The sequence below is a fragment of the Mustela lutreola genome, chromosome 5, assembly GCF_030435805.1.
Source record: "Mustela lutreola isolate mMusLut2 chromosome 5, mMusLut2.pri, whole genome shotgun sequence".
NCBI lineage: Eukaryota > Metazoa > Chordata > Mammalia > Carnivora > Mustelidae > Mustela > Mustela lutreola.
In genome coordinates, this window is record NC_081294.1 from 43131783 (window position 1) to 43252368 (window position 120586).

General features: G+C 47.2%; 1 protein-coding gene across 1 annotated transcript; it reads right to left on the reverse strand.

Annotated features, from left to right (window-relative positions):
- Positions 1-7580: 7580 nt before the first annotated feature.
- Positions 7581-85131, reverse strand: FAT2 (FAT atypical cadherin 2). The gene is made up of 24 exons (XM_059174084.1): positions 84947-85131; positions 61698-64977; positions 59789-60103; positions 55143-55201; positions 53426-53737; positions 52246-52456; positions 50595-50734; positions 49711-49992; positions 48429-48639; positions 42725-46783; positions 40788-40984; positions 38317-38470; positions 36261-36494; positions 33590-33973; positions 31163-31377; positions 30069-30206; positions 29321-29464; positions 26626-26823; positions 22492-23302; positions 19146-19291; positions 14952-15393; positions 12687-12840; positions 10632-11089; positions 7581-9567 (listed from the first exon to the last, which is right to left on the reverse strand). Exons 2-24 carry the CDS (start codon positions 64954-64956, stop codon positions 9035-9037), a joined length of 13056 nt encoding a protein of 4351 aa, XP_059030067.1. The 5' UTR covers positions 64957-64977; positions 84947-85131; the 3' UTR covers positions 7581-9034.
- Between the last annotated feature and the right edge of the window lie 35455 nt (positions 85132-120586).

Genomic DNA, 120586 nt, shown 5'->3' on the forward strand with positions numbered 1-120586 from the left:
CCTTAAGAGGAAAATACGTTTCAGTGAGGAAGAAGAAATTCTGCCTCAAAACTGCAGTATCAGCTCCTGTACAAGAATTGCCAGGCTGTTAGCCTGCCCTATAAATCTTGGACTTGCCAGCCCTGACCATCACATCAGCCAGTTCTTGAGATCCCACCCCCTCCATGCATGTGTATATATTTGAAGTACAGAGATTGATTTCAGGACAGTGGAAGAGATGACTTCTGTCACTCCTGTCCTGTTGTCACATTAAGAGGGAAAACAAGACCACCTGAGCCACCCCTTAGGTGATCTGAAAGCCAATCATGGGTGGCTACTGAATTAGACTCATAGAAAAGCAGAGGCCTTGAGGCACACTACTGAAGTACAGCACTCTACAGAGAGAGGAAGGCAGGGAATGTATTATGACTACTTCTGACTATCACTCTTATTTCCGCAACTGGGGGAGGGGGTGTCACAGGGATTCAGTAACTGCTCCAAGTTATCAACCGGCAAGTGGCAGAACTAGGATTCACACTGTAGCAAGCCCTGTGATTCCCGAACCCAAGTGCTTCCTGAAAGCACGGACTGACTCCGCCTCTTTGATATAGTCTCAGGAGGGAAGTCTGCCTTTAGGGATTATTGTGAGGGTTTTAGAGAATGTTCTAAATTTCCTGGCATGAAAGCTTATGAAGTATTTTCTGAAATATTAGACAAATTGAAGAAAACCAAGACCCAGAAGCAGTTTTACTTGTTTTGTGGTTTTACATCCATTCATTATAGTCCTATCTCGCTCGCTTCCTTTGTGGAGAGCATTCACAATTTTTCAGATTGTTTACCTCTTCACATGTTTGTTCCTGCTTATGTTTACACTTAAAGACTATAGCCCTTCCTTTCAGGTAACAAGGGCCCTCAAGGTAAGCCCACTGCACTGCTAGAGGCCTAAGTTGAGTGACAGTGGACTGAGTTTGGGCTCTAAACTTAGGGCTCTTTGCTAAAGAGGCTTGCTTCCTCAGACTCTGCCCGTTGCAGACATATGCAAGAAACTGTGTATCTTTAACTGGTGCACTTTACTAGACCCTTGGCCATCGGTCTCCCCCACCATTTTGGGAGAAAAAGTTGGAGTATAATCTACTTGTAATAAAATGTACCTGTTTCTTAAGGGTACAGTTTGATGAGTTTTGACAAATGCATGTGACTACCATTTCCATCAAGATATGGAATGTTTGGGGCACCTGGGTTGCTCAGTGGTTAAAGCCTCTGCCTTTGGCTCAGGTCATGATTTCAGGATCCTGGGATCGAGTCCCACATCGGGCTCTCTGCTCAGCAGGGAGCCTGCCTCCTCCTCCTCCTCTCTCTCTCTCTGCCTGCCTCTCTGCCTCTTGTGATCTGTCAAAAAAAAAAAAAAAAGAAAAAGAAAAAGAAAAAGATATGGAATGTTTGTTTTACCCAGAAAGTTCCCTTGTGCTCCTTTGTAGTCAAGTCCATCCCCATACCCACTTGGCCCTTGGCAACAATGGATCTGATTTTTCTGTCTCTTGTTTTGCCTTTTCTAGAATGTCATATAAATGTGATCGCTAAGTATGGAGTCCTTTCTGTCTGGCTTTTTTGACTTAGCATAATGCTTTCTATATTCACTTGTATTGTGCCTTGTATCATTAGGTTTATTTCTTTTTATTGCCAAATAATACTCCATTGTATGTTTGAACCATAATTTGTTTATTCATTCACCAATTGTTGGACGTTTGGGTTGCTTCCAGTTTTCGGCTATGATGAATAAAACTGCTATAAATATTCATGTACAGACCTTTGTGGAAACATAATGTTTTCATTTCTCTAGGGTAAAATACCTAGGAAAGGAATCGTGGGTTTGTATGGTAAGTGTTTACTAACTTTATAAGAAATTGGGAAATTGTTTTTCCAGAGTAACTCTGCTATTTTGGATTCCTGCCAACAATTTTAAAAAGCTCTGGTTGTTCCATATGCTCACCAATACTTCATATTATGGTCTTTTACATTTTAGCCATCTTAGTGGGTATATCATAATATGTCTTTGTGGTTTTAATTTGCATTTGCCTAATGACTAGTGATGTCCTGCACCTTTTCCTGACATATTTGCCATTGGCCTGTCTTCTTTAGTGATGTTTTTTAAAATTTAGCCTTCTTAAAAATTTAAAGCTTTTTGTCTTGAAGTAAGTATAGATTCACAAGAGCAAAGAAATGTCTGGAGAAGTTTAGCTCTCCCTTCCTACGGTCTCCCTCAATGTGAAAATTTTATATAGCTATAGTACATGACCCAAATCGGGAAACTGACATTGGCACAATATATAGAGCTCATTCAGTTTCTCCAGTCACATGTGCGCGCGCGTGTGTGTGTGTGTGTGTGTGTGTGTTTGCATGTGTGGATATAAGCAATTTTATATGTGTAGCTTCCACCCCAGTCAAGATGCTTATCTGTGCCATCACCACAAGGCTCCTTCATGCTGCCCCTATAGAGACATGCTCCCCTCCTGTGCTCCCCCGACATCCCCAACCCTTGGCAACCACTAATCCGTTCTTCCTCTCCACCATTATACTACTTCACAAATGTCATATAAATTGAATTACACAGTATGTATCCTTCTGAGATTGGCTTCTTTCACTTAGTATAATTTCCTTGACGATCACTGAAGTTGTTACCTATATTAATAGTTTGTCTCTTTTTACTGCAAAGTCATATTCCATGGTATGGATGTACCGCGGTTGGTTTAACCATTCACCCACGGTAAGAAATCTGCATCATTTCCGGGTCTGGCTATGAATAAAGCTGCTATGAATATTCATTCGTGTACAAGTTCCTGCATGAAAATAAGGTGGTTTTTTTTTTTTTTATTATTTCTGTGGGATATAGATCCAAGAATGCAATTGCTGAGTTGTATGTAAGCCCATTTTTAGTTTTAAGAGGAATTTCCAAACCAGTTTCCAGAGTGGCCATGCCATTTCACATTTCTACCAGCAATGTGTGAATGACCTAGTTTCTCCTTATCCTTGTCAGCATTTGGTATTGTCATTATTTTTTATTTTAGCCATTTGTCAGATCTTGTAAATGTTTTGTTGGATGTATACCTAAGTATTTAGTTTTCTTTGGAGCAATTGTAAATGGTAATGTGTTTTTAATTTCAATTTCCATGTGTTCATTGGTAAGCTGTAAAAATGCAACTGATTTTTGCATGTTAATCTTGTATCTTACAGGCTGCCTCTACTTAGTAGTTCTATGAGTTTTTGTCTAGATTTCTTGGGATGTTCTGTGTAGACAGTCATGTTGTTCTCAGATAGAGATCGTTGTATTTCCTTTTTTTTTTCCATTTTGTATACTTTTTTTTCTTACTTCAGTGGCTAGAACTTCTACCACTATGTTATAAAAGAGAGTTGGTGACAGTAAACATTCTAGTCTTATCTCTGATCTTACAGAGAGAACATTCAGTCTTTCACCCTTAAGTATGATGCAAGCTTTAAGATTTTTATGGAAGTTCCCCTCTATTTCTGTACTGAGAGGTTTTTTTTTTTAAGATTTTATTTATTTATTTGTCAGAGATACAGAGAGAGTACAGGCAGGCAAAGTGGCAGGCAGAGGCAGAGGGAGAAGCAGGCTCCTTGTGGAGCAAGGAGCCCCATGTGGGACTCGATCCCAGGATGTTGGGATCCTGACCTGAGCTGAAGACAGCCGCTTAACTGAGCCACCAAGGCGTCCCCTGAGAGATTTTTTTTAAATCATAACTAGGTGAATTTTGTCCAGTTTTCTCCTTTATCAATTGACATGATCTTACAATTTTTCTTTTTTTACTCATTGATATGGTGGATTAAAATGATTGATTTATCAATGTTGGACCAGTCTTGCTTACCTGGATTAAATCCTACTTAATCATGGTGTGTTACTCTTTTTACATATTGTTGGATTATCTACTGTTTTGTTCTCACCTTGATATTTACTCTGACAAATGTTGACTCCAGAATGGTGCCTTTTTGTAAATGAGCAAAACCATATGCCATAACTGCTATTCTTGGCCTAAGTGTGCTTTTGCCTCAGGCCAGGTTCCCAGCTGCTATAGTGCTGCATAAAGCCTATGTGTGTTTCCTCAGGACAGTTTCTCAACTTTAGTATTATGTACATTTTGGGTGAATAATTCTTTGTTGTGGAGAATGTCCCGTGCATTGTAGGATGTTTAGCAACATTCCTGGTCTCTAGCCACTAAGTGCTAATTGTGGTAATCCAAAGTGTCTGTAGACATTATCAAAGGTAGCCTTGTGTGGGGTTTGGGGAGTGGAACTCATCCCCCTCCCCTGTTGAGAACTACTGCCTTGATACATTCAAGCTCCTTCTTACCCCTAGCTGGAGGGATGTATTTTTTATCTTGGCCATGGAACAAAGGTAAGTGTGTGGTTATGGATACTACAAAAAGATCTGCCTTTTTAATAGTAGCAATAAAATATATAACATCTTTTGAGCCTTTACTATGCCAATTATGCTAAGCACTTTACCTATGTTATCTAGTACTCCTGTCCAATGATGGAAGGCACAGAAAATATTCCCACTACACAGACTGAGGCTTAACCGAGGACACACATTTTATTTTCTTTTTTTAAAATAAAGAGTTTATTTATTTATCTGAGGGAGAGAGAGAGCATGAGAAGAGGGAGGCTCAGAACGAGAAGCAGACTCCCTGCCAGGCAGGGAGCCTGATATGGGACTCGATCCCGAGACTCCAGGATCATGACCTGAGCCAAAGGAAGTCGCTTAACTGACTGAGCCACCCACATGCCCTGAGAGCACACATTTTCTAAGTGGTGGGGCCAGGTCTGTCTGACTCCAAACCTCGTATTGCCCCTAAGATCTGTCTCCCTGCCACTAACTCTGTCACTCACATCCCTTAGTGGACAGGGAACATTTCCAGGCCCCAGTCTGGATGCCTGAGTCCTCCCACACTCCAACCCCACATAAAAGGACTACCCACCATTGCCCAATATGTAAAACCTCTCGGCCTTTGCTTTGGGCTTTTCCCTTAACCTGGCTGGCCCTTCTCTCTGCACTAAATCTGAAGCTCTATTTTAAGATCCAGCTCAGATGGCTGTTTCTCTTTAGAACCTTCCCTGGCTATGTCAGTCATAATTTATGGCTCCCCCTTCTCTGGTTAGCCTCATCTCTACTGATGCTAAAGAGCTGTGACTACTTGGCTACTCCCTATTTGGGCTGCTTGAGGCACTGATCGGATCAGGCTTGATCTCCTAGTGCTTGTCTGTGGGGTCTAACGGTGTATCTGGTATCAGCTGGTTACTAAACTCAGTGGGGTTTCCTTTAGTAGGGAATGGAGCATGGCCTCTAAGAAGTTGGCATCGCTATATATACTTTTAATTTCGTATCAATGTAATCAAGTATTTTCCTTGGTTGGACCCTGTAGATTTGTTGAGGAATCTTAAGAAAATTCTAAAGGCTTGTCTTTTCCCAGCTGGGTCCTTGAGAAAGTTCCTTCTCTTTACTCAGTGAGACTTCCTGTGCTTATTGTCAAGACAGAGCTAGCAGAGGCTGCTCGAGGTCTTCCAAAGTCTGGCCTTCAACACTGAATTGTGGGTTGTCGTGCAGCAGCTGGGCCCAGATGCCCTCGTAGGCTGGCATTCACCAGTTCACCATGGGATATCAGGATGGGCCAGCTATTCTATACCAAATTAGCCATGGGCATCAGGCAAATCACTCCATATCTCCAAGTGTTATATACTGTCATATTTTTCTCCTTTTATCTTTTAGAACCTCCATAATCTTCAGCCCAAAAGAGAATGGTTTTCTTCCCCCAAGGCCTTGAGCTCTTCCCTTCTTCACCCAGATACCCATTTTGAGGTCCTGGCCATGGCCTAAGTTATGTGTCCCCTCCACAGCACTGCTCCAGTTTCTGGAAGATACATTGGCTTTCTCTGTTACCCATGGTAAACTGCACGTGATGGTGTGGTTGTGCAGGCCTCCTCCACAGCCCTCTGAATGAGCAGGCTCACAACTCCTTTGCTGTTGTCCAGTGAATTCCAGCTGCCCTCCCACCCTGGACGTGGTTGTGAGTCCTCACTTACCTCATGGGGTTTTTATGAGTAGTAAATGAGACAAGACCTGTCAAGTGCTTGCACAGCACTTGCCATATAGCAAGTGCCAGTGAAATGGAGGTGATTATGGTGAACTGTAAAAATGCCCAGCCCAGAAGTCAGGAAACCTGCATCTCTGCCTTTCTTTTCCACTGTTACATTGTGTAAGACTCGGGACTTTTGGAATTAGAGCCCCAAAGTCTTGAGATGGGAGAATTTCCCTGAAAACCTTTAGGTCTGTAGCAGCTCAGTAGGCTGACTCTTGATCCCAGAGTGCCCTCTGATGGTTGACGTGTGAAAGTGCAGGCTCCAGAAGACAAAGGGAAGGAAGGGCCTATTGTGGAAAGCCTGGATGGGTGGAAAGAGGCTCCCCCTTCCTGAAGGAGAACAAGCTGTGTTGTAGGGGGATAACCAGGCTGGGTACAGACCTGAATGTGGGTCTTATCTCTGTGAAGTTCTACCTGCAGGACCTCAGACAAACCCTTCTCTGTGGGACTTGGGACGAGGAACATCAGATAGACAGTCATTTTAAAAGTCTGAATGTTTGTGTGTTTTCATGTGTTCTAGAAAAATACAGTAACTTTCGAGTTCTTTAGTGAATGGATATGTCATTTTAGGGTGAACAAAGATATTTTTTAAAAATTGGAATGTGCTAAAAGAAAATTAAGTGAATAATGATACAGGTGTATTAGGACAAAAATCGCAACAGTGATAAGCAAAACAACAGAAGTCTGGGCAACACTGGACTAGTTTATATGTGATTTCCTGCACAGTTCTGATAAGTTAATCTTATCTACATACTATTTGGTATTACTTCCTAGTATAATGGTCACTGTTTATTGTTTATGCTTCTAAACAACAGGAAGCCAATTCATTCCTGCCCGAGGCCACAGTGGTATGTGTGCTGTGGTGCTTCTCATGGATGTGCCTTCCCTCCCCACCTGCACCAGGAACTCAACGGCAGGACTGGCTTTCTGGTCTCAGTATCACCTGCAAGGCCTGTGTCACAGTTGCCCGGTGATATTCACATCCACTTGGGAGTGAGCTGTGGAGCAGCAGCCACAGGCTGGCTCTGGGCACAGGGAGGGCTGGCTTCCCAAGGCTTGTGCTGTAAAGTTCACTCCTCCTGTCCAGTGCAATGTGGTGGGGAGGGTGCTGCCCAGGGTCAGCAGTCCTGAAGCCTTGTCCCAGGCCATTCCTACACGTGCTGATCAGTGGGCTTGTCCACTAACTGTGGGCAGTTGTTTTGGAATTAGAGGTGTTTTCCCAAAGAGTGGTCTGGGCCCTGCCCCCAAGAGGTTCTGATTTTCTCTCTGGCTTTGGGGCTCACAGAGCTATATTTTAGCCATTTTGCTGGATTTGGGAATCACAGTGCTTGATGACCTCGAGAGTGGGTCCCTTCTGGCCCCCAAATTCCATGAACCTCAGCTTAGCAGGGCCCATAGACCCTAGTGCCCTTCCCCTGACCTAACCCCAAACAGGATAAGTGACATACAAAATAACCATAAAAAAGACTTTATTATTTTTTAAAAAACAACAACAACAAATGGCCAGTGAAACCGTGCCTCCTGTCAGTCACACATACAGTTACACACACAGCTACCAGCCACTCCAACCAATACGCCCTCACCCACACAGCTCCCTCTCTGTAAGCAGCAACACTGTGGGTGAGAGTGTCTATTGCTCTTCCTTTTCACTTCTTTCTCCAGAAACAACACAATTGAAAAGTCAATGGACCGGAGAAAGGGATTGATGGGGCAGGAATGGCAAGGCCACCAGAATTCTCCATCCCTGCCACTCCTGGCTACATACTCTCTACACATGTACACACATACTCTACATGAGGTGCCCACATGTGCAGGCACGTGCCCACATTGACCCTCCATGCATAGGGTTGAGTCACTGCAGGTAACACTTAGATTGGCAGGCATCTGAGATGGGGGGGCAGGAAAAGGCAGTGTCCACCCTGAACACCAATGTCCAGCTCCACGCCTTCACCCTGTCCTGATGCCCTGAATGGGGAGCTTTTAGTTCCTTGTGTCTAGGAAAGAAAAATCCCTTGGGGGCAACTCATCCAGACAGCAAGGTTGAAAAGTGCCTAAGAATTTTAAAAATGAATAATTATGTCCTTCCTGCCTGTGGCTCAAAGTGCTTGAGAAACTTGGGGTGAAGAACCCAGAGTTCCGTGAGGTCTGAAGTCCTTGGCAAAGAAGGTTCAGGGCTGCAGGAATCCTGGCAGGCCCTGGCTGGTGGAAAGTCCTGTGACTTAAAGAGGTGGAACAAGTTCCTTGGACCCTGCGTTAGAGGAGTGGGACCCCAAGAAGACCGAGGCCAAGTGATGCTCCTCAGGAGCCCTTGTCATCCCAGGCTTAGCACAGTGCCTCACACAGAGCAGAGGCTGCAGTTAGGTGGGAATGATGCAGGGTGCACAGGTGACTTTTGGTGACCTGCTCACCTGCTGCTCACCTCTCAGCCCTTAGAGGATACCTTGTGGCCCTGCAGGGTCAGAGGACCCTGGACCTTGTCTCTGGGGCTGATGTAGTAGCTGCCTGTTGGGTGGACCTGCCTCTGCATCCAGAATGGAGTCTTGAGCAGGTATAAGAACACTCCGTGGCAGAGCTGCCTCTCTGGGGACTGAGAGATGGCGGTCAGTGAGGCAGACTCCCTCTTGCCCCTCCTAGGAATCAGTTTGTCCTGGTTTTCCAGGCTTAACTGTTCTGTACATCCCCTTCCTGCTGGGGGCCCTAGTGAGATTTTTGGAGCTCCACTCTCAGCTTCCCTCCATCCTCAGGAACTCGCTGGGGGATCCACAAGAGCACACTTCAAAGTATCACAGCCTGGACTGGGGATGGGGGCTTCCCTCCCACTTCTTCAGCCATGCTCAATTCACTCCTACAAGACAGGAGGAAGGTGCCAAGTCCTTGGCCTCCTACCTACCTTCCTCTGAGGATAGCTAGAACATGACCTCCTCACAGCTCCCGTAATCACTCTCCACCATGTCAGAGCCCTCATAGTTGGGGGGAGCCTGGGTCTGGCCCCGCCCTGTGGGATGCCCACCCCCAACCTCACAATCAGCATAGGAGGGCCCAGCCCGGCTAAGGCGCATACTCACCCCTTTGTAGCCCCCCTCTGCCAGGCAGGGCCCTCCCCCTCCCTGCCGGAACTGTGAGTGGTAGTAGCTGATGGCCGTGTACTCGTTGAGACAGGGGGCCAGCAGGTGTTCCCGGGGATTGGGGGACTGTGGGGGCATCAGATCTTCCAGGTTCTGATTGCTGTAACGGGGCGGGAGGGGTGCCCGCTTGTTTTCCAGCTCCAGTGGGAAGGGGAAGCCCCCATAGAGGCCAGTGGGGTCTGGCATCATGGGTGGGACCTGGTGGCGGTGAGGCGATGGTGGCAGAGGGCCAGAGGTCATTTCCGAGTGGGGGTATTCCCAGCGTTCCTTCCTGGAGTAAGTAGGAGGCCAGACCGCAGCTCCACCTGGGCACACTGAAAATGACAAGATAGGGTGAGCATCGAGTTTCCCTGGTGAAGGTTTCAGCAGGTCTTACAGCTACTAAACATAGTTCAGCATGTGGTAGAAACAGGCAAAAGACTGGGTGGTTATGTGACCATTCATGTGTGTTGTTTCTGGCAGTTTAGATTGGTATCTAGAATTCAACAGGGCTGCACGTCAAGGCCAGAGGGTTAAGCTAAAGCCAGCTCATATTGCAACTCTGTACTGATGATCTAAGATTCAGTGAATAAGGGAAAAATGGGGATGACTCCAAGCAGCCCGCTCACCTCTGCTGGAAACAGCAACTCCATCACAAGTCCTAATGGTGACTTACGTCTCCTTAACTGAAGGAAACGGACACACAGTTTGGACTGGGGGAGTGTGAGGGCATCTGTCACAGAGGGTGATTAAATGAGACGCAGCTTGAAAGAATGGAGAGCAGGCATCCCTGGTCCTTGCTCTGTCCCTTCTACTGAATAGTTGGGTGAATTAGAACATGTTACTGTGTCTTTATGGACTCTGATTATATCAGCAAAAAGTTTATGAAAGCACCTTTTTAAACTATTGGTGAATAAGCCAGAAAATATAAAGTGCTTTACAAATTCACCTCCTTCTGAGCCAAAGATGAGAGTGAGGTGAAGAACCCTCCTCTAGTTCAGTCAGTTCTGAACCAAGGTTGCCATACCTCCAGAATGGGTGACCAGAAGCTTGGACTATTGCTCTTTCCTTTCCCAGAAAAGCACAAAGGAACAGAAGCCCCCCGCTTTCACCCCAGGGATCCCATTTATCCCTATCAGGTTTCTGCCAGAGATATCAATCCTATGGAATGAGTTGGAATTTAGAGGAGGAGGTCATGGTACATTGGAATGAGCCACAGATTCTGAGTCCAGAGAGCTGGCATTTGGTTCAGGCCACCAGTGCACAGTGACCTTGAGCACATTCCTTCATATCCGATCCCAAGGGATTGGACTGGATGGTGGCCTTACCTAATGGAGTGTTTAGGTCTACCACCCTATTCCGTCAATTTCAGAGACTAAGGGCCTCTGGCTATACTGACCCATCTCTTCGCCTGACCATGTCCTCTTAATGATGGACTCATTGTCGGTGTGGGAAGGGACCACAGCTGGCGGGAGTCTGGGAGGCACACTGCAGACCACTGGCCGCTGTTTAGAGCTGGGCCCAAAAGTGACCAGTTCATTTGGAACTGAGGTCTTGCTGGGTTCCAGTTGGTTCAGATTGTTGCAGGAGCTGGTGCTCAGTGGGTTGAGCTCGATGGAAGGCATAGTTTGGGTGTCAACACCAACACTCCTGGCCAGGAGGTCTGGGTCCTCCATGGCCACGGGCTTGTGGGACTTGCAACGGCGGCAGTAGAAGAGGAGCCCGATGGTGCTTAAAATGATAAACAGCAGAGCCACTATGATGATCAGAATCTCCTGTTGCCCCCAGTCACCCCTTGTGATCTCAGGGGTGACTAGGCAGTGTCCTTCTGAGCAGCCCCTTGCTTCCATTTCACACCTGCAGAGAGAGAGAAATAGTCAGGGGATTGGGTCATTATACTTCCCTTTCCATGTCCCCTCTCACAAAGATTTATGGACCCCTGGGCTCAAGCCTACCTTCCCCAATTTTCAACCAAAAGAAAAGAAAAGAAAATGGATGGTAACGATCAACATCAGAGCTGTCCATCTTCCACCAGGAAGGTGTGGGAGTCAGCTACAACTTCATTCATGACCATTTGGAATCTAGGCTCTGGGCCACACCCATGATTTCCCATTCATGTGATCTAGGCATTGGATATACCCTCCACCACTGAGGTGAGATTTACAACCACGTACTGTGGTGGAAGCAGCCAACATACCCAGCTGTCCTCAGCAATATTGTCAGAGTCCCAGACAGAAGTCAGCAGCACGCAGCTGTGGCAACTGGGCACCACTGTTGCCACTATTCTTCAGGAGGTCACAGGAACCCAGTTGGTCTTGCACAAACCTTGCCTTGGATAACTGTTCAGATCAAGCACTTGGAATTGTACGACCTCCCAGGTCACTGCCAGCTTGGCGTGCCATGGTGTAAGGCTCCTAGGAGGCTTCTGTGGCCAGTTTCATCCACTTTCGAGGGATATTAAGAAAGGCTCCCTTCATTCTACTTGAGTCCCAGTGTCTTCAGTTTCACCACCAACACTTTATTCTCTTGGGTTAGACATCGTCCTCCCCAAGTTCCTCTTTTAAAATGCAAACACCACCACTTTCAGCCAGGAAGTATCCCGCCAACACATCTCCTGCCGAGCGAGGTGTGCAGTGGGGCCAGAGATGCCAGGTGCTGAGAGAAAGGACTTGGGTCACAAACACATGGTGGGGGGCGATTTGGACAAGCCCTTTCTTTCTCTGGGCCTCAGTTTCCCCATGTGTAAAGTGAGTGGGTGGACTACATCATTGGCTCTCTTATGCACATGCTGACAACAAGGGGATCTCTTGGGAGCTTGTTATAGATAGGATCCCAGGCCTCATTCCTTGGAGATTCTGATACAATCAGTCCAGAAATCTGTATTTTCCACAAGGGTCCCCGATAATTTTTTTAAAAGGCTCCCAAACTGGGGAGCCCTAAAACCAGATAATTAGCAAAACTCTTTACTTCTAGGATTCTAGGGATCTAAGGATTCTTGCAGTCCCCCAGACCAGCATAATACAAGGCACAGGTAGCTAGCGGTGGGGTTCAGCACAGCAGTGTTTGTACCTAGCGGAGTCATTGTCCTCAGGCCACTTTCCAGGAAGTCACCACCCAGTGCCAGAGAATAACTTCAGCCATTTTCTGACTTCAGCAAAGATGAGAAATCCGCCTGAGGAGCGGATTAGAAGTGTAGATTCCCAGAGCTCAGCCTAATGAGTCTGATTCAGTACGTCCAGAATAAGATTAGAGAAATCACTGAGAAGCCTCTTTCCCTGCATGTTCTGTTGCAGGCGGCTGGAGGGAGAAGCCTTGGCACATAGAAAAGACCAAGAAGCCAGGTCACTGGAGCATTCAGCTCCTGGTCTCCCATGGCCAGGAATGCGGAGGTCATTTCCTAATGGTCCCAAACCCAGGATGAGGAGCCAAAGGCAGGTCGCTCCCCTGTGCTTACCTGTCTCCCATATAAGGGTGAGGGCAGTTACAGGAGATGCCTTCAGGGGATGAGATGCAAGTGCCACCTTCCAGGCAGGGTATTGAAGTACAGTTCTCCCTTCTTTGTTCACAGTGCCTGCCCGAGAACTGGGGGGGACACTTGCAGACATAGCCTGGGAAGGAGGGCAGGGGGAAAAGAGTCAGGCAGCTGCAGGCTGAGAGGCCCTCCAGGACAGGGGGTGGGGGGTGGGGGGCTCGGCGTGTCTGCAGATCTGCATGTCCATGTTCAGTTAGTGAGTACCTCCTGTGACAAGCACCGTCCAGGGCACTGATGCCCGGGACGTGATCCCGACCTCAAACAACCTATAGGCTACAGAGAAGAGGCCCATAAAGAATAGTAGGCATCCTAGACAGAGCTCAGTCTTAAGTGCGAGTCACTGTGCTAACCACCTGCACATATCAGCCCATTGGAGCCTCATGCCAGCGCTGAAATTGGTTACTGTTACCCTCATCAGGGAACAGGTACAAGTTGATGGCAGGTGAGGAGATGAGGCACAAAGAATACATGACATTTGCTCAAGGTCATCCAGCAAGTTAGTGGGAAATTTGGGATTCAAACCTATAGAACCAACTGTGTATAATATCAGTATATGAGTAATTATCATAACATGACAGAGCCTGGAGAGCCAAGGGAGAGTCGGGAATACTGGGCCAGGGAGGTGAGATGGGCCGGAGCATCCCTATGAGCCAGATGCAGGAATTAGGAATTAGGACTCTTAAAAGCAAGGGGAAACCACTGCAAGTTTCCAAGCAGGAAAGTGATACACTCAGACCTGCTCTGTATAAAGGTGACTCTGGTGCCCTGCTGGAAGGCACAGGTGGAGGGGGAGAAGGTAGAGAACAGGGAGGCAGCTGACTCAAGGGGGAGAGATGACAGCTGCCTGGTGGTGTGGATAGATAGAAGTGATCAGATACTCTGCAGATGGAAACGACAGTACTATTATCCTGGCAAAAATGAGAAAATGGGATAATGCCGAGTGTTGACAGAGACACCAGATCCTCCTGCATTGCTGGGAGAAGGGCAGCTGCTGTGGCCAGGCTGAAGAGCAATTTGGCCCTAGTTAGTCAAAATAATGATTTACATCCTCCGGGTGTGTGAATTCCATCCCTGGGTGTGGTGTGTGTGTGTGTGTGTGTGTGTGTGTGTGTAGGGAGTTCTCATACAGGTTCATAAGAAGATATGTATGAGGATATTCACGCAGCAGTGTTGATGGAGGTGGGGTGTTGAAGCCACCAGGGTGTTCGTTGCTAGCTGAGTAGAGAGGGGAGATGTGAATGCAGGTACACACACGGGGGCATGGAGCCACAAGAAAAGCAATGAATATGAATTGTGACAGTGTGGATGGAAAACTAAAAAATATATGTATCACATATAGTTAGAAATCCAAGCATGTGTAAAACCAGTGATATATATTTTGCAAGAACTCATTTAAAAACTTTAGATGTGGGGCACCTGGGTGGCTCAGTAGGTCAAAGCCTCTGCCTTCAGCTCAGGTCATGATCTCAGGGTCCTGGGATCGAGCCCCACAATGGTTCTCTGCTCAGCGGGGAGCCTGCTTCCTGCCCCCCCTCTCTGCCTGCCTCTCTGCCTACTTGTGATCTCTGTCTGTCAAATAAATAAATAAATATCTTTAAAAAAAAAACTTTACATGTTTGCCTGTGGGTTTGGGGTGGGGGAGAGGCAGCCAAATACACAGTAAAGAGGAATATAAAAGAGAAACCTAGGATGGACCGAATATAACACTAAGGTGTGTAATGAAATTGACCGGTGGCACCAGAGGTCCCTGTTCATGCTGGTCCCCCATCCAAACAAGTAGAAAGAAAGTCAGTCCTTGTTGAGGGAGAAGAAAGACTCTTGGCTTCCCTTAGTGTAAACCTAGTGGAATACTCACAAGATAGTAAGGGGAAGAGAGAGACATCTGGCATCAGGGGAGGAGTGCTCCACTGAAATCTGTCCCCCAAATGCAGCTCTCTCACTTAACAGCCTTGTGACCTTGGGTAGTTCCTTCATCCATCTGGGCAGCCCTTACATAGCCCAGCAGTTTCCTGTGCCATGAAATGAAGTCATTGACAGCTTTCTTTCAACCTTTCTCTCCCTCATGAGGCTGTGCTGAAGGAATATACTTTGCGAACTCTCCAGTGATATATGATTGCTAGTTCAATGTGCTGGGGTCTTCTGAAGAGCCCTCCTGGGATAAACCTTGGAGTTGTTTCCAGCCCTTACCTGCCCCATGGGTCTGTGAGCACTTGCCGCCATTGAGACATGGGTTTTGGCTGCAGTCATCCCTGTGTGAGCAGCACTGGGTGAGGGCCTGCCTCTCTTGCAACCCTGATGACTTCTTGCCATGGACCAGCAGCTCCAGCGCCTCTCCGTTGATCACAACTGCATCCAGGCAGCCTTCAAAACCCTGGGACACAACTGGGGAAGAATGCAAGAGAACAAGGCCACCCAGAAAGAGATCTCCTTCAGGCCTGAGACCCTGGCAGTTCTCTGGGAGCACAAGGGAGGCATTGCCTGAGCTGTCAACCAACAGGCGAATGGAAGTGTCTATCTCCTCCACCACAATGGAGTGCCACTCTTGGTCATTCACGTGGAGCCAGGAGGAAAGATTTCCATAGAAACCACCCGGGCAGTGGTATTCCAGCTGGAGCACTCCATCAGCCAGCTGCAAAGAAAACCCAGATGGCCATCAGCAAAACTAAGAAGTCCTTATTAAAAAGTACTGTTAACAGAATACCAGTGCAAAGAATGTTGGTTGATTTTCATGGGTGGGAGAAGTAGTATTGGGGGATTTTCAAGGCTGTTTCAAACATTGTCTTTGTAGAGCATAAAAGCTGTTCTATGGTCTCATTTGGCCCTTACCATATTCCATGGTGTGATCTGGGCAGGGATGGCATCTCCATTTCACAGATGAGGAAACTGATGCCCAGAGAAGCCTTGCTGCCTGAGACTGTCTCTTTTGGATTCTTCTCTGTAGGCCTCTCCCATGTTCTGTGCTCCTCAAGTTGGCCCTCAAGGACACCAAAAACCCCTCTCACTCCAACTCTCTTATTCAACAGTTCTTCAGTTCTCAAAGTGGGTCTCTAAGACCTTTCCAGGGAACCCTCAAGGGGAAACCATTTTTATAATAATCCTAAAACATTATTTGCCTTTTCTACTCTCATTCTCTCACAAATATGCAGTGATTTCCAGACATGGCTATCACAACAGATGAACACAGAAGTAGATATGAAACTCTAGCCATCTACTATAAAGCCATATGTAAGAGAGATATGCAAAAAATGTAAAACAGTGCCACTCTTCTTTTTTCTTAATTTTGGAAAATGTAATTATTGTTCACAATAATATGGTATTTATGTCAACATGTAATAGGTTTCTTGCTATTTTTTAATGAATTAATAAAGATTTTAACACTTCTCAGTTTTAATTTCTAGTACTGAAAATATTGCTAGCTCTAACCCACATGAACAGAACCTCCCTAGGATCTTTAATTATTTTTAAGAATGTGAAAAAGTCCTGAAATCAAGAAGTCTGAGAACAACTGGGTTATATCATTTTGGTTTACCTAAACCTAAGAGGTAGGGCTGCTGTGGTCAGTCTGGGTTGTGTAGAGCCTTCTCTGGGTGAAATTTGAAAATCCAATCCAGTGTTTTACAGAAGTTAGCCATTTGTACATCACTTCCCCAATTCTTGCCCTGGTTGTATACTACCTATACAGATATTTACTTTAAAGGAAATTCACTATTATTATAGTTTGTAAACTCAAAGCATTGTCTTTAAATCTCTCCTTTCACTTAGCCAGGACCACAAATCCATTGGTCCAACCAACTTTTCATTGTCTCTCAACCTCTGGAAGGTTCTCACCTCTCTCCTTATCCAGCTTAAATTACATAGCCAAACTCCTGTCCTCTCCTACATAGTAGAACTCACTTGGCAAACCACACAAATCTGGCAAAATCCAATTCTCCCTACTGTATGTGAGCATCACTGAGCTGAACATAGCTGAAGAAAAGCACACAACCTTATTTATTGATCTCCCTTTAATTTCATGACTGCAAGTTTCAATTGAGACCTTCATGGTGCCTAATTATGCTATCTTCCTCGGTTTACTCTCCCAGATTCACAACCTCTCTCTCCTCGAACCCCTGAAGCTCCCCTCCCCATCCTCGCTCTCACCAGTCGGGTGGGGACTTGCAGGCACTTTTACCATCACCTCTATTCACCTTGGTGGAAGCCAGTCTCTCCATTCATGCACTTGGTCCCACCCCCCTTCGCTCCTCAAGGACTAGTTTCCATTGACTCTCCTTTCTTTTCCCTACATCTTTGTTCATTCTCTATTGTACCATTCCAGTCATCACACAAACATGCTGTTATTACTCTAATCTTTTAAAAAAGTTTTCTTGAACCCACTTCTCTCACCAGAGATCACCTTCTTTCTTTGCTTCCTCTTTGCAGCAAAATTCCAACCCACCCACCATGATACTGAAACCACTGGTGTCAGGGTATTTAGTGACTGCGGTGTTCCCAAGTCCAGTGATTAATATCACCCATCTCACTCATCTCTCAGCAGCATGTTATCAGCTGGTCACTCCTTCCTTCATGATACATGTTCTTCATTCAGCTTCCTGGATACAGTACTCTTGGTTTTCCTCCAACATCACTGGTTGCACATTTTTAGTCTCCTTTTTTGGATCCTTCTCTTCCCCCAGACATCTCAATTTGGAGTATCACAAGGATGAATCCTTGGTCTACTCTTTTTTCAATCTATACTTCCTGGTGATCTCATCCAGTTTGATGGCTTTCAATACTAAGTATATGCTGAAGGTGCCCAGATCTTCATCTCTATCTGAGACTTTTCTCACAGACACTAGACTTGTTTATCCAGCTCCACTTGGAAGTCTAGTAGGCATCTCAAACTTACATCTCAAAACTGAACTTTTGATCTTCCCCAAACCTGCTCTACCCATATTCTTCCCTAAGTCTGTTGGCAGCTACTCCATTCCTTCTAATAACTCAGGCCCAAATCTTACTCCTTGCTTTCTCTCCCAGCCCTCATTCGATTCATCAGGAAGTCCTCTTGGTTTTACCTTCAAAAATCTATCTAGACTGTCAACTCTTCTTCCCAGTTCACTGTCATTACCCTGATGTAGACCACCACCATCTCTCACCTGAACTGTCACAGTACTGTCTTGGGTGGGTCTCTGCTTTTATCTTTGTTTCTCTAAACTTGTTTTTCAACACAGGAGCCATCAGGGCCCTTTTAAAAATGTCACATCATGTCAGTTCTCTGCTCAAACCTTCTCATGCCCTCCATTTTGCTCAGAATAAAAGCTGAAGTCCTTCAATGGCCTATGAGAACTTCATGGATACTCCCTCAGCCCACTGTATCGCTGACCCCAAATCCTACTACTACTGTCTCCCTTACTTACTTTACTCAGGCCATATACACATCTGGGATGTTCTTAAACCTGTGAAACATTCCCCTACCAAAACGTTTTTGCATTGCTATTCCCTCTACCTAGAATGCTACCTAGCTAATTCCCTTACCCCCTTTATATTATGGTTTAGTTACCAACTCAGTGAAGACTTCCCTGATCAACTTACTTAAAATTGAAACTTCCCATAGTCCTAATCCCTTTAACCCTTTTTTTGGTTGTTAAAGCCAAAGCACTTATCACATTTGGACAAACTAAGATTTTCTGAGCTATTATGTTTATGTTTATTGTCAGTCTTCCCCTATAGGGTGAAAGCTCTCAGAGGGATTTTTGTCTTATTCACTGATGAGAACACTGTCTAGAACAGTGCCTGTTACTTAGCAGATGCTTGATAAATATTTATCGAATAATTAATTTCCAACTAGCTGCCAAAGTCCATTTGTTCTTTGTCAAAGTGGGAGATTGGCTTTTGTGTTGGAGGCGTTAAAGTCAGGCAGGCAAACTAAGATATTCTACAAGATTAATCAGAAGGACTGAAAGACCATGAGAAAGGAAATTCCTTTTTCTTCCATGTGATTCCATGTAACTTAATGCTGGGTTTGTAGTCTTGAGCACCCTAGTGGTAGCCAGCTTCCTACCCATCTTGGAAACACTGGTTTGTTACTCAGCAAAAGTGATAAAACAAAACAAAACAAACCCACCATGACTAGGTGGCCTCCATTTCACCCTCTATCTTCAGAAGTGCTCTCTCTCCTCCCACAGAGCAGCCCAACTTGTCTTTGGCTATATATCTCCAGGTGGGGGGCTTGGGCATCACAACTGCAAAGTCTTGTTCCTTAAACTAATAGTCATACCAGCATCCCTGAAAACCACGCAGGGTTTTCTCTGCCAACAATTGGGCTTTGTAGCTGTTCCTCAAGCTGTCCCCACCTCCCTCTCCTGGCACGCCCACATGAAATCTCTCAGGCTGGCAGTACCTTACCTTCAGGGAGACATACACTGTCTCATTGCTGAACAGGAGAACAGCCTGCGATTGGAATGTTTTCAGGCGGAAACGGATGTGCCAGTTCTGTGCCTCTGGAAGACTGTACCGCCCAAAGCTTTGTCCGCTGAATCTTGTGGCAGTACCTGTAGAAGCAAGCAGAGATTTTAGCTCCACATGACGAGGTCCCCCACAGAGTTCTTGAACTGACTCTGTCTCATTCAACCCTTGGGTGACATTGTTCACATCCTATAGAAGTGCTTCTTGGTGAGTCAGGGTGGGGGGAGTTACCTGTCCAGGATCCTGCAGCCGACAGACACCATCCCCCTGCATACTTTCTTTTGTCCCCAGAGACCCTTGCGTTGGGTCTCAGGAACTATGAGCTCAAACCACCGAGAAAGCAAGAATCAAGCCAGAAATGCTACCAATGAAATGTGTGGAAATCAAAATTTCTATCCTACATAGTTTCTTTGTTATTTCTGACATCACTGGGTGGGGAGAAAGAGGCAGAATTGGAGAGGATTTTGCATATATGTGTGATTTCAGGAATACCATGAAGGTGCTTTGCCTCAAGATCTCCCCTTCGTCATTAGGAGTGTAACCATTTGAGAAGCTCATAACCAGATGCATCGCTGCTGAGAGGTCCAGAGTCACTGCGACCAAGGAAGGGGATGCAGAATTATGTGAAGTCCTGTGTGCACATCCCCCCATAGCAACTGCTAGCACATAGTTGCAGAGTCAGGAGGCTCCACTTCAACTTGACTTTCTCCAGCTGATTTGACCATGGGATCCTCTTATGGGGACCACCTCTTCCAAGCCCTAGGAAATAGCATTCTGCCGGCCACCTTGGAGAATTCTGTGTTATACGTATATTAAGCACTATCCTCCCCAGAAGGGAGTCCAGCTGTTAAATCCCTAAAACCTCAGTGTGAACAAGCTTATCAGTCATCAGGCAAGGGGAGGAGCTGTATAGGGCCCCAGATACCCTAGACTGTAGAAGAGAGGGGACAAAAGCCAAGAGGAGAAAGAACCAGGAAGCCTTAGGCACATGGGATTTCGAGATCCGGAGGCTGTCCATCATCTAAAACTCTCTGCTGCAGGCAATTCTGTTGTCATAAGTCATTACCGGATGGTAATTCCTAGATCATCTAGGAATTCCCAGACCTTAATGAAGATCAGCTGGAGAGAACTTTAAAATACAGAATGCCAGGCTCTATCCTCAGAGAGTAAGACTCACTAGTTCCTGAGGTACATGAGAAGCTGCATTTTAAAAATCTGCCCATTATGGGTGTATTGACTAGAAGAGAGACCAAGAGGGGCTCCTGGGAAGCTGGACACGTGGTGATCCTGGCTGTAAGTGCCAGTTACACGGGTGTATTTGGTTAGTGAAAACCGTGGCACGTAGACTTTTCTGTGTGCCGCATTTCATTTCACCAAAATATTTTTAAAAACAACAAATCACCCCTCTGAGTGATTCTGACGATCGTCAAGCCAACCTCTGGTATTTCTCAAAGAGCAGCCCTTGGACCACCTGCTTCCGAATTGCCTGAGGTGCTAATGCCAATTCCAAGGAGAGAGAGATGGAGAGAGAAACCAAGAAACAGACTTAACTATAGAGAGCAAACTAATGGTGTACCAGAGGGGAGTGTATGGGGGATGGGTGAAATGGGTGAAGGGGATTGAGCACATTTATTGTGATGAGCTCTGAACAATGTACAGAATTGCTGAATTGCTGTATTGTACACCTGAAACTTATACAACACTCTACGCTAACTATATTGGAATTAAAATAAAAACTTCATTAAAAATGTCAATTCTAGGCCTCACCCAAAACCTTCTAAATAATACACCTGGAGGTGACCCTTAGGAGTGGGTCTCTTTTAAAATCACACTCCCCAGGGGCACCTGGGTGGCTCAGTGGGTTAAGCCTCTGCCTTGGGCTCGATGTGGGATCGAGCCCCGCATCGGTCTCTCTCCTCAGTGGGGAACCTGCTTCTGCCTCTCTATGCCTGCCTCTCTGCCTACTTGTGATCTCTATCTGTAAAATCTTTTTAAAAAATAAAAAAGTAAAACCACACTCCCCAGGTGATGTTGCACGAGCATGAATTTTTAGAGCCTCTGCTGTCTGGTGCCAGGTGACCAAGAGAGAACCTTCGACTGTCACGGCTTTCCTTGCAGGCAACTCTGGAGCAAGAGACACAGAAAGGAAGCACTCCCCTACCCTCACCCTGCCCCATAAACACACACACAGCCAAGAGTAGCTCACCCAGCCTAAATACAGTGGGACCTGGAGAAAGTCCACCAATCTTTAGAGAAAGAATTTCCCTAATGCAAAAGGGAACCCATAAAGGGTAGACCAGGCCAGGGAGGGGGCGATGGTGAGCTGGAGACTTTTGCCGATGCTCCCGAGCTGGTCAAGGGCATGGATTCTTGATGCCAGGGGTGCTGGGGTGAGTCCACAGGAAGAAACTGACTTCCTGTAGATCTCGGTGAGGAGCTCAGCCTTTAGAGTGGGACACACAAGTATTTAGACCAGCCCCTCACAGGAGGCCATGAAGTTTCAGGTGAACTAATGTTGGTGACAATCAGTTTCAGTAACATATACAGCATCCGGCACATTGCAGAGTCTGTCTAGCCACAACTGCTACCATGTGAATGACAGCCATCATGGACATTGTGCTTACGGACCAGATAAAAGTTAGGTGCTTTTATATCCATTGAGTAATTTACTCCCCAAACCAACTCCAGAAGGCAGATGATAATATTTTCATTATTTTATAGATGAGAATCTACAGCTCTGAGGACTTAGTAACCCACTCCAAGTTACACAGCTAGTAAGAGAGGGAGCTGGAGTTAAAATCTGAGGTTATAACCACCAGGCAGTAGTACTAATAGTAATACTATTAGTAACTCATGTTAGTGACTGCTTTCTATATCAGGCACTTTTCTAAGCAAGCTCTTGATATTTAAGACTCATTTAACCCCCATAAACAGCCCAAAGACACGGAAAGGCTAGATAATTTTCCTAAGGTCACTTGGCTCACAAGCGGCAGAGCTGGGATTTAAACCCAGGCGTCTGATGCCAGTGTCTGTGCTTTCAGTCATCCTACTAACTGCTTCTTGTATCCTTACTGCTAGTTTCAAAACTCCAGAAAGTGACCAGGAATAGGGTGCTATTCCATGACTAGATTCTGTGAGGCCACTACCCATCCCTGGTGGCCTATGGCCTAGCCCTACTGAAACACCCCTCTAACTACCCCATGGGGCCGCCCTGGGATCTCCATCCCTACAGTGAGTCTGGCTAAGCCCTGCAGTGCTGATTGTCTTGGGGAAGCCTGTTCCTTACCGTTGCAGGAGCAGCTCCTCTCCAGGCGATGCCGTGGGGTCAGGATGCTGAGCCTGGCTGTGCTGTACGTGGGGCCCACCCTGGGGTCCAGGTGCACCGTCTCTTGGCACATTTGACCCTGGCAGCTTGGGCCCTGGCAGGGCACCACAGGCATGGCTGACCTCATCTGAATTCCCACCGAGTGCTCCATCTCCTTGGCTGAGCGAGTGATGATGGATGCCAGCTCCTGGAGCTTGTAGAAGGTTCCAGAATGCCCCTCAAAGACCAGGAGCACGTCCACCCCAGCTGTGGTCTCTGCAGGCTGAAGGCTCGCCAGGTGGATGTTAGCTCGTTTGATGTCCAGTTTGTTGCTGAGGAACCTCTGCAGGTTCCTCCAGTGGTCGCTCACCAGTTCCTCCGGGGTGAGCTGGTGGAAGCCCAACCACATGGCCTGCTGCAGAGCCTCCCGCCCCACATGCCACACATGGACATGGACCCCAGCAGTGGCAGCGAAGGTCCCATCACTGACTGTGACGTTGAATGCATAGTGGCCACGAGGCAGGTCCTGGGCGGCAATAATCTTGCCATCGAATGCGCCCACTGAGAAGTGCCTGGCCACATTGTCCTCTCCTGCCAGGCTGTAGGTCAGCGTGTCCTGCGGGTCTCGGTCTGTGGCATGGATTTTGCCCACCATGCCACCCTGGAATTCCTCCTCTCCAATGGTGATGAAGATCTCCAGTGGGAGGGCAGAGGGTGGGTAGTGGCTCTGCTCCGTGACATGGACACTGACAGATGTCGAAGACGAGAGGGGAGGGATGCCACTGTCTGACACCTGTGGACAGAACAAGCATGGCCATTACCACAGGACTGCATTACCACAGCTGTCTGTGGCCTCCTGGGGCAGCCAGTCTCTCTACCTGAGGGCAGGCTCACCACACCGTCACAGTTGAGAAAGAGAACAATAACTCCAAAGCACTGAAGGTATTGTGGAGGGAGTTATATGCCATACCACACAGTCAAACTCAACGCCATTTCCTCATCTGACAGCTCTCTGAGCCTCTTCCTAAACTTCTCCAGTCACTTACACTCACGTTTTCTCCCTCTCCAACATCTCTCATTCTGTCTCTATCCTTAAGCGAGTCATCAAAGTCTCTTCTTGACTCCAGTATGCACCCTTTGTGGCCCCCGTCAGCCTAAGGAGTTTCTGTTTGAGATCCCCCTTGATCTTGTCTGATCTCGGAAGCTAAGCAGGGTCGGGCCTGGTTAGTACTTGGAAGGGAGATCCCCCTTTACTAGTGTCTAGAGTGGGTGTTTCTTCCTCAGGTCAGCCAACAAATATGTACTGATTGCTTTCTACAGGCCAGGCCCTCTACGGTGATCAGGAGAAAAAATACCATCAATACGTTACTAAAAATAAACAAGACAATGTCAGACATGGATAAAGTGCTGTAAAGGAGGAAAATGGAGCATGAGACAGAGATCTGAAGAGTGAGAGCTTCCGTACTCAGATTGGTTAGGAGGGAAGTCATAACACTTGAGGAGAATGTGACACTTGAACTGAGTCCTAAGGAATGAGAAGAGTTGAGGAGAGGAGGTGACAAAGGGAACAGCAAGTGTCAAGCCCTAGAGTAGAAAGAACACAGTGAGCTCGATAGGGCAGAAGGGCCCTGGCTGCTGGAGCAAGTGGGCAGGGCTGAGGACCAGGCAGGGGCACAAGGGAGGCCACCCCATCACTGATGGGCTGAGGAGCACTTGGTTGGGTTTTATGTCAGAGCCATGGAAAGCCACTGAAAGTTCTAACAAGGCCATGCTATGACCACAGTTGCACAAGGAAAAGAATGTAAATTGAAAATGCCTTTTCCTTTCATATTTTGCCAAACATCCTTGCAACTTTCTGTCCTGATTAGCAAGGACAAAGTTTCATTCAGTGACTTTATCTCTTTCACAGCTGTCACGAGGAGTCTCCACAACTTTCTCTATACCTAATATCTTGCTCACTTGTATTCTAATGCTTTGAGTGGGTGAACAAGTTGTGAAATTACACCCAGTGCTGGGATTTGTGTGTAACACCAGTGGGATATGAATAGCAACAACAGTAATTAATACTGCTGCTAAGCATAACATACAGCTGGCATCAACTGAGCGCAGACTGTATGCTGGTCACTTCTAATGCTTCTGATGCGTGATCTGAGATAGCTTATCAACCTTAACCCTAACCCTAACCTTTCTTATGAGATAGATACCAGGAAGTCTTCCATTTACAAAAACTATGACTGAGGCTTAGAGGTCAAGTAACTCGCCCAAGGTCATAGAGCAGGTAAGGCCAGAGTAGAATCTGAACCTATGTCCATAATCTGTTTCTTTGCTGGCCTCTAGTGCCTCCTAATGAATGAAAGCATAAGTACAAGAAAAGTGCAAGAGGATGTGAGGCAGATAATTACTGTGATTGTCTGGGTCAGGAGACAGAGGTCATTGCTTGGAAGGCAATTATGTCCATGCCCTTAGCTTTGAAAACTCTCTACATTAGCCCACACCTGTCCTCTGAGCTGCAGACTCCCATTCCCAACTACCTACCGGACACCTCCACGTCAGTGTCTCATGGGCACCTAAAAGGTGACATGTGCAAAACAGAGTCCTCATTTTACTCATAAACCTGTCCTTCCCCCACCGCACCATATTTCTGGCCTCAGCAATGGCCCCACGGCCCAGTCTTCACTCCCAGGAAACCTGGGAGTCACCCCTGATTCTTCTCTCTCTCCCCGTATCCAGTCTATCACTGACTCCTGTTTATTTCCGTGCAGAGCTTGTCCCTAGTCTGTCCACTTCTTGCATCTTTGTTATCAGCTCAAGGTTTCCGCACCACTCTTTCCAGCTGGAATTGGAAGTAATGCTAAAAGTATTATGAAGGCTTATAATTAGGATGGCTGTACATCCTGGTTTGCCCAGATCAGTCTTGATTTTCACTGATTGACCCTGTTGTGGCTCAGTGATCGCCAATTAACTACTTTTAGGGCTTCTTTCCCTCTCAAGTGCATCACAGTTTGGACCTCAAGTAGTATGGTCACCCAAGCCAAGAGGACTCCATGATCTACCCAACCCATCTCTTCAGCTTTATTCCCAGTAAGATCACTATGCTGACCAAATTGGCCCCATCTCAGGTCACTTCAAGCTCCTTCCCAACTCAAGAGCTGGCTTATCTTGTTCCAGCTTGCAACATTCTCCTGCCCATTTTCAACATGACTGGCTCCTCTCTGGTCCCAGCTCAAATGTCCCTTCCTCATGAGGGCAGTCGCCCTCTGAATATGTCTCCTCTGTGCTTTTCAAGGCACTTTCTTTCTTCATTCATTTACTGTTTATCTCCATGACTAGAATCAAAAGCCCCCAGGGACAGGGATCAACCCCTCCTTTCCCCTTGCTGTAACACTAGCAGCGGGCATAGGGCCTGGCACAGGATGGGTGCTCAATATTTGTTGAAAGGTTTAGCAAATCACTGACTGGCCAGCTGGGTGAATGGATGGATATATCATCCTGAAAAGGATGCTATATCACAGAAAAGTTCACAGAATAACAGGGTCCACAAGGACTTGAGATTTAGGAAGGGATTTTGAGGGAATGAAAAGAAGAAGAAATGATTAACTACCATCTTAACACTTCCCTTTTCGCTATTCTCACTCTACCCTTGGCAGCACCACCATAACACCTTAAACACGTATATATCTTCTCCAATTTGGACCCCACAGAAGTTCTTGTGAGATTCAGAGAGCTTTCCTGGCCAATCTCCAGGAGTTAGAGCCAGAGTGAGAGTGTTGTTCTGCCTGGAAGCTGTGCGGGAATTCGGAGCTTAGGCTCTAGGATCAGAATATTTGGTCTGAAGCAACCCACCTCTGCCACTTATTGGTAGTATTACTTTAAGCCAGTCACTCAACCTCCCTGTGCCTCAGTTGCCACATCTTTAAAGCAGGGGTGGTAACTCTACCCACCCTAAAACCTGTTGTGAGGATTTAATGCAATAATGCATGTGAAGCACTTAGCCTAGTGCCCAGCACCTAGTAAGAACTCTATACATTTCCCCCTAATAGTAGAAGCACTGGCGGTGCTTTCGCCAGCACACTACTGTCCCCATAGTCACCACCAGTGGCCCAACACAGCTCTCACCTTGATCTGAAGCTGATACCATTCTTGGACTCTCCTGCTCAGGCCCATAGTGGTCACCAGCCATCCATCAGGGGTCACTCTAAAGGCAGAGCCATCATTCCCCTTGGTGATTTGGAATGAGTAGGGGGGACCATTCTCTGGGGAGTCTGGGTCACTCAGGATCAGCTGTAGGACTTTGCTTCCATGGGGTGAGTTCTCCTAAGATACAGAGTGCCAGAAAATCAAAGAGCAAAATGAGTTCCAGTCCTTCCTTTTGTATCTTTCTGGATGCCTTCATCTGGGACGAGTTGTCAGCACTCCGGCTATTCTCAGGATATGTCTGGACCTCAAGCTATCACTCATTCATTCTGCCAACCTGTGAATTAGTTGTTGGCTTCACCAATCTGGACGGGAGCTTCCTGAGGGCAGTGCTGGATCTTAGAAACAAAACCCATTAAGGCAGGAAGGGTCCTTAGAGTCCCTTTCTCCTATAAAAGGGACTTGCTCAAGGTCACATAGCTGAGGATTCATGTATATAAACTAGTGCATGGGGATCCACGCACAAGTTTTGTGATTCATAGGGTCAACAAAACACCTATAAATGATTTCCTGCTTAGAGGACCAATGGAACACCCAATTGAATGAGAAAATTTAAAAATGAGTAAGCGTTCAAGTAAGAAAAGTCTCTGTTCTATAACATGGGAATTTAGTATCTATAACACAATGGTTGTTAACTGCCTTTTTTGCAACAAAATCCTATCGACAAACAGAACCTTATAGACAGAAACTAATGGATGTCTACCCAACAAACATTCCTTCCTCCCTTTCTTACAAACCCGACTTTTATTCAGGTGTAGGATGGCAATATACTCAGAAAAGATATGCCCTTGTTTTTTTTTTTTTCTCTCTTTCCTTAAAAATTTTATTTAATTTTATTTTTCTTCAGTGTTCCAAAATTCATTGTTTATGTACCACACCCAGTGCTCCATGCCCTTATTAAAAAGAGATGGACTGGGGCACCTGAGAGGCTGAAGCTGGTTAAGTGTCTGACTCTTGATTTCAGTTCAGGTCATGATCTCAGGGTTGTGAGATTGAGTCCTGCCTGAGGCTCAGTTCACTGGGCATGGAGCCTGCTTAAGATTCTCTCTCTATCTCTACCCAACCCTACTCATGCTCTCTCCCACTCCCTACCCCCTCCCCAAAATGGAGAGAGATGAACTATGATTGGTCTAAGTCAGTTATAAAATCTGATTCCCTGTGCCAGTTTTTTGGTTTGATTGTGATCATGTAATCTGATTCTGGTCACTGGAGAAGTCAACCAGCTGAGGGTTCTGAGAAGCTTTCTTCTTTGATACAAACAGATCCGGAGGAGAGGGGAGTCCTTTTCTGATTGCCTTCGAAGATGCTAGTCAAGGATGTAATGCTGGAGCTGCGCAGCCACTTTGTAACCAGGAGAAAGAAGGTGAGGGAATTTCAAAGAAGCTAGCCCAAAGCTATGATTCCATTTTTCCGCTGAGATAACCAGTTCTGGAATAGAACCTCCCACCATCACATCTTTTGTTATGTGAAATAATAAGCCCTTATTATTAGTGACATTTTAGTCAGATATTCTGTTATTGGCAGTCAATGCACCCTAACTAATACCTCTAATATACAAAAAGTATAAGTGGAGTGACTGTAGCTAATACCTAGCAGGACTCGGGATTCTTCCTTCCTATCCTCTTCCTTACCTCCCTTACCTCTTATGGTCACAATTCCCATTGAAGCCCTAGGCCTTCTCCAGATCCCATTTGTAAACCGTTTTATGGTGAAAATAGGGATTTGGAAAATCGCCTGGGTTTAAGTCCTAAGTTTGCCACATTCTAGCTATGGTACGTTTCTGTATCTCCATTTAAAGAAAACTATGATGTGGGCAGAGTAGGCCCCCTTATCCACAAGGATATATTCTAAGACCCCCAGTGGATGCCTGAAACCATGGGTAGTATCATATCATTTATACTGCTTTTTCTATACATACATCTCAATGATAAAGTTTAATTTATCTCACGGATTGCATGGAGCACTGGGTGTGTAGTGAAAAAATAATGAATACTGTTTTTCTGAAAATAAATAAATTTTAAAAACTTTATCAATTAGGCACAGTAAGAGATCAACAGTAATAACTAATGATAAAATAGTAAATTATAACAATATAATATAATACAAGTGACGTGAATGTGGTCTCCCTCTCTCAAAGTAACTGTACTCCCCTATTCTTCCTGTGATAATGTGAGGATGGTAAGATGCCTATGTGATGAGATAAAATGAGATACATGACAGAGGCAAAAAGAATATGTGATGTACATTAGGCTACTATTGACCTTCTGAGAATACCTCAGAGGGGGATCAAACTTCTGGACTGTGGTTGACTGGGGATTAGCCTGACTGAAACCACAGAAAGCAAAACCACAGATAAGAAGGGGACTATTCTACTACCTGCTTCATGTAGCTGTGTGGGTCACAAATGAGGTAATGGATGGAAGTGCCTAGCACAGTGTCTGATTATTTTTAATTCTGTAATGCACAGTCCCCTTTAGCAGGCTGTGTTGCCATTAGGGATATTAGTGGCAAGGTCACAGCAACTGTTTGGGTAGACTGATACCAGCAGTGAGCACCCTCCACTAGGAAAGAAATGAAGGAGGAAGTCTTCAGGATGTCTTTGGAACCTCAAGCATACCTGGACAGAGGTGCTGTAGTTGAGCTGGAAGAATCTTGGTGGGTTATCATTGACATCAACCACTTGGATAGCAATGTCTATGTCTTCATGCAGTGGGGGCCGCCCGCTGTCTGTGGCTCGGAGCCTCAGGGAATAGCTAGAAATCTAAAGCAAGGTGCCAGTGAAGAGTTAGCAATAAGACCTCTCAGTTCTGCCCCATGACTCATCACTAATGTTTTCAGAAAAATAAGATGGAGACACTCCCCTATGCCCACCTCCATTAGCCACCCATGCTATTTTAGGGTCCAGGTTTTGGAGTCAAGAAGAAATAAGTCTGATTTCCAGTTCCACCACTTACCAGCTGTGAGAACCTGGGAAGGTGACTAAACATCTGTGAGGCTATCAGGACCCACCTCCTAGGATTATTTTAAGAACCAAATGGCATAATGTAATTAAGCACTTAGCAAAGTTCCTGGCACAGAGCAGGCGCTCAACAAATGATAATTTATTATAATGATCTAATGATTCCTGGTTAACACTAAGAAGCTAGCCTGGGCTCCTCCAGTGAAGGTTAAGGGTCACTTAGTCTCTCTCCTGCTTCTGGCCTCACAGGCCATAGAGACCACACAGAGAAAACAAGTTTGAGGCACTGAAGATAAGTCTGGAGAAATCAGCAAGGTGTGTTGACCACAGTTCATCATCTGAACCTGCACTGGGGCCATCTCTCTCCTCACAGAAGCTCAGATTGGGCCCCTCCCACATGACTCACCTGTTCCCAATCCAGGGCCTTGGCCACCTGTAGCTCCCCCTTCTTGGGGTGGACTGCAAAGTGTCCCAGCTGGTTCCCTCCTACCAGGCTGTAGGTGATGGCACTATTTGCAGGTCCATCTTCATCAGTTGCTGACACCTGCAGCAGTGGGAGTGTAGTTGTGAATGTAGGGCAAGAGGGACCAGAAAGGAAAATCGCCCCTGGGAGTGTAAGGGGGCAGATATGTCCCTACGCCAATGACTGCCACTGGGCTGGAAGTCCCTGGACCACAGTCATCCCTACCAAAGGAATCTCTTAATTTTATATTCTAGTATAGATTTCAGCATGCCATGGTTCATTAATTTACTCCTTCACTCATACTGATGGGGTGCTAGGTCCTGAGCTAAGAAGTGAGGGATGTGCCAAAGTGAATATACCCACAGGAAGTTTAATGTCTAATTTTATGGGTAATTCTAATTTGGGGCAAAGTATCATCAGCTTTATGACAGTACAGAGAACACAGGGATAAATTCTACCTGGGGAGATTAGAAAAGCATTCATAAGTCTCAGAAGGATAAAGAGAGCTTCTGGGAATGGAGCCATTTCAGGCATGAGTACAGAGGCTGTTTAGGGAAAGATACATCTTGTGTGGTTGGAGCATAGGATGCATGTCAGAGAGTGAAAGGAGATAAGACCAGAAAGCAGAATAAAGAGGGGTCATAGAGAATCTTGAATATGGGCATACAGAGTTTGGTTTCACTCTATGTAGTAGGGGAGCATTTACACGTTTACATGCAAAGAGGTGTTAGTTGGTGCTCCTGCCCCTATACACACACTAATACTCCAGGCCCTTCCCAGACCTTGAAGCCTCTGGTAATTCTCTGGGGTCTCTCCTATGTCCCGATCTATCAGTTACCTGATCTAGACCTTATCAAACATAGCCCTGAGACCCTCTGTCATGAGAAACAGCTTGGCCAAGTGGCTGCAAGTAATGCAAGTCAGAGTTAAATCTATAGTGTATAAATTAATCAATTAACCCATACTCATAGACATCAGGGTGGGGAGAATCCACCCAAGTCCATGCCCCCCCAAAGGGGAAAGTTCCATGTCCTTACTGTGAGCACAACGTCACCCACGATGGCATTCTCTAAGACCCTCGTGCTGTACAGATCCTGGGGGAATCTGGGTCGGTGTTCATTGACATCAGTGATGTTGACCACGATTGTGGTCATGTCACTGAGGGAGGAAGAGCCTTTCCGGCTGCATTCTATGGATAGGAAGAACTTGGAGCTTGTCTCAAAATCCAGGCTCTTGTTGACATACAGGATCCCTGAGGAAACAAGAGATGATGGGAGCAATGAAAAGACAGAGATCTGAGGTGTCTTGGGTCAAACCCAAGGAGAGGGACACGGTTGGGAGACAGATCTCTTCTATCTCCTTCACAATCTCTTCCATTTTCTCCTCCACCATTTCCATCATCTCCACCAAGTCCTCCATCATCTCCTTCCTCTCTTCCATCATCTACTCTTATCATTTCCTCCGTCATCTCCTCTTTCTCCTCCGTCATATCCATCATCTCGTCCTTCATCTCCTCCATCATCTCATCTTTCATCTCTTACCTCACCGTCTTTGTTTTGTTTCCTCATTACCTTCCTCACCCCTCCCCCTCCATCTCCTCTCATGTTCGTTATTGTCATTCTCGACAGCAGTGTTTCCCTCATTTATCTCTATTTCATTGAAATCTCATTTTAATCTGTAATGCTAAATCTTTCTCATGTAGATCAATATTAATTCTGTAGAGTAGGAACAACGATGGTTCCCATTTTCTAGGTGAGTCAACTGATGCTCTCAAGTTCACCTGCCTAGTAAATGACAGAACTTATATTATAAAGTTTTGTAATACCCAAAATTGTTCAATGAACTGCTAGAGCATAGATTTATTTCTCTGAAATTTGGAAAAGAAGAAGGATTTATCATACTGTTTCTGGATAACCAAATATTTAATGGTAAAAAATGCTTCCTTATGAGAAAATTCTAGTTAGTAAATGAATGAGGAATGATAAAATCAGAAGATCGCCATTTTGCTGGTCCTAATGAAATAATTTACCTAGGAAATGATCACGTAAGGTTGCTAAAACCATTGGAAGGACAGCTGACGAAGAACTCTGTAATGAATGGGTCAGGCTCATTGTCAATCTTAACCTCAGGAAAACCAAAATTAATTACATAATTAATTATTATATGCCTCCTAACAGTGCCAAGTACAGCCCAGCATCATCTATCATCTACTATTGCCACAAAATTAAGCTTGAACCTGATCAAGGTCTTAAAATCAGATGTCATGGGACGCCTGGGTGGCTCAGTTGGTTAAGCAGCTGCCTTCGGCTCAGGTCATGATCCCAGCGTCCTGGGATCAAGTCCCATATCAGGCTCCTTGCTCCGCAGGGAGCCTGCTTCTCCGTCTGACTCTGCCTTCCACTCTGTCTGCCTGTGCTCGCTCTCGCTCGCTCTCTCTGACAAATAAATAAAATCTTTTAAAAAAAAAAAAGACACAATTAAAAAAATCAGATGTCATTTATGAGAAATATAGGGGCTAGAGAGATATATGACATCAAAAAGATACAGCTACTAGTCAATCCAAAAATAGAAAAAATTCTGCCCAACACATGACCCAAGTTTCATTAGTTAGATGGTGGGGGAAATAGAGAGGGAAAGGAAAATGTTAGAGATTAAAAGAGACTTAAAATACTGCCTATCAACCAAATGCAATATGTATGCATGGGCGTGGTGGCAAAGGGCAAATGTGAAATCAAATGGGCACATGTTACCCAATTACCAAAGCTGGGTGATGGGAATGTGGGGTTCATTACACTGTTCTCTCTATTTTTTATATGTTTAAAATCTCCATAGTACAACCATTCAAAAATACTGCTCAATGATAAGACAGCTGCTCTAGGAGGTAGAGTACCATTGCAAGGGTGCTGTGAGGGGGAATCTGACCTGGGAAGACTCTGAGGCCCTTCCATGAGGTTCTGTGAGTCTGTCTTAGACTCTTCTGTGGTTAGGAAGAAAGAAGAGACCGTTTTCTAGTTCTCTTCATGAGAATAAGGGGAGAGTCGGTGGGGGGGGGGGTGATATTTGGGGAGGGCTGTAGGAGGGAAGCAGGTAGCCCTGCCCTGGGAAGCTTACGCCCCAGATTCCAGCAAGTGCTTGGTCATCCAAGGACAGAAAGTGGGCTCAGCCTCCGGGGGCTGATCCTGAGCTGGGACCATGAAGCTACAAAGTGTAGGAAGAGAGTGGGTTGTCAAGCATCCTGTGTGGGGACATGGAGGAATAAGGGGTGTCCCCGCATAAGCTGGTCCCAGAGTGGAAGAGGGACTTGGGACCTGGAGAGATGCATAATGAAGAAAGAACCAAAGAAGTTTTGTCTGGGAGGGTCTGTATGGAGCACACATACCCCACGTGTGAAGAAGACAGTGTTCCCCAAGACCCTGTGTGTGCAGGTACATGTAGGGGGTGGGGCTGCCTTGGCACTGGCTCACCTGTGAGGGCATCCAGGCGGAACCTCCCCTGCTCGTTCCCACTGACCACACGGTAGCTGGTCTTCTCGGCACTGGGGCGAGTGAGGGTGGCCAGCTGCAGCACCTCTGTGCCAAGCTGGGCGTCCTCAGGCACCTGCACACTATGCTCAGTGTTCAGGAACACCGGCAGATAGTCATCAAGGCCTACCACTGAGACAGTGACTGTGCCCAAAGTGGATAGTGGTATCGGGGTTCCCAGGTCAGAGGCACGGACAGTGAGCTCCAGTGCTTCCTGTGGCCTGACCCGTAGTGGCTTCTCCAGCCGAATCACACCCGTGGTGGCTTCAATGGAAAAATGGCCTTCAGCAGAGTCCGTCAGAGAGTAAACCACCTGGGCATTGGCACCTGTTGGGGAGACCAAGGGTACAGTTCATACTGAGAGACCCTCCTCTGGCCCCATCTGCAGTGAACTTTCTACCCACAGGAAGGCCTGGTGCAGAGGGTCCCCATAGAGGCTAACATGCTCAGGCTGTGTTAAGAGTGAGAATCTCTCCCCTGGGGCAAATAATACATTACATATTAATAAAAATAATTACTAAAAAAAAAAAAAAAAGAGTGAGAATCTCTCAGTGGAAGATTCTTTACTGGGGGGAGGGGGGCTCAAGCTTCATAGAAAGGTTCTTGGGGGTGGGGTATCTGCAAACCTATAAAATTATCTGAAAATGTTTATGTGGATTTTAGAGTCCAAGGCCAGCTTATAAAGTGAAAATTGTGCAAGGTCAAAGCCATCTAGAGCAAGTTCCTTGGCTGTGATAGAACAATTCTATGTCTTGATGGAGATGGTGGTTACACGACATTCTATGTGGGATAAGACTGAATAGAACTATACACACAAAGACATGTGCTCACATGCACACGTTCAAATGAGTGCATATAAAAACAGGTGAAATCTGAGTAAGGCTTATAATCCAGTTACCAGGAATGCCCCAGTACCAATTTGCTACAACAGCTAAAATGCCACCACTGGGGGAAGCTGGAGAGGCAGGTACAGGGGCCTCTCAGTACTCTTTTCGCAACTTCCTATGAGTCTATAATTATGTCAAAATAAAAGTTAAGGAAACACACATACCCATGAAAAGTTCTTAGCAAATCAAAACACGCAGTGTTTCTTCACCTCTGGCTCAGAGTCTATTATGTTCTCTGATTGTGTACTAGATGAAGCAGTAGGGGCCATTGTGTAGGAAGAACACCAGTACTGACTACTCAGCCGTGAGATCCTCACCCAGTGGGAGGAGTGCGTGCCCTGAGCCTGAGGGTCTCACATCTCACACACACGTAGGGGCACACACCCTTTTAATGGAATGGTGGCAGGAACTGGCTATTACAATAGTGGAATTTACATAAATTAAAAGCGCATACCATGCATTTTCCCCATATGTACATTTTTCTGGAGAGACCATAATTTTTCTAGAGAGGGGGAGCTTCTGGTCAGTCCGCATTTGGAATATCTGGGTGGAATCTCTGGATTAGAATGATAACAGTTTTGAAGGGTTAATAGTAAACTGATACAAGGCCACAGGATGTGCCCTGGAAAGAGGGCGTGAGAAGCAGCATGTAATTGAAAAAACTAGGTCTCCTTCAACCAGAAAGGAAAGCTTGGGGCTGGAGCAGATAATCACCACCTCCCGGCCTTGGAAGGGCTCTCGTGGGCAGAAGTCTAGGAGATGGGTGTGACTACAGAGGGCCAGACCAGGACTGATGGGTGCCAACTCAAAATAGGTAGCACTTGATAATTCTCTGATGTACCACAAAGGTTGGTAGGGAGCTGCTAGGAAGGGTGGGGGCAGGGGGGGTACCATAGAAAGTGAGTAGAGTAGAGTAGTTGCCTAGGAACTAAGGAGATTCCTGTCCCTGAAAGTGTACAAGTACCAGCTAGTGAGCACTCTAGGGCCTTGTAGCCATTCGATGCCTCTACTCTATTTTCCCCCTCTTGAGCCCCTACCTCCCTCCCAAAATCTCCCATCTCCTTCAATGCCAAGCTAAAACTCAAGAAAATTGGACATATGCACTGTATATAGACATAAATATATATACACATATATATGCACACACACAAAATGCTTCATGGTGGCAGAAATTATAATTGGTATGTATAGAATAAATAGTTGTGCATGAATCTAATTTGCCTTGTAAATTCTAAAGAAAAGGAATTAACTCAAGTGCAAATAACGTCATTACAATGCAAATGTAAAATACTGAGAATGATTCCACTTTATTGTATAGAAAATGGATCAAGGAATTTAATAGGCTTACTAGACTTTGTGCCCAAAATTCCTTTCTTGTGGCAAATTAATTAGAGTTGAATAGTTCCAACTGGTGTATTTCAGACTGGATGTTTGCATTTAAAATGTTCTGAGTGTAAATGGCAGAATTGAAAGGGCTCCAGGCCTGAGAGCCAGTGAGAAACAATGAGGCTGAAAGGCCCTGCACAGGCCTCAAAACATTGCCCAAATCTTTTGTCACCAAGCACTTAGGTATGTGGCTTAGGAAAATGTGGCAAACATTTTCCTCTTGTGAGTGTTCATGGACTCAGTAAGGAGGCAGAGTCCTTGCTACATCCCAGAGCAACACACAGTCAAACCCTCACCCCACGTGACCCTGTGAGTGAACAGCCTCCAATCCTCCTCCTCACCTTGGTCAGGATCCCGGGCCAACACCACAGCTACGGGAGTCTTAACCGTGGTGTTGTCGAAGACAGCCACAGCACAGTGGCTGGGGAAGAAATGGGGGGCGTTGTCATTCACATCCTCCACATGGAGGATCACATCCGCCTGGCATGATTGGCCACCTCCATCTGTCGCCCTGGCAACAAGGCTATACATATCCTTCTTCTCTCGGTCCAGGGCTGTAAGGGTGGTCAGCTCCCCTGGCCAGAGAAACGACAGCAGGTGAGCTTTCCCTGGGGCACATTACTCCAGCACTTGCCTTCTAGGTATCTATGCAAGACAACCAGAGGCACACAGGGTTTTGTTACTCCGTGACATAAAGGGGTCAGTCCTGCCTACAGTAGTTAGGAAAGAAGTTCAGTCCCACATCTGTCTACCTCCCTAATTCCTCACCAACAAGCTACAAAGAGGCACGACATTTTTAAAGGGCAAGGAAGCAATTTCTGACAACACATAAAATGTGTTTATCCTTTGGTTCACAATTACATATCCAGTGGAATAGTCAACCCAAGGATAAAAATGTATATATAAAGATATTCTCTCCAGCATTGTTTATGATAGCAGCATACTGAAAATACTATGTATGTCTTTCAAAAAGGAACTGGCTGAATAGATCATGATTTAGCCATACAGTAAAATACTGTGCAGCCTAGAAGGAATTATGATAGAGTTTTATGTAATGCCTTGTTATTACCTCCAAGTTGTTGCTATATGAAAAAAAAAAAAAAAAAAGCAAGCCACAAAATGGTATTCTAAAGTGTTTATCTTTGGGGGGGGGGGCTGTTATCATATAGACTTTCCAATTTCTACATAATATATGCCTACAGCATTTGAATTTTTATACAATGAGCGTGTATTATTTCCACATTGAGAAAAACCACCCAGCATTTTTTTTTCAAGACTCCACCAATCATCCTGCAGCTGAACAAACAGCAGCAGAGAGAGATTAGGTAACCTTCCTGGGGTGACTCAGCATGCCCATGCTGGAATGAAAAAGCACAATATTGTCTTCTATCTATCCAGACAGCTTCCTGGGACACTCCTCACCTACCACCTCCCTGCTCAGGAATCTCTAAGCCATCCTTTGAACTACTGGTTCTAAGCCAAGTTCAGCAGCTAGTCCTCTGTGACCTGGGCCTTCTGTCCTGCCTGTCCCCACACGCTCCCCCATAGCATCTGGACAGGGATTCCACTGTGGGGTTGCTCTTCCAAAGGAAGCAGACCTCACCCTGTCTTCTCCACCAGACTCTCACAGCCCAACCTCTCCCAGGATTGGTGGTCTACCCTGCAGGGCTCTCTGCTTCCAAAGCTCTGTGCTTTGCCCTCTAACAATAATGACAATGGCAACCATATCTACTGAGCTATTATAATGTGCCAGACCTGCTCAGGACTTCTGTATACTTCATCTCTTGGGATTTTTACAATAATACATTGAGGTCTGCAACATATGCCTCTTGAGATCATGTCCTTGACCATGAAGCTCATTTGCCCAAATCCTTTAGTGGCTCTAAAGGAGGGATTTTCACTCCCACCATCCCCACCTTTGGCCTCTCTCTGCCCCTCTGTGTACAAGTTTCTTGTCTTCCATCATGACCTCAGATGTATGCACTCTTTCCTAAAATAAAGTTCTTGTATAAATTATCCTTCTGCCTTGAGCATCCATCCCTACCACTCCCTTAAATCTGCTCCCAAGCACTCCTCCTCACTCCTGTCAAACGCTCCCTTAGCATCCTGCATTTTTTTCTTAACTCGGCACATTTCAAACCACTGATTCAATAACTGCCTTTCCCACAAGACCCAGATCTTATCTGTCTGTTGATTATGTCCCCACCATCTAGTGCAATGCTTGGCACATGCTGCCAATATGTTTGCTGAGTGAATGGATGGAAGGATGGGTGGGTGGATGGATGGATGGATGGACAGGTGAATTTCTATTTCTTCTCTAAGGAACCTAGCATGGTATTGGGCACTGATATTAATTAAATAAGTTCTTAGTTTGATCCTACAGCTCAGGAAACCCACCTGTATGAGGATCCAGCTTAAATTCATCTGCCCCAGGACCATGCAGAGAATATGTAATCTGCGCATTGGTATCAGAATCCAAGTCTGTTGCAGAAACTTTCAAAATGAAGTGTCCTGGAGATATATCTTCACTGATTTTGCCAGTATAGAGAAGCTGGAAATGGAAGAAAAAGAAGATGGAGATTATGGAAGATACACCTAGATCAAGAGAGAGGCAGAGTGACAGGGGAGACAGAAGCTGAGAGAGATCAGAAAGCAAGATGGGGAAGCGGGAAAGAGAGAATCAGGGCAGGGGTGAAACAGAATAAGTTGAAAAATGCAAGGAAATGGAGATTAAAAGCAAGAAGCAGGATGACAAGAGGACTAGTCAGAAAAGACAGAATGAGTGAGAATTCCACCAATGAAAACCCACAGTTGGAGCTAGAAGGACCTGCTACCACCTACTCCACAGGGGCCCTTCGAGACTTCTGGATGAGGTTGAGATGGTCCTGATTTGAAGTATTCTGGAAGGTGTCGGATCAAGCTACTCACTCCAGGCCAAGCATTCTCGTCTCTGTGGTAAGGCCATGCTGTTATGCTCACCCCCTGTCCATATCGCAAGACAGACTCTTGGCCATTTGAATCAGGTGTGGACCCCCATGGCCCTCAGGGCCTGTCCCACCCTCCCTCCACTGTAGGTGCCTTCATAGCAGGTGGTGTCGCACAGGGGAGAGGCTGGAGCTCCCTGGAAGCCCAGTGTTTCTATAGCTGCTGTCTCTGGGGACAGGCTCCAAGCAAACTGGTTTCCCCCACTACAGGGGATAGGTGAACATGAACCTCTGTAAGTGCTCTGGATGGAGGCTTTGGGCCTGAGTGGGCTGTAGAGATGGGCCTGAGTGGGCTGTAGAGATGGACTCCACAAGCTGCTGTTGACCACCTGTGGGAAGGCCAGGGTGGGCTTGATCCTGGCCTCCTCCAGCATGGGGAGGATGCAGGCTGGTTGTAAGGCTGTCTAAGGGAAAGAGGAAGAAAGTGTGGCTACCATCCTCCCCAAAAGGGCTGCCCTTCTGAGACCACCCAGAAGGTGGTCATCTTGGATCCTGCAAAGGCATTTTCCATGCATCCTGATAACATAGGTTCTCTTTTCCTACTATGATTTTATGTGGTTAGAGTGTAAAAGACAGAGGAAGAAAATGTGATGGAACATGTGTATGTTTTTTGTTACAAGGTCTGTATTACTTACATGTGTGCAAATAAGTGAAGTATATATATGCAAATACATGTGTAAGTATGTTTGTGGGAGTTACATACATATATTTCCATGTATGGCTGGGTATACAGATGGATGAATGTTGTGGGTCTATAGGTATATTATGTATCTGGCTGTATATATGTATAGGTATTTACATGTATATATAGAGTTGTAGATGATCCTTTGTGTATGGGTGAGTATCTGTAAGTTTGCATTTATGTATATATACTAAATGGCTAGATTTTTTTAATGTAAATTTCAATTATTGTAACTTAAAATGTTATAAAAGTAAAATGTTAATAGTTTAACTTTATCTGAAAACTTTGAGGTAATGCAAATCCCCCAAAGTTAAAAACTATCTACTGTATTTTTTAAAAAATATGTTTAAACACAAAGCTATAGGACAATGATTGCTTATTTATGTCCTCTAAGAACACAGTTCCTTCCCTAACACACACAGACACACACTACCACCACCATTCAACATTTGTTTTCACAGGAAATTTAAGGTTGAATTAAATGAAGTCCTCAGCAAAAATGTAACTGTCCTGTCTGCATGTTTGTGTATACATATAACCTCAAGTAGGGCATCTGTGGTGGTCTCTATCACCCATGTAGATGTGGGGATATGCATAATATGGGCATGGGGGCAGTGTGAGGTGTCTCTGAGGGCAGTTATCTTTGGATGTATTTGATAATGAGCCCAAGCTGAGTGGTGGAGGGATTTTCCCACTGGGCACAGCAAACTGTTTGGAGAATGAAGAAGTTACTTTTCTGGGGGCGTCTGGGTGGCTCAGTAGGTTAAAGCCTCTGCCTTCAGCTCAGGTCATGATCCCAGGGCCCTGGGATCGAGCCCTGTGTCGGGCTCTCTGCTCAGTGGGGAGCCTGCTTCCTCCTCTCTATCTCTGCCTGTCAAATAAATAAATAAAATCTTTTTTTTAAAAAAGTTACTTTTCTGGATATATTTTGCGGAGAGTGACTTTTGACGGGAGTGTAGGGGTAGAAGTATGAACCAAAAGTTCTAAAGAGCTTGGTGACATCCCTTTGCCAGGGAGGAAGGGATGGAATTACCCAGAATGCACCCTGCCTAGGACACTAGTCTGAGGCTAGCTGAGGAGAAGCAAGGACTGATCAGTGATGCCCAGCCTCAGAGATAGTCCCCTGAGTCTTCCTCCTTCCTTTTGGCCTTCACTCCAGCTTCTTTGCCTCTAATGTCACCTCACCTTCACAAGGCTCTCACCTGTGAGCATTGTGGGCTGTTATCATTGATGTCCAGGACGAAGATCTCTACAAGGACTGAAGCCTGGAACTTGCCATCGGAAGCTGTGATTCTGAGCAAGTACTTGGCAGTGTGTTCACGGTCCAGGGTCTTCCTTGAGAAAATCCTCCATTCATCTCCAGCTTGGCTGATGCCAAACTGGCCCAACGGATCTCCCTCTAAAAAGATGGACAGAGCTTTCAGAAGTCAAGGAATAGGAATGTACCAGGCCTTGTGCCTTAGGTGGCTGCCCACATGACAATTTTTTTTTTTAGGATTTCTAGGAAAGACAAAAATTTCCTCCCTTAACTAGAGACCCACAGTTCTATATTGAGTCAGTTATTTGGTGTTAGAGAGGTTCTTCTGACTTCAAAGGCCTATTAAGTGGGATTATCACTGTGAGAAGCACCACTCTAAAATATGTAGCTGAGGTACAGGTTTCTTATTTTTTTTGTGCTTTGGGAAGACTGGGGGAAGTTAAAAAAGAAGCATATTTCAATTTTATACAAAAGCCTTCTTATATCTAGTATCTGTTCAACAATAGAGGAATGGGAAGTGATCAACAAAACTAAGCTCTCTGAGGTTTTATTTTACCAATGAGGACACTGACTAAGTGGAGGTTCCCATGGATCACTAGGTTTGCTTCTGAGTCATCTTTCCTTGACCCCAATCACTGATAGAGGAGATGGATTTATGAGATTCCAAGATTCCAGAGTTCTAAGACTCAACTATTCCAGGAATTGGTGATCTACTGACATTTATTCTATTACTCAGAGATGTTAAGACTTCGTGTTTTTCATAGTCTGATGTTATAAGATTCTATTTCCCTAAATTTCCATATTTCTAATGACACTGTTCCAGGATCTGTTTCTATAAGAGCCTATGATTCTTGGTTGGAACTTTACGTTCTTAATTTCCAGTCAGAGAGATGTGATAGCAGATGGAGCCACGTCTATAGGGATGGGATGACATGGCACCCGGGATAGGAGGAAAGGGACACTGAGAAGTAAAGAAACTCCTAGGATGCATGGGTGCCTGCCCTCGGCTCAGGTCATGATACCACCTGGGATTGAGTCTGGCATTGGGCTCCCTGTGCAGTGGGATTCTTCTTCTCCCTCTGCCCCAGCTTATGCTCTCTCTCTCTCTCTCTCTCTCTCTCTCTCTCTCTGACAAATAAATAAATAAAATCTTTTTAAAGAGAGAGAGAGAGAGAGAGAAGTAAAGAAAGTCTTTTTTGGCCACTGGCTAGCTGGTTCAGCCACTGGACAGGGGCTGAGGTAATTTAGGTTTGCAGTAAGTATCCACTGGGAAAAATAGTTCACAGGGTGTGGTTTTAATCACAGACCTGACTCAAGCCTGGAGTGTGACCTTGGTTGAGTTTCTGCCCCTATCTGTGTGTGAAATGAAGGATTTAGCTGGAATCATATCTATGGAAGGGTTTTTACTCTAACACTTAAGTCTTGTGATTGACTTAAGGAGTGTTTCTAGTATCCACAACTTGCTCTAGGTGGAATACACTCCACAAAAACGTCAACTGACAGAGTTTTCATGGATCACACCATTACTGATGTCTTCTCCATCCCCTAGAAGCTGAGACCGTTTACAGTATCTCCCTTCTATTCTGTCTACTCTGTCTAAAGAAATAAGAAATTCTCTCTACAAAACACTTTCCAATTTATAGGAGGCTCTCAAGAGCTTTTTCAAGTTAGATCTTACAAGCATCCTCGTAAGGTGAATGAGAACAGGGATGCAAAGTCTATAGATGAAGCAACTGAGGTCCTGGAAGGTTAATTGATCTATGCAAGGTCACATCGCTAATAGGTGACAGAGCCAGGACTTGAATCCATGTCTTAGGGCACCTCCTACTATACTTTTTTCAAAGTACTCCAGTGCTTCCATTCCAAGACAGTTATCCTTACCTGTGATATAGCAGGTGACCTGTCTGTTCTGCTCAGAGATATCAGCATCCAAGGTTTTAAGAGTGACCACAAGTTCACCAGGTTCATTGTTCTCAACCACAGATCCTCTGTAGTCTTCAGAAGCAAATTGGGGAGCGTTGTCATTCTCATCTGTAATGGAGACTTCAACAAGAACCTGAGAAGATAGCTGGATGGTCCTTCCATGGTCATAGGCCACCACATAAAAACGGTAGTTCTGGTGGGTCTCACAGTCAAGTTCCTGGAGTGTGGTGATCCAGCCAGTCTCACTGTCAATGGCAAAGAGCTCATGGATATTGCTACCAGGGTCCACTGGAAGCCTGTAGCTCACCTGGCCATCACTGCCAGTGTCCTCGTCATTGGCAGTCACTTGAATGACTGAGGTCCCCACTGGCATATTCTCAGTGAGAACAGCCTTATAGGGATCAGCCTCAAATATAGGCCTATTATCATTGACATCTTTCACTTGGATATTGACAGAGACCAAGGAAACCAAGTAAGTATCATTATGGGGACAATGTGCCATTAAATCAATCTGGTACCATTTGGTGGACTCATAGTCCATGGCCTTTCTCACCTTTAGAACTCCTGTGTTTCGGTCCAAGGAGAAGACACCATCCTTGTTGCTTTCTGGTGTAGTACCCTGCACTAGACTATAGATGACTGGATCTTGAGCAGCCATTGCTTTAACAGAACCAATTTCAGACCCTTCTGGAAGATCTTCAGATGCAGAGAAAGTATACAGAGGTTCAGAAAATTTGGGCAAGGATACTTCATTAGGAACCACCTGAAGTCGTAGCAGGACCAGAGAGTTCCAGTGAGGAGGGCCCCCATCTTGGGCTTTGATTTTTAAGTCAAAGGCACGATTTTCCAATCCCACCAAGCTCTCCTTCACCTTGACAATACCAGTAGTTGGGTTGACTTCAATGACTTCTTCATCCAAATCCTCCACTGAGTCCACTGAGTAGGTGACATCTGCATTCTGACCCTCATCTGCATCGTAGGCCAACACCTGAATAACTGGGGAATCTTTACTGACATTGGACTGAATGGACACTGTGTACTCAGATGCTTTAAATTGTGGAGGGTTGTCATTTTCATCTGTCAGGATGATCTTTACAGTGCAGAAGGCCACTCTTCCTCCTCCATCCTGAGCCATGACTTTAATAGCAATAACTCTCTCTGTTGAATTTTCCCGATCCAGTTTCTGCAGAGTGGTGATCTGGCCATTGGGGTTTATAGAAAACTTCTCACCTGCTAGTTTATTGATGATGGTATAATCTACAGTACCATAGGGACCACTGTCTTTATCTATGGCTAGCAACTCAATCACCTTTGTTCCCACCTTTGCATTCTCTGCTAATTCTGCCTCATAAACATGCTGCTGGAACTCTGGGCTGTACTTGTTGGCATTTGTAGTGTTGATATACACTGGCACAGTTGCCTGAAAGACCCCATCAGAAGCACCTACCCTCAAATTGTAAGAAGAGTCCAGGTTCTTTTTGCAAAGGTTAAACATAGAAATTATTCCTGATGAGCTGTTAATGGAGAAATGCCTGTCCTGATTGCCAGAAAGAATCAGGTACTCCAGATGGGAGGTGTCCCTGCTGTCAGGGTCAAGAGCTTGAACTTTAAGAACCAGGTGTCCACAGGTTGCCAGCTCACTGACATTGGCTTCATACTGAGGTTGCCTGAATTCTGGGGGGTTATCATTGATGTCAGATACATTAACAACCACAAGAGTTTCACCAGTGAGTGGGGGGTCTCCTCTATCCATGGCCCTGACCTTCACATGAAAGTGTTGTTGAGTTTCATAATCCAGCTCTTGAACTGTGGACATCTCCCCTGTGCTCCCATTGATCTGGAAGAATTTGGAAATATCTGAACCATCCTCTACGATCTGATAGGAGACATCACGGTTCTTCCCTGAATCCTGGTCAGAAGCCAACAGTTGGATCACAGGAGTCTGAGCAGGCAAGCCTTCTGAGATTGAAGTAGTGTAGACCAATTGAGAAAAAGTGGGAGGATTATCATTGATGTCCTCCACCAGAACCTCCACCGTGGCCTCAGAAAATGACCCCAAAGCTGTGTCTGTGGCTCTGACTGTGAACACATGTTTGGTCTTAGACTCATAGTCCAAAGGGCCTGTTACTGTTAGAACTCCAGTCTTAAAGTCAGTGGTAAAGAGCATCAGGGGCTCTTCCTCCACAATGTTGTAAATAAGTCGGAGTCCCTCTGGACTTCGGGCCTGGGTGTGGAGAATTGGCGTATAGAGTGTGATATTTTCAGGCACTCTCACTTTGTAGTAAGGGCTCTGAAACAGTGGGTTGGATTTATTTCTCACGGTGACAAGTACCTCTTCCTCAGTCTGGAGGGATGGGGTTCCTCCATCCCGAGCAATGACTTTGAGGTGATACTTATTTAAAGCTTGATAGTCAAAAGGTTTCTTCAGTGATATGTCCCCAAGGTAGGGGTCTATTCGAAAATATGTGTAATCTTCTGCAAATGCATATGTTACAGCACCATTTACCCCCAAGTCCTGGTCAGTGGCAGACACCTGAAAGAGGACATCCCCTGGCTCTGTGCCATCTTGGATAATTGTGTAGTAGGGCAGGTGCTTAAATTGAGGGGGATTGTCATTGACATCCTCAACAGAGACTCTGACCAGAGCCTGAGCCACCCGCTGAGGGGTCCGATTGTCCCTCAATTCCACTGCCACTTCATAAGTGTCCTGCTCTTCTCTGTCAAACACCATACCTCTTGTCTGCAACACACCTGCTGATTTGACCATATGAAACATATCTGTGCCATTCAACAGGAAGTAGGAAAGAGTGTCATTCAAGTGATTGCCCTGGGCACCAAGAATCGCCACTGCCTTTCTATCTTGTAAATTCTCCTTCACTGTTGCCCTATAAACAATCTGATCAAACTGTAAACTTGTGTTAGGGGCTTGTGTCAAAAAAATTTTTACAAGAGCAGTATCTTGATACAGACCATCAGAAGCCCTGATAGTGAGCTCTCTAGAGACCCCCAGGAAAGCAGGATTCAGTACAGATATACGACCTGTGATGGAATGGATGGCAACAGCTTCATCAGCATTGCCAGTTTTAATACTATAATTGACTTCTGAGTCATCATCGCTGGCCCGCACGATGAGGAGCTCCATACCCCGATGGATGGGCTTCACTACTGCTACTTCATATACATGGTCTGAAAACCTGGGAGGAGAGTCATTTACATCTCTGACATTGATGATGACCTGGACAGGCCTGGATGCAAATAAGATAGGGTTTCCTTGGTCATGGACGTAGACGCTGAATTGGAAAGAAGGCATGCTCTCATAATCCATCTCTGATATGATGATTAGGGTTCCCATGCTGGGATCAATTTTGAAAAACTTCAAAGCCTCTGGATCCAAAATTTCATAGACCAACAAGGAATTAGCTTCTTCATCACTGTCAGAAGCACGAATCACAAGGGGGTTGTTGTTTTCATCCATGACCATGCTGTACAGAGGAGCTGCTTCACTAACTTGGCCCACAAAAATGGACTTGAAGAACATGGGAGCATTGTCATTTTCATCAATGATGTAAACAAGAGCCATGACATCAGTAAATGCACCTGCCATATTGCTGCCTCGGATTTTCAGCTGATAAGATGAAATTTTCTCATGGTCCAGTTTCTTGTGGGTGGAAATGAGGCCAGAATACGAGTTCATGGAGAACACACCATCCTTGTTTCCCTCTCTTAATTCATAGGTAACTTCTGAGGAGCTTGTGGCTGACACAAGGAGGATTGGGGAGCCAACAGGGATTGATTCGGGGATCTCTACGAAGTACTCAGCTTTGGAGAAGATGGGGGCACTGCTCTCTGAGGGGTAGACATTAATGATCACTGTAGCCAGGTCATGCCACTGTGGGGAGCCTTGATCTTCTGCCTTGACTGTCAGACTATACCGGGCATGACTTGCCTGATCAAGTTTCCGGGCCAGAGTGATGGTGCCTAGCAGGGCATCAATGTTGAAGAAACCCTCGCTGTTCCCTGAAACAAAAGACAAGACAAACTGAAATTTGCCACATGTTCAAGATATACTTTCTAGATCAGTAAAAAGGCTATCACACAAAACTTGGACAGGAAAAACATCTACATCCCGTGTTACCGTGGATCTAGTTATGATGTAGTTTATAGGGAAGATACTTACTTTCTAAAATACCTTACATGGGGTACATAGTAAGTACTCTGTAAGTGGCAACTTAATGATCACTCAGTTTTGGGGTCACAACTTAAGCTGTGAACCAGAGCTGCAGAAGGTCTTGAAAGCAAAAAAAGGAAATGTATGCTTTGGAAGAAAAGCACACCTCACTCTATTTCAGTTGTGGCTTTTATAGGAGAGAATTAAAACACTACTCCGTCTGTTCCCCATATAGTCTATAGTGGGAAGATCCTTCCATGTCAGGTTTTGGGGTTGAGTGGCACAGAGTACCTCCATCAATGGGGTTGTCCATGAGATAAAATGAGGTAAAAGATGTGAGTGTGCTTTATAAATGGCAAAAAGAAAGCAACTAATGGGTTAGTATTACTGTTTTTCAGTGATGCATAGATTTCTGCCACATGGCAAGATATAACAATTCTGTTTCTTAAAAAAATGCAAAAGTTCTGATTTCTAGGAAGTATATAAGCAATAAATGAACATTATGCTCTGTGAGAGCATAAAGCAAGTCACATTCACTATGTCCCTCCACATATCTAGCTCTATGGAGTATAAACTTTGTTAAAGATAATAATTATTACAGGGGCGCCTGGGTGGCTCAGTGGGTTAAGCCGCTGCCTTCGGCTCAGGTCATGATCTCAGGGTCCTGGGATCGAGTCCCGCATTGGACTCTCTGCTCAGCAGGGAGCCTGCTTCCTCCTCTCTCTCTGCCTGCCTCTCTGCCTACTTGTGATCTCTCTGTCAAATAAATAAATAAAATATTTTTTAAAAATTTTTTTAAATAAAAAAAGATAATAATTATTACATATCATTAATTATGAATTATCAAACATTATAATTATCATTAATAATTAGTTGGATTCTCGATATTGTCATTTTTTGTTTCTTTGATTATGTATAATTAACACTTATCAATGATAGCAATAAACCCTTGGCATTCATATAATATTTTACAGTTTACAACATGTATTAACATATATCTTCTCTTTTAATCTTTAAAATCTTTCTGGGACAGGGAATATTGTTCCCATTTTTGAGAGGGGAAAACCGTATAACAGATACAAAAATGATACAGCCTTAACAGAAAATGTTACTCCTAAATGTAATTCCTAAAACTGTGCCATACATCTTATAAGGTATTTATAGGTCCTTTCTGTCATAAAGGCACAGGTACTACATTTTAAAATGTTGCATGGACTTCATAAGCATCCTTTATGAATGTGGTTATTGGTGAATTTATATAATATGTATATGAATTCTTCCATAACTTAAGTAGGCCCTTAGCTCTTATCCTTACCATCTTCAGAAATACATTAAGTTAGGTTATTATAATCCCAGAGAATGCTCTAGAAATGGTATTTGCCACAGTTTAGAGAACCTGGCATTTGATCTACTTGCAAATTCATGGCCCTGGGCCTTTTTCTTATTGCCAGAGACTCTTCCCTCACGCTCTGGACTCATGGCCAAGCCTCTCACCTTTGAGGAGGGAGTAGTGGACCTCAGCATTGGCTCCCCGGTCACCATCCATGGCTCGGACCTGGAGCAGCTCTGTGCCAGGGGCCGTGGTGTCAGGAACGCTTGCCTCATAGTGGAGCTGGGTGAAGTGGGGTGGGTGGAGGTTTCCATCCTCCACATAAATGGACACCCACACAAAGTTCCTCTTGATGGGCATCTCCTGGTCTCGGACCTATGGGCCCAAGGGGATAATGCCATGAGCAGCAAATGGAACGGGAGGAGGAAGGGTTAAATCACGGTCAATGTAATAGAATGCTGGTGGAAAATATATCTAATTGTAACTCTCTGTGTTCTTTTAAACTTTGCTCTCATTTATGCTCTTTTTTAAAAAATAAATTTGTAAATTAGTGATTATTGGGCTTAGCCATTTTCATGGATACTCCCACTCTAGGAGAAAGGCAGAAATAAGCACAGAAACAGTAATGTCCAAATTAGGTCTCAGAAACGATTAGTTCCTCGAGATGTTAACATGTTATGCAGGGGGGAGAAAATTCTAAGGGTGACTAAATTTAGGGGGCACTGAATTAAATGAAGTTAAAGTTTTCTTTGCTGTAGGATTTTTCAGAGCTTTTATTGTATATTTATGTGCTATTTATAAACTAGCACATAAAACCCTGCAACTTGAGCCAGGGAGGCTGGCTTTGATTCTGGTTCCATCATAAAGAACTGTATGATGGTGAGCAAGTTTTTGTACCTCTGTGGGCCTCAGGTGTAAGATGAGAGAAGTGCGCCGGGTCAGGGCTGAGACCCAGTGAGACACATGAGGCACACAGGGCGTAGGTTGAGGGAGGCTCCCTCTCAGGGTCACAAAATCGTAGGCACAGAACCCTGAAAGTGAGTCTTTCTTCCATGTTGTGCCCTGCACACCTCACTTCCTCACCCCAGTGCTTGCTGTGGGGGCTGGGGGACAGTCTCTGGTCTTTCCCACCTCCGACACGATGTCAGCCCCCATGTGGTCATGCAGTCATGGAGCAGGGAGAGAACTATTGGGGAGTATTTGGAGTGAGCCCAGAGAAAGCTGGGGTTGCATGTGCCTCCTTGGCAGCTCTCCCCTCTTCTTTACTCTAGGACATCCCTTATGGTAGGCGCCTCTGGTTGGCTATGAAATATCACATCTCATGTCACAGATCATCCCGGGCATCCGTACACATCAGGGGAAAGGGAACCTTCAGCATGCCTCTGTGTGTGCACCCCCACACATCCACATGCAAGTGCATCTTCCCGGATTTCTCAGGTTACTCACCATAACTGTCAGCGTGTGATGGGAGGGGCCCGAGCCCAAGTCCAACTTCCCCACCGTTACCAGGACACCACTGCTTGGGTCCAGCTGGAAGAGACTGGCACTTCCCGGGTCTTGGCTGCCATGTATGGTGTAGATGAGGCCCTTGCCCTTGTCTGGATCTGTGGCCTGGACTCGGAGGAGCTCCACCCCAGGAAGTGTGTCCTGGGGAACTCTGACTTCATAATGAGCCTCCAGAAACTGCGGCCGATGGTAGTTAATATTGGCGATCATGAAGATGTAGACCTAGGGAGGAGAATGAGAGAGAAGGTAGACCGTAAGCTCTAGGAACTTGTCTTTCTGTCTGGTTCTTCACCATATCATCTGGGCCTAGTGTAGTGCCTGGCACACAGCTGTCACTCTATAAATATTTGTTGAATGAATGATAGGGTTTCAAAATCACAAAGCTTTGAAATAACATGCAGTCTAGTGGTTTTCAGAAAACAAAATTCTGGTTCAAAGGGCTTTTTTCTTCAAGTGAAATTTTTTATGAAATTCCAACACCTGAAATAAGTAAAATTCAGGCTGAAGCCATAGTAGAAATCCAGGAACCCACTGACCATCATCTCTCATACCCATGGTAGCCCCTATAGAACTCTATCTTAAATTGAAAACTGCTCATTTAGACAAAGCCCTTCATTACACAGAGATCCACAGTGGAAATGAGAATTGTCCCAAGAGCACAAAGTAGAAAGTGTATCAGGTAAGACTGGAGGGCAAAAACTTGATTCCAAATTCAGTGCCCTCTGAGATACACCACATCCACTGCAAGCCCTCCGTAGCTTCATCCCAACCAAGGAGGCCTCCCATCCGCTCTCAGCTTAGGGATCCCTGGGGAGGCTTCTCACCTGAGTGGCAATGGTGTGGGACCCATCGGTCACCTCCACAGTCAAGTTATAGTTCGACCTCCTCCTTGTGTCCAGAGGCTTGGCAATGACAATGCTGCCTGTGGTCTTCTCAATATCAAAGTCCATGTCCTTGTCACCACCTGGAGTGGGAGCAGGGGGGAAAGCATGCACCCTCAGTGATGGTGGCAGTGGTAGTGCCCAGGGACTTGGCCGGCAGATTGACAGGAGGTGGTAGTAGGTCCTGTCAAGTTATTGTCCAATTTTTTAAGATCTAAGTGATGATACAGAAAAATGTAAGTATATAAGGACAAACTAGTGCCAGAGGACATCCAGTGTTTTCCATAGAATGTGTTCTGCTGCCGGGACTGAAGCGGGCAGGAGTACTGGAGCTCTACCTCATGGCTTATAGGACAGTCTGCATAGTCTAAATGAAAGAATGAAAGAATGAAACTAACTCTGTTCAACAAGAGGGAATTGATTTCATAAACTATATGAATCTAAAATATAGAATTAACATACAACTATTTAAATGTCTACTAAATAGAAATCTGTTTAGTGGCATGGAAATATATTCACCTTATATTTTAAAAGGTTATAAAAGAATACTTTAATATAATCCTAAATGCGTGTATGTGTGTGTGTGTATAAAGAAAAATGACTAAACAGAAAGACATCAACATTTTGGCTGTGGATTATCTTCTGACTGGTGGGAGTTTGAGTGATTTTAATTCTCTTCTCACCCTCATTGGTGTTTCCTTAATGATTTACAGAGTACATGTGTTAATTTTGTACAAAGGGGGAAAAAAGCCAAACAAGAATAGTGAGTCAGAATTGAAATTAGATCCAGGAGGTCAAAAGTTTTGGGACTGGTGTACATTTAATCTCTGAACCAGGCCGGGAATCTCTGTAAGAGGACTCCACAGTTCATGTGGTCCTGAAACCCTCAGGACCCTGGCTGGGTTTCAGAGAATCTATAAACCCTTATATTTGTGTGCAAACGTGTGTGTGTGCGTGCACATGCACATATTTCTGGGAAGAGGGCCTGAGCATTCATAAGATGCCCAAACAATTCATCAGAGTCCCAAAGGGGTCTGTGATTCTCCTCTCCCCAGATATTTTAATAAGTCTTCAAAGGAATTGCAGAGAAGACCATGAGAGCTTGGACCCAAGTGTCTCCTATAAAGAAAATGGACACTTCCCCATGACTGTGAGGATGGAACCTGGGATTAGAATACCGAGCATGGCCCCAGGGTACAGCAGTCCTCAGGCTCCTGGTGAATGATGTCAGCTCTACATGGATCTCACATTGAGGCAGGAGAGAAAACACAAGACTTGTGCTTTCTCCCAAGTCTCCCAGGCCCTTGGAGTAACTGAGGCTCTGACCAACTGTGGCCGGTGGGGGAGGGGGTCCCAGGAAGGCCATGGAGGCTCTCACTGAGATCATAGCTGGTGTGGAAGGCAAGTTTGGCAGAAGTGCTATTTCTGCTCACCCGCTGGCCCGGAGAATAAGGGAAGAGACAGTCACTACTCATAGCCAGAGAAGAGGCTGCCAGGGAGCATGACCTGAATGAGTGTGCTCAGAAGGACTAGGCTGTGCACACCAGGGCTGCGCTATAAGGATGGGAGAGGCTGGCCCTCCTCGGGCTCTCACCAGAGATGTTGAACCAGAAGAGACCCGGTCGGCCCTCCACACTGATGACGCCCACCATGTGGTTCACGGGGTCAGTCTCCATGACTGTGAAGCTGTAGTGGGGCTCGTCAAAGGCCAATGGTATGGAGGAGGACCGGGGCTGGGGGATCCACTCGATGTGTAGCCGGACACTGGCTGAGAGTGGTGGCTGCCCACTGTCTGTTGCTTTGATCTGAAAAGAAGCCAAACCTGAAATTGAGGCTTTGTCTGCAGGGTTGGGGCCAAGAAATAAGAAGACCTGGGTGGTCAGCCAAGAGACAGAGCACCCTGTGACTGGTGGAGCTGGGCTTTTAGCCACTCATCCATCCATTCATTCATTCATTCAACCACGCAGTTGAAGGCTCACTGTGAACAGGCACCATGCTAGTTCCTACAGGCACAGTGGGGAACTAAACAAATAACCTGGGCCCAAGAACTTCATGCATAGTGAAAAAATATCAGAGCCACCATTAACTGAAGCCTTATTGCATGGTAATTCTCAAGCTGGCCTTGGCATATGGGGCCCTTCCTAAAAATCATATACATAAACTAAATAGAATTTATGGAGCTCTCACTAGTATCTGGCCCTGCTCTAAGAGCAATATGTGCTCTATCTAATTTCATTCTCATGACATTCCTGAGAGAGGTACCATTATATCTCCCTTTAGCAGGAGGAAATGCATTCAGCTGTCTGAGATCAGCTGCCTGGCCAGCAATGAGGCTGACAGCCTGAATGTCCCTGTCCTAGCCACTTGTTATGTTGGCTTCCTACAAGGAAAATGTTCTTATCCCCATTTTGCAGATGATAAAACAAAGTTCAAAGAGGCTCAAGGACTTGTCCAAAGTCACACAGGTATAAAAGGGCAGAGCTAGGCTTGGAACCCAGGCTTACAACCAAAGTCTAGGCTACCCTCACCAAAATCCTTACCTCTAAGAATAGAGCAGATTTCCCAGGCAAGAACCTTACTGCCTTCAAAGAGAAAGGCCCAGAATTCTGATGCTTTGGCTGATGTCAGGGCTCCCATTTCTCTCAGAGAAAGCCAGGGAAGGAAGTACCTACCTTCACCATGCCTGATGGCTGTTTCCCTTCTCCTGTATCCTCAAAAAAAATCCCGTAGCAGATATGACAGTCCCCCCTCTGCGGCCTCCATCCCCTCCTCACCGTGAGGATGTTGTATTCTCCAGCTGTGAAGGTGCTGCTGGATGACACCATGCCTGTGGCTGGGTCGATACTGAAGCTCCCTTCATCACTCTCCTCGATGCTGTAGGTGACCCTGCCATTGAGACCCTCATCGGGGTCTGAAGCCACCAGCCTGTACACGGGCCCAGGGGTGGCTGGGCTCAGCCTCTCTGGAAGGCGGACATTGAAGAGCTTGTGCGAGAACACAGGGGGGTTGTCATTGACATCTAAGATGCGTACCACCACCCTGGAGGTGGACTTTAAGGAGGGCTCCCCGTTGTCCAGCACAGTCACCTAGGGACAGAATAGGGTATGAATCGCCAAATGCAAAGCATGAGTATGCATCTCCACCCACTGCAACCCTACCACCACCCCTCCCTTCGACGGCCTGAGAATAGTAGTCGGTCTGTTCGTTGGTATATGCTTATGATTTTTATTATCGTAACTTCACCTACTTGGAACCCAGCTCTCCAGTAATCTCACCCGCAGGAAAGCCAGAAAGAATTGGAAAAAAACAAAGCCACAGAGGCTCTAGAGAGAAGCTAGTGCTCTTTACTCAGGAGGCCCATGGGCCATTTTTTGGAGACCATTTACTTTTTATTTGCTTGTAATTCTCATGAGCTTTGTTCTCCGGTTTCCTTAAGCTACTGGAGGTTAGGAAAAAAAAACAAATGAGAAGATGTTTATGAAGGAGTGGGTGGTACCTTTTGAGTCAGACATGTGGACCGATGGATGAAATGAAATCCAGAGGGAGAGAAAAGGCACTAAGACAACTTCAGAATCAGGGGCTATTACATGTAGGGGCAAATCGTCCCACGCATCAATAGCCTCAAGGGCATCCTACAAGATAGGACATTTCCACTCTAAGTGGTTCTGAATTTTTTAAATATTTTGGTGTCTAAAGAGAAATACCTCTACTGAACTAGGGAGAATGCCTCCGTCCCAGAAGTCTCTTTAGTAGCTGCTTACTAATATTACCTATTTCTGACAAAGGGAATGTGCAGACCTGGGAGCACAGAAGGCCAATTTATTTCAATTCTGCAGAAGAATGTGCGTCCCTCCCACCCGATGTCTTTATGACTGAAAGAGATGCCTGTTAATCAGTTACGGATGGCTCCAAAAGGGGTATAACTAGATTCCTTCCGATTTACTCCCCTCTTCTCTGATTTACTGACTCCTCCTGTTGGATTGGGCCCCAGGGATGTTTACATGATTTTAGAAACATCCTAGAACCCACAGCTCTAGAGAACAAAGGTCTGGGTTTTCATTGGGGCTCAGCTACTGCCCTAGTACTTGACCTGGGGTGACTCTCTTTCTCTCTCTCTCTCTCTCTCTCTCTCTCTCTGGCTATAGGGATGGGCTGGAAACCAGACTCAACAAGTACATAGCACGTGTGTACCACTCCCTCTTCCAGCACTCACTGCAGGCTTTACTAATCAATCAGTGCTTCCTGCCCAGTCCAGACATGGTTTCAGATTCCTTCCCTTCCCTGTGCTGGAGAGCCAGGGAAGCCCCTGAGAGTCATGGCCACCAACCAGGGTAAGACTCAGCCTAAGAAACTCCTCCACCCTGAGCCCAGGGCCCTCGTCAGCCACAGTGCCTGGAGACACGCGTGTGGCCTCAGGGCCTGGCTCAGCTTCCGCTTGGACTCCTTCAGGAGGTTTTTGAATCCAATGAATGAGTTCATACCATTACTCACCTCCAGGATATGTTCATCCTTGTTCTCCCTGTCCAGCTGCCGGGCGGTGGATAGGAGACCTGGGGGAGAGGTGGAAGGATGGAGGCCTGAGCAACCGCTCCCCAGGCCACTTTCTCGGGAGTGAGTTTGCAGATACATCAAATCCTAGGGCAGAATTTTTCTGGTCTTTGGAGAAAAGGACATTACCGAGGAATAGGACTCTGGAGAAGAAAGGGAGGTGAAGAAGTGGGAGAGCACAGCAGAGATCATGGGATCAGTGAAGGTTCCCACCTATGTCCTGCTTTCACCGTTAGTAGGAATGCTGTGTGCAAGGTACTGTGGTGGGAGGGGGAAGCAGCTTGTATCCTCTGGGCTCCTCTCAGCTTGCCTGTAAATTAAGGAAGGTGGATTTGGTTATCTGTAAGTCTAGTTTTAATTTTCTGAGTCACTACGGCTATAAATTGAGGGCACCTGAAGCCACAAAGGAGAGAAGGTTCTCTGCAGTCATCAGGGAAGTCAAGATGGAGGTTATGCAAGAGGGGCATCCAAGCCCACAGACAGAGTGGTCAGGGCTGGATAGGGAAGGTCTCTTAAGAGAAAGCAGAGCAGATAGAGGTCAGGGGGTCATCTGAAATTTTCCGTAAGTTTTTTTCTCTTGTTTAGGCAGTTAAATGATGGAGTACTGAAGTGTGGGGAGGTGGGCTCAGGGAGGAGAGGGGAGGGGGGTTGGTGTTGGGGTGGAGCCTCCAGTGCCGGAAATGGGATGGACCTCTGTTAGGGAAGTGTTCTTGCCTTTTGCAGTAGAACCGAGTCACCAGTAGAACCAAACTCCCTCTCTCCTCAGAGCAGTCTCCTCAGGACTCTTTATTCCCTGCTGCGGGCAGACATGGGGGCAGGGGAGCAGAGAAGGTTTCTGGAAAGCCCCACAGCCAGAGGCTCTTCCAGTCAGGGAAGGAAGACACATTCCGCTGGGACAGTGTGACTGTTGTCCCAGATGACCCAATCCAGCTTATCCCCAAGATGAGGGGCCTGACAAGGAAAGACCCAGGATCTAGGGGGCCCCCAGAAATAGTGCAGGAACGAGAGGGCCTCAGCTGGTAAACCTTCCCGCTGGCTCCGTGCTGGCTTTCCTCCCTGTACCTTCTCTCTCTCCATTCCCTCCGTCCCTTTCCTTTCTGTCTCTCTCTCTCTCTGTTTCTCCCTCCTCCTCCTCCTCCTCTTTCCCTTACCCCTCTCTGCCGCTCTCCCTTCCCCTGTTTACCTCTCTGAATCTCACACAGTTTTTCTCTGTCACTCTGATTTTTCTTCTTTCTCTCCGTTCTCTCACCGCCACGTCCCCTGACCTTCTAAGAGCCAGTGTCCCTGTAATTGCTGCCTGTGGCTTCTGGGTCATTGCCTCTGTTGTCAGCCTCATCCCCCTCTCTGAGGTCAGTGTCTGGATTCCCAGGAAGCACCATGTGGAATGAGGACATGGCAGAGCCACCCACAGGGCTGTGTGAGGGCCAGCTGAGTGCCCTTCCTGGCATGAGGTAGGCTTCATCATTTCTCCTCTCCAAACAGATGTTTCCCATCACCCATCTCAGGCCCATCTTTGATTTTTCCTCATCCAATGATTTTCCAACCACTGTCAATTCCTCTTCTGATGGATTCCAGATTCTTCTACACCATTCACCTGGCCCACCACCATCTAGGTCTTACCCCAACCACTGCCCAGCTCCCTTTCCCTCAGGAACCTAACAGCCAACACTCTTGGAGCTCCTGTGTGTTGTTCTTCCAAGCTCTTTCTCTCTCTCTCTCTCTCTCTCTCTCAATTAACTCGTCTAATCTTCACAACCAGTCGGGAGGGGGCCATTACCCTCTGCACTTGACTGGTGGGAAAACTCAGGCAAAGAGCAGCTGAGTAACTGTCCCAAGATCTTACAGTGAGTAAGTGGGGGAATGGGATTTGCCTTTAGACAAGTGACCCATTTACTGGCTCATCCTCCCTACTGGCGATTGCTTTGATGGCTCTCCCTGCCCAGGGGTCCTCGCAGACTGCTGCCTGTCAGTCCTCCCCCACCTTCCACTCAGCATGCCCACCCCCGCTTCATGCAGCCATTGCTTCTGCACCACACCGAGCATCTCCCTCTCTCCTCTGAGCAGTCACGGCACCATGTCTACACATATTTTACAACAGGGCTCCTTTGCACTGGCTCCTTCAGTTTTTTATACCCAGATCTTCATGCTCATGATGGGTGGAATGCCTGAAACTGTGTTTCCTTATCTTCACATTTCAACATAGCACATAGTTTAAATGCTTCATAAGGACAGACACCTTTAAACATTTGCAGAACAAATGTGTGAAACTCTCACTTCCCTAGAGATTGTAGATGCCGGCAGAGATTCATTCATTTCTGTCTTATTTGTTGAGGTCCTACTGTGTGCCAGGCACTGACGATATTATAGAGGGCAAAAACAGTCAAGGTTCCTTTTCTAGAAAGCCTTTGATGTTTAGTGGAGGACGGGGATAATTAATGGAATAATCACACAAATGAACATAATGTTGTATGTGATAAGTGTTTAAAGAAGAAAGGGGGTGGATGATGCTAGGAGATGTAGTGGCAGGAAAAACTCCTCTCCAGAAAGAACAGCTGGGCTAGGATCTGAGAGAAGAACAGAAGTTAGCCAGACAAAAGGAGAGGAGAACAAACTTCTGGAAGAAAGTACAACATGAGCAAAGACCATGTGGACTGAAATAGGTCACATGGTTGAAACCAGAGTGTGGCAGGGTGAGAAAGGCAGGATAAAGCCCAAAAGGTCAGCAAGGGCCATGTCAGACCCAAGTGTGTGAGACATGTTAGGATCTGACTTTATCTTAAAAATGTAGGGAAACCATCCAAGGTATCCAAGCAAGGAAGTGGGACAATATAATGGTGGTAAGAAGGGTGGACTGGGGGCTCCACTGTCGACTTAATTATTTTATTTTTAAATGTTCCTGCTGGTTAAAATTTCTTCTCTTCAACTGCAGGAAGACTAAGAACATCTCTGCTCTCTAGGGCATTTTGCCAGAGCCTGTGTCAAGGAACTGTTGACAGTAAACAGAGTAGGGATTTGGAAGATGTTGACAAGCCAGTGCCTTAGGTGAGAGATCTCTTCTTTCTTCTGAAAGGGGAGGGGCAGGATGGGCCCAGGTAGAGAGCCAACTTGGGCCTATTTTCCAGGGTGAAATGGTCCTTCTAAAAGGACTCATCCATTCCCGGAGGTCAAAAGTTAATGTCTCTGTGCAAAGACACTCGTCCTCCAGCACTGTCTGTCCCAGGACTTCCAGGCTCATGCTCCCCTTTGTTTCCTTTTGACTGAAAGATGGGAGACTAGTTTTTTCCCTTTCCACCTCCTCCAAGGTTCTGTCCTTCCAAGAGTCAATTATTGGAGGGACACCTGGGTGGCTCAGTCTGTTGAACATCTGACTCTTAATTTTGGCTCAGATCAGGATCTCAGAGTCATGGGATGGAGCCCTAAGTTGAGCTCTGTGCTCAGCAGGGAGTTTGCTTGAGATTCTCTCTCTCTCTTTCCCTCTCTCCCCTCCTTGGCCCCTCCTGTGCTCGCTCTCTCTCTCTCAAATAAATAAATAAATCTTTAAAAATAAAAAAGTGAATTGTTGCAGCCAGAGAATAGGATCTTGGGTTCATAGGAGAAAGCATCAGCCTCCTCTGTTATAGGATTTTTGTTCATCCTCTAGGAGAAAGATGTGGCCTTAAAGATACATCCAGAGTAGTGAGGACTAGCTCCCAAATTCCAACACCAACAGGAGCCGGGCAGATAGCATAGATTCAGGGAGCAGGCTGGGAATAGTACAATAGGGAGTGAGGCAACTGTGGGGACAGGAGGACATGCACCTGATCTGCACTGGAAGCTGCTGTTGGCTCCAGCCAGTTGCAGCCCTGTGCAAATATGGGGTCAGTGTGGCCAGATGGCCTGGTTGTTTGTTTTTTTTTTTTTTTTATGAACAACCAGAAATATGGCATGTTTTATGGAATTTTCTAATTTTTAAGTGTTGGCAACAACTTGAAAAGTCATTGCTTAAAACTTGCACAGGCCAAATAAAACACCTCTGTGAGCTCTGACTGGCTCACTGCTACAAGCTTATGACCTGTGGATTCCTCTAAACCATCCACTGTCCTTGTCCCAGTGGCCTTGAGCCAAGGATAGGTGTTTGTGAGACAGTTGACTCTTGCTGAAGTGGCCCTTCATTGCCACCACTTTGTGGGCAGGCTTGAGATCAGTTTAGAACGAGGGTTAAGAGATTCAGTCTGTGGCTGTGACTCAGGGAAGGGGTGGGTTTGGGAACACTCACAGATCTGAAATATCCCAGCTTGACCACCAGGCAAGCTGCTTAGCTTCCCTAAGCCCCAAGGAAAGAAATCCAACATATTCGTATTTTCCCAGAGACACAGACTTAGTAGAGCAGTAATTCTCAAACTTAGTACACGTAAGAATCCCCTAGATATTTTGTTAAATAAAGTACAGATTTCTGGGCCCCGCCCTGTGTTCTGAGTCAGTAGGTGTAATGTGGGGCCTCAGAATTTGAGTTCCTAAAGAGTTCAATGGTGATGCTGCTGGTCTAGGACCAAACTTTGAAAAGCACTGTGGTAGAGATCACGATTCACCCAGATTTCTGAGGTCCTTACCTGTGAGAGGGTGAATTGCGAAGAATCCCATGTTGTTCCCACTGGTGATGTTAAAGGTCAGCTTTCCTTTGGAGCTGGAGTCCTGGTCCTGGGCATCCAGCTGAAGCACAGAAGTATGCAAGGGTGCATCCTCCCGGACAGAGGGGTAGAACACGGGCCTGGACATCTGGGGTGGGTTGTCGTTGACATCCGTAACCTCAATGTAGACTTCAGTTACAGAAGAGAGAGGCATGGAACCCCTATCCACTGCCAGCACTGTCAGCCAATAGCAGGACACAAATTCTCGGTCCAGGGGTGCCAGAGTCTGAATCATACCTAGGGACAGTTGATCACCAAACCCAAAATATTTTAGATCTCACAGTAGTTTTAGAAATCACCTTACTTAATAGTCCCCCAACAGTACTATGGAAATAGAAATTCCACAAGAAAAGGGGACTGCTGCCAAGGTCACGTAGGAGCTGCTGAGTCAAACAGGGGACTTCATATCCTTTTGCAGAGGCTCTCGGAGCCTTTCTTTGCTAAAATAGGCCCATGGAAATTGTCCTTAAACCAGTTCCTTCAAGTCTCAGGTATTATAGGTGTCAATTTAAGAGTTAAAGATTTGATGAATAAACGGCTGTCCCCCGTTCCAGCATCTTAATGATTTCAGAATCTTCATTAGTTCACTCATTTCACAAATTGCTTCCTTACAGGCCAGCACTGTTCTAGAGGTCCATGGTCCAATAGTAAGCAAAAGAGGCTTACACCCTATGTTCTCATGGGTCACACTCAGCTGGAAGGACTTGTGAGAGGACAGAGCCCAGGTCCACAGCCATAGCAGGTCCGAACTGAAGGTGGGGAGTTGAGGCCCAGAGAAAGAATATGATTTGATCAAGATCATGTAGCAAGTGGACAGAAGAGCTGGCTCTGTCACTGAATCTCAGTCTAATGCTCTTTCTACCACCTCACCCTACCCTTCACCCTGGAAATAAACTGCCCATCAGATTGTAAGCTCCGAGGCCATTGGCCTCGCCAATGACCCACCTTCATTCACCTGGGATCTCCCCTAAAGTGCCTATGTCCAGAACCTCAAAAGCAGAGGGTGCTTGCCAGTATTTGTTGAATTGTACTTATTTTCTATGAAGCTTAAAAGGAATAACTAAGTTGGTGCCACCTTTTTGGAAGGCAATTTGGAATTATCTATTAACACTGAAGATATGCATTATCCACTGACCCAGCAACTGCATTTTTAAGAGATTTTCCTGTAGAGATTCATGCATATGAGCAAAAGTATACGATCAAAGATATGACATCTATATGATATAATAAAATGCAGCTATTAAAAAAGAAAGGGAAATATATGCATTGAGATAGGAGATATTCTGGTGTAATATTATGGAGGAAAAAAGTATTGCAGACTTAGTGTCTTTTGTATTCTTTTCTCTTACAATAAAATAAGCAGTGATGATAAATTTATAAGATTATAGACCAAATTATTAATAAAGATTAAATCTGGGGAGGTGAGGCACAAAAAAATACATTCATTTTAAAATTATATATAAAAATTTATAACCATGATACATTACCTCTATAGGCATATACATACAATATGTTATATATAATAGTTATATATAATATGTACTGTGTAATATATGTATGTATATAAATGTATACACAGATGCCAATGAGATGGGTGATCTGACTTCAATGGATACACACACACACACACACACATACACACATACACACATACACACAAACATCTCCAGTATGATAAAGACAAATTTAAAATAAAAGGGACAAAAAGGAGAGTCCCTATTTATTGCCTTTCTTTCTAGCCTGCAGCCTGCCTTCTTTCAGGACAGCCCCTGATCTCTTTAGGCCATTGTCTCCCAGCACCTGGCATTCCCATCCACCCCACTTTCAGTACCTGTGTCTTGGTTGATGCTAAAGGCTGCAAGACTGGTGCCAGCCCTCAGGAAGTACTGGAGCTCCCCATCCAAGCCACTGTCATCATCGTGGGCAGTCACTACCATCACCTGGGTACCCGAGGGGCTATTTTCCTGCACTTGGCCCTGGTGCACAAAGGAGGCAAAGCGAGGAGGGTGGAGATTCTCATTCACATCCAGGACTATCACTTCCACGTGGCAGAGGGTCCTGCGGGCCAGGGGCCTCCCACTGTCACTGGCCCACAAACTCAGATTGTATCCAGCCCGCCTCTCAAAATCCAGCTCTCTCTCCAGACTGAGTGCGCCGGTCATCGGGTCCACATGGAAGGTCCCATGGGCATCATCCAACAGGACGTAACGCACTTCTCCCGCAGGGCCCACGTCAGGATCAGAGGCATCCAGAAATGTTAGAATAGTTCCTGGAGGCATATCCTCCGGGACTTTCAGACTGCTGAGTTCTGTGATGCATTGAGGAGAGTTGTCATTGGCATCTTCCAATGTGATTATCAGGTCAGTGACAGAGAAGAGCTGGTGGCCCTTCCTGGGCTGATCCCTGGCCTCCACCTTGAGTATATATTGTGGCTCTGATTCCCGGTCTAGGTGTCCTGTGACAGCCAGTTCCCCAGTGAGAGGATGAAGGGCGAACTTCTCTGTGGGGCTTAGCAGGGTGTAGCGAACCCTCCCATTGTCATCTGAGTCAGCATCTTTTGCTTTCAACTCTGCAATTGTGGTTCCAACTTCTGTATCCTCTGAGATGGTTATCTGGTACCCACCAGGAGGAAATCTGGGTGCATTGTCATTCCAGTCTTTCACATTCACCGTCAGCAGCTTCCAGGATGACTTCTGGGGAGTGCCCAGGTCATACACTGTTACATTGAGGATGTAGAAACTGGTGGCTTCATAGTCCAGAGGGGCAGCTACAGTGAGCATGCCTGTCTCCAGCTCCATGTCAAAGCAGCCCTCATCATTGCCATCTGCAATCACATAGACCAGTTTGCCATTATAGCCAGTATCAGGGTCAATGGCTGCCAGGCGGGCCAGGGAGGTATTGACAGGAACCCGCTCAAGGATGTCAATGGACTGTGGGAAATGGTCCTCAAACTGGGGGGTATGGTGATTGATCTGATATGCACTTAAGGAAATGAAGTCCTCATCATTGGAGTCCTGATTCTGAAACCCAACAGAATGGAGGATGGTCTTTGTGAAATGTGTCAGTACTCCTGTTTTATCACATGTTATAGGGACTTCGAAACGAGGGTCTTTTACTACAGTAACATTCAAAGTTGTGGGCGAGGCATAGTGTTTCCCGTCTGAGGCTGTAATTTTCAGGAAATAGTTGCTGGGTTGACCTGTAGTATGATTCATAAAAGAGCGTTTGAGCGATATCACTCCAGAGAAATGATTTAGATCAAAATACTGTAGTTCATTGCCTGACACAAACTCATATTTTAGGTTCTGAAGCTCATCCACATCTATAGCTGACACGGTCATTACAGATTTTCCTACTGGCCAGTCTTCACGGATAGACCCAGTGCAGTTGACTTGCTCAAACATAGGCTTGTTGTCGTTCAAGTTCTTGAGCCTAAGAGATATAGACACTTCCTTTTCTTGGCGAAATGGGGAACCCCAGTCTGATGCCCGTACCCGGAAGGTATAAATTCTTTTCATGAGCTCATAGTCCATGGGTTTGGAGGTGGAGATAATCCCCAGGTAAGGGTCAATAGAAAAGGGCACAGCTTTTGGACGAGTGATGGAATAGGTGACATATCCATTCTCTCCATGATCCTTGTCTGTGGCACTAACCGTCAAAATGCTGGTGCCTGGTGGGATGTTCTCATCAAAGGTACCATCATAGGAGGACCTGTTGAAGATGGGGGCATGGTTGTTACAGTCCACAATATCGATGACCACAGTGGTGGAGGCCAGGCCTGGTGAGGTTCTGATGTGCAGCTGGTAGTGGGCTCGGTCATGGAAGTCCAAGAGCTTTGTGGTGGTGATGAGTCCAGTGCGAGCATTAAGTCTAAACCCCACATTCTCTGAGGATGGCTTTAGAACATACTGCAGGTTGGGAAAAGCTCGGGTTACCTTCACCATCACCACGCGGCTCCCAGGAGGGGAGACCTCACTAAGCCACACTCTGTAAACAGCCTTCTCGAATTTAAGGGAAGCCAGTTTGGAAGGTGGTAGGTGAAAGCCCCTGATCTGGGAATAAAAAGAAGGTCTGCTCCCACTCCTGGCCTGTAGGCTGAGGTTGAATCCATGAAGGTGCTCCAGCCAGTTGATGTCTTTGACCGACACCAAACTGAACTCATTACTGCGGGTGTAAGACTTGATGGCTTTGAAGTACTTTCCAGGGTCACCACCAACAATTTCCAAGGAGTCCACTTCAGCACCTGAGCTGTTTGCGTCTACCATCACAGTGGCATAGGTGGTATCTTCTCTGCTGTCTGGCGGAGCCACCACCACTGAGATGATGGCTGGGGGTTTCCTGAGGGCAGGCTCCACGTGGATGACGAGTGCAGCCAGATTACCAAAGCCATTGCCCTCTGAGATTTTCCTCATGCGGTCCACAGCCAGCACCTGGAGCTCATACCTCCCTCGCCAGGTGACATTGAGCTTCCCAGCCAAGGTGACCACACCACTGGTGGGATGGATGGCAAACATCTCTGACCTCGTGTTAAAGGCATAATAGAACTGGGCATTCTGGCCCAGATCAGCATCTGTGGCAGTCACCTTACAGATGGGGCTCTTGAGGGACATGTCCTCAGAGATGGTGACTCGGTATGAGGGTGGGGAGAAGAGGGGCTTCAGGTCATTCTGGTCCAGGATGTGGACCACCACACGGGTCAAAGCTTCTAACTCCAAGGTCTTCTCTGTGGCCTGGATGATGAGGGTGTAGCTGTCTCGCACCTCCCTGTTCAGGAGGGCTGTGTTGCTGCTCTTTGTCCTTATTCTCAGAAAGCAGAAGTTGCCCACCACATATTCCTCTGTTTTAAACACATTGGCCACATCCCCAGAGATAATCCGGTATCTCACTGCCCACTGGGGCTCAGCCAAGTAAATGCCCATTTTCACAGAGCTTTCCACATAGGTCTTGGGGGCAGAGTTTTCGTAGATGGTTGCATTATAGAGAGTGTGTGTGAAGCGCCAGGTGGAGGAGGAGACAAGCCCTTCTCGGGGCTTCTCACAGGTTGTACAATGGAGCAAGAAAATGACAAAGCCCAAGAAGGCAATAATCATGATGGAAAAACTCCCGAAGCCCTAGGTTTAAAAAAAAAAAAAAAAAAAAAAGGAAGGGTGTAAGTTAGGAAAGAAATGGCTCCTACTGCTGTGGTTCTTAGCTGGGGTGATTTTGTCCCTCAGGGCACACCTGACCATGTCTGAAGATGTTTTCCACTCTCCCAGCTTGTGGGGGAGGGGGAGCTACTGACATCTAGTGGATAGAGGTTGGGGTGCTGCTAAACATCTTACATTGCATAGGACGGCCCCCCAACAACAAAAAAATGTCAATAGTGCTGAGGTTGAGAAACCCCATATTTGAAGACTATCAGATGAGTTTAAGTGCTTTCTCAGGGGTACCTGGCAGATACAACCCTGACCACTTGACTCCTTTTTCCAAAAAACCTTCAAGGGATCCCCAGTGATGGTGGAACAGTTTCCTCCAGGGACCTAAGCTTGGCAATCTGGCTCTAGATACTTCCTACAAGACCCTCCCATCAAGGCTGAGGTCCGGGCATACTGAGGTGCGTCAGCACCTGCAGGGGCTACAGAAAAGCAAAATGACCAAGATCGTGGACCTGGCATCAGGCTGCTTGGCCATCAGCCAGCCCTGGCTCCACCACTTCCTAGCTGGGTGATTTTCTGGGCAGGTTATTTAACCTCTGTGAGCCTTGATTTCCTCTTCTTTAGCATGGGGATAAGGATATTATCTACCTCATTGGATTGTTGTGAAAATTGAATGAAATAAAGGGAGATGACTCTGTAGGGTGCCCGGGACATAGAAGTTTTAACTTAATATTGGCTATTATTAGTAATAGGAAATTCAGTTTCATAAAGGGAAGGGACCCATCCAGGGCCTGAACAGCTAGACAGAGGCAAAGCAAGAATTAGACTTGGGGCTCCTTGCATCACAAGTCAGGGCTGCTTCCCCTATCCCAGGTCTATCTACCCCTGTCCCACCACTAGTCCCTTTGGATAGGGCCTGATTCTGACTCATCCTGTAACTTCAAATCTCCTAGAATGTCGGAGCTACAGTGGAACTTTGAGACATGGAGTGCTCACCTGACTCGTGCATAGATGGGGAAATAGAGCCCCAGAGCGGGGACTGAGTCTTGCCCCATTTCACATAGTGGGTGTCCAGGAAAGAACTAGTCCCTGGGGGTTGTTGAAGTAGCCATGAATGAGTACTTCTCCCCCTAAGACCTGCTGTGGCTCCCATTCTCTCCCGTGCCATTTCCCACATGGCTCATCCATGAACTCCAGCCTGGGTTAAAGTCCAGCCTGGGTTAAAAGTCCAACCTCAGGGTTAAAGAAAGGGAGAAGATAGAAGGGGAATAAGGGAGGGCAAAATTTGGTTGCCAAACTCGACCTTCCAGAAGCAAAAGTAGGAGGCTGCATACACCAGGCTTGCGCCTGGCTTGCCCGTGAGTCTTGACTCCAAGGAGCTTCGTGGCTGTCAGCCAGATGTGCAGAGCATTCCTGGATGAAACGGGCAAGACTTGTTTTTCCAGTTGCCTCACTCTTCAAAGGCAAGGAAGAGTTAAACTCCTGGGGGCAAGAGGGGAAAGGAGAGGCTTGCATCCTTGTCTTTCCAGAGTCCTGAGGGAGCTGAATGCAGCTTCTTTAAGACCTCGCAGGGAGCATCCCAACCTGGGAAGCAGGAGTGGGAAAGTCTGCCCAATTTGCAGCCTGCAAGTCTGTGTGACAGAAAAGAATTGGACTCTGCCCACTCCTTCCAGCCTCCCTACCACTATCTGTCTCTTGAAATCCTATTGGTGGCACCCCAGGCCTAGCACCTCAGAGAAGAGAGGGCAGGAATGGAGGCAGATTCTGTACCTGGGGTGTCTATTCCTCATCCTTCCTGCCCTCCACTCTTCCCCATCACTTACCACTGCAGCTCACAGTGGAGTTGGCCCCAGGCAAAAGCCATAGTCCCTCCATTTCACTCATCCCATCCCCAAAACAGTCTCCTGCAAGAGGGCGTAGACCTCTGAGTCATGTGGACCCCAACGCCCCAGGGTGGCATTGCATTGGAAGTTGAAGCCCCAAGGAAAAATAAGTTCTTACCCCAGTCCCAGGTTTGCTCACTCTGCAGCCCAGCGAGCCTAGGGCGCACACAGCCTCCCTGCTCGCCCTGCCCTGCTTTGCAGAAAGCTTCCTGCTCACCAGGTCAGCACCCTCATAGGGCAGGCCCCAACAAGACACACCACTCAGCCGCTGCACAGGCGCCTTGCAGAGATGAGCTTAGGGAAGGCAGCAGGGACAGGGTCTCCCTGGAAGGGGATAAGATGCAAAGAGAATGCACCCATGGATGAGGGTTTGGTAGCAGGGCTGTGTTCAAGCTTTAAGACCCACAGACCAGGTGAGTGGTTTGCTGAGGAAGGTCCTGTGTCTGGACATTTGTTTCCTGGCACCATGCCTGGGCAAGTGAACAGGTTTGCAAGGTGCAGAGGCATGTTGGGTTCCTGGGCTTCCCTTTCAGCACAAAGCCTAGGACCATTATTTTGAAATGTCTTGTGAGGGGCACCTAGGTGGCTCAGTCAGTTAAGCACCTGCCTTTGAGTAAGGTCATGACCCCAGGGTCCTGGGATAGAGCCCTGTGTCCTGACTCCCTGCTCAGCACAGAGTCTGCTTCTCCTTCTGTATCCCTCCCCCACTTGTGCTTGCTTTCTCTCTCTCTCTCTCTCTCTCTCTCTCTCAGATGAATAAATATATTTTTAAAAAAGAAACATCTTGTGAAAACATAAATCAATTCAAATCACTTCCCTTCTTAAAATTCTCCAGTGGCTTCCCAGAGCATTCAGATTAAAATCTAAACTCCTTAATATGACCTACAAGGCCATGTGGGTCCACATGCATGTGTACTTTTCTAATGATACCTCCTAGCACTCTCCCCATTGTTCATCGAGCTGCAGCCACATAGGCCTTTCTCCTCCACAAACATGCCAAACTAGGGTCTGCCTCAGGGCCTTTGCACTCGCTGCTTCCCTTTACTTAAGATTCTCACATGGCTGGCTCCTTCTTGTTATGCTTCTTCCTGGGTCAGCTCTCAAATGTCACATCCTAACACCCAGTTTGATGTAGCCTCCTTACTAGAACCCTTCTTTATTATACCACCATATTCTCCATGGCACATAACATGACCCAGTATGTTCTTGCTAATTTGTTAACACTGGACACTGGGCTCCATGAAGACAAGAGTTTTGTATATCTTCTTCATGCATGAAATCCCAGTGCCTGGTATATAACCCTACTCAAAAGATGAAAACAGGAAGGATCTGGACTTAGGAAAAGCAAATGACAGAATGAAAATGGAAAGAACCATTAGTGATTATCCTTTCCTTTCTGAAGCTGGAATATAAAGTGCCCCCCAAAAGAAAAGGACATGCCCAGGATGCCTGGGTGGCTCAGTTAGTTAAGCATCATGATTCCAGAGTCCTGGGGTCGAGTCCCACATCCAGCTCCTTGATCAGCAGGGTGTCAGCTTCTCCCTCTCCCTCTGCCTGCTGCTCCCCCTGCTTGCGCTTGCTCTCAATCTCTCCCTGACAAATAAATAAATAAAATAAAATCTTAAAAAAAAAAAAGAAAGAAAGAAAAAAGAAAAAAGAAAGAAAGGTACTTGTCCAAAGTCATAGGGTAAGAACCAGAGCCAGGTTCTTTCCTCCAGACCACATTGCCAGAAAGAGAAACTGTGGATCTTTGTGAATCTGACCTTTTGGGGTTAAGTCCCAGTTCCTTTGCTTGCCAACTACATAACCTTGGGGAAGTCAACCTCCTCAAACCTCTGCTTTCTCATCTGTAAGATGGAGCTATTAAGAATACTGCTTTCCTAGGGTTTTATAAAGACTAAATAAAGAAAATCATGCCCGTTATTGGACTTAGCACAGCTCCTGGCCCATAGAAAACAACTCAGTAAATATTAGTTATTATTAGTTTGAAAAGCCAAGGCCGAATCAAAGCCTACTTAAGGTTGGGGTGTGGGTGGGGTCCACCAAACCCTCTGGAGAAAGCCCAGCCTGTGCCTCAGCGGAGCAGGAAGCCTCTGGTCTCTGGTCGAGTCTAAGCTTGCTGGCCCAGCCACAGGCTGTTCTGGTAAGCTGCGAGCAGGCGCTTGTCTGGGGTGGGGCCTCCTGTTCTTGGCTCCCCAGACACAGAGGAAAATCTGCATGTGGGTGAATGTGCACATTTGCAAGAGAGCACATACATACTTAGGTGGCAATTTTCGAATAGTTGCATGGATACATAAATGGGATGTGCCTGCTTGACAGAATGAATATGATACGAGCAAATAAGTTGGTAGCCATGGGGCTTGTGGGTGCACAGGTGCAAGCAAATGCAAGGGTGCAGGCTCATGAATGGACCCTTTTAGAATATATGTCTGAATCAGATCTGCCTCCTTGGAAATCCCCAGACCCGTCTCCCAGATGGGGAAGACAGCAGAAAGTGGTTCATAGCACCCAGTTTCTGGCTGTATGACCTTGAGCAAGTGGCTTACTGTCTGATTTTCATTTCTCTCCTTAATAATACTATTTTGAGGATGAAATTAATGTACATAAATGCTGAATATAAGATGTGACACAGTTTTCAACAAATGTTACCAAGTACTATTTCTTTTAGCAGCCAGCTCATACTACTGACTGCTGAGTTTGTAGGTAATGAAAACTCTCAGATGTATTATTACACCATCCCAAATCTGTCCTTCATGAACTGATTTCCTCCAACTCAGGGCTGTAGGGCTTTAATGAGACTATGATGCATTTCACCCTGTGCTTCAACTCACTGCTCCAACTTCTCAGAATCTGGATTCCAAGGTGCCTGGGTGGCTCAGTGGGTTAAGCTTCTGCCTTTGGCTCAGGTCATGATCTTGGGGTCCTGAGATCAAGCCCCGCATTGGGCTCTTTGCTCAGCAGGAAGACTGCTTGCCTACCTCTCTGCCTGCTTGTGATCTCTCTCTCTGTGTGTGTCAAACAAATAAATGAAATCTTTAAAAAAAAAAAAAAAAATCTGGATTCCAGCATTCAGAAACTTGGTGGTTGTGACATCCATGTCTTTATCCAAGTCGTTGATAAAAAGTCTAAGCACAAGTGGGAGGAGCAATGCTCTGAGCTCTTTGCTCATTCTTTTGGTTAGTGACCTCCAGTGCCATTCTGGAATGAGTCGTCTCAGAATACAGAGCTCCTTGTCACTGAGGAGCGCGGGCAGAGTCTGTGTAGCCACCTGTGAAGGATGGTGCTACTCTAGGGGGATTCTTGCCCTTGGGGGAGGTGAGAAGAGCTATAAAGTCCTTTCCAACTTATACAGGTATGATTCTTTGGCCTGTGCAGGCCTGTGGTCTCTACTAACCCCTAATAGAGCCCCTAAAGTGAGGAATGGATTTCCTCTGGCTGTGAATCAGGCTTGCACACTCACTGATGCTTGCACAATGGTCCTTGTGACAAGCTACCCTGGCTCTTGGGAGACATGGGTCAAAAGTCATTTGTTCCCTGGTGGCCTTGGTCAAGTCAGTCACCTAAGCCCTGTGAACTTCTTTCCTCCTCTGTAAATGATGTGCTGTCTGTTGGGTGAAGGGGCTGGAATGGATCTGTGATTTCAAACCTCTCTATTGCTTTCAGGGGCAGAATCTCTTTTTTCCTAATGAAATTGTAAATAGATTAAAGCAGATCTATGCTATTAGGAGCAGGGGTTTTGAGGGCTAGGGTTTGCCCACAGGCTCGCCCCTCACCCCCACTGGGGAGCGCAAGTTTGAATAACTAGATAGATGGCCTCTAGGAGCCCCTCCAGATCTGAGAAGCTGGGGTTCTACTACTCCAGTGTCCCGTGTCCTGTCATAAAAAAGTCCTAAGACACACAGTTGGATACACTAGGATTCTAATGCACTATGATCTATATTTGTAATTGCCCATGTGCAGTAACTTTAGTCCTTAGTTCTAGAAGTCTGTGACTAATTCTGTTCCTTCCATGGGAATCAGACATACTCGGAGGAATTCAAAGTCAAATCAAACTCCCACTAAAGAAGCTTTTACCAGAATTCTTCAAACTGTCAGGCTTTGTTTCTGGCAGTGAATCCCCCCCCACACACACACACACATGTCCTTCCCAGAAGTACCCAGACACAGACCAGTGAGGATATTCTCCCTCATGGTCCAACACCATCCCATTTCGTAGCATGTCCCAAATATTCATTAGTAGTTGCCTAATACTCCTAGGAAGCACATCTGCCCTTTTTATTCCCACTTTACAGATAAGGGACCCTGAGATTTGCACAGCACACCCAAGAGCACCCAGAAAGGTAGTGGCTGAACTGAAAACACACAGCCAGACTTCCTGAACCTGGGTGCTCTGGATTTCCTAAGCTGTAGGAAGAAACAATGAGATGAGATATTATTTAAAGTTTGGAGAGCCTTTCATGAGAAAAAGAGGCCATGGATTAATTTTTTCTGGATTCGAGAATGTCCACACTCCCCCCCAAATCCAAATGTAAACTTGCTGTGGATTTGGGTGCTCTATCAGTAAGTATTTTCTGATCCCACTCCCCTCCCCTCCATGGTGTCTGCCTCAGGCATCAGTGTTAGGGCTGGCTTCTGCTCCCTCTCAAGAAAGGATCCTAAGTATATTCTACTTCTGACAATAGCTGAAAGATGGGGAGAGACAGGGGGGATGGTGCCTTTGAACCAGAACTAAAATCATCAGTGAAAGAATATTGACATTCTAGGTAACTGCTAGTCATGAAGTCTTTAGCTGCTGAAGCTATTTTTCCTCTTAGTAGTAGGGAGCCACTAAAGATTTTTGAGAAGCAGCAGGACCAGAAGAGAATTACATGCTGAGATCTTATATCAGGTCAAAAAGGAGATTTTTCCATTCAAGACTCCCACTCTGGTGTGGACGGTGCTGGAACAGCAGCTCTATGGGATTAAGCCAACTGGAATTCCCTGTGGGAAGAGAGGCTTGATTTACTTCTCAGAAACTTGGATGAACCCCTTGAGTCACTTGCTAGTTTGTAGGCAGCCCCTGCCGGGTCCTCCTGTAACACAACCAGTCAAAGAACTGGACATAAGCAGGAAAGGAGCCAGTGGCTTGAGCCCTTGATGGGTTGTATGACCTTGGAAAGGCCACAAACCTCTTCTGAACCTCACTTTATCTGTCTGTAAACTGAAGATAATAATAGCTACTCCTACCTACTTCCCAGGGCTGCAGGGGAGACAGATAATACAATAAGTGAATGTGCAGGGAGGAAAAGACGCAGAGGAACACCTTATTAGGACCAATAATGGCTTAGTAAATGGCAGCCCGAACCACCAGCGGACTGAGAGGCCCTCAAGAGAGCTGTCAAAGGTCGGGCCTGCCCACGCCTGAAATTAGAAGGCAGAGCTGACTGACGAAGGAAGTCCTTACTTAGGTCGTGGGGGAAAGAAACCTGGGATTAGGGGGTCCCTTCGTCATTAGTATTCTGATACTGTTGTTGATGACAAAAAGTATGCATCCTATCTGCAGGTAATCTTTAAGTTAAAAAAATCTGCATGCGTTATCTCACTTGGCTTTGAGGGAAGGGATGCAGCACTGGGTAAAATTGATAGTCAAGAAAGTGGTCTCTGAAGTCAGATAGACTTGGTTTCCGATCCCAGCTCTCCCATTCACCAGCTGTGCGACCTTGGGTAGTTATGTCACCTCTCTGGTCCCAGGGATATGGTCTATGTGCCAATCTCATGGAGTTGCTGAGAAGGCTGAATGAGTCAATGCATGACAAACAGCCAGCACTGGAATATACTCAATGCAAGTTAATTATTGTACCAACATCACCATCATTATTATGACACTTATTATGACCCTCATTTTGTAAATGAGAAACTGAGGCTCGGATAATTTGAAGGCTCTGCCCAGGTTCATCCACCTAATAGGTGATGGATTCGAGTGCCGTCCAAGACCTGGGATCCATATTCCAAGAAGAGAGACTCAGAGAGGGTTGGTGTAGCTGGACCCAATTATTTAGAACAGCACTCTCCAGAAGAACTTCCTGCAATGGTGGGGATGTTCTACATCTGAGACGTCCAGGATGGGAGCCCCTAGCCACCTGTAGCTATCAAGGACTTGAAATGTGGCTGGTACAACAGAGGAACTGAGTTTGTAATTTTATTTAATTTAAATTTAAATAGCCACACATGACTCCTGGCTACTGTGTTGGCCACCTCAGCTCTAAAGAACGTGGCACAGGAACCAGGAACCAAGGATGCTTGGGATTCAGAGAAGGATGCAGGGTCCCTTCATCTGGTAGGCACACCCAAGTGGGCACACCCACGGCTCATGGTACTTTTAGGGACCCCTGAAGATGTTTCTGTTAAATTCAGAAGAAAGAAAACAAACTTTTAGGTTGAAGGAAATATTTTCATATAGAAAAATACATTTATCTTTATACCAACATTACCATAAGATATAATGTCTAATATTTTTTCATGGTTGAAGGGGCTAGATGTTTAGGACCCATGAACATCTTGATGGGACCCTGGAGAGATGGATATGTGAAGAAAACAAGGTGCTTCCAGGCACCTGGGTTTTGAGGACACAAAGGGACGAAGTGGAGAAGGATGAGAAAATGTTTTGTTATTGGGCCTTCTCTGCCAAAGTCATTCATTCATTCATTCATTCATTCATTCATTCCTTCATTCAATACTTATTTACTGAGACCCACCCTGTGAGGGCATTCCAGAACAGAAAACAAGACAGATGAGGTCCCTGCTTGTGTGGGGATTCTTTTCTAGTAACAGAAAGGAAGGAATGATAAATAAGGGTGACAAGGTGACATCTGAGCCAGGGTGAGGGCTACAGAGTCTTCTTGAGAAAGGGTTTCAGACAGAAAAGAACAGGCAGTGCGGAGTCCCCAAGGCAGGAGCAAGGAGGTCATGCACACTCCAAAGTCATGAGACTGCTTCCCAGACACGAAGGGTCTTTCAGGTACTGTTTGTTGCCAAGGTCAATTTTCTTTCTTTCTTTCTTTTTTTTTTTTAAGTTTTATTTATTTATTTATTTGACAGATCACAAGTAGGCAGAGAGGCAGGCAGAGCAAGAGAGAGGAGGAAGCAGGCTCCCCACTGAGCAGAGAGCCCGATGTGGGGCTCCATCCCAGGACCCTGGGATCATGACCTGAGCTGAAGGCAGAGGCTTTAATCCACTGAGCCACCCAGACACCCCACCAAGGTCAATTTTCTAATGGAAGGGAAACCCATTCGTGCCCACATCTCTGTCTACACCGTGAGGATAGTTTGGCTGGAGGCATTCTGGTTTGCGGACCCTGACCCTCAGTGAGGCCCAGAGGGAGCAAAGTCTCTTCCTCTTGGGATCCCGTATGGATCCACGGGCTCTACATTTGGAGCTGAAAACTCCCTGAACCCGAGGCACCCCAGAAGCAGTGGGCTTGGAGGTAGAGGCAGGAGGGGAGGTGTCCTGCCCCATTTCTTGGGGGGCTCTCTGGCCACAGTGGTTTGTAAAATGAAAACCAGCTCCCACTCAGCAGGGCAGAGAATGATACTAAACCATTAGAAGCTTGAGAGCCAAGCAGGGGAACTGAGCAACTCCTCTAGGTTCTACATTTGTGCCCTGGGATAGATGGGGACACGAGTGGGAAGTCAGCCTTGTAGGAAGGCTGCGGGAACCCTCGATTTTCTCCTCCTGGCTGGAAAGGCACTAGGAAATCCCTGCATGGGAGGAGGGGTAGGAAGGGGGAGAAAGGCTGTCCTGAAGGTCTAGGTTTGGGGTGGCTCTCTGGGAGGGAGGAAGGTTGTATTCTGAAGTCATAGGACAGACTCGCCCAGGTAACTGGAGAGCCTCTTCCAGGAAGCAGCACTGCTTGCAGAGGCTGGAACGTCCCGGCTACATATCCTCGTCTAGTGGGGGCACGTCCTGTCTGTGCTTCTTGCCACTCGGATCCAGTGGAATCCTTTGCAAAGGGGTGAGTTTTCAGACATAGGGACACCAAGTTCCAAATTGAATGACCTTGGGTATGTAACCTGACCTCTGAGCCTCTGCTTTTCCTCATCTTTAAAAGGGAGAGAATAAGCGAACCCACCTGAGACAGTGGTTTGGAAGGTTTGACTAGATGGTTTCTTGTTGAATGTTTAACACAGTGCATAGCACCCAGCGGTCATGAAGTAAATGTTAGCTGTTGTTACTGTTAAAGAATCATTATCATTCTGTAAAGTGGATCCAACCGAGCTGGTGCTGTGGTAGATGCGAGTTGGGGGTGCAGAGCCCCTGCATCCCATTTGCCGCCACCTCCACCCCCCCAGGCATCTCTGTGACCACAAGCCTGAGGGCACAGTTGGAAAACGATCTGAAGTCTAATCTGTTTGGAAAGATGGGAAAACTCTGCCCAGGGAAGGGAAGGCATAGCATTAAATCACATATGGCAGCAGTGGCACAACTAGAACCAGATCCTAGTCTCCCTCTCCCGGGCTCTCCACACTGACAAAGCTGCTCCCCCAACCCAGCCTTTCTCCCAACCTGCAGGCTCCTCGGGTACCCACAAAGTCACCAGCCAGGAGGAAACTGCATGGGTAAGGAGCCAGGCCTCAGGGTCAGACCTGGCCTCCATCCTGCCTCTGCTTGTATGCAGGGGCATGGTTTTGTCTATCTCAGCCTCAGTTTCCCCATTTGTGATGTGGTGATACCAGTTCTTACCTCATGGAGGATTTAATGAGATTCTGCATGGACAACATTTAGCATAGTGCCAGGCACACAGAAAGTAGCTAGTGTTATTACTATTATTATTACTATTTAAAAATACAGTAATGTTACTACTATTACAGTAGGTGTTCAAAAAGAATCTGTGGAAAGAGGAAACTATTCTCTGTATGTGTACCAGTCCCAGCCTATGTCCCAGGAGCTCCTTGCCAAAGCACCCTTCTACACACACACACACACACACGTGTGGGTCTTGTGATATCCCTTCTCTCCTTGCGATGGTCTGTAACAAAACTTAAGCAGCAGCCTGAACAGCATCAAAATAATAAGAATAATTTCTATTCTGGGGCACCTGGGTGGCTCAGTCAGTTAAGCATCCAGCTCTTGGTTTCGGCTCAAGTCATAATCTCGGGGTCATGAGATCAAGCCCTGCTTCAGGCTCTGCACTGGGCGTGGAGCCTGAGTAAGACTCTCTCTGTCTCTCTGCCTCTGCCACCCCCCCAGCTCATATGCACGTGCACTCTCTCTCTCTCTCAAAAAAGAAAAAAAAAAAAAAAAGTACCTTCCCAGGCCCTAGAAACACCAGTCAAGTGGACCCTGTTCCTCCTAGCTGGCTCTGAGAAGCTGCTGGAATGGAAGCTTCTCATCACTCCTCATTCATGATACCATCGCCCCCCCACTGTGGCCACTCACGGTCAGGTCTACCTCCAAGTCAGCCCCCCCCCCCGGGAGGGTGAGGAGGCTACTGTCAGAGCCACCAAACCGGGTGGTCACTGGCTCAGGTTCCGGCCTCGGGCCGCCGGGTTTTAAGTCCCATCTGGGTTTGTGACCTGACCGTTGCTGGCTGTGTGACCTGGAGTAAACTAGTCAACCTGACCGAGTTTCAGTCTCTTCCCATGTAAATTGGAGAAGATAATCATCAGGGTGTAGTGAAGCTTAATTAAGATGAAGGGCCTAAAACCGTCCTCACAATGGCTCACACAGGACCGTCCCCTGCAAACACTGTGATGAAAATAAGTCTCACTCCTTTGGGGTCAAGGGTCCTCATTCACCCATCAGAAGGCCAACCAGGGCACCCAGTGGGAGCTGAGCAAACCCCCTCATTTTATGGGGCCTCCACTTGTTTATCGGGGAGTTGGGACAGGTCCCTGCTCTCCAGCCTTTAGCAGAGCTAACATCCCACTAAGCTACGGTCGAATGATGCCCGGAGGATCGTGAGGTTTGGGGAAGACAAAATGTTTACAGAGGTAGACACTGGTCGCAGCTAACATTTATTGAACATTTACTATGCGGAGAGGCCCTATAGTAAGCACTCGGCATGCATTACAGCTTTTAAACTCGCTCACAGCAACCCTATAATTATCCTCATTTTGCAGATGAGGTAAATGAGACTCAGAGAGGCTCCCTAACTTCCAATGCACACAGCCAGCATGTGGCCAAGGTGGGATTAAAATTCAAATCACCTGTGTGTGACCTGATCACCTGCCTCTCTGTGCCCGGGGTTGGAAACAGCTCTTGGGAGAGGAGAGGGATCACATAACCACGTGTCCTCTCAGCCCTGCAAATACAGATTCTCAGCAAAGACTCTATCTCCAGCCCTCCCTCTCCGTCCCATTCCCTCTGGCCTGGCCCAGCCTAGCCGTGCTGTCTGTCCAGCCAAGTCCAAACCCCTCTGAGCAGAACTGCCTAGCAGGCAGGCAGGCCCGGGCAGGCAGGGAGCGGCATTCTAGCAGTGGGACACGACAGGAGGTTCCGCTCTCTGAGCCCCTGTCAGTGCAGTGCTGCTGGCTGAACCTGACTGCGGGGCTAGAGGCGGGGCTAGAGGCACGAAAAGGTTAGGGATGATTGTGAGCGGCAAGGTGCATACTAATGAGATGTAAGCCAGTCTCCCCAAGCTCAAGCCCCCAGAGCTCAGTCCATACCGATTGCCTCTTTCCCACAGTGACTCTGCTCCACTCTTCCATGGCACACACAGAACAGAACCACTGGGCCCACCAGTGGTTCTCACCAGACAGGGCTGACCACTGAATGGAACTAGTGGTTCCCACTCAGGGGGTGGGGGTTAAAAAGACATATTTGTCAGCCCCACCCCAGATCTACTAAACAAAATCATTAGAGGTGGGGCTTAAGAATAGATGTTTAACAAGCTCCCAGGGTGATTCTGGTGGGACTGGTGTTTGGGATCTGCTGAACAAGGTCATCTCTTTCACTAAGATCCTGTGTTCTACCGTGCCTCCTTTCAAAGTGGGTATCCTGTATGTGCCCTCTCCTAGGCCCCAGTGCAGAGGGGTGAGGAAGGGAGGGAAAGACCCCCAGCTCCTAAGAAGTGCTTCTCAAATGTCAGTGGGTTAAAGATCACAGCCTCATCTCGAGAAGTCTAATTGAGTAGGACTGTGTGCGCTCAAGTGCACGCGGTCCCCTGTAGGTGGTCTGCCGACCACTGTGAGGGGAACACTGGCCCTCGGGCAAAGCAGACACAAGGTTATCTCTAGAGTCAATTAGAAGAGAAGACAGGATAGGGAAAGTGACAGGTCTGATTCCTGTGTCCGACTTTGACCGAGAGTCTCTGAGTCTGCAGATCTCCCTGTGCATCAGCATCTCAGAGGCGACTGTCTTGCTGTGGTCAGGTCTGTTTATCAGACCTGATAGACACGCAGGCCCATGAACCATGTTCCACTTGCAGGGAATAGAACAGAACCGGAAAACGAAAGGCTTCCATCCACATACATACACCTCATGACCTAGCCCTCCCACTCTTAGGAGACACAAGAGAAGTGTGCACGTGCACTCACCAAAGACTCACACAGACTCTTCAGAGGAGCACTATTATAATAGCCCGGCAGTAGAAACACCCTGAACGTCCACCAAGAGCGGAATGTAGGATGCTCATCTCGGGGAATACTAAGCAGCCGACAGAAATGAAGTATTGCTCTGGGCAACAAAACGGATGAATCCCACTGACGTAGTCTGGGGCAAACACAGCCATATGCAAAAGAATGCATAGTGTACTCTTCTAACTACATAAAGGCAAACTTATCTGTGGATTAGAGTAAGATCAAGTTGGCCTTGTGAGGGTGTTAGTGACTGGAGCACAAAGGAGGTTTCTGGAATGGTGGCAACGTTCTGTTTCTTCATCTGGGAACTGGTTAGTTTCTGTAAAGTTCATTGAGCCATACACTTACGATTTAATGCATTTCTTGTATGCATATTATACTTCATTAAAAAGTTTTCTGGAAATGCTAGTAAAGGACTTCAAAGAACTTCTAATAAAAGGGAAGACATTGAAATAATAAAAGCGTTCTGAATATGGCACATGGCGCAGGATTTCATCGCTTATAGGATTTTGGATTCTTCCTGCCCCAGGACCAGGAAGGAGACAGTTCTCAGAAACCAAGAGGCACAGGAGCTGTGCCAGGGCATACCAGGACCGTGGAACACCAACGACTCAGCAGCTCCCTCCCCCACCTGCATCCGGCCCGCCCTCTGCAGAACCGCAAGGGCAAGGCAAACCCGCTTTCTACCAGGTTCCCAGGTTCAGCTGAGTCCCCATTCGCTGGGGTTTATTTCCTGAAGCATTTTTCTATCCTCAGAGAAGTTTTCCAGTCCATTCTCTTGTTTGATCCCCTCAAAGACCCTATGAGGGGAGCAGAAAGTATTTCCATTTAATAGATAAGGAAGTTGAGACCCGGACATGGGGAGGTGGTCAGAAGATTTGGCCAAGGTCATACTGCTAGCAAGTGGCCCAGTCAGGACTCAAACACAAGTCTTCAGATCCCAAGCCCAACATTCCTTGGGCTAGACCACATGGGCTTTTCTCAGGAATAGCCATACCAACTGTAGCTTCATCACTTAGCGAGCGCTTGCCTGTGGATGTCAGAATCTTTCAACAACCCAAGGATGCAGGTGCTATCATTTTATCCCCATTTTACAGATGAAAAAACTAAGGGTCAGGAATCCAAGTGCCTTGTCCCAAGTCAATATCCAGCAAGATGGCATGTGGATTGGAAAAACAGAGTCTGTGCTCTGAAACACTAGTTAGTGGTTCCCAAACCAAGCTGGACCTCACCTGGAGTTCCCCTGGAGCTTGTTAAAAATGCAGATTCCCTGGCCCCACACCCAGATCCCACATTCTAGTGCTGTAGATGCAGGATGGGGCTGAGGAATCTGAATTTTTAAAAACAGCCCTAGGCATTTGGGTAGCTCAGCCCTAAACTAGGCTACCACTAAAATAGGACAGTAAAAATAACTCAAAGGTAAAGTTTCATTTACAAGTTCCAAATTACCTCACTGAGCCTCTCTAATAATCAGAGTCCTCCTAACTATGGTACATAACCCCACAAGAAGGTATTTGACAACAGCCCCCCTGGCTGGGTAATCACCATGTTTGTGTGTGGGAGGGGATGGGGGAGTGACTAGCGAGGAGCATCAGGAGGGCTCTTGGGGAGCTGGGGGTGTCTGTTTTTGCTCTGGTTGCTGGTTAGCCACTGTTGCGTTCACTTAGTAAAATTTGTCAAGTTGTAACTTACAAGTGATGTACATTGTTCTTGACTGTTTGCAAGAAGGAAGAAAGAGCACAGTCGAGACTCTATATAAGGAATCATTACAGAGTGGAGACTTATAAGAGGGATCCGATAGGGTTCTTCTAATTATGTGCTTCCAAGAGTTTGAGATTCTAGGATTTGCATTTTCCAAAATGCTATGATTCTCTTGCACCAATTCCCAAGACTTCAGGAGCCCCCAAATCTGTCACAGTAGCTAATGTTTAGCAAGTTTTTAGTATGTGCTGGCTGTGTGCTAACGACTTCTGTGAGATGGATCGCACTGTACCCCCTGCACCCCAGACAGGTGAAGTGTGTCCAAGGTCACAGACAGCAGTGCAGGCAGGACTGGAGCTGGAGCACCTTGGCTCCAGGGCTCATGTGCCCAACCCTGGCACAATATTGGTATCAAGCTCAGTCACTTCCCAAGGCTAAGTTCCTGGCGCATCTAAAATCCTGCATTTTGTGCCACACAGTCATGCATCTGCTAAGAGGATCCAGAGGAAAGAGGACGCTGCAGGTACAGACAGCAGCCCTCACCTGGGACGCGTGAGCACACGCACACTAACGTTACCCCACAGCAGGCATGTACACTCCTGCTCAGCTTGCACCCAGGCCAGCTGCTTTGGGCATTGGAGATGAATGGGAACTGGGTAATGGAGAATTCTCCACTGTGGGCTCCCTGCCCCCAGCAAGGGGATGGACAGGTGCCTCGCAGGGGACACTCCAGTCTCAGGAACGGGAGAAGACTCAGGACTGAGAGAAGGGGAGGGATTTCTCTCTTCCACAGGCTCCAAACTGGAAAATGTTTAAAGCATCCCCTCTTTCATACTCCTTGGCCTGTCACATAGGGCCTTCAGTGACCTGGCCCCATCCTATCTCTCAGGGCCCACTCTGACCATTCTCCACCCAGCTGATAGTTTCCTGCACACACTTGCCCTACCTTGACACATGCTACTTTCTCTTTCTGAATTGCCTTTCCTCATTTTCCTTATTCAGACTTCAAAACTGATATTAAATGCCAGCTCCTCTAAGAAGCCTTCCTTCATTGACTCTATAACTGGGCTGACTACCACTTCTGGGCCCCCAGGCCCGTCTGAGTTTGCCTTTATTTTACTACCTCCCTCAAGGTACTAAACCGTCCATTAATAGGCCTGCCTCCCCCAACCATGAATCTCTGGGGGCCTGACATATGCTCACACTCATTAGGTGTAGTGAAGTCAGTGCCCAGAGGACAAAAGCTGTGGGATGGACGGGAAGTGGCTGAGCCTCTCTGAGTGTCTCCTGTCTCCACGCAGAAAATCAGAGGAAGAGCTACTGGGTAGGGCCTACTGGCCTGAAGGGCCGTTATGCAGAACAGAAGGTCCTTGTGCATGGGTCTAACCTGGCGTCAGGCACACAGAAAGGCCAGTAAATGAGAGCTCCCCTTTCCGTGTTTAAATCCCGTGCTCAGCAATGGCTCCCTGAGGGCTGCAAACAACCCAGGACAGCATTAGAAAGTGGTGACTTGAGGCAAGTAATTCAGAATCTATGGTTCTATCCATTAAATGGGACCAACGATTCTCAGAGACTTCAGGGAACTCCTGAGGACCCTTCTAATTGCAGGCAGTAGTGATAGAGTGGTGTGCACACGCGCATGCGTGTGCCTATGTGTGTGTGTGTGTGCTGGTGAGCGTTGGGGCAGGGCTCCGATTGATGAAATTTATGTCCCCCATCCCCTGAAGGGCAACTCAGTCTAGCCATCATCCTGGTTATGGATCCCAAATTGCATTCTGCAGAGGTGAAGATGATTCGCCCGCCTCCTAGATGGATGACCTGACTAGGAAGCAATGCCCTTTCCTGAACGAAGCTCAACAGAGAGGGGCAAAGCTGAGTGAAAATGTCTGGGGAGTAGACCTGCCTTCCCCGCTCACTTGCTGTGTGACCTCAGCCAAGGGCTCAGCGTTCTCTGGCCAGGCTGCGGCATCTCTGTCTCTCTGATTCAATTATCTCTAAGGATCTTTCTGTGCCCCGCTCTTATTGACCTGTGATGGGTCAGGCTAATGCTTAGTTCCTCTAAGTGACAGTTCTCGTCTATGAATTAGAGATGAAGATTCATGTGTTCTCTCAGCAGCTATGCAATGAGCATCTGATGGGCCGGGCTCTGTGCTGGACATGGGGGCCAGAACAGTAAGCAATACTTCGTAGTAGAGAGGGTATCCGAAAAGAACCCTCGGGGCACCTGGGTGGCTCAGTGGGTTAAAGCCTCTGCCTTCAGCTTGGGTCATGATCTCAGGGTCCTGGGATCGAGCCCTGCATCTGGCTCTCTGCTCAGCGGGGAGCCTGCTTCCCCCCCCTCCGCCCCCGCCTGCCTCTCTGCCTACTTGTGATCTGTCAAATAAATAAATAAAAATCTTTAAAAAAAAAAAAAAACAAAGAACCCTCAAATAATTAATAATTGCAACTCTGATTTGTCTTATGAAGGAAGACTTCAGGGAGCTGTGAGCTGGCCTCCACTCAGGGGAGGCAGAGAGAGCTGGTTACCTGATGACTGCGAGAGTAATGAATACGACCCTATGTGCTACCTGCAGGAACTCACTTAAATGTCACATCCATCTCTGAGGAAAGGACTATCATTAGCCCTCTTTCTCAAATTAGGAGACTGAGGTTTAGAGAAGTTGAGGCCCAGGTCACACAACTAATAACATCCAGGATTTGAATCCACACGTCTTTGTAAGCCTGTCTAGAAACCCTCATTATAAATGTAAGCATTAAGACCATTAGCCATAGAAAGAGTAGCTTTGAGATTCTGAGCCAACTCTGCTTGTGCTGGGAACCCAGGAATCATGGGATATTCCGGAGGCTCTGCCCGGTCCAGTTCTAAAGGAACGCAAAAGGCAAGGCCCATCCAGGGGGTACAGAAGGTCCCTGATCATACTGGCATCATTGCCTGGTTTTCTTTAAGACATGGCCCTTGCCCCACATTCTCTCCTACCTGGCCCCACCTGGCCAGCAGGAGTGCCAGCATCGTGGCATACCGTGGGGCAGCTGGAAAGAGAACTTCTAGCCTGAGGGGAGTTCCTTTGCACCCAAGGAAGAATGTGCAGGGACAGGAGCGTGGTGGCCCAACTCACAGAGGACTGGTGTAGAGTGAGCCTGGCCGACCCTCCCTGTAGAAGGCACAGCCACAGCTGATACGGAGGGGCTGGAGAATGTCCCTGCGCTTCTGGGTCTGTTCCCTGAGTCCTTAAGGAGAACCCTACGAGTCATGGAATCACAGGAGGGTTCCAGAGAGACCTTGACTCCCTCTAGCTCCTCTTCCATTTTACAGATGAGAAACCTGAGGCCCGGGGAGCTCCTGGTGGAGGAGGGTGTCACTGTTGCACTCTGCCAGGCTAGTCAATGTCATGGATTTAGCACCTCCTTGCCACAGTATAACCTGTGGTCCGTGGAGAACACTGGGGGAAACCTGAGCTTGCCCTGCGTCCCTCATCTACAACATAGACAGCCATTCCTGCTTTGCCTACCCAACAGGCTTACTGGGGTGAAGCAGTCAAAAATCGATCATAATATTAATCGAGCCACCTTTATTTTATATGTAGGGAAATAGGCCCAAAGAGGTATGGGACCATCTTAGAGCACACAGCCTGGGAGTTACAGAGACATGAATAATGAAATGCTCTTTCCATCCTCCTTCAAAGACTCACAATTTTCAAATGACCATGCATACTCAGCCCAGTCCTGAACACAGGAAGCACCCAGCAAGTACCAACAGGAACAGTAGCAGTTAGTAGTGTTCTGCGTGGAGGGCTCTGTTCATCTGCCCAGCCTCAGCTCCCCATCTGTAAAAGGAGCCCCAAGCCTGCTTCTCTGCCTCCTTCCTCTCTCCGAGCTGAGGCCACCAGCGCCAGAATGTGGCAGGGGACAGAGGCAGCCCTTCCAAGCCCTCAGCAAACGCCAGTGTGCTCTGCTGCTCCCCACATTGGGACATATAGCACACCCTCTCTCCAGTGGAGGGCTGAACTCTGGCCTGGTGGCTCTGTTCAACGTTCCACTCCAGCTCACCTGCCTCCAAAGATATGCATCAGATTCCTGCTTCCCCCAAGACGGGGGAAAGAACTGCTCCCACTCACCCGGCACCGGGGCTGCCCCTGGTGCCTCTCAGACTCACAGTCTTTTACAGCCCTAATAGATGGTGAGCACCCTCCTTTTATAGCCAGGAAAGCTGAGGTTCTAATCAGGGTGCCTCAAGAGCCACACAAGAGCCAGGGCCGGCCAGGTTCTCTGACTGTCCCTCGGGCACTCCTTCCCTCCTCCACACCAGGTGCTTTCTGTAACAGGACTCCTTTGCCTCCCTGGACACACTCAAGAAACCAGCACCTCTTGGCTCCCTGGCCGCAGCACTTCCCCACTTAAAGCATGTAGGAAAATGTCACCACACCCCCCCACCCCCGGAAGGCTCAGCCCTGGAAAGCCCACGCAGAGACTTTCATTCTTCCAAGGACATAACTCCAACTTTTCACACGTGCAAATATGACCTTGCTCCTTCATGAGATCAAAAACCCTGGCCTTGTCCATTCCTGGGCCCCAACCCCCCCAGCCCCCAGGCTTGGGCTGGCTACATCTCTGGCTTCATTCAGTGTACAGAGGCACCTCGGGCCCAGGTTTCCCTACCCCCACCATGCCTGCCCCTCTCAAATCCTGGTCCCGTCCCCACCTTCCAAGAGCCTTAGAACGCCCCCACCTGCTCTGGAACAAGGCACAGGAATGGGATTCGCCCCGCAACCCCTTCCCTCAACCTCCCATCCTCCAGCCGTCCTTACCTACGCCCTTCAGGTAGGGGAGAGTGCCCCAGGGTGAGCTGCTGGGCTGGAGCCCTTTCCACACGCACCGGGCTGACAGGCTCCCGAGGGAGGTGCAGAGACAGAGCAGGAAAGCCCGGTGCACTCGCACGCCGAGGAGGCTGCTGAGAAAGTTGAGTAGGTGTGTCCCAGCCCAGGAGGAGGAGGAAAAAGGAGGTGGGAGAATTGAGGCGGATCATCCCCCTCCTGCCAGCTCTCTGTCTCACGGAGAGGGAAGGAGGAAGCCAACTGGTTTGTGGCCCAGAACTCAGTGGGGAATCGAGTCATGGAAAATGACGGCTGGAAAGTTGCTAAGAAATGACGCCCATCTCCACCTCCCTCCTAGGTTTGACAGAAGGAGAAACTGAGGCCCTAGGCAGGTAGTACTCTTGGGGGAACACACAGAGACCATGAGGGGACTAGGGAAGGACCTGGGTTGCTAAGCTCCGGGCCAGTGTTCCCTCCACATTCCTCCCTGACACTGCCGAGATCCGAGACCCTCCCAGGCCAGATTCAAAATCCCAGGGCTGCCACCTAGGAGCTCAGTAATCTTGGGTGAGATACTGAGTCAGAGCCTCAGTTTCTTTCTTCGAAAAGATGGGGGTGGGACGTCTGGGTAGCTCGGTGGGTTGGGGCCTCTGCCTTTGGCTCAGGTCGTGATCTCAGGGTCCTGGGATCAAACCCCGCATTGGGCTCTCTGCACAGCGGGGAGCCTGCTTCCTCCTCTCTCTCTGCCTGCCTCTCTGCCTACTTGTGATCTCTGTCTGTCAAATAAATAAATAAATATTTTAAAAAGAAAGAAAGAAAAGAAAAGATGGGAGTAAACAGTAACTCTTACCTCATGAGGACTCAGTGAGATAAAGGTTAAATGGAAGTCACTTAGCAGAGAAAGTCTCCCCCAAGTCTCCTGGTAATTCTTCTTCTTACTGTTACTAGCTATGACTTTCTTCGTAAACGGCTTATCCTCTCCAAGCTCTGGCTGCCCCATCTGTGAAATGGGGGGGTAACAAGAATCCTGGCTTCATAAGGTTGTGCGGATTCGTGGGATAGATAATGTGTGTGAAGTGCCAGGCACAGCGCCTGCGTCTCACCGGGAAGCAGGACATCTTAGTTTGGGTACAATTTATGGGGCACCGTTCTGCTCTCCTTCTCCAAATGACTCTAATGTGCTTGCTGTGCTGAGAACTGGTGTTTTAAGGGAAGGGAAAAAAAGTCAGACAGGAATTAGCTCTCCTCCCTCTCTCACTGCTGTGCTTTTTAGTTACAGAATGCATTCATTTGCTTGTGTTGTGTGAGGCTGTATACCTACACTCTTCCAGGGACTCTACTGGTGCTGGGGACGGAGAGGTAAATGAAACAGTTCCCGCCCCACCCTCCAGGGCTGAAAATGGCTCTACAACCATCTTATCCAATTCCCTCCCCACTCCCCAGGACTTGCAGCCCCTCTGCAGCTTCCCTGATGAGTAAGTGAGATTTTGCTTGCATCCCTCTAATTATAGGGAGCTCATTACCTCTCCCAGCAGTCCAGTTCTGACTCTTGGCATCTTTATCTGATGTTCAGCTGAGCCCCAACCTGGACAATAGACAAGAATTCTACATATCTGTATCATTACCACTATTATAGTGGCTATGTGACCCAAGGCAGATGTTTTGAATTTGCTAAGTCTCTGTTTCCTCGATTGTTAAATAGGCTGGTAATTCCTGGGGCTGCTCAGAACAGATCTATTTTCTCTGCCATGTGACTACAACTGAAGTTTGATTCTATGGCTAGGATGTCGTTTTCTAGAAGTTCAGGCTGGATCCTAAGGATAACTGCAAGCATTAAGGTTCTGGTCTTGGTGCTTATGAAGGAGTAATGAGGCTCTTGGCTATTTCCCATCTCTCGGGAGCTATTCATTTATGGAGCCACGGTGGGCCATACAGTTGGGGATCTGTCACCAGCATTGGGGATGACCATGGTGCCAAGCGGGCTGCCGTGGTATGTTGCCCAAGACATCCAGAGGAGCTCCCCAGTAGCGGGGAGAATCCCCCAGGTGTCTCTCCTGCAAGCTGCCTCAGACTTGGATGAGAGGCCTGGGGGTATGCAGCGTGAGGGGAGCTCCAGCGGGAAGACCAACCTGGGCAATTATCCACCTGAATGATTGCCGCCCAAGTCTCCGAGTCTGAGCCGATTAGGCATTAACCCAAGGGAAGGTGGCTGAGTGGCCCCATGAGCCCTTTGACTAGTCATGTGTGGAGTGGCAAGCGGCTGTCTTCCCTCAGGTCCCTATCTGGGCCAAAGCTGGCCTCCAGCCTGTCCAAGACAACCTGCAGCCTAGGGAGGGAAGGGAGGGATGAATATTGGTATGGATTGCAGAACCCCATAATGCCACTGACATTCATCCCCTCTCTACTTCCCCGTCACTCCTGACCCAGGCCCTGGACCTTCTTCCTCCTGGCCTCAGGACCTGACCGGGGCATCTGCCGGCCTCTAGTGCCCCATGCACCGGGGAAATTGGCCTCCTCAGTGTCCCCCCCAGCAGCATACCTTGGAAACTGCTTGAGGACAGCTTCCTGGACGTCGAAGATTGTCCCCATCCATCTTGCTATACAGCCCATAAGCCACCTCCCCTCCATGAGCGCCCCCGACCATGCCCCTGACCTGAGTGAGAAGTAATAATAACAATAATAGCTAGTCTTTACGTCAGGTACTTGACTCAGCACTCAGCTGCAGGGATTATCTCATTTCTCCGAACACCACCACAGTGGATTAGGCACTGTTATCATGTTCTATTTTTCAGATGAAGAAACTGAACTCTGAAAAGCTTTAATTACTTGCTCAAGGTCACAGGTCTAGACTAAGCTAAGTTTCAACCTCCCATCTGTCTGAACTCCTGAACCACTGGGCTGTACTGCCCTGGATCTGTCCCCCACCCCCTGCAACCCCCCCCTCAACAGAACCTCCTGTGTGACCTTCTGCTTTGGGTTCTACTTCCCAGGCACCTCTCTTCACTTCACGCTGGTCCGTTCCACTGAGGAACTGCTCAGGAATGGATCTCTGTCTGAGTCAGTGGTTCTCAACCAAGACTGCTCGTTGGCCTCACCAGTGTCACCTGCGTGGGCCTGGCGCACCAGGGTTTCCTACACAGCATTAGGCATTAAAAGGAATTACATCTGATCTGAATCCTCTGTAGCGACCTCGGTTTCCCTATCTCAACAAAGCAGGGTTGAACTCAGATCTTTAAGTCCTAGCTCTGATGTTCTAAAATTCTAACATTCTTTACAAGGATGTTGCAGACTAGAGAGACCTAGCATATAGTTTCTATCCTCTCCCCCTATGAGCCTGAGGAAAGCCGTATTACCCCTGTGGACAGGATGAGCTCTTCCTTCTCCCTCAATTTTCCTTTCCAGAGCAATCTGTCCACATTTGCCATAGGGCAGAGTTAAAAGCGGGGGGCCTGAGCAGTGATGAAAATTCTGATTAGGTGGCCAACTTTAAGGCACCCATAAAGTCTGAAAGCACAGATCATATTATTTTCATGTTCAACACACTGCACCCTTTCGATTCCTTTTGGGGCAGGCTCAAGTCAGATCTTTTCACTGAAAACCATACACAAATCATCAGAGACAGACAGGATAACACAGGTGCATATGCAGGGTGAGCTGACCAGCATCCAGGCTGGCCCACAGCAGAGGGGTTTCCAGGGATCGGAACTTTCAGTGCTGTGACCAGGATAGTCCCAGGGAAACAGGAATGGTGGTCACCCAGGTGAAGGGAACTGCTGTGTTCCTGCATTACCCGTTTGTGTTTCATACCCAGAGCAGATGCCCAATGAGCGGTGTACACCCTGGAAGACCAGCCTCGAAAGAAGATTCAGTTCACTGGGGACAGTTGGCTGAGCGACTGGCTACTTCTGAGATAGTGTGTCAATGAACTTGAAATACGGCTCTCATTTCCAGGCCTGGGGTCCCTTCCATCACACTGCCTTCTCCCTGCAGAGGGTCACCCAGCAGGATGGGAGAGAGGCTGAGCAGCAGGTACAGAGCAGAGACCCTGGAGTCTGGGCTATGGACCTGTGGATAGGAAAGACTCCAGAGGCCTGGCTACCAAAGGGACATGATGCCTTTAAGGAGGATGAAGTCATTGAGGGCTGAGGCCACCTGGCTTCGTGAGGGCTGCAGTCTGCAGCCGAGAGGGAGAAGCAGAAGGTGGAAGGCAGGTGGGCCGTGGGGGCCGAGCCTGGGATGTCAGCTCTGCAGCGGACAGACGGGACCCAGCAGGAGTTGGAACAGCCAGCCTTGGCGTTGCCTGGGGTGCTCGGGAATGTAATCAAACACTCAGCAGACCTGCTGGCCGTGGGCATCTGGGCGCCACGGGGCCCTCCAGCTCATCCTGACCCCCAGCTGGCAGTATTGAGGGGCTCCTGCCAGGAGAAGCGTCCGGCCTTGTTGGCCGGGCCGGTGGGCATGAGCTCATCTGTGGCCAATCCAGCCCTCACTCAGCCTGCCCCAGGCTGGTGCTGGCAGGTGGGGCTCTGGTGCTGAGAGCTGCTGGAGCCAGGCTGGCTGGTTTGTGGCCTTGATTAGGTCACCCCAATAGGAAGCTGGGATGGGGGGAGTCACTCTGAGATCTTGAAACAGAACCTCTGCTGTTATCCCCACCTTTACCTGCCCCCAGACTTGGGGCTCGGATGTGGTTCCCACCAGGGAACCAGTACCCTTCCCATGTCCCCAACCATGTACTGCATTTCCAGCCTCATCTCCCCCTTCTCCCTCTTGTGTAGGGACAACAGCAATAATAATAATTGTGGTGATAATTTGTTATAATGTAATAAGTGCTAGACTAAGCATCATCTCCTATGATCCTCAAGTAAATCTTCCTGATGCAATACTATTATTTTCATTCTCATTTTGCAGAAGACGGAACTGAGATTCAGAAAGTTCAAAGTGACTTGTCCAAGGTCATCATACCCTTAAGTGGGAGAGTGAGGATCTGAACTCAGTTTATCTAGTTCTAAAACCCATTGCTTCTATCATGGAAAATTTTAACCAAGTGTGAAAGCCTCAAATATTGAGGCCAATCCATTTACCACGAAAGTGGGATGTGTCCCCACTTCAAGCATGAGCCTGTTGAAGGATCTTTTTGTAGCTGCTGTTGCTGGTGGTGGTGGTGGTGGTAGTGGTGACAGTGACTGGGTTTTTTCTTCTTGTTATTTGTTTTAATTTTTAAACTGTTTCTAGGAAATGATTGTTGGGTGATTGTTGGCTTTATTTAGTTCTGGAAGGCAGAGGGACTTAACTGAGGACTCTTCCAAAGGCATATTTTAAGATCTCTATGTCAACATTTATGGAATGACTTTATATACTTTTCTGTTAAAGGTTCTTCAAGTAAAACAACTTTATTTATTTAAAAAAAAAAAAAAAAAAAAAAAAAGGCTTCTAGCCCCCCGCACCCCCGCCATGTGATGCTCCAACCAAAACATGGGATTTGGATCCAAGGACTTGCCACCTGCATTTAGAAAGGCCTCACACTTGATTCAGTGCTCTGCTATCTCTGTCTCGGAATCTCGATACTTTGGCATCAGGTTCCTCTCATTGTCCTTTTGCACTGGGCCCAGCAGGGAAGGCAGCCAGTTGGGCACATCGGCTAGCCTTCTGCTCCCCAGCCTTGACCCAACACTCCCCCCTTTGCTAGTTGGGCCTCTGTCCAGATTGCCATCCCTCCTGCATCTACCTGGTGTGCACCTACCCTGGTCCATCACAAGGCCACCTGCGCATGGGCATCTCTTAATCTCCCCCACTGCACCTCCCCACCAACTGCTAGGGTCCCCGGGCCCTTGTGGAGCAGACTGCCCTGTTCTGGGTGAGGTCAGGGCAGGAGATCCCTGTGTGGTATTCATCCCCCTTACCCTGTTTGTCAGAGGAGTGGAGCACAGGCTGAAGTTTGGACTTGAAATCAGACGGATGGGTTCAGCCCCAGGGCTGCCATCTGTGTGTACAGCTGTGTGGCCTAGGACAAGTGACTTCACCTCTCTGGCTAGCAATGTCCTCATCTGCCATACTGAGGTAGTAGCCATCCTTATCTTGCAGGAATTGTCAGAATTAAATAAGGGATGAATCAGTAAAACCCTAACCAGGGTGCCTGAAGCAAAAAGTTGTCGTTTTCTGGATCAGTCTGATGTCGAATTCATCTGTGAATTTCCCATAGCTCTTCCCATGGTGCTACAGGGATGTGTGCAGTGCAGAGGATGGATAGATGCAAAATGGCTTTGGAGGTGTGGCAGGGCCACGCATGTTGAGAAGGAGGGTGTGATTTTACAGATGAAGAAACTGAGGCCTAGTGAGCTTTGCTGGCCTGTTCTGGGCCTCGCACCCCTCCCTTTCTCCCCGCCCTTGGTGCCTGGGTCCTGCTGGGTCACTTGAAGGCCAGTGGGGCAGAGGCCCTCAGGGGCAGGAGTCTACTCTCTGCTGCGTGAATTCCAGAGACTGCTCTGGCAGCCCAGGCAGCCTTGTCTCCCTCAGCAGCCACATTCCAGACATTCTGCCCAGGTTAGGAAGAGGCCGACCCTGAGGCCTGGAACCCAGGAACCAAGGCCTAGACAGAGCAGCAGGGAGAAGGGCCAGGGTCTCCTGGGAGCAGGGATTGCTGATCACGATCGCTGGCTTCCTCAGCACCCCAGGCCCTCCTAACAGGCCAGGCCTCAGGACTGGTTGTCCAGAGAAGACCACTCAAGGAAGAGAGACTAGTATCCCAGTAGTTTCCTAACTTCAGACTTGTAAGAATCATCTGGTGAGAAGGGGGAGAGGGGGTGTAAAAAAGGCACCTTCCAGGCCCCACTCCCCATTACAGAGTGGCCTAGGATTCTGCTTCTTAAGTGAGCCTCCAAGAGGAGGCGTAGCCTGGTTTAAGAGTCGCTGATTCGGTCCCCTGCACAGGCGATCGATGACGAAGCTGAGGTCGAGAGACAGAAGGAGCTGTCTGCAGCCATCAGCTCCAAGGCCGACCTCACAGGAGCCACTGCGTCTTCTGGAAACAGGAAGTGCTCAGATGCAAACCACACAAAGGCTGGGGTATCCAGGAGGGTGGAGGGCTGGAACAGGGCAGCTCAAAGAAAAGTCAGAAAAATGGGCATTATTTGCCCTTCTTGCTCCACCACTGCCCTTGTGTCCCTCCCACCCCCCGAGAGGCTGCCAACCAGCCTGACTCAGGGGTGCACGGAGTCCCAGCACCACCCACTTTGCTCCAGAAACATATCTACTGCCTGCACTGCCTCCCCTGGTGGCTTTCCTTCTCAAGTCACTGTGGAGAAGAGAGAGCACCGCCTTGAAGTCAGGTCCCGACTCAGTTACTCCCATGCTGTGTGGTTTTAGGAAAGTTCCTTGCCCTCTCTGACTCCCGAGTTGCTCATCCCTACAATGGTGGGCTAGACTAGCTTTTCTCAAAGTGCATTTCACGCATCAGCTGCACAGATGCCCCCAGAAACTTAAATGGGCAAAAAAAAAAAAAAAAAAAAAGTGGAGAAATCTTATCTAAATTTTACATATACACAAGTAAAATACGGTTCATTTTCTTTGTGAAATAATAGAGCAGTACACTGAAAGTTAAAGCCCTCTTTGCTGCCACTACAAATACCTTCTCCAAAGGCAACCAATATAATCACTCAGGTGTGTAACCTTTGCAGATAATTGTATTCATACATAAATATACCAGAAGGAAACAGCATTTGGAGGGTTTTGTGGGGGAGGGGCGTTGTTAACATAGTATCTTGTGTGTTACCCTGCAACATACTCACTCAACAGTTGTCTTGGGGTCTTTTCATGGCATACACATAGATCCCCCACATTTGGAGCTTCCCAGGTCATTCTGGGACTCATTCAAGTTTAAGAACTTCTGAGCTAGATAAATAGTGACCTCACATCCTCTGAGTCTGACTTTAACATAGAGGTGGGCAGTTAGCAGGATATTTTCCAAGAATGAGGGAAAGTCTGGTCTAATTGGAATCCAGTCGTTGGAACTACACTCCGCTGCTCAGACAAGGCCTCCTCCTTCCCTTTCCTTCCTCCTGTTCCCCTTCCCTTTCCTTCCACTTCTCTTCCTTCGGGGCCACCTCCTCCTTCCCTTGACAGCCCGGGTCACTCTGATGGCATCTGCAGGCGAGGACTGACTCAGGTTCTCTCTCCCTGCCACCCAGAAGGCAGCTCTGCATGGCTCTTGATGAGGCCTGACTGGTTTGACTTGGTGATGTAGTTCGTGGTTTCCCAATGCCTCCTACCTAGGGACTTTCAAGCACACAGCATCTGTCTGTGGGGAACTCAGGAGCTGTCTGGGTCTAGAGTCGTGACAATCTCTTCACTGTCCTCAAGGCTCTGCTATAGCTGTGGGGCCTTGAGCAAGCCTCTGCCCTTCTCAGAGCTTCTTTCCCCAACTGTAAAATAAGGCTGTAGTCCATAAACTCTGTGCCTGATAAGTACACCTAGCAAGCAAATCTATGCAAGTTTTGTTGAATGACTAAAAGTTGAAGAGTCCTTTCCAACTCCCAAGAACTATGAATTCAAAGCACCCATTATGAATAAAATATTTACACTGTCCATAGTCCCAGACGGGGAACTGAAGAAGACAGAACCCTGGGAAAGAAATGTTGCAAACAGCCCTAGTTGGGGGTCCAGTCGTCCAGTCGATCAGTATTTCCCTGGGGCAGGAATGGAGGAACCAGGTCAGTGCAGTCAAGAAAGGACCAGGGGTCTATTCACATGCCACCAGGGAAGAGTGGGGATCAGGAGAGAGGCAAATGGAGATTGCGATCACACAGATTATAGGTTCGGTAGAAGGGTCAGAGGAGAAAGCATTCAGGGGGAAGAAGAGGTATACAGAGAGTGGCAGCAGGAGGTACAAGTCGGGAGAGTGTGTGACACATGACAGGCTCTGAATAAATGTTTGCTAAATTGAATAGACAGATTGTTATAGAGCCCAACTCATGATAAATGGATACATAGAAATAGACGAGTTCATTAAGTAGATGACAGAAATAAGCAAATGAAAGTAAGCTGGCAGGGATGCCTGGTGGCTCAGTGGGTTAAGCCTCTGTCTTCAGCTCAGGTCATGATCTCAGGGTCCTGGGATCAAGCCCCACATCAGGCTTTCTGCTCAGCGGGGAGCCTGCTTCCCTCTCTCTCTCTCTCTGCCTGCCTCTCTGCCTACTTGTGATCTCTGTCAAATAAATAAAATCTTTTTTAAAAAATGAAAGTAGTTGGCAATGCATGGATAGATGGACACACAGATGGACGTGTGGTTGGATGGGTGGATGGATGGGCAAGCGGAGAGATAGATCATTTTGGTCCAGGTTTATTGGATTTTGGATCAGGTATCCAAGGGTAGATTGAGCCCCTCTGCTTACTGACTCTTACTGCCATGGAACCAATGAGGGTGTTGTGCTACAAAGAATGATAATCAGTGCCTGAAATACTGGAGGACAGCTCTGCATAAAGCTGCTTGCAATTGTCAAGGGATAGTGGTTGTAAGTGAATCTAAAGGACTTTGCAAGCCTAGTTATACCTAAATAGGACAATGTGAGAGATTCATAAGGAATAGAGTCAACAATAGTGTGACAACATTGTGTGTTGGCAGATGGCACTCTGGTGATGAGCATAGTATAAGGGTGAGCATAGTATGATGCATAGAGAAGTTGAATCACTATATTATACCCTGAAACTATTGTAACATTGTGTGTCAACTAGACCCAAATTTTAAAAATTAAAAAAAAAAAGGCATGACTGACAGAGGAATAGATGTGGGATCTGGAATTTATACTATACACAGTATGTCTTACTCCATCGAGTAACAGCTAAGCAAACCAAGGGCCTGCTATGTGGGGACTGCTTGAGGTCAGTGTCTGGTTTGTAAGCCACTTCTGTCTCACCATCCAAAGCATGCCCATCCTCTCTGACACAGCCCTTCCGCTGTGATGCTCAGCTCTGCTTCCCTCTTCAGAACTACCCTGATAATTCAGCCTTGGGGGTAGTATGCAGAGCCCAGCAATACCAAAGTGCGCACAGACAAGCACAGATTGTAGGGCCCCTCTCCTGTCCTCTGAATCAGAGTACATGGACGTGCTCAGCTTGAGGGTACCAAGCTGCTGTGGCTTGCGCAGTTTCGCCGGCTGGGGTCTGGCAGGGTTCAGATTTGAACCCTGCTCTCCTGATGCCTATTCCAGGGTGCCTGCCAGTGCCTCCTGCACAGGGCCAGGAAATGGCCCACATGACCTCTTGATGGCCCTAAGCTCTGAGATTTCAGACCCCTCAGCAACTATGAGAGATAGGCTGCTCTGATTGCCCTAAGGATTTTGAGCTAAGCCCGCTAGCTTTCTCAAGGCTGCTGGTGGGATCCTTGAAAACCCAGGGATAAGGGAAGCCTAAGGAAGATAAGTGGTTCTTGTTCCTCCTCCCACTGGCTGCTGCCCAGATGAAGGCCACTCTAATGCCTGTAGTAAAGTCCCAGGCATGGAGCCACGGAGCCTTGCAGGAGAAGCGCTCGCAGGAACCCCGGGCTTGTTTCCCACAGTGTTCTCAGCCCTGGGTGCTCATTACGATAACCACCTCGGGGAGGTATGGGGTGAGGGTTGGGGGGGAGGTTGCTTTACAAAGCGCCTGGGCCCACCCTGAGATTCTGAAAGCATCAGGATGAGGTGCAAGCCTGGGCATCAGACTGTGAAGACTCCCTCGGTGGTGCCAGTGCAGAACCAGAATTAGGAAGCGGGGCTCAGAGGCACCTTCTCCCCAGGGACCTGCTCTGTTTTCAGCTCAAGTGCTAAGCCATGAATCCCCATTTTCCAGATGGAGAAAATGAGACTCAGAAATGCAGTGGGTTAAGCATCCGAATCTTGATTTTGGCTCAGATCATGATCTCAGGGTTGTGAGATCCGTGCTGGGTATGGAAGCTGCTTAAGATTCTCTCTCTCCTTCTCCCTCTGCCCCTCCACCCCTGCCCCCACCCACCTCCACTTGCACTTTCTCTCTCTAAAAAAATAAATAAATAAAAGGTACAGAGACCAACCCCACCTGCCTACTTGGTGCAGAAGGGGAATTTAATGCATGGGTATGAACAGCACAGAGGATGAATAAGAGTGCAGGGGTTACAGTTCAACCCCACCCCCCAAAAAGAGAAGAACAAGGACGGAGTGGGCAATCCCCAGAAGGACAAATGTCCCTCCTCTCAAGATCTGGATTGCTTAAGGAAGGTGGAGCTGGCTGAGCTAGGGTCCCTTGCAGGGCTTGGAATGAAGAGAGGCTGACCCTGTGCTTGTCTGACCCTAAGAGTGAATGCACCCTTACATTTTGCACCCCTAGGGATGTTAGACACCTGGTGCCCTTCAGCCTCGTGCTGGGCCAGGTCCCAGGCCTGCACCTTGGCCCAGGGTGGAGGGCATTTAGAGTGACAGCCCACTGAGACTCCATCAAGTAGCCACTAGCTACCTCCGCAAAGACACTGAGATGCTGTTAGTGAGAGGAGAGAACTAGAGGCTGGGCAGGTGAAATACAGGGGCTCATGCCCAGGCTTTAGAGCAGAGCAGTGAAAAACACGACTCTGGAGTTGACGGACTCTGGATTTAAATCCAGGGTCTCCCCTTAATATTTACTTGGCTTCAGACAGATCAGCTTGCTCGATGTGGTTATGTACAAAATGATGCTAATAATGGGGCCATCTCTTGGTGTCTGCCTTCTGCCACTTCATTCCATGTCCTTTCCCCTACACCAGTGCTCTCAAATTTTCCAGTGAGTTCACCTAACTGCAAGGGAGAGTGGACTTGAGTCCCAGGGGCCTGCGGATAGAGTCTGAAACCAGCAAATAATACCTTTTTTTTTTTTAAAGATTTTATTTATTTGACAGAGACACAGTAAGAGAGAGAACACAAGCAGGGGAGTGGGAGAGGGAGAAGCAGACATCCCACAGAGCAGGGAGCCTGATGTGGGGCTCGATCCCAGGGTCCTGGCATCATGACCTGAGTCAAAGGCAGATGCTTAACAACTGAGATGAGACACCCAGGCTCCCCACGGTACTACGTTCTTTGATCCACAGAGCAGCCATGCCACCAGCAAGTCCACGTGAGGCATTTACCCCAGGAAGCCAGTGCCTATGTCCACAAATCATCATAGCAATGTCACTCATAAAATCCAAAAACTAGATACAAGTCGAATGTCCACTGGTAGTAAAATAGGTTAATGGAACAAGACTGCATGACCAGGAGAAATAGCAAACCCCACCACACATAATGACGTGGATGCCTCTTGGACAACATGTGGAGACAAGGAAGCCAGACCCCAGACGGCATATGCTCTGTGATATGTGGAGTTCAGAACAGGCAGAACTAATACTTTGAGCTGCACTCTAAAGACCAGTGAACTTTATTGTATGTAATGCCAATGAATAATTTTCTTAACTTAAAGAAAAGGAAAAGTATGTAATTTTTGCAATCTATCTAAATATGTTTGTGCTTACTTTAACAAAGATTTCTTCCAAAACATCTCAGTAGAATGGACTCTCCTGGAATATAGGACTCTCCTGGAATATAGGTCTTGTTTGTTGGCTGCATTCCACTCCCCACTTCCAGGCGTCCACCTGCCCTCGTAGGCACCGTTCCTGGTTAAGAAGCTCCCCACCCCCATTCCAATTTGCATGATTTCCATAAACCTGGGAAGCCACAAGCTGCAAACTAATGATCTATGAACCACAATCACCCCTTTTCGTGTTCTATTTGATCCGCTCTCAGGTTTTTTTAGTTTTTAATTTCAATAAAAGCTTTATTTTGTTGCCAATTTTTTAAAAATTGAGAACTTCTACCCCAAAACTCAGACTTCTCTTGACAGTTTGGATGATCTCAAAAGGGGGTATGTGGACAGCAAAGCACTAGAGCTCAGATGCCCCACATTTTCAATGGGACGTGAGCACCTGAGTCCCCCCAGGCCCCCAGTGCCACTTGGCATGCCTTACTCATTCTCCCGGAGTCTTCTCTAGCTCCCGCTTGTGTTTGAGTGTGTGTTCTTGCTCTTACCTCTGACTCAGACCTCTGCTACTCCCCATCCAAGTCCTTCCCTGGCTTCCATGTCCCTCCTTCAGAAAGCCTCCCAGGAAGGCCACCCAACACTGTCTTCTCTGTACTCGTTGGTGCACTGCTATAAGCTTTGGGTTGTGTTTCATTTTTAAATGATTGAAGAAATAGAATCAAGTCTGACACTTTGTAACGTATTTAGTTGAAACCTCTGTGTCTATACATAGTTTTACCAGAAAGCAGTCCCCATGGTTCATGATGGATTTCTGTAACCAATGGGGTTAGCACGGCAGGGGTGAGGAGCTGCCACAGGCACAGTGTGGCCCACAAAGCGCGAAATCCTTACTATCTGCCTTTTTCCAGAAGAAGTGAGCCGAAAACTGCTCTGGCCCCCACCTCCTACAGGACTGTGACTGGGTTGCCTTGGCATACTTTGCTGTTTGGATCATGTGATAATTGGCCCTGTCTTATACTCTTTAATGAGATGGTGTCATAGGTCTCCTTCGTACCACTCCCTCATGGTCTTCACTCTGGTGGAGAAGATTGTTCTCTGCCTTAGGGGGTGGGAGAGCCGGAAGAGCCTGAACCCCTGGTAGTGGATTCAGAAAGGCCATGAGGAAGGTAGATGTCCAAGCTAAAGTGCCAAAGGAGACACCTGAATTCTCACTTCCTCTTTTAATTGTCCCGCTAGAACCCCAAGTCACTCGCCCTGGAAGGAACATCAGAGCACCTTTCTTTCTTTTTATTTTTTAAGATTTCATTTATTTGTTTGGGAAAGAGAGAGAGCACGCGCAGTGGGAGGGCCAGAGAGAGAGGGGCGAGCAGACTCCACGCTGCAGGGGGAGCCCGACGCAGTGCTCCATTCACAACACTGAGATCATGCCTGGAGCTGAAACCAAAAGCCAGAAGCTTAACTGACTAAGCCACCCAGGCATCTCTTCAGAGCACCTGTCACCCATCCATCCATCTAGCCAGCCAGCCAGCCAGCCAGCCACTTACCCAAAACTATAGTTGCTCATGTATGTTGGGTAGTGGTGCTAGTTTAGACTGTAGGCTACAACTTGGTTTCTGCCACCCAGGAACATAGAGCTTAGAGAGTGAGACAGATGTCTAAAGGCAAAGTAGTAGTATTTTGGTGTAAAAATCCTTATAGCAAGATGTGAGCACATAGCCAAGAGAGATGTTAACTCGAATTCTTCAACTTTGCAGCTGAAGAAAATGAGGCTAACCAGAGAAGGCAAAAAGCCTGCCCGTGGTCACACTGCACGTTCATGACAGAACTGGAAGTAGCTCCTTCCCCAGCTTCCACTTTTTGGCACTTGACTTTTTCATTCCTTCCTTCACTCACTTAGTCAACACATAGTATGGGGTCCCCCCCCCCAAATTCCAAGCACACTTTGGGTGCTGGACATGCAGTCGTGGGCAAGACAGACAGACACACTTCCTGCCTGCCACAGCTTCCACGGGGGGCTGGAGACAAAGGATAAACACATCAGCAGATCAGTCAATCTGATGATTTTAGTGAGCTGTGTGCTCTAAAGAAAATAAAGCAGAGGGATGCCTGGGTGGCTTAGTCGGTTAAGTGTCTGCCTTCAGCTCAGGTCGTGATCTCAGGGTCCTGGGATCGAGCCCCACACTGGACTCCCTGCTCAATGGGGAGTCTGCTTCTCCCTCTGCTTCTCCCCACCACCCCGACTTGTGCTCGTTCTCTCTCAAATAAATAAGTAAAATCTTAAGAAAGAAGAAAGAAAAAGAGAAAGAGGGGAAGAAAGAAAGGAGGAAGGAAGAAAGAGAGAGAAAAAAAGAAAGAGAGGAAGAAAGGGAGGAAGCAAGGAAAAGAGAGAGAGAAGCCCTTTCTATGTGGCATTGCACTTACTGCCCCTGCAAGAAAGGGAGGGAAGGAGGGAGGGAGGAAATAGAACAGAACCCGGGCTAGAGTAGCTTGGAACTGCTCCGGTAAGATGGCCAGGGAAGGCCGCTCTGACCAGAGGACCCATGAGGGGACCTGGAGGGATCAAGAGCCAGTGGCACTGATCAGACGGGTGCTGTTCCAGGCAGAAGGAGGAGCAACAGCCAGGCCTTGTCCTGTGCCTCCAAGATCCAGCCCCTGACTCCACTCTGATGAAAGAGAACCACAAACTGGCAGATATATTGAGACTATTTCTCTTTTGGGGGGTTTTGTTCTGGTTTTGCTTGTTTGATGTCCCACTGCCGCCCTAGATGGAAACCCCACAAGAGGGATGCTGTGTGTGTCTTGTTCACCTTTGTCCCCAGGGAGGGCGTTGATGTGACCTGAAGGGGAACGTGAAGGGGAGAAAATGCTGGTGAAGACGTGGAGAGTCGGAGGGTTTATGTCTGAGTACTCCACTGATGGTAAATGAGACTCTAAGTTGCCAGTTGGTTACCAAAAAGCAACAAAGCCTCCTCTCCCCTCCCATAATTGCCCCACTTAATTCATTAAAGGATTATCCCTGAGACTGGGGGAGGGGAGGGAGCCCAACCTGGGAGTTCTGGCAGCAGCACAACCTCTGCGAGGCATCAGGGAGACTGGGGACCCCCAACTGGGGCAGAGAGCCAAGGGTCTAATCCTAGCTCTGCCCCTGAGTGACTGTGTGACCTTGGGCAAGTGTCCTCCCCTTCCTGGGCCTCAGTGCTCTAATCTGCCTAATGAATAAGGATGGCATAAGAAGATGGCTTCAAACTATGCTTTGGGGACCCCTAGGGTCCCAAAGAGGGATTCTTAGGGTCTGCCTTGCAGGGAGGGGCAGCAGAAGAGAGAACAGATTGAACTGGGACCCTCACCCCTTTTTCCAACCAGAACAGTGTCATCTGTTTCTCCCTCTGGGCTTCCTCCTGAGGAGGAGCTATGCGGAGTGATAATGAAAGCCAACACTGAGCCCTCACACCTCGCTGGGTGGATTCCATGCAGTACCGCGGGCCAAGTGCTTACCGCAGTAACACTGTATCGTGAGGACACACACCTTACAGGAAAACGGGGCTGCCGATAACTTGTCCAGGATCTGAGCAAGTATGCAAACACTTGCAGTCAGGCCCCTTTAGCTGCCCCTTGATCAAGAGTAGGAGTGTTTTGCGTTAAGCTGGCAGGCTCTTGAGGGCTCCACTACTGACTAGCACTGTGGCCCTGAGTACCTGGAGGGTTACTGAGGAAGATGATACACATGAGACGTTTACCATCATACTTGGCTTATGGCACAGGCTCAGGAATGGTTAGCTGTTATTATGATTATTATTACGATTATTAGTATCTACATGTCATGTGAAGACTGATTCTGTTCCTAAAGTGTGTCTGGATCCCTACAGCTCTTCCAGCCCTGGCAGTCTCCTGCTCAGAGGGGAGGGATGACGCTGGGGGGCAGGGGCAACACTCTACTCCCCCAGGGGGTGAGGGGGCAGGGGGACAGGTGGGTGGTGTGGCCAGTACAGAAGCCTTCACTAGTTTTCACAAAATGAGAAAAAGAAGGACAAGCCAGTGAGATTTTCATAAAGCTCGCTTTGTTTCATTTAAAGGACTGTCCTTGAATCAGAGATGAAGGCCTATCTAACGACAGATATGGCTGGTGAGTTTTGGGCACTCACCGTGTCTCAGACCTGTGTCATGTCACCTGACACAGATGCTCTTGTTTATTCCTCACCACATCCCCCACATAACTAAGGACATTAAGGGTTTGCATGGTCACTAATTTGCCCGAAGGCCCACAGCTGAAAAGCGGGGGACTTGGGACTCATCTGGGACTCACACCAGAGCTCTACACTCCTCCCTAATAGGCTGTCCATCCTTTGGCCTGCTCTTCTGGCATTTTTTTTTTTTTGTTTTTTGTTTTTTTTCCAAACCTTTATTTGACAGAGATCACAAGTAAGCAGAGAGGAAGGCAGAGAGAGAGAGGAAGGGAAGCAGGCTCCCTGCTCAGCAGAGAGCCCAATACGGGGCTTGATCCCAGGACCCTGAGATCATGACCTGAGCCAAAGGCAGAGGTTTAACCCACTGAGCCACCCAGGCGCCCCTGTTCTTCTGTTTAATAGCCGTATTGAGACATAATTTATATACCATCAAACTCACCTGTTTAAAGGGTGAAATTCAGTGGTTTTCAGTTTATTACAATCCCCATAATCTAATTTTCTAATCTTTTCATCACCCCAAAAAGAAATCTCATACCCATTAGCAGTTTCCCCGATCCCCACCCTTCATTTCCAGCCACTGCCAACCACTGATCTACGTTCTGTCTCTGTAGATTTGCCTATCCAGACATTGCAGATAAATGGAATCCTACACTATGTGTTCTTTTGTTACCGGTTTATTTCACCAGACAGGTTTTTGAGGTTCATCTGTGTGGTAGTGTGTATTACTACTTCATTCCTTTCTATGGCGAAGTAAAACTCCTCTGTATAGGTATACCCTACTTTGTTTATCTACTCATGGACAACTGAGCTTTTCCTACTTTTTAGGAACAATGCTGCTATGAATATTTGTACGAGGCCTTTTGGGGTTTTGGGTTATTTTATTATTATTGTGTTGTGGGTTTGGTTTTTTTGTTTTGTTTTGTTTTGTTTTTTGTAAGTAGGCTACATGCCCAGCGTGGAGCCCAATGCAGGGCTTAAATTCACGACCCTTAAGGTCAAGACCTGAGCTGAGATCAAGTCAGATGCTTAACCAACTGAACCACCCAGGGATCCCTTTTTGTTAGTCTTTTGTGGACATATGTTTTTTCCATATGTGGGGTTTTTTTGTGAAAATTTGTTTTCATTTCTCTTGGGTAGATACATAAGAATAGAATGGCTGTGTCATATGGTAATTCTGTCCTTAATATTTTAAAGAATTGCCACAACTGTTTCTCAACGCAACCATTTTCATTTCCACCAGCAGAATATAAGGGTCTAATTCCTCTACATCCTTGTCAATACTTGCTAATAGCAGTCTTCTTAATCATTGTCATCCCAGTAGATGTGAAATAGTGTCTCATGTGGGTTTGATTTGCATTTCCCCAGCAACTAAAAATGCTGAGCATCTTTTCATGTACTTATTGACCATTTGTCTATCTTCTTTGGACAAATGTCTGTTCAAATCCCTTTCCCATTCTCTAGTTGTTGTTGAGTTGGAAGAGCTCTTTATATATTGTGGATACAAGTCCTTCATCAGATAAACAGTTTGCAAATATTTTTCCCATTCTGTGGCTTGTCCTTTCACTTCTCAATCATGTCACTTACAACACAAAAGTTTTCGCTTTCATGATGTCCAATTTATCAGGGTTTTTTTTCTTTTATGGCTTCTGCTTTAGGGGTCATATCTAGGAATCCATTGCCTATTCCACAGTTGCAAAGATTTACCCCTATATTTCTACCCTTCTTAAATTTAGATCAGGCATCCATATTGAGCTAAGGTGTGTGTACATGAGATAGAGCAGTGCGAATTTGTTCTTTTATATTTGCATATCCAATTGTCTCAACACCATTTGTTGAAGAGGCTGTTCTTTCCATATGGAGGTGTCTTGGCAGCCTTGTCAGAATCAATTGACCATAAATGTCAGGGTTTATTTCTGGACTCTCCATTTTCTTCCAGTGACCCAGATGCCTATTCTTAGCCAGTACCACACTGTCTTCATTACTATAGCTTTGTAGTAAGTTTTAAAATTGGGAGATAGGAGTCCTTCACTTTGCTCTTCTTTTTCAAGCTTGTTTTGGGTTTTCTGGGTCCTTTACATTTCTACATGAATTTTAGAATTGTCAAACTCTGCAAAAAAAATATAATAATAATAATAAATCCCACTTTTAAAAGCATTCTCTTATGAAATATGGTGATAGGAGACAATAATTAAAAAAAAAATCCAATGACCCTATTTGGGGGGGGGGAAGCAATCCTTTATTAGATCCTCAAATTGTGAAACATTTTACCAATCTGTAAAATCCAAAAGTGACTTAGAAAGTCCTGGAGTGTAGGCCAGATTTTGAGGTAGTGCTCTGCTGGGGAGGAGGAAGAAGAAGGGAAACAGATGGCATCTAGTAGAGCATTGAGGGGCCCTGGGCCCCTGTTGTAACGTCGGTCTAGGAGTGTCCTAAGGACAAGAGTTGGGACATGGAAGGCCCTGTGCATAAAAGGCCCGCAGGGTTTGTGGGGGAAAGTCACAGTCAGCAAAGGGAACCAGATTTTGGTGCTACGATAGGCTCCGCTTGTCAAGGTGAGGGAAAGGAGTGATCTGGGGTACCGCCCAGTGTTTGAAGGTCAGGTGTTGTTAACACTGACTGAGTACTTCTCCTGAAGGAAGCTCTTTCTTTTTTTTTTTTTTTTTTTTTTTTTTTTTTTTTTTTTTTTTTTAAGATTTTTTATTTATTTATTTGACAGAGAGAAATCACAAGTAGATGGAGAGGCAGGCAGAGAGAGAGAGAGGGAAGCAGGCTCTCTGCTGAGCAGAGAGCCCGACGCGGGACTCGATCCCAGGATCCTGAGATCATGACCTGAGCCGAAGGCAGCGGCTTAACCCACTGAGCCACCCAGGCACCCGAAGGAAGCTCTTTCTATGTATCATCGCATTTACTGCTCCCTGCAATCCCGTGAGCCTGTCGTGGTGTCGAACACAGCACTGTCCAGCAGGAAGACCCTGTGACCTGCATATGTGATCCACCACTAGCCATGTTTAGAAAGTAAAAAGAAACAGGTGGAATTCATTTTGGTAATATATTTTTATTTAACTCTATGTATCTGAAATGTTATTTCCAACATGTAATCGAGATCTAAACATTTATGAGTGGAGTATTTCTTGTTCCTATTTTCTTACTAAAATCTGATTTTAAAGTCTTTTCTTACTTTAAAATCTGATGTGTTTTTAAACCTGTCCAGTACATCTTGACTTAAATCCTAAATATTTGATCTGTGTTTGGATTTCACAAAATTCGCAGTTGAAAAGTAGCTTCACAATCCCATTATTTCAAGCATACTTAAAAGCAAACCAAGTATCTGTTTTTAAATTTAAATTAATAAAAATTAAATAAAATTTAAAATGTTCCTTGGTCACACCAACCAGATGTCAAATGCTTGATAGCCACACATTAGTGGCTCTCCCCTTGGACACACGGGCCAGCATTCCTGATGCACCGTATCATGAGGGCAGTGACAAAGTCAGCTTGTTGAACACTGTATCCCTTGCTTTGTGTGGGCACTTAGTAGGTAGTCTTAAACATTTATTGAGTAATGCATAAATGGATGAGTCAAACTGAGCTAATGAGCAAATGAAATGAGTAAAAAACAAGCAAACTAGGCCAAATGCCTACAATAAGTAAGTGGCAAGGAAGGAATTCAAAGCCAGGTCTGACTCATTCCAAAACCTACTGGCTGCAAGAAACATATGTGGACATAGGAAAGGAAAGCGGAAGCTTAGGCCATCGAGCCAAGGATCATCAGGGTGTCCTCCAGGCCCTGCCAGCCCTCCATAGGCCCCCTCTTGTCCACATACCCTTCCTAACCTGCTGTGCCACCTTTCCCTTGGCCAAGCTCTGGGGATGCTCCAGGAGCCCAGAGGATGAAAGACTGGTAGGGGCAGGTGACGCTGTGAGCATGGTGACAGCCAGCTACACCAAGCACAAGGACAGGGCTCTGGGCACAGGAAATGGGCACCAGCTGCACGGACAGAACCCTCATTTGTCTTGAAATCGTCAAGACTGACCTCATATCTGGTCACAAGTCTTGGTGTTGATCCAAAACCGGAAGGAGAAGCCAAGGGAGACTTCAGTTTCAGTCACAGGACTACAGAGCTGGAAAGAGTTGGAGGCCCCATCTCATCCAAGACATTTATTTTGTAGATCAGGAAATTGAGATCCGGGAAAGGCAAGGTCCCATGCACGGTTGCACAATGAATGGTCTCTTTGAAAGAAAGGCCACATCTTACTTTTGCTATTGTTGATGGTACCATTATTTCCTTTATCTAAAATTATACCAGTTCCCGGTTCTCTTCCAGCCCCTGGCAATTCTTCTGCTCCCTGCATAGCGCTGGACCCCAGGGTTGTTAAGGGAGGAGCCACAGTGCCAGAAATTTCAACGGGTCCTGCTTTGAGCTTTTGCTGATTATTTTCTCTGCATGAAATGCCTGTCCTCCTTTGTTCTTTATTACTACACCCCTCCTAGTCTCATCCTGGCTAGATAATACCCAATTTAGGTATGGGGTATATTAGATAATACCCAATTTAGGTATTGGGTATTATCTAACCAGGCTGAGACTAGGGGGATGTAGTTGGGCTCTAATGTCATGGATTTGATGAATCTTCCTTTGCCCCACTGAACTAGCACATCTCCTCCTGCCTTTATCCCATGAGGCTCTCCGTGGCAGCTGTTGGACAATGGAGAAAACCAGGTACCTTTACCTCCTTCATCCTGGACGGTGTCCATGGCTGAGACCCCAAGTTTAGGAGGAAGCTGTGGAAATTAAGCTCAGAAAGCAAGTGTGGGGCCAGATAGGAGAATGGGGCAGGTTGCCCTGGAGGCCCCACTGTGTCTGCTTAGAGTGGGAGTCTAGACATCTGGTCCTTTGGAGCCTTCCCTTGATCCCATTTTCACAAGAGATGGAAAACACCATCGTTGAAGACACGCTCTCTGGCCTCCCAAGCTTCGGCTGTAGTAGAAGAGAAGAGACTCACTTATTCATCCTTTCATTCAGTAAGTGCCAACTGAGAGTTTACCTCGTGCCAGCTGCCACTGTCATAGGCACTGAGAGTAAAAGTAGGTTTGTGAGTGTGTATACAGACACACTCCCTGCAGAGGGGAAGGATAAACCCATAGCTATTAGTTCCTTCAATATGCTAAGCACTGTTCTACATGCTGGGGATACAATGGTGGATAGGCAAGTATGTTCCTGCCTCGGGAAGTTCCTGTTCTGGTGCGAGAAGACAGATATTGAATAAGTCATGACAAGTTTGACAAGTTCTGTGCATTTTATGAAAGGAGTGGAAGGAGCACCATGGGAACACACAGCAGGGGAACCGACCTTGATCCAGGAACTCCACGATGAAGTGACATTTCATCTACACCGCAGAGATGAAATACAAAGATTTCACAGATGAAATGTGAAATGTAAAGTGCAGGGTGCTTTGGGAGTACGTCGGGAGGGCACAGAACTTTGACAGGGTTGAAAGGAAGGCCCTTGGAGGAAGTGGCATCCAGTGATCACCTACCTAGATATAACGATAGATGGAATGCAGAGCCAAGGAACAATGTAAACTGGTCACAGCAGATCTGAGCTTTCCCAAGGCAGTGGTATTTAAGAGCTGAAACCTACATGGCAGTTAACTGATGAGAAGAGAAAGATAGTGCAGGTGTTTCCAGCAAGGGGACGGGCATATGCCAAAGCCCTGAGATGAGGGAGGACGGCTGTCTGGGAACCATTTTTCTCTCCAAGCCCTTTGATGGGGATACACAGGTCCAAGCCATCAGTGAGAGCAGAGGGCTGCCTTCTGCACCCAGTGAGTACTCAATGTGTTTGCTGTGCTCTGTCTGTGGGGCTTCCCAGGCACTGAGAGGCATCTACCCCGGGCCCAATCCTGGGTTAACGTCATCCCTCCTTTTCCTAAAAGGAAGCTAAGACTCAGAGAAAAGTAAGGGACTTATCAAGGTCAGAAATAATCATGCTCAGTAATCACTTACTATGTACCAGTTACTTGCTCAGCTCTTGACTGTTCAGCATTAGGTGGGAACAATTATTGGTCTCGTGTGATCAATGAGGAAACTGAAGCTCACAGAGGGCATCTTGTCTGGAGTCGCATGGCTAGACATCCCCAGAAATTTGGGACCCAGGTAGCTGACCTCAGAGACTATGCCGCTCCCTCTTCAGTGGCAGAAGTTGCCCAGAGTCCAGGTTCCCTGACACTCAGCTTCGTGCTTCTGCCACCGGAAGGCCTCCGTATCCCCGCACCAGGACAGACTGACTTCAGGCAAGGCACTAAGCAAGAGTGCCCTTGGAGGGCCCCAGAGCTTCAGTCTGCCTGCCAAACTCCCTTCTCCTTGCTCTCCCACAAGCAAGGTGCTTACACCTCCCAGCCCAAGCTCCACCCACACCACCCCAACTCCTGCCCAACAAACAATACCAGTTTGCCCCCCCACACCCTTTAAGGGTATACATCCTGCCCTTGGAGGAAGATGCCTGGCAGAGGCTTGCTGCACAGCCCCCGGAAACTAACTGGGGGTCTTTGAACAAGAAATCCAGATCCTGGGTGCCCAGAATGTGATCAGGAAGTGGGGGTCCTAGGCTTGGGATGAAACATCCCATTGGCTCCACAGACTCTCGATTCCATGGGGAGAATACAGCTGCAGGATGGGCAGGCGGGACCCTGAAGCTCCAGGGTGAGGGGAATCCAGACTACAGACAATCCTGGGGTTACTGCTAGGTTCCCCCTTGCCCCCACAAGACAACTTTCCAGCACGACTGATTGGTACACATTCCTTGTGCCCTTACCCACACACAGCCCATATCCATACTTCCTCCAGGGCCCTTACCTAACAGTGACCCCCCTCCCCACACCAGAATCACCCCATCCCTGCCGCAGATCGTGCCCCAGCTTGTGCAAACCGCAGGCCTCATACTGCGCTAAGGCAGGATGAGTCAGGGGCAGAGCTCAAGGTGCTGAGCCTGGGAAGCTGCCCTGAGCAGGGAAGAGGAAGCTCTGCGGCCCAGAGAGGAGTGAATCAGGCAGGAGTGGTTCAGATCCTGGTTTCCAGCCTCCACTCAGCAAATACCTATAGCACCAAGGGATGTGGGGGCAGGGACCCAGGCATGCCTGGTTTGGGGTCAGGCATTGTTGAGGAAGTGTTTTACCAGGAAATTTGTAGACGACGCCTCCAGTGTTGCTAAAACTGCAATTTGCACATGGGGGTCAGGGAGGAATGCAAGAGTGCATCGCGTGTATGCACACGTGTGTGCTTTGTGTGTGTCCATATATCCATGTGTCTGTGTCTCTGATGTGGGCACATGTCTATACATACATCTGTGAGTGTATGTCTGCGGGTGTACAGAGTGTGTGTGTGTGTGTGAAGATGTAGGTCCCTCTGCCTATGCCTGTGTGGCTGTCCTGTTGGTCTATATGTAGGTCTTTGCCTCTGTGATTCAGGTTGCATCTAAGCGCAGCGAGCAAGTGACCCCCAATCTTGGTGCCTGGCAAACGATACCAGAACCTATCATCTCAGCTTTACTATTTACTTTTACTGTCCTTTACTATTAGCCCCTTGAGGACAGGGAGCAGTTTCTCACTATTATGAGAACATATTAGATACAAAATATATATTTGTTAAATTAATATCTCAGAGAGCCCCCAGGTTCAGCTGCCTGGGAAGTCCCAGAAGTCCCAAAGAGGAGGCCAAGGGTAGGAGAGGAACGTCAGCTAGGCTGATCCTTTATGTCCCTCGCTCGGGACATAAGTCTCCGAGGACCTCTTCAACCCTCAGACTTTTATTTGGTGTTCCCCGCTGCCTGGTCCAAAGTCAGGAACAGGGCTCTGAGCTCTGCCATAACCTTGATGTGTGAACTTGAAAAGCCCCTTCCCCTCTCTGGACCTCAGGTTCCTTATCTTCACAGAACAAGGTGGATTACAAACATCGAAGGCCACGTCCAGTCTCAGCATAGTGTGGTTTTTCCCTTCAGGTCCTTTGTTCAGTGACCCCCAACCCCCACCCAGCTGGACACTAGGTCTACAAACTGCCTCTCAGAACCTACCCCTGCTCCTTGTGCAGCCTTCTGTGGTCCCCGCTCAGGCAGCAGGCAGAGGCCCTAACAACTGCCGCTCTCCAAGTCTTCACACTGCTGCTGGGCTCTCCACCATGTGTACCCATGGGTAACCCCCAGGTATGAGAATTCAGAACACCTTTGCTAGAAGCACACAGGTTGACATTTATAGGCTTGAGAAGGGAATATCTTGGGACAGTGGCAATAAGAAATGCAGTCCCCTAACGCCTTGGCCTCTGGGCCTCTAGGGGAGGAAGCATTCTGTGAGCTGATTTCTCCAGAAAAATGCTAAAATTTTCTTTTGTTCTAAGCGTTTCAGGTAGGAACCTTCCCTAGAAGTATTACATGCTTCCCTGCCTTCTCAAGCAAGAAGTGAAACATCATTTCATCTTTCCTTGATGACTCAGGGCCATTATAAAACATTAATGATTGAATTGAGTTTTAATACAGCAGTATCCTCAGGGCTATGCGGGTCTCTTAGGCTATTTTGCCTACACTGAAAAAGCCAGGGTTTCCTTTTTTCGTATTTTTATTGTTGTTCAGTGACAGAGTGTCAGCTGTCACCTAATTCAGGGGCCCTTGTCTCTCCATTCTTTACAACAGTAAATCTGTTAGAGAACTACATGCCTACACCGTGTAGAAAATGCATCTATCAACTCTGGGCAATGGGGCTCTTTTATGAGTAAAATACATGGTAGAATCCACTTTGGCTACTCAGAAGCCTTTTTGTCCCCAGAATTTCCTAGCCAAGTGACCCTAAAAAATATCTTTCTGTGGCTCAATTTTCTGACCTATAAAATGGGACTAATAATAGTATCTGCAGCTGAACCTAGGGTTATATGCTACTAAAGGACTTAACACACTGCCTGGCAATAGTAACTACTGGATAAATGTTATTTGTTTTTCTCTTCCCCTGCAACCTTTTTGTTCCCCGAAGGAGCAAAAACAGCTGGGTTTTTTTACCCTTAACTAGTACTCTTGTCTGAGTTTTGGAAATTGGTGACCTTGCTGGATAGCTACTTGAATTCTGTGAGTGAAATGACTCACTCCTAAAGAATACTTTGAGCTGCAAATAACAGAAAATCCAACTAACAGTGGCTTAAACAAATAGATGTTTGTTTTTATTCTTTCATAAGAAACATACAGGCAGACAGCTGTTGGTATTAGTTTAGGCCTTAATGACATGAGGACAGGTACCTCTGTAATTCTTTTGGCCTCTGCCTCATGGTCACAATGTGGCTGCTGTAATTCCTGTCATCATATCCTTTTTCAAGGCAGGAAGAAGGAGAAAGGATGATTCTGGCTGTCTACTTTCCCAGACACCTACTTTCCAGTGGATTTCTCCTCGTTTTATGAGGAGTTAATGCAAGGATTCTGAAAAACAAGAAACAGGGTTGTTACAATTAACTTAGATCAAACATCACATCTCTTCTGGGACTTAATCACACTCTCTCCCTTCTCCCATCCCTCATCCAGGGTTCTATTAGCAAGGAAGAAAGGGAAATGGAAATTGGGTCAACAGCTAACATTGTTTATTCCAATGAGTATCATAATTCTTTTATTGTCTTAATTAGGAATTTTTTTAAAGATTTTATTTATTTATTTGACAGAAAGAGATCACAAGTAGGCATAGAGGCAGGCAGAGAAAGAGGGGAAAGCAGGCTCCCCGCTGAGCAGAGAGCCTGATATGGGGCTTGATCACAGAACCCTGGGATCATGACCTGAGCCCAAGGCAGAGGCTTTAACCCACTGAACCACCCAGGTGCCCCTTAATAGGAAATTTTTATTGCAAGTGACAGAAAGCCACATCAGACCAACTTAAGCAAAAATAATTGGATAGAGAGAGCAATTAATAGAAACAGGAAAGAAAGAAGGAAAGGAAATAATATTTTATTACTATATATAGTTATATATATTATATATAAATAAATTGACTTATATTCCCGAAAGTCCAGGAATAGTTTGGCTTTAGGTAAGTTCGCGCTCAATTTGCAAACAACACTGGCAGAAGATTGCCCTTCTCTGCCTTTTGTCTATTTTGCTCTGCATTTGCTTAATGATCAGGTAGATTCTCCTGACACCTGATGGTGCCTGGGAGCCCCAAATTCTCATTCTCCCAGGCTCTTGTCCAATAGAAAAAAGAATGAGTCATTTCTCCCTGTCGCTAAAAGCCAAAGTTCCAGGATAAATGTTAGTTGCCTGTGATTGGTTCCCAGTCCCAACCCTGAACCAATCACAGTGACAAAAGGGAATTTACGGCTGTGATTGGCAAGGCTGGTCTCAGACCCAACACTGGAGCAGAGGTTGGGTCAGCTGCCCCAAACCACTGGGCAAAACTGGAGGTCAGAGGAGACTTGATATCTCATGGAAATCAGGTCTGTAAATAGAGGAAGGGGGAATGGACACAGAGCAGGCAGAGAGTTTTGCAGTTTCCAACATAGACCTATGAATTGGGAAAAACAGGGATTCTGGCCCCATCTTGCAGTGGGCAAAATGATATGCTCAGAGCTATTTAACTCATGTATGGTCAGGATGAATCCAGTGCATCTGGGCTCCCAGTGTTTCTCCAATATCACAGCCGGAGCTGATGGACAACTGGTCAACCTGGGTATTGTTCAGGAGCCATGGGGCCATGGGACAAACTAGCCAGAGGAAACACCAAGAGAGACTACTGGTTCCACATAGTCCTTTATGAAGCTCATTTACCTCTGTTGTCTTACTAGAGCTTCATACTACCTTGTGAGGAGGGCAGACCCAGAGATTGGTCCATTCTACTGAAAGAGAAGATAATAAAAGATGGTGATAGACCACCCAAAGGCAGAGGAGTGCCAGTAACCGTGGCCATTTCTCCAGCGCTTAGTTTGCATTTGGCCCTGCATTACCTCATTCATCTCTCCACGGTGCTGTGAAGAAGGTACTAGTAGCACTACCATTTGACAGACATGTAGCTCAGATTCAGAAAAGTGAAACAACTTGCCTAAGATCTGCTAGTAAGAAGAGAAGCTGTGACTTGAAGCAAGTCCGTTTTAAAAACTGAGCCCTAAAGAAATAAAGAAGGCTCCACCCAAGCTGGATTCTTAGTAAAAGTAAACCAGCTTGCTATGATCTGAGGATTGAAGGGGTAGTCATCTGGGATGCCTAGACAGCCTGGCAGAGGCAGGATGTGTATCAGGAAGGCAGCCCCAAAAAGGCTCAACAAAGAGCCCCTTTCTCCTGCTTCATGACACCTGGGGTTATGTTCCCTCTGCTTTCCTTCTGTTCCCACCCAACATTTTCTGTCTTTCTTTCTTTCTTTCTTTCTTTCTTTTAGATTTTATTTATTTATTTCACAGACAGAGATCACAAGCATGCAGAGAGGCAGGCAGGGAGAGAAGAAGGGAAGCAGGCTCCCTGCTGAGCAGAAGCCTGATGTGGGGCTCTATCCCAGGACCCAAAGATCATGAGCTGATATAAAGACAGAGGCTTTAACCCACTGAGCCACCCAGGCGCCCCTCCCCCCCAAAAAATTTTTCTATTCATGACAGCTTCAGCCCAAAAAGACTGTCTCCTAAAGTCCAGTCATCAGCCCAGGAGAAAGGATTTGGCCTAGGAATCTTGGAACTTGCATTTGCTTCTCTCTCTAACTCACTGGGTAAACCTAAGAAAAGCCCCCTCTCTGGGCCTCAGTTTCCCCACCTGCAAACTGAGCTAGTTGGACTCCATAATCTCCAAAGGCACTTCTGGCTCCAGCCAGAATCATTGTCTCAGGTTCCAAGATTTCTCCACCCCTTGTGGTAGCTTCAGATTTCTTGCCTGAGGGAAGAGCCTGGGCAAGTTGCTACAGTTCAGCTCTCTCACAGCAGAGAGGCATGGCTCCCAGCCCAGCAAGGAGTTTTACCTAACCTCAGCATGCTGAGCAAATCCCTGAGAACAAAAAGGGGAGAGACCCGAAGAGGGAGGGGATTGGGAGAGTCTATTCCTGCCTTGCTGAGCCAAATTTAACCCTTTCCACCCTCCCCCTGCAGCAGGAGGGCGAGCAGGGATTCAGGGCAGGGCATGCTTGGGCTTCTAGGAACTGTTCTACACACAAGGCCAACATTCCCTAAGGGAGGCCTCCCTGGGAGCAGCTGCAGCTCTGGAGATGCCATTTGTCCTTCATAGACCCAGACACAGGATGTCACAGTTGGAAAGAGCTGGGAAGAGCCCTACTCCATCATTTGCAAGTCAGGAGGCTGAGGCCCAAAGATGGGAAATAACTTGCTCAGAATCACATAGCTTCAGACTCAGAGGGAGGAGCCTGGATCAGCACGGTGCCAGACACATAGATTAATAAAATTGGTTGAATGGCGGGAACCTAGGCCTCCTTGACGATACCATATTGCCTTTTAGGATTCCTAAATCAAAGTTTCCATCCCAAAATTAGAAGCAGATTGTTGGGGCCTGTCTATAAATTCCTCACTTGAACCTGCAGTGACTAATTTGCCCAGGAGTGTGGGATCAAACCCACCGTGACTATTAAAAATTTAACACAAAGCCCCAGTGCCTTGGGGCTGTGCTTTTTTATTAGCCCTGGAACAGGGTGAAGCCTGCATAATCAGTCAGTCTGAGCCAAGGATGCTCAAGAGTCGCATTGCTGAGAAGCTCTGGGGGAACACTCTTCCCCTCTGGAAGCATCCTGGGGAAGACCTTCTGGAGAAGGAATATCTTTTCCTTAATCATAGGCAAAGTGGGGATCTCCTCAGCTGAGAGAAGGATGTATTAATGCAGATCACCCCCTGCCCTTAACATCCCCCCACAGCCCCATACAACTGACATTTCACCGCTAGTAGGAGGCAGACTCTTAGGTCTCCCCAAAGCCTCTGTGCATGTGTGTGTAACCCACAAGAGAAGAAAGGGATGGGGACCCAGACTATTGGTGAATGTAAATAGGGGGCATATTTTTAAGGATGGGAAAGCAGCCAGACTGCATCAAAATTGGGATCCTGGGCTCCTGGAGCCAGTGAGGGGGCACAGGCCCAGGAGAGGGCTCTGCGTGACCTGAACGTGGAAGTGGGAATGCAGCACAGCTGCCTTACCTACTCTGATTGGTTAACTGTGGACTGGTGGGACTATGAGATAGCAAATGGCTTGTGAGCCCAGGGATGCCTTCCTGGCCCAGCCTCCCTGGGAGGACTTTGGGAGAGATACAAGCTCTAGGCACTCTTCATGTCCATTAGGAGTATCACTCTGTGCCTGGCATTGTGCTAGGCATCAAGTCTAAAGCAACAAAACCCACGGGGTTCCTACCCTCAAAGACAACAAGTAGGAAACACAGAAGTTACCTTACTATTTTTCAGATGTGCTCAAACTCCAATGCTGAGCTCTCTGGCAAACTAGCATCGCTCAGGGATCACTGAGCCATGTTTATTATTCATTGCTTATTAATGACAACCCACGTGCCTCTCTCTGTCTCACAAGCACATCCAACCCATCTATGAGCCCTCTCAGCTTTACCTCCAAAACATACACCCTGATTTCTACCAGCCCCTCATCCTTGACCCAGATGCCCTCTTTTCTCCCGTGGATGGCTGTTCTTCCCGCCTCCTCTCCTATCTCCCTTTAGTCTGTTCTCCAAGAAGCAGCCAGAATGATTGGTTCTAAGATGTAAGTCACTCTCCTCCTAAAACCCTCCATGGATGTCCCATGGCCCCCAGCACATTGTATACCAGAGCCTCTGGACAAGAGCTTCATCCCCTATCTCCTGCCCACCAGACAATGTCCCCTGCTGTACAGGCCTTCTTTCTGCTCCTTAAAGATAACACACTTGTTTCTTTCTCTGTGCTCCTGTACTTGCTGCTCCTCCTTGGAATGTTTGTCTCAACTCTCTGTCATCCAGGTCTCAACTCAAAAGTCACCTCCTCAAAGAGGCCCCCCTTGACTACTCTAACTAAAACCCCTACCATGGTTCACTCTCCATCACATTCTCTTATTTTCATTGTTACAGTACTTACCAGTAACTGAAATCATCTTGTTTCTATGTTTATTGTCTGTCAATCTCCATCCACTAGAAAGTATGTCCCTTTAGGGCAGGATTTCCATCTTATTTTTTTCACCACTATTTCTATAGCCCCTAGAACCCAGTGCCCAAGTAGGGTCTTCAAAAATGTTTGTGGCCTCGGGGCTCCTGGGTGACTCAGTCAGTTAAGTATCTGACTCTTGATCTCAGGGTCCTGAGACCAAGCCCCGCATTGGGCTTCATGCTGAGTGCGGAGCCTACTTTAAAAAAAAAAAAAAATCCAAGAAAAAGAAATTTTTGACCTCATTAAATGACTGGTCTAATGCTCAGACATTCATTTTGGAAGGGAACGTAGAACTTAAATCCTTCTACCTATTTATCAGATGGGGAAGTAAAGATACAGACAGAGAGCAGGATTTGCTCAGTCATGTCATCCACTCCATCATTCATATAAACTACTACGTGGATAAGAGGAGGCAGCTGTGAGAGGAACAGCTAGTGCCAATGGCCTGAGGTAGGCCTGTATAGGGAAGCAGGTAAGGGATGAATGAGGAGGAGGGACATGTGAGGTGAGGTAGCTAGGCACACAAAATCCAGGCCGGGCAGATGCAGCTTGGATGTTATTCCCCCGGAAGTGGGGAGAGGAATTATTCTGCACCCCCCTGGGTAGGGTGCAGAGCGAGCCTGGAATTTGGGAGACCAGTCAGGCACCTGTGAGAAGCCCAGAGTGAAGAACCCCGGGGTTGAGCAAGTCCCCCTGCGTGTCTGCCAGGACATCATAATGCCACCGGCCGTGGAAGCTGCCCGTCTGAGCCCCGCATTGGCAGAGGGCTGCCCCCGGAGCCCAGTTAGCGTGAAGGCAGTGGTATCTCTGAACCCCATTGCTGCTGCCGGCGCACCACGAGCCAAATTGCTGCATGCTTAGTTACTCATGCCACAGGCTTTGGACCAATTTAGTGAGCAAAGAGGGTGGTTAGCAAGGAGTAAACAATCTAAATGCCCATAATTACACCGAGGCTTTGCTGTAATACATCTAAGCCAAGGGGTGGGAGTGGGAGCAGGAGGAAACATGGAAACATGGGGTCTCCTCTTCTTTGTTCTCTGTGTCTGCCCCGCCGAAGTTTCTTGCAGCCAGCCCGCCCTGTCTCGCAGTCTGATACGGCAGGCCGAGCTTTTCTTGTCTTCTTATTGTCTGCTGCTGCTTTTTTTTTCCTGGGGGAGTAGGGTGTGCCTGCGAGGTTCTGAGCATTAGGATTACAGCAGAAGGAAGCAAAGTGCCCACTCTTGTGGAACTGACACTGTAGTCAGATAACCGACAGGTAAACAAATAACTATAAAACGCACACGTGCCACCAAGAACAGTGATGCGGTGTAAGGGAAGAAGGAGGAGTCCTGGGGGTCAGTCACATAGAGTGTGTCCAGGGAAGGCCTTCCTGCTGAGGCTCCGTTTGAACAGAGATGGGAGGGAAATCAGGTTCAGCCATGCAGTTACCCAAGGGAAGAACATTCCTCGCAAGAACGTGTAACAAGTATAAAGGCGCTGAAACTGACTTGCAGGCCTGGGCCAGCTCGGCTACAGCCGAGCAAGGGATACCGTAGGACTTCTGGGGTTACACCGCTATACGGCCGTTTCCATAAAGGGAGGCAGATCGGTGTGCAGGAATTCCTCCAGAGAGAGACGAGCACTTTCTGTTTTTCAAAGTATTTACCTTATTTGATCCCTAGAACAAAGCTGTAAGGGTAAAAAGGGTCGATTTCTTTTTCCATTTCACTGCTGAAGACCTGAGGCTCTAGAATGTCTACCCGCTCAGCCAGGATCATTACCTTTCAGGTCAGATCTGAAGCTCATTCCTTTTGACACCGTGCCATCGTGAGCTTCCAAAACAGGAGCGGCTCTCAGGCAAGACTCTGCTTGGGTTACAGAGTTCAAAGCTGAGCTAGGTGAACCAAATCGCCACGTATGATGCAGAACGCTCTGGGATGCATCGAGATACCCACACACCCCATAAGACTGTAGTCATTAAACAAACACGGCTGAAAAACACAGCTCTCATCTTTTGAAGAAATCTTTATGGAAACACTGAAAGTTAGAATCATGTTCATGTCAGAGCCTAACTTAATATTTCTGGAATGAAATTCCTCTCCAATGTTTTTGTTCTTTGGAATTTCTCCAAGAAGTTTCCTGCAGAGTTCCATATCAAAGGTAATACAAAAGGTTAAATTAAGATCGCCATCAGGAAGACCAGATTCCCCAGCAAGAGATATCTGTGAACATTTCCAGAAAGTTTTCTCTAGATCTGCCGTGACTGAGCATTTGTCTCCAGGCCATCCATGTTTACTGGAATTTCTGATATTATTTTCGTTTTCATTATTCAGGTTCTATTTGTCACCATACCAAATGAGACCAACTAAATGGGTGGTCACGAAATTTGGCAGAAATGTTTGTGAGCGTCTTGTGTAAAATATAGGCTGTTAGGAAACAACATTTTTTGGCAGGGCTTGGGGGGCAGGGGTTGATATCACAAGTCATGAAGCTTCTGGAAAACTCCATGATGCACTCATGAGAAAATGAGAGTAAAAAAGGCAAGCAGGCTCTTAGTAATAACGAAATTTATGTTGACCTTGTGGACCACAACCAAGGGTCTCTGGGGCCCCAGAGGTCCCCAGACCACTCCATGAGAATCTCCAGTGTAGCAGTTGAAGCCAAACTTCTAGGACTTTGGGTGAGGCATCTAACCTCTCCATGCCTTCAGTTTCTTACCTACAAAATATGGATAGTAATAGCAGTAGTTGTAAGACTCTTAAGACAATAAAGTGACTTGCTTTGGGTTAAGGGTAAACATGAAACATAGTAGCAACTCAGTAAACACTGGCTGTTCCTATTAGCCTCTCAAGAGCTGAGCGCATGGATTCATCGGTCCCCCAGTACAGAGCCTAGAGAAGGTAGTCGGGGACTCTGCCATGAGTAAAAGACACACAGGAGCCATTCTCTCAGGTGAGAAGACTCTGCGGTCCTTCCTGGGACGGAGAAAAGTCAGTTTTCTTGCCCTGATTAAATAAGCTAATCAGATCAGAGAGGCCAAGTGACTTAGTCACTCAGCAGTCACTTAGCAAATCCGACTGTCCCCACTGTCATAGCTGAGCACGGCCTCCTCCACCCACATGTGGTCACCTCTAAAGGCCACCATGCGCACTTGGAACGGAGATCCTATAGTATTTGATTTTGTGCTGAGGTGAGAAGTGGCCCCTCTGCAGGCTTGTGAGCCAAAGCATGCCTGCAGAGGGCCTTGGTTTAAGACGCCCCGGCTCCCTCCTCCCTCTGCCATGCCACCCAGAGAGCACTTCTTGATTATAATTACTGATTAACTTACGTGAGGAGACAGTCTCTTTTGTTTCAATGCTTGCCTGGGATGTGAGAGGGGCCTCTTATAAATATGTGGGTGTTTGTTGAAGGCAAAAAGGAATAAAACTGTATCTTTTTATTGACAAAAAAGAGACAACTTGGATAGTTTTAGGTAAGTAGTTGTTAGGAGTAGTGGAGAGAGGAGGACAGAATGTAAAATGTTGAAACAGAAAATCACGCAAAGTAGGGTTTCAAGACTTAAGGTGTTGTCTATCCAAAGCCCTGGCTCTGCTCAGCTTTTAAAGCAGTAATGATAATAATTGCAAGAATGGCTTACGGGTATTGAGAACCTGCTCATGCCCGGCACCACGCTAAGCACTCTGCATGTCTTGTCTCCCTGAATGCTCTCAAAACCCTAGTCAGCAGATAATGCTGTTATTTCCACTTTACACATGGGGAACCTGAGTGCTCGAGTGACTCACCTGATGTCCCCCAGCCAGTGAGAGGCACAGGTACACAGAGGTGTGTCTTGCAAGACTTCGGGAAGAGAGTGCACACCTGCGGGGGTGGAAGGAGGGCAGGGTGAGAGGGCAGCAGATTGGGGCACTAGGCAGCCGAGGAGGCCCCATGGCAGGTGCCAGAATTTCAGTGTCTCTGCCACAGCGCACAGGTGAGCCAAAGGAAAATGCTGCTGATTTCTCAATTCTATGACTTGACACTGGCTCAGGTACCAGGCGCAGAGCCTGAGCACATCTCATTTTACAAGAGAGAATACTGAGCCTCAGAGAGGGAAAAGGACTTACCCAAGGTAACACAGCAAGTTAGAACCCAACCCAGACACTTCTTCCTTCTTCCACCCCCATGATTTTGGTGCTCTGCCAAGTACCCCTCTTCCAACCAAGACGCACACACTTCCCAGCTACCAACTCTCCTGAGTCCCTGTCTCTCTGCAGAGAGGGCAGCGTGGGAAGGAGCAAAGCATGGCCTTCACTCTAGGCTTCCCCTCCCAGGGCTGGAAGAAGAGAGTGGTGGGAGCATGACCAGGCCTGCAGTGGCCGCCTGGGGTTCTCCACTACTGCCCCCCCCACCCCCACCCCTACCCCCCAGAACAAAGCACTATTAATGAGAGCAAATTACAAGGGCTCTGAGAATGGAAGAGCCCTTTGATGGCTGGGGTAGAAGCTGGGATGGAACGAGCCGCTTCTCTGTCCTCTTGTGCACACCCTTTAACCAGGGAGCAGGCTCACACAGGACGATGACCACAGAAGCATCCATCATTGCAGTCAGTGCTAGGGCTCCAGGTTGGGCTTCTATCCCCCAGTTTTCCACTCCCAGCTACCATAAAAATGACAATTTCTGATGGCCAGGCAGCTTGGCAGAGTTCCCCAGCCATTCCAGACTTAAGTCTTGAAGCAGATTTGGGGGAGATGCTCCAGGATACCCCTAAGTCCCTGGAGAAGGGATCACTATGCATCATTCCTGTGTCTGTTTAAATTTTTTCTCTGTGGTGAGGGGACCAATATAATAATAATCACTAAGTTGTATTCACTTCTTAGTCTGGTGCTAGCA

Excerpts from the sequence above, each read along its gene's own strand:
- FAT2 (XM_059174084.1), bottom strand. The coding sequence starts at position 64,956 with ATGATTATTGCCTTCTTGGGCTTTGTCATTTTCTTGCTCCATTGTACA. Across the intron at positions 36,495-38,316 it reads TAAGCTGGATCCTCATACAG|GGGAGCTGACCACCCTTACA; the intron begins GTGGGTTTCCTG and ends TTCTCTGGCCAG. Across the intron at positions 29,465-30,068 it reads AGGCCCTGGATTGGGAACAG|ATTTCTAGCTATTCCCTGAG; the intron begins GTGAGTCATGTG and ends ACCTTGCTTTAG.